This window comes from Rhipicephalus microplus, chromosome 6 (genome assembly GCF_043290135.1).
Source record: "Rhipicephalus microplus isolate Deutch F79 chromosome 6, USDA_Rmic, whole genome shotgun sequence".
Lineage (NCBI taxonomy): Eukaryota > Metazoa > Arthropoda > Arachnida > Ixodida > Ixodidae > Rhipicephalus > Rhipicephalus microplus.
In genome coordinates this window covers 131,548,836-131,656,507 of record NC_134705.1, presented here as the reverse complement: position 1 = coordinate 131,656,507, position 107,672 = coordinate 131,548,836, and the positions used below count along the sequence as shown (strand labels likewise).

Below are 107,672 nucleotides of genomic sequence, written 5' to 3'. Positions count from 1 at the left end.
CTGCTCGCAAGCAGAAATGTTTCACGTGGGTCAGTGGGCGTTACATTTGATAAAGTACGCGTGAATAACACGTCAGCCAGAAGTGTGACGAAAGCACAACATTCATTTGTGATACTTCCTAAATCCCTTGAAGACCCTGACTCGTGAAAGAAATATATTACCACCCTTGTTTCACTGTTCGATGCGTTCTTTTCAACCACGCCTTATGTAGATAAATGTTGGTAAGAGGGCGGTGGTGGGGGCTTGATGGTGGGTAAGTCATTACAGTGTTGCGTCAACAGATGGCCTGTAGTCCATCGTTTCCAACCGGTTAGCGTCGGTTGTCGACTCGGCAGCAGACTACTCTGGCCAGCTGGCACTACTATTTCTCACTAACTCAGCTACAATCGCGTATGAGTAGTAAGTTTGTCATGCATCAGCGAAATGAGCATGCCCACGATGAAAAAGTTGCACAAAAAGACTTGCTGAATTCACAATAACTGTGAACCATTTCTTTGCGTTCTGGAAGCACTTTTGGCGTCTGTCTACGAATCTATTTGTCTATTTATCTAGAGAGAAAGAGAATGAAAAAGGGAAAGACGGGGAATGTAACCAGAAATTGGAGCATCCGGTTTGCTACCCTGCACCAAGGGAATGGAGAATGGAGAAGAAAGATGGGAAAAAAACGAAGAGCGAAATTCACGCGCGAAAATGAGAAAAAAAAATTCAACTAGGGTCCTATAGCATATACAATAGGCCACTACTACGCAAAGCGTTCAATAAGGCCTTCACTGGTTTTCTATGCGAAGCCAGAAAATGTGGCATTTTAAGCACTGATTGTTCTGACAATAGTCTTTCGTCAATGTGAACTAACGCACCAGCTAGCTGCCGTCTTTGCACGCTATAACGAGGGCAGTGACACAGAACGTGTTCAATCGTTTCATCACTGCCGCTATGACAAGTGCCGCAAGCAGCACTTTCTTACATGCCGATTCGAAAGCCGTAAACTTTGGTGAAAGCAACACCAAGCCACAGTCGGCAAAGCACCCTTGCCTCAAGACGAGAGAGTCCGGATGGAGGCCGAAGTCGACGAGACGTGTCCAGCCTATGCAGTCGCGTGTGCCGTAAGCACTCGGCGTTCCATGGGGATTTTACTCCTTCATTAGTGATTTTTTGGATTTTCATTGCAGTATCAGTCCTTGAAAAGGGTATGTGAAAATAGTTCATCAAGTGGGTCACACGTGGGTCCTAGCAGAGGTCTCTGTCAATGAATACTTCTAGAAATTTGTGCGTCCTGACATATGATATGACTTCGCCGTCGATAGATATACTATAACGTATGGTCTCATTGACTTTCGACTAAAAGCAATCAATGCGCCTTTCTCTGGCGAGATTTTCAAACCCTGTTCATTGAGGGACACTGATACTAACGTTGCAGCTTTCTGACGCCTTGCGCGTACCTGAGGTCTTGTCACGCCAGATGCCCAAGCGCAGATGTCGTCAGCGTACTTATTCAGATGTCGCAGATGTCGTCAGCGTCATTATTCATTTCTAAAGGAATAATTTCGCAAAATAACATATAAAAGAATGCTACATATATATCCACAATGTGAACACGCTCGCTCGTGTGGTAGCAGGAATACTGAAAGATTATACAGAACATCTTTCCTTTTGTAGTATTCAGATCTTCGCGATTATGCGTTACCCCAAAGGCGTTTACTTCAAGTTTTTTTTCTCGAAGCGAGCCAGCTGCCGGTGATTGGAAGCGGTGCATTTAGCACAGATACGATTAGTTTCGCATTCACTAAAATATTGGAGGTCATACTCAACGTTTTTACTGAATGCGTGCAGTGACGCTTGAAACAAATACGCTCGCTGTCAAATTCTTTTACTCTCTATTTTGCGTAATTTTTTGTAGCATCATGTTGCAACTCAAGTCAGATTCAATAAACAAAGGCAAACCAATACACCTGTAAAAAACACTAGAAATAACAATTGCAACATTTACAGCTGGGTGATTCCACGAGAGATCGTCACGGGGCCAAAAGTTGATAATTTAGATTTCGTTGAGTATTTTATATTTCGTGCATCTCTCACCAGGTAGCCCGAAAGTCAACTTTGCTTTATTATTACCGGCATAACTTACGAGAAAAAAAATATAAACCTCAACAACACGGAGGCACCAACTTCGTCACCTGTCATTTTCGAAAGTTGCAGATGCTATAAAAAGACAAAAATTTTTGTTTCAAGGAAGATAATTTTTACCTGAAAATTATGTCTAATGATGATGAATTCATAGGGTTTCAAGTTTGCAGACCTTAAGAAAATAGCTTTTAAAAATGTCTAATATTGCGACAGTTTAAAATAAGTTGCTTATTTCCCATTTTTTTTTCTCCGAAAGTAATGCAAGCAGCGTTTTCAAACTTAACACGTTTTAAGGACATTGTGTGTTCATTGGGTACATAAGTTATTGCTGCCTTAGGGCAAATGTATATTTTTATATATTGCCTCAAAATTCGCATACTGGCAAAAGTGTACCCCACTGAAATTTGAATAATAAAAAAACCCATCTTCGATTTTCCTTAAAATCTCGTAAATAGACAACCGAAGGCCATCATACAGTAATATAGAAAAGCATGTGTCATTATTTTGTTTTTAGTGACAATATTCGTGGTAAAAATTAGAGCTTTTCGAGAATGCGCTGATAAGTTGAAAAATTTCAGTGGAGTACACTTTTGCCAATATGAGAACTTTGAGGAAATATATAAAAATTTACATTTGCCCTACGGCAGCCATAATTTATGCACCTTATAAACACACTAAATTCTTAAAACGTGTCAAGTTTGAAAACGCTGCTTGCATTACTTTTGGAGAAAAAAAATGGGGAATACGTAACCTATTTTAAACTGTCGTAAAATAGACACTTTTATAAGCAATTTTCTTAAGATCTGCAAACTTGAAACCGTATGAGTTCATTCTTCATTAGACATTAATTTCAGGTAAAAAATATCTTCCTTGAAACAAAAAAATTTGTCTTTTCATAGCATCTGCAGTTTTCGAAAATGACAGGTGACGAAGTTGGTGCCTCCGTGTTGGTGAAGTTTGATATTTTTTTTCTCGTAAGTTATGCCGTTAATCATAAAATGAAGTTGACTTTCGGGCTACCTGGTGAGAGGTGCAAGAAATATAAAATATTCAATGAAATCTAAAATATCAACTTTTGCACTCGTGTCGATCTCTCGTGGAATCACCCAGCTACGATTCGAACGAGGGGCTTCGAAGTAGGAAGTGGGCATTTTACCACTACACCACTTTGGCGGAGCCGCACGCAACTCTTAGAATGACGGCACATTACAGTCTACCGACTGCAGCGCCACGAGTGGCTTGGCCCTGTTTGGGCATCACTACTCCAAGCTCGTTGCAGGCACTCCGCTGCGCTAGTACACTCTAACATAGCTGTGTGCAGCTCTTCTGAACTAGGGTGGTGTGCTGTCTCGCGGGTCTGCGAAATTTGGAGGCGCTACGAGGTCATAACTTAGCTATTATAAGGAAGACGCTGACACTGAATCATTGGGGAGTGGAACCGGCACGGCCGCCACGATGCCACGTAAGCTATTTGTGCGGTTTTTTTTTTTCAGGTTAGTAGACTCTGACCATTCTTTCTAACAGTTTATGTTCTGCTGGTTTCACTCCAAACAATTCCTTACGAGAAAAGATACTTTATATACATAGACGACAGCAAAAATTTCATTTACATCTTTTGTAATGCCATGTTTTCTACTCTGTCTTGCTTTTCGTGTACGAAGAAGCTTAAATCGAGCCGGGTAACGCTAGCCAGGAAAAGGTACATCTACTTCTTGGCGGACAGGCAGAGATTAAATGTGCCCCGCCATAGTGGTCTAGTGGCTAAGGGACTCAGCTGCTAACCCGCAGGGCGCGGGATCAAATCCCGGCTGCGGCGGCTGCATTTCCGATGGAGGCGGAAATGTTGTAGGCCCGTGTGCTGAGGTTTGGGCGCACGTTAAAGAACTCCAGGTGGTCAAAATTTCCGGAGCCCTCCACTACGGCGTCTCTCATAATCATACGGTGGTTTTGGGACGTTAAACCTCGTATATCAATCAATCAAATAATCAGAGATTAAACGTAAGCTTCCAGCCATTGAGGAAACCAAGGCAGAAAACAAGAACGCCATTGATGGCCTAAATGGACGCTTTACGCCAATGAAATCCGAATAATCTGGTTTTGATTAGTTTTGTGGGACCGTAGAAGAGTAAAAATGCAAGTGACGACTAGCGTCGCTTTATCACGGTATTTGCGGCCAAAGCTGAAGACCTTGATAATGAAAGCCGACGCTGCTATCTCGTGTTTTCTGAGGTCAATGAAACTATAACGATAAAACGAGCTCAGATTGTGTGCGTTACATACTTGATCCCCGTTTCTATGTCGAGTCTGCGCAACTTACCAATTAAACTTGCGCATCGCCCGGGCAGGTTTGAACAGAGAGAAAAATCATACATTGCAAGGTTTTCTTGGCACCAGGCGGAACAGTTGGTACTGCATAACTTTGAAAACTTTAGCGACAGCCCGGTTGCAACTGCTGAAGACTTTCCGGACGTAGTGCGTTCGGAAACTAAGCAGCAGAGGAACTTTTTGAAAACTCGTAGGAAAAAGGGCAACGATGTTAGCCATCGTTATGACACCTTGTTATACAATGGGGCGAAGTATTTCCATAATAAAGAGATAAAATAGATGTTTTCTCTGAAGTGGCCGCATAAGTGTGAAAATAACAAATGTGTCGTTTCTTGTGATGAATTGCGAAAGTGTCTAACAAAATAAAGTTTGCGAATTTAGCGTGATCAATACTTGATTAAACATGCTAAGTGATGATATAGCAGACATCCTGGTGTTTCCAGATAATTACATGCCCTACAGTAAAGACCGAAATTCTAGCGGTGGCAGAGCTTTCACACTAGCAAAAAAGAGCCTTTCATTTGTCCAGCTACATGTTCAACGAAGTTAGTGAATGTGAAGCTGTTTTTAGTGCGATAACATTTTCTATTGAATGCGCTTTGATCTAGTTTCCATAGGCCACACGATTTATTGGTTGATATATTACGGCTATTCAGATCGGCGGTTATAAATAGGGAGAGAGAATTAATATAAGAAAGGTAGAGAGATTAACTAGGCTACGTCTAGCTAGCTACCGTACTTGTGGGGAAAGGGTTTTGAAGACGTAAGAGAGAGAGAAAGAGGTGCATGATACACAGCACACACACAGTGCAGGGTTTCAGAAGCGGTCAATTGGTGATGTTTCCTTCAAGAATTGTGGAAGGGCCAACGTGGCTTTCTGGGCTGATGTACACTAAGATCATGTGGTTGAAACGATACAGTTTGATAACTTGGTAATAGATGGTGACTCATAGGTGATCCATATGACATGATCAGGATTGACTGATATGTTATGATGGCCGCTTGGGTCAAGAAATGGTGAGTATAGTCAATTTATGTGCTCATACTACTGCAACGTCACCACAAGGTAACACGAATGCTGACGAAGAAAAGGGAACACAAAACACTAGCGCCAACTCTCAACTGAAGATTTATTCACATGCGAAGAAAATCAATATATACCCATGCGGTGCTTCAAACAGATAACAAAACCGTACACAAACGAACGACAACTGGTGTGAGCAACAAATGAAAATGAACAAATGAAAGAACAATACATCCATCCATTCAAGTATAAATTTTTTTTTATTTTGCAAGGCTACAGTCGAAAAGCTGATGCATGCGAGGAAGTGCGCGTGCGGCACGAAGCTCCTCTTGAGGTCTTGACATATTTTTCTCGTATGTAGGCTTGCTTCATTTATGACTTCACAACTAGTTGGTTGGTGAGTGCGGCAAGTTTGGCGGGTTGGTAAAGATGCATAACTTCTGTTTCTTAGCGCAAATAATACGGTGACGAAAGGAAATATACGCAGACATGCGCTCATGTTGTCTACGTCTCTTCCTTTTGTCTCCATATATTTCGCGCTAGGAATTCGCAGTTGTGCATGATGTCCGTTGGAGAAGTTTATGTCAATGTGGTCATTCATCTACGTTCACCTCTTCCGTTTTCTCCTTTTCTGAACTTACGAATATTGTTTACCTATCAAGACACATTTTAGAGATAACATGATCGGGTGACAGTTTAGCGAGCTCAGCGAAACGAGAAAACACATTTATTTCAGTTTACTACTGGCGTGCCATCGTTCATGTCATGTGGCCACTCATCCTCGTTCACTTCTTCGTTTTTCTCCTTTGCCGTACTTACGAAGTCAGTTTATCTATCAAGAGGCATTGTATGGACAACATGATCAGGTGACAGTTTAGCGAGTTTATCGAAACAAGAGAACACCTTTATATCACTTTCCTACCGCCGTGTCATCGTTCATGTCATGTGGCCATTTATCCTCGTTCACTTCTTCCATTTTTCTCTTTTTCCGTACTTACGAAGTCTATTTGCCTATCAATAGCCATTTTAAAGACAACATGATCGGGTGACAGCTTAGCGTGCTTAGCGAAGCGAGAAAACACCTTTATTTCAGTTTCCTACTGGCGTGTCAGCGTTGCGTCGACCCAACAGTTGCATGACGAGTATGCCGTATTCGACCAGGTTGTTGACTGGTTCGGCCGCGCCTGGATCAAGCTCGGGCAGCACGGGCAGGGTGGCGCAGCTGGCCGAACCGCGCGTGTACGTGCCACACACCAGGCTGAACGCTTCTCCGAATATGTGCTCCAGTCGACCCATGATGAATTCCTTGGACTCGGCCGTGTTGTTGCAGTCGCCCAGCGAAGCGTCAACGCAGTCCAGCAGCTCTCCGAAGAAGCTGCGTGTGTTTTTAAATTATCATCAATGCATGACGACAACAACAACAACAACAACAACAACAACAACAACAACAACAACAACAACAACAATAATAATAATAATAATAATAATAATAATAAGATTCAGGTTGCTGCACTTATCCTACCTGAGCCACTGCTGCCTTCTGAGGTTAATGACTCGCGACACCTTATACAAGATTGGTAGCTTAACTGCAAGGAAAAAAATCACCTTGCCGTCTGAAATCAGTAAAGTATCGTTCCGGAAGCACGTATGCAAATGCATTTTATTCAATATGACTGAAGTTGTGACTGCATTACAATGCAGAATAATTGTAACACTATTACTCTGAAGCATCACTATAACCTCAATGTCTGAAATAAATTTTAACATTCCCAATAATGTCTTGTCCCATTAATGTCTTGATACTGAGTATTGATCTGAAATACAGTGACATAATCGTAAACCCTCCTATGAGTTAAAAATGAAGAAAGCCTCACCAACATCAAGAAAAAGAAATTGAGTTCACTTTCCGGAATACATCTCTTGTATAAAAACTAATGTATAGCCGCATGAACACGTATGCATAGGCGTTTTATCCAATGAATGTAGTTGTGGCTGCATTAAAATGCAAAATAATTGTGCTGATAATAATGAGCGTTATTACAACGTTAACATTTCGAATGCATTTAAGCATACCCATCGATGTCTTGTTATTGAATATTTATTTCAAATGAGTGAAATTGACGCAATGTGACTTCCTTCTGCATTGTAAATGAAGAAAACGCCAACCCAAATGTCAAGGCAACAACAACAAAAAAAAAACACACCTTCGTACTAGGAGTGCAAAGCGTGGATGCAGTGTGTATCTAGACAGCCTTATTTCTTAATTTAAAAGCAAAAAAAAAAATGGGAAGATAGGCTTTGTTAGAGCCGGTTATTTCATTCTAATGGTAGTACTATACAAGACACACACGAAGGTTTTTTGTGTCTGTTTGGTTTTTTGTTTTTTTTCTCCTCTGCTATCCTATTTTATTTTCCAGTTTCTTTCCGACTTTTTTTAGTCTCTATATTTCCATTTATTTCAATTTTGCTTCCCACTTCTTTCTTTCCTTTTCCCTCTTCCAATTTTATGTTTGATTCTTTTTTGGAGAAAGGGGGGGGGGGGTTATACGCAGCTTTGTTTGCGTAACGCCAAGCGTGACTACAGAATACGACAGCCGGGGCCTCCAAATCTCTCCGCGCTTAACACTGTTTGTCGGATGGTGTCTGCTGCTAGAGACATTGTCCGGTGCAGCGATACCGTCGACGCCAATCTTGTGGAAGCAAAAAGGATTCAAAGGGCTCATCGCAGCTTTTTTTTCGTTCTGTAAGCTTCGAAGTGCACCTCAAGCTTTTTGAAATAATCGTAGTAGCGGGAAGTTTTCCACACACACACACACACACACACACACACACACACACACACACACACACACACACACACACACACACACACACACGCACACGCACACGCGCACACGCACACGCACACGCACACGCACACGTGCGCACGCACGCACACGCACACGTGCGCACGCACGCACGCACACACACACACACACACGCACGCACGCACACGCACACGCACACACACACACGTGTTTTTTTCGCTTACCAAGCGTGGTCCCGCATAAGGGCGATGTTTCGGGACTGAAATTGTACTTTACTAATACACGAAAAATCTTTTTTGTTCTCTTTCGTCTCCCTTTAAGACTGTACTGTGGCTACCTACGAGCTGTATAATTTAGCCATCGAAGAGATACATCTACGAAGGTTTCCATGAACCGTTTTTACCAACAGAACGGTTATTTTAGGGGCGAAGCTCCTTAACACCTAACCTTGTCTTCTGTGGTGGTGACGGTATATTTTAGTATTTTGTAAATCCAGTGTTTGATAAATCCTCCTTGAATCGCCTATGATGAGTGGAAGGCTAAGTTAATTTACGTTAGTTGAACGTTATGCCACTCCTTTTTAATATGCGGTTTGACGCACGGGTAAAACACGGTCTCTCACCAATACACCAACAGCTTCACCGACTCGTCATGATTCACTTCGTGGAGATGCGTGGTTATTTTTTCCTAAATTTTATTATTTTCTTATTGGTTCATACCTTGAAGACCGCAATTGAAAACTTACAACGATTGTTCCGCATCACTAACTTGGTGTTATCATCTTCTAGTTTCATTACACCATGCCTATCAAACATTAGCCCATGATTAACTGCACTTCTTTCGCATACATACCAGCAGGCGTGATAGACAGCTTGGTTGGGTGCCGCTTTTTCAGTGGCTTTCTGCAAATTCCTGAACATGTTGCGGACGCAGACGTTGAGCTTGGGGCCGGCGGCGTTCCCACAAGGTGAGCTCTGGAGGTACACTGCAGATGGGGAACACGATTTTTACAATAATTAACTGTTCTCGAAAAGCCAGTAACGTACTCTGCTCCTTAATCACTGAATAAAACATAGAAGAGAAACTCCTACTTATTCAACCACCTCCACAACGCAACTTGCGGAAGCGCGCTACTCTACGATCGTTTCGTGAGGATGGCTAGCCATAACACATATATAGTGCTTCACGAAGTTTTGGGAACTGCACTTTAATGATGTTTTTGGGTCTTGAAATAGGATGGACCACAGGCAATACGAAAGGTATCTATTCCCCAGTAATGAAGTACTCTTTAGGCAAAATTTCAACAAAAAACGCAAGTGTTTGCTTGTGAAAAAAGTGTGGGTCGGCATAAATGACGCATCGTTCTCACACTCTCTGGGGCACTTAGCACCGTTTAAAGTTGCACATCGCCAAAACACTTACAATCAGACGCAACGGCGTCTGCGTTGCGGTACTTCATTTCTTTCAGTGCTGCCTGCTGCATCCTATCATGATTTACTTTGCAAGGAAGCATGCAGAGCTTGTTGCATGTTTGCACTGCACGAGTGCGCAATGACTGTGCTTTCTGGAGTTATGGAGGTACTGTAAGGATATGTTCGATATTGGCGCACATGAAAATTGGCATTGTGCACAGAAACAATGTTTTCCCACATCTCTTGCCCTGAACTCACGATTTCCAGCACACCATATTTACTGCATCGTTTCAGCGCCTCTTGGCTTCTGGCGTGTAGCTACGTAGCTAGAAGAGGTGCGCCATGAACACAGTTTACAAAGAACTCTAGATAGGTGTTCATTCTAGCTTTCGCTGTGACTGTGTTGCGTGTTCCCCTCAAGCCTGGCGCTAGGTGAGATGCACTTCGGTGACTCGGCTTGGCATCCATTTATGCAGCTCACTTGCAGTGAGTACGCTCTTACTTACGCGCTCAGTATGTCCCATATCAGGGCTACGAGTGCACATATACCAGGGTTAAAATTGACTAAATAATACTTAGCCGAAATATCCAAGAAGTAGCCGCAATAATTATCGGAATATAGTTTAAATGTTTCGAAGACATCGGGCTGACTCAATAGGGTTGTGAGAGGGGGCGCCACCACATTGCCTAGCATGAAGTTCCTAGAAAAAAAAATGGCCACGTATCTGCATGTTAATCTGCAAATGTCATCGAAAGACAATAGTCTTGCGTCTGGAGAGAGTCAACAAAACATTTATTTGATGTTCTGCGCAAGAAAATCGGCGAATGGTATTCTGGAGACGCTGCGTTAGAGTGCCTCGAGCGTGCAGTGGAGGCGAACGAGCGCATCAAGTCACGTCACACGTGAGACATGAGTGCTATCTGGCGGTTTTATTGGAAAACGAAACGTGTGGCGATGAGACGGGCGTGTCCGCCCGTCTCAGAGGTGATAAGGTGTAGAACGCAAGGCGACGGGTAGGTGCCACCACCGTGTTGTCTCAGCAAAGCGTTGGAAACACGTGGCGTATCGTGCAACCATGGCCAGCGCAGCGTGAAAAACGCTACGGTCCTTAGAATTACTTATGTATGCCTTTTCTAGTAAACGACACACATGCAGAATATATAGGTGTTGTTATGGTGCTTCAGATATGCGAAATAATTGCTTTTTAATTTGCAATCACACAAGTATGAACGCTGAACCTTGAGCAACATTGGTGGGCGCTGTGGATAGGGTTGGCCGTTCGTTTAAAGTACCCGGTTCGCATTAAGGATGGACAAACAGACAAATGTACCGACAAAAAGATTAATGTTTTTGCGTCGAAGGTCCCCAAGAAAGACTATCGTCTTAAAGAAAAAGCTAAAGTAGCACTACAGTGTGCTATTACGGCCCTCTCCGCTTCGAAAGATTGAGCGGTGGCCTGAGGGGCTGCCGTAGTTACCCCTGAAAACGTTTCTAGCGAGGTGTGAAGCGCGTCCTTTAGGTCGTGGTTTTGCGCCACTTCGCCTCTGCCAGTAGCTGAAACAGTGCCTCTATGGTATCCGCCAGGAAACTGCGGACGCACGATTACGAACTCCCGGTGCCCGCGAGAGGATATGCCGATCTTACGCGCTTGCTTCACTGGTCGCGGCGCAAGCAAAACAGAACACGTGAAATAAGACGGGGACAAGATGTCGCTTGTACTACCAAGCGCGCGGGGGGGGGGGGGGGGAGAGGAGGAGCCTGCACATTGACACAAATGGCGCTATAATAATTATTTCTACAGTCGTCAACCGAGCGAGCTAATGCTCCTCTCCCTGCTTCACCTGTGCATCGGCGCGGTGGTACATGTCTACGTCACTACATCTTATGGGAAAAAACAACCTGAGAGAAGTCGATGAAGCGCAGCGACAAGTAGCGCGCGTGTAGTACAGCGACAATGTGAATATGTTCAACAAGGTTTTACTTACCTCAAGCATTGGCGTCATTCACACTAGGCGAACGGAGCATTGGGAAGTCTACGAGACACTTCCGTATACGTTTCTCTGTAGTTGAGCTGCCATTCTTGATGCTGTAGCCGATTATGGTGAAGAATAAGGGGTTAGCATTTTGTGACCAGTTCGACGTGTTACAAAACCCACTCGTTACTTTAGTGATATTGTGTGACGCCTGGTTGTTATTTTAGTCTTCTGGGCCCGGATTCACAAAACTCACTTACGAAAACATTTTTGCGCAAGAGAAATTTTCTTGCGTAAGTCGATTCACGAAACGAAAAAACGTCGTAAGAGGCCATAGTTCTCACATCGGCCGCTGCAAATAAAGCGCGCTGTGACTGCCCGGGAACATGCCAGCGATGGTGATGCAGTTGCTATATTTGCTTACGTCACCGAAAAGTGCTCGTAAGTGGATTCACGAAGCGAAATTGTGCGTAAAAACAGCATGGCTGAGAGAAAATCCCAAGAGTGGTCCGGACCACTCTTAGGAACAATGTGGCTACTTAGAACCTCCTGCCACAGCGGTATACTTTGGTGCCCTGGCTGGTTTTGAGTTAATTCACGCCCATCAAGGGCTGCCTGATGACTGCTGGTGCGTTTTTATTTCTTTCGGCGCTTTGAGCTTCGCGTGTTGTTTCCCTTGTACGCAGTGGATGGTGTTGACAACCACCATCGTCCAATAAGTTCGAAGTCACAGTAATTGAAGAATTCTATTGGGCGTCAATGGCATAAAACTACGCATGTAAAGATTTGTGGTTGGATGAAAACCAATGTGATACGTGAATGGTCGGTGCATTCGAACGCGACATGAAATAGGATCAACCTTATTTGTTATGTTGTTGTGTTGCGCTCCATCTCATCCAATTAAAAGTGCGACTCGAGATCCTTGCCTCATTGGTGGAAATCACCACCAAAGAGGTTAATGGGAGCACATTCTTTGCACGCTATTGGAAATAAAAATGAGAGGAAGTTTTCAGTGAGTGGTTCCTAAAGTTTGTGCTCTAGTGTACTTTCATTGGCTCTAAGTGTTCAATGGTTGCAATCTCTGAAATACAGCTGTCGATACACTTTGGGACGATCTGGAACAAAGCGTACTTTGTAAACCAAAGCGTATTAGGGGTGCGCATGATTACGCATGGAACTACAAACAAATCCTGCATCTTCACCTTCACTGTTCAGACACCGATATGGACCGTGATACCATGGCAAGCAATCGGAATGAAATGACCCTAGTAACTTTGTATGACACCAAAAATATGCCAACTCTCCCGATTCTAGAGCAAACCTTGGCTGAATTCATCCCTGCGTCAATTACCAGCCATTTAACTTGGCGCACGAACAACATTCAAAGGTAGAGCGAGCCACTGACATGTATTTTGTGCGACGTAGCGACCACTTGACCTGAGAATAATAGCGTTGCGAAGGCGAATCCCCTGTCGCATGCTCTGATCGAAGCAGACGACAAACGCGAGCAGACGACGGCTTGGCCGACAGGCACAGCTTGTGATTGGTTGTGAAGCAATACCCTCTACATCAGCTCACTCTGTGACGTTGCCAAAACACTTCTTTCATCTGGCACGGCTGTCCTGTTCGTCATATCACCCCCCTCGCACATAAGAGAAATTTTTTTCACGCCGTGAAAATAGTGCAAGTACTTTCTAAGAGCTCTCTTATCATCTTGTGTGCTGCGCAGTTGTCGAAAACAACATGGCGTCGTAAACAGCATATCGGTCGGTGCGACTTTCAGCAAACGCTTCTCGCACGAGTTACTTCAGCGTTTGACCGGATGTGTTGTGATTACAGCAGCTCTTTCGGTGCGTGTAAGCAGTGCGGAAAGCTGTGGCAGTGCAATGGTGTACGGTGAAGCGCAGCGAAGCCTGTGCGTCGGTGTGGTTATCAAGCGGGGATCGGCGTCGGTGTATCGACGGCAACTAGCACTCGAGAAGCCTGCAATGTGTGTTTGTGTGCTTGTAACAGTTCGTTCGCTTGACTTTCCAGTCTCTCAGTTCGGTGCTGTGCGATATTTCGGATTGACAGCGTTTTGACACGTTACTTGAGTGACCCCAAGTACGTACGGAAACGTATGAACTACGCGCTCGGTTCTTGCTTCGCCACTAGTTAGCCCGCACGCTTCTATTTACTTGAGAGCAAAGTACTGTTCGGGAGTGAAACGATGTTCGTTGTGAACAGTGGTGCTGTGTTGACGTTCCAAGACTTGTGAACAAGCTGTGCTCGTGTGACCGAAACTTGAAAGACAGCGTTGATAACTATTTTGCCCTGTGAAGTCGTGGTGGGGCAGCTTGGCGCTTTTGTTTGTTAAGTCGTCACTTCTCGTTTTTGTGATAACCATAGTCCTAGCGCTGTGATGTGATCAACCAAAACTGCGAGATGCTACATTCTGTTGTGGATCGTGTTACTTTGGAAGCGCGCCTAGACTGTTCTTCGGTAACAAATTGAGAGTTCTATGTGGCAGCGAGAGCCCGTGAACGTCAAGCTTCCCTCCAGCCCCCCAAAAAAGCAAAGATTTCACCGGTGCCTTGCTTTGGATGAAGTTGTAGGCCAATATCGCCTAACTACAGGTTTCCGAGTTCGTCTGGCCATCGTTTTGCACGGCACTAGAGCCTTGACAACAGCCGGTCATGGACAGTTCTTACACTTTATCAATGGACGTGCACGCCTGGCCAGCCCTTCATTGCTGTCATTGGCAGCTTCCAGTCTGCAGATGCCCTTTGCCTGTTCGCCGTACTTGGTTCTTTATGACACCGACGGCCACTAAATGCTGCCATCGGTGAGTTCGCTTTGCAGAACTAAATTTCGCTGGTACTATAATTCACGCAGTTCTATAACGTGTGCAAATTTTTAAGCCCATCAGATGTAATGTTTCTCTATGGTAAGTTGAAGCATGAAATATTTACTACTACTGTTATATACATACATATATTATGGAGCAAATACATAAAAAGTTTTTTGTGATTTGATACAAGTGAGCTCTTGTTTGATTATGAGGTTGGGCCTGTCGATTGACCACGTTTGATAGTTGGAAAGTTAATGTGAATTTATTTTTCAGGAGCCAGGTTGCACTTAAAAATTTATGTTATTTTGGAAAATTAGTTCTATAGATGATTACCACTGTGGTAGTACTATACTTCAGTAGGACGTATATATTGCGGTATGTAAATTTTACATGAGGCTTCAGTTTATTTCAAAGTGATTATAGCAGACTTTGGTCACTTTAACGAAGTGATAGCTTCCTCAAATAAGTATTAGAAGTGAGTGCTTTTAATGATTGTTTTTAAATATCTCGTTTTTGGCTCTTCACAGATCGCAGAGATTGGTTTGTTAAGGTCCTGTGATGCATCGGTTGCACATTCTGGCACACCAATCCTCATCATTACTTGGAGCACCTGTACAAAAATAGGAAGGACACGTTCTCTCTAACTGTGCAAGCCTATGTCACTGCTCGGACTGTTATCATTCAGCGGATGTGGCGTGGAAGCATGCATGGCAGCCTCATCTGGAAGGACTGCAATCTGCTTGGGAGCTTCGAGGGCACAAAACTGCCTAACGGCTGGCTGCAAGGATAGTTTTTCTTTAATACAAACGATTACGTGAACACCACTTACTGTGCACAAATTGAAAACCCAAGCATGGTTGCTTTCAGTGGATACCTGTAGTATTCTTACACATAATTCTTATTCAACATTTATAGGACTAAATTGCAAGATAATTAGGAATGTTGAAAGCTGAAAGCCTGCAGCTTATGAATGAAACTCCAATAATCTGAGACTCAAAAGCTTGTGCTTTCAAACGAGCACAAATACTTTGATTCCTTATTGAGCTCTCCAGCTTGTGACTCCCTCTGTGGATCAAGTGCTCTGGAAGGAAATGGCAAGTGGGTGAAAATTGCCTGGCTGTTCACAACTTGCAAGGAGAAAGACCTATTGAAGAAGCCTCAGATGACATAAGGCCAGTAACTGCATCTTTTACCTAATGTAGCTTTTTCTCTCTCAGTGCTGTTGCTTGTGTTTCAGCCGAACATGTTCACCACGATTGCATAGTGATATATATTTTTTTACAAATTGTACCTGACCTAAGTATGCATTGTTGATCTCTAAAGGTGACGTTCAGTGTGTTTCAAAGCCATGGCTTCTCATTTCTCTGACTGTGGCTAGCCTATTTCAGCAGCAGAGCGATGCAGCTAGCACACATGCAATCCAAGTCATGGAGTGCTCCTTTGGTGTTCTGTGCAGGACGCAGCATATTCATCCGGCAAGACACTGGTATCAACAATAATGGTGAGTGTTGTTGGCACCTGTAGGAGCCCGTTGTATTTGTTGCGTATGAATATTTCCCCTGATGAAGTGCATTTTTGGAAGGTTTTCTTCTTTTAGAATAATAGATGTCAGCAACCAGCACACTCATAATCCACAAGTTCTTTGTGTCTTCTAGACTGCCCATTTGCTGCTATATGCGGTATGGTGAGCTGGCTATGTTAGACAGCCTTAAAGTTATCAACATTGGCTGTTGTGTTGTAATGCAGTCTAACTTGTGTTTCTTAGGGAACTTATTTGTGGTCTACTTCTCGCACCTAGTGTAAAGTCGAAATAAAAGAAACTCTATTGGCTTTTTATGCCTGTCAGAAGTTTCATGCCTTCATCTATAACATTGTGGTTTTGCTCTTGTATTATATTAAATATATTTTCAGCCTTCACTGTTTGTGTGTGTGTGTGTGTTGAGGCTTGTCATTGGCTTCTGAAAATACAATATCTGTAAATATGAGCACATAATTGACAACTATACACTCTTGCATGTAGCATGGTTGTAACAATGATCTGTATTTTTCTAAGTTCCAGCAGTAACAAGGGGTTCGGTGCTCCACGGTCATGTACAGTGTATCAAGAACAGAGCACAGAAGACCAACAAGTATAAAGGGACTGCCAGTGACTGTTCTCCTGCTCAAAGTTTACAACAGCAGAAAGAGCACATTGTGATGTCAGGAGCAGCTGCTGCTTAACTTCTTAGCAGTGCATTATTCAGCAGTTCCTTTGCTTGCATTCGAAATTATTTAAATTTTGCATGGAAGATATCAAACTATGACACTAATTTAAAGGCTGCTGTAGTGTTAGAGGGCAAATATTTTTGAGCTGAAGTTTTTAACATGTGTGTTAAGTGCCTGCGTGCCTCTACATTTGCATGCCAGAAATCACAGCATCCATGGTCGCCAATGGTAACTGTGTTTGCATTCTTTGTAGTACAAGAAGTAAAGCCATGGATGCAGTAATCATGTACTTAGTCGATGTAATCCTTCAGTGTACACTCATTTGTATAGCATCAATGATGCCATGAGTGTATAAGCTCTGGGAAGTGAATCTATGTGGATTATTTTATTTGGAAGGAAGAGGATCATCACTACTCCTAGTCTATCTCAACAGTAGATTTTAGTGCTTGGGTATTATCCCACTGCCTGTCCGTCCTTCAACAGTCTACTTATCTACTGTGTAAGTGTAACTTTTTAAATGTATACTTTGCTCGGAAAGGTTTGTTCATAATGTAATGCAAGTGACTTATCATCTATGCAGCTCTACTCAGACTAGAAATAAAAGTATTTATTTTTATATGTAGCTATAGCATGCATTCACTTGTGTTTTTCTAGGTGCCTGTACAATTGTTTAGCCCTACAAAAGTGCTGGTATACTCTAATATTGAATCTGGCATCTTAGAATAGTTTGTTAGTGGAAATAAGATTGTGTTTACAACCAATATTACTATCCTCAGATGAACTGTGAAAACTCTGTGGAAATTTATTTACAGTTTTTGAACGTTGTGAAGGCAAATGTTATGTTCTTTTATTGTGGTCCCTGTTTCATGCAAATGACCCATAATTACTTGGCAGTGGCACAGTATTAGTTGTTATTTTACACATATGTACTGAGCAACATCGCAGTTGAGGCCAGCAGCAAGACATACATGCAGTGCACTGGAGCATCACCTCACATAGTGTACAGTCTTTGCTCACCAGTAAACTCAATATTTTTCAAGCAGACTAATAGGCAGCTGTATGGGAACAGTGTTGGTGTGCAAACTTTGTAGTCTTCTTGAGGAGTGTTTTTCATCATTTTTGTCCAAGTGAAGTAGCTACCCAAGGCCACAACTGGTGGGAATGTGGTGGTTTCCTCTCTCCAAAAGCACTCCTACCAGCTGCCTCAATGTTAGAATGGGGTGAATTCACGAACTGGAAAAATAATTGGTCTTTGTTTTCTTGGCCGAAAGAGTCACTTCCACCGTTGAGCCACCACGACGCGCCAGAATAGAAACTTTTAGCTAAATAAAGCTGATTCTACTTTTGAGAAGTGTTTTGGGGAAACGAAATGGCACCTATAGCTGTCAGTATAAACACTGTTTGCACCAAGAAGCTTAGTAGCTTATATTTGTATTATTCATGTATTGTCTAGAATTTACTCGCGTTGTGCCAACTTTCAGCCCAAGTGTCCTAAATAGCTTTGTTAGTGGCTTGTGAATGAGCCAAGCTATGTAAATAGAGTGATATTGCAGACATGTACAAAATATTGATGCACAGCCCTTTTTTTTAGCATGACATTGTCAAGGGCTTTATTCTTGTGTTTTTTATAAAGAGTGCTTGTCACTGGGCATCAGCGGAAAACTATGCATCAAGTTTTTGCGAGATGGTTCGAGAAACACCGTGTTCAGACATAACAGTGCCGGTGGATTTCGTTCGTAAGTTACTTTCTGTAGTATATTCAAAATGAGTTTATTAGAATTGTTGTTTTATAGCCATTCATTTTAATATTTACACCTGAGTGTGTGTATTGTATGTATGTATGTATGGGTGTACATATGTATATGTGTGTGTGCGTATATGTATGTATGTATGTATGTATCTTTTAAATGAGAATCCGTTTATCATTGGTGAGTAAGTTTGGTAATGATATGGCTGAATTTGTTTCTAGTTATTTCTCTTTTGAGCCATTACATATTTCAATTTATTTTGTACTGCATAAAAATAAATGTAACCTTACACAGAATATGTGTGTTCGAAGAAGTTGTTTTATTTACCAACCTACAGTCATGGGCAAGAAATTGGGTAAAATGTAACGGACCTGCGAAGATTAGTTTAGAGCATAGCTACTCTACATGGCATATCGCGTACACATTGCGTTGGTTGAATATGTCGATTTCAACCTTTCAATTTTAATCAGAATAAGCAAGCTATCACCCGTGGTTGTATATGTGTGTGATATTTATGCATACTGTGATACCGGTTCGCAATTACAATTAAGGTCACAAACCTAGTCAAGCTGAATACACGAATTTTGTCCATGCACCTTTCATCTGCACTGGAACTGTTGTTAATAAAAATAAACTTCAGTTTAGAAATTTATTCTAGTAACCAAAAGCAGGGTATCTCTTTATCACACAAATCAAATTGTCATTGTTCTGTTCCATTCTGGACAATAGGAGACCCTCTCAGCAGAAATCGATTAACTGCTCTAGTTCATTTTAAGCATTGACAGCGACATTACACTGAAGCGTGCAGCATGACAAATAGCGGGAGATAAGACACAAACTAACCACTCTGTTCGCGTCAGCGCTAACTGTCCGTGCTCTTTGGTCTTGCTGCATGTGATGATGCCCACCAAATTAGCACGAAAGCGTGTCCCTACAAAGGCAGTCAACTTGGCTGCAAGCAGTTAGCTCACTGCATGTGTAGATTTTCTTCAAAACACCATGAAGAATGATTGCTGGTCGAATATCCAAACACGTGAAAAGTAATATACCAGGTATAATTTGGTATTTCAGCACTCGACACTTTTGCGATAAGAGAGAATGGAGGAAAAAATTATGAACCCTGAATTGTTTAATTTTTGAAGGAGCACAATACAGCGCTTTTGGGTCAAAAGGGGAGTGAAAGAAGCAAGTGCGAAAGCCTACTTCTCAAAAAATTAGTACCCGCCACCACGCATAATGTCAGGCCGGGCAACCTCTTGAAAAAAAAAGTGCTCAGTGATTCTGCGAATCGAACCAAGTACCTCGTAGATTGTAGTTGAGCACTGTAACCGCTCGTCCACTGCAGCAGTGCTTGCATTCGCCCTATTGCTGATATATTGTCATTCCTTCGAATGAAGCCAAATGCAAAAACGTTCGGTGAAACTTTGTCAAAAATAGAAAAAATCGTTAGAATGCGTTTGCCCAAGGTTACTAGAAGATAGAAACCGCCACGTGTGACTGTATAACCGTGCGCTATTTATTCTTGTACATTACTGTCATGACGTTGGGATAGCCGGCTCTAACGTAGGCTACCTTCTCATAGTTTGCCAAATATAAATAAGAAAATAAAAATATATAACAGCCTGTGACAACGCTAATCAACTATTATGAGTTCACTGTCACTAGTGTCACTTTCACTAGATGAATGCTCAGTTTGCTTCCATTATCGTTATTTAGGAAAGTTTTGGCTCATTAACTCAACTCTCCTAATTAGCAATGATTCTCACACCTAAGGACAGTCACACTTCATCTCGCTTTCTGAGTGGCTGTCACTCCCATATAACGCGTACTCCACTTTTCTATGCTCTCCGAGCATCTGACGCTGCTTTGCGGAGACTTTCCCTGACGTCTGCTGGGCCAGAAAATTGCCTTTATTATCTATCAATTTCAAGCTTTCGCGAAGCCGAAACGAGAGTCTCTCTCTCTCTCTCTTCATCCTTTTCGCACGTGTGATAACGTCTCTTGACCTCAAGACTCGTATACACGTCCCTTGCTTTGTTTGCGCACTCAAACAACGCTGGACGAAATATTTGCACCGTGTTTTGTGAAAAGCATTAGCACTGAGACACCTCCCGACGAGTCTCCCTCATTTTACGTAGACATATACCTAAGCGTAAGCGTATGCTCGTTCTCGCATTCCGGCTTTATAAAAATACCGCGGTGCATGGAACCAGCGAAATTGCGCTCACAATTTCATTTGATTACTGCTGTTATCTATTTTAGCACAATTCGTCTGCAGGCACCAAAGTCGCTCATGTGTCTTGTAATAAGAATATTGTAACAAAGGCTACCTTTGACTATAGGTACAAAACACCCTTACGTTCACCACTATACCGTGCTAGATTGCACGGAATTAGTTAAGTAGCAGCGCAGCTTCAATGAAATGTAAGGTAAGTGGTCGCTTTAAATAAGGGAAGACATTCAAGGCACATTTTCAAACATTGCATGCATCGATTTATGTGTGGTTTCATTTATGTGGTGCACCTGGAGTGTTGTTTACTTGTACTTGGCGAGATAGTGCATGGATTGCTCGGTGGCTTAAGGCCATCAAGCAATTATTTTTTTTAGCTACAGTCGTTGATTAAAGGCGAGTGCTTGGCTTTGCACCGCCCACCAAAACGTCTATTACAACGTACGCGGCATCCCGTAAGCGCTGTAGCAGACGCTCGCGGAACTGAAAGTTAGATGCAGCAAATCATTGGCTATCATCGTATACTCTCGATGCTAGACGCTTTGCGTGCTACCTTGATATTATCGGCACACACTTCTTTCTTTCCTTGTCGTTTCATCGGCTATCGTCGGTCCTCCTTGCCCTCTTAAGTGCCGAATAAGTTAAATTCATACCCGCGCTATAGTAATCCCTCCAGATAAGAGAATTTTTGGCTAAGAAAATGCGTAGCCAAAGAGAAAGCTTTGTGAATTCGGGCCCTGATACCCTGCAGTCGATCCCACATGTCACGCGGGTTTTAGAAATGTATCGGTTATAACACTAAGAAGCTGGTGCCCCACCAACGTTTGTATGTTGTCCATAGTAAAATAATCGGCTAACGGCAATGCCCACATGCCGCATTAACGGTTGTGACAATGAAGTATGGTTCTTGGGAGTCTGCGCTCAATGGAACTAGAACGCAAAATCCTCGAAAAAAAAAAAAAACGTATTGCAGCTACGCTACTGTGAAACTTGAGGAAGTTCATCGCATCAGCACTCAGTTCATGGAGTTACCACTGCTCCGTTCACCAAGGTGTCAATGGCGCCAATGTTTGAGGTGAGCAAAGCATGAGGGACTTCTCTGACATCAGCAGGTTCTTGCTAAGCAAATTCACGTAATCGGTGTGCGAAATGGGCATTATTTTTTTTTTGCTGCACAGTTACGGCTTCCGTCAGGTTGTTTCCCCCATAAGATGTAGTTACCTATAGCGGCGACCACCGCGAAAGCGCTGCGGGGAAGAAGGTATTCGCCCGCTCGGCCTGGCAGTGGTGCTTTCTGTCGCACCCCACAGAAGTCAGCCTGTGTTGGCGAAACATTTTGGGGATTTTAAGACAATTAATGTGACTACTTTTTGACTATTTCGGATATATATATTATTCGAGACATTGTCCGTTTATTTTAAACCGATTTTGCGCACTGCCAACTTTGTTAGGAACTGTAGTGAGAGCTTCACATTGAGCGTGATCACGCCCAGTGAGAGACATGTATGAACGACAAATCAGAATCTTGAAGTGCCCAGCACTTAAAAACAAAAAACAAAACCAAGAACTTTAAATCACTGAATAACCGCCCGAAACCCTAACGTCCCCGAGTACCCCTACTAAACTTTTATATGCTTCGCCGTTTAGCAGGCGCAAATTGCGGCAAAGGTGCTTTATGAAATTGGTTGTGGCGTTAGAGTGGTAGAAGCTTCTCTGTTAACGCTCTTTCGGACAAGGAATTTGAATGCAATGCTGAACCTTCGAAATGTTTCTGTGTTTAAACACTTCAGATGTCGTCATATATTGGCTCAATGGGGCTCATGAATTTCTCTTGAAAGCGGCCGGATTTTCAAGCATGACCGAAAATTGACAGCTTTGTCGTCCTTATCACTGATATCTATTCACAGATATCATCGAATGTGACATTTTTCGCACAATAGCCAGCCGTACCTCTATTTTGCCTTTGCGAAACCCGTTTGTAGCAATTATCGATATAACAGGGAAAGGTGAAATTTTAGTGACACTTGGTTATTGTTAAAAATGGGTTCCACAGTGATACCTGACAAAAAGGTTGTAAGGGGCCTCTTCTCGAAGAAGTTTCAAGCATCGGTGTCACTACGTTGTAGAATGCTCTAATATCACACAAAAAGCCCCATGTTGAAGTTTTATCTGGCTTAGATATTTTCTTTTCTTTTCTTTTTGTTCATTCCCCGCCATAGCCGTTGCGAACACAGACAGCGAGGGCAGCGGTGGACAATTACGGTACGAAAACACACTGTTGTTGGGTCCTCATAAAAGTTTTTAAATTAGAATGATAAAGTAATAAAGGAACACATTGCATCACTAGCGAAACCATCGTCTCACTGTTAGGGTTTCATGTAGCCTCCATGTAGCCCAATCTTAACGTCATGAAATGTCTATTGGTCGTTTGGTGACGAGATTTGCCCAAGCTGGTGGTTTGAGTAAAATTATAGGATGGGCTTACATCTTTCCATCTCGTTGCCCTCGGTACAGACCGCCTCAAAGTCTTCCTCAGCTGCCTTGAGGACTACCATGCATGTCCCACGTGTGGTGCCATCCAGGCAGTCGTCGATGTACTTCAGTGAGCACTCGATCTGAGAAGTCCACAACCTGAAACCAGCGTAAACGCATTTGACGTTGAAATACTTTAAAATCAACATGGTTTTTGAAACTTTTTCAAAAGCATCTCTCCCATTACGTGCATAGCAGTGGCCTCCAAGTCGCTTAAGCGGGCTGGCCACAGTCCCCAAGTTTAGTCCCACAATGGCAGGGACACTGAAGATGGTGTGAGTGCTCTCGAGACGTGGGGGGTGGGGGGGTGGGAGGGGGTTGTCACTAAACTTTGTCATTTTAAACAGCACTTTTCCCATATCTGGTAGACCGGTCATTTATCAATGGAATAAGATGTCAAACAAGAGAGATAGGCAAGGATTTTCACAACGACTACATTTTAGACACCGATTCATAGGTATAACTAAATACTTCGTTCCACAGTGATGTTTTAACTCAGAAATAACGCATGGGGTGCATCATGCAAGACAAAAATATGCTTGGCACCAATGCTGTATCTCTAGATTACCCAAAGAAAGTGGTATTCATTGCAACGAGCGAGAAAATAAGACCATTACTATATATTGAGTATTCCCAAAATATTTTCCGTATGAAGCTGCGGGCCACAAACGACAGGTTCGCGGGCCGCTGTTTGATACTTTCGTCGTACGGAAGCAGTATAACGGTGTTTATAGTAGCCTTTGGTTGCGTATTGCGTCAGTCGCACTGAATGTATTTTTATGTACTCAGATTTTCTTTCCTATAGTAATTATAGTATGTATACGGGTGCACCCAGAATTGTCGTCTGAGTATGAATTATTCATCCTAAATGAATATTAGTACGACGAAAACAGGGACGGGAAAAAAAAGACAAACTACAGCGCTGACTCGCAACTAAAATTTATTCCTGAAAGCAGCGGAATATGTAACATCTGAAGAAGCAAAGCAAAGAAAAGAAAAGAATCATCGCGCAAGTTCGAAGTGACAAACTCTGCAAAAACGCTAAGTGGAAACGTGCAAGCTATCTGTGAGATATGAAACTTCTGCACCTGATAGTGTTAGGGAAGGCTATATATGTTGCAATTATCACCTTCCAGTGACATATAAAAAGCTCGCATGATTTTTCGGGACCGTCGGTCTCTGTGGCAATGTAAAATTTCCGTCTTATCGAAATAAGGATTACACCCCTTATTTTACAATGAATGGCCAAATTAGAACCTGTGCCATCATTTACATTACGTGTATGCTCCTGGATTCTTATATTGACGCATCGACTAGTTTGTGCAATGTAAGCATTGTTAAAAGAACATGGTATCTTGTATACTGCATTGGTTCGACACTCAATGAATTCACCCTTAAGTTTTATCGCGAATTTTTTTTTGCGTGTTGATGAGAAAATCATGACACAAGAATATTGTTAACACATCATGTATTGCGCGGTGGAAGCATAGGCTCGCGTCAGGCGTCAAAAGTCGTGAATTGAGCCACGAGTGGGTGTTTTAAAAGCCAACATATTGCAAACCACCCCGACATATTTAATGATTGTAAGCAGCAGAAGAACCAGTGAACAGCTGCACAGGTTCGCCTGTTCTACGAACGCGTAGTCATTCGTTAATTCGCAAAGGGAATAATTATGGAACAGTGGGCTCTTAACAACTGTGCTTGCCATTGGCAAATAATGTTACATGGAAACGGCCAACGTAATGCACACAATTGTTCCTTTCAGTACGGCACGGTTGACGTACATACCGAAAATCAAAGCGGGCTAGCAGCTCCGAAGGCGATGTGCACGACGCCCCATTACGCAATTGCGATCTATATTGAAGGTGAAGCTCCAACGTCCTCCAATGTTTCAATCAAATCTATACTGAATGTCAAATATACAATCGGCGATGAATATGCACCTAAACATCCCATAGCACATTGAAGAAATGGGATCTCTTGTTGGAATACGGCAGTGCTATAGGAATGGCGAGCAGCAACATTGAGCAGTTAGCTGTAAAAACGAAAGCAAAACACATTGAATAAAATATCATGTGTCGCAATATAGAGTGCACAAAATCAACACGTAAAGGTTTGCAAAATTGAAGTCATTAATAAAACACGCAACGCTTTAGGAGTCTGCGATAAAATCGAAACATTTGTTTTTAAATTCTTCGATTTAATACTATAGTATACGACATTTATTTTACATTGTTCCAAAACTAAAAAAAGCTAATTTAGGGGCTGTATGTTCGTCATTTCTTACGTGTTTTAATGCGACGCATCTGATTCGGCACGCCGAAAAAGGCGTCACACAAGCATTAAGATAGGCCACAAAATGTGCAAGGGAATTGATTATTAAAACTCACTGGCATGCTTGTCGAAGTTCCTCGGTAGTTTCCGCAATTCTTGTGGTGTTGGCGTAGAGAACGAAGTTTGAACCACAGGCTCGTAGACGTTCTTTGCTGCAGTCTCGGTTCTCCTCAGCATGGCACAAGACTGGTGCATGAAAACCCAAGAGTATGGTTTTGCTAGTCTCCCGGACCTTCTGGTACGTAAGCACAGTTAGCATTATGTCTTTCAACGATACTCTAATAATTATCATTTCTGTGCACTGCGCTACTAATGCAGACAAAACGAGAAGCAACCAACCCCATATTTTATGAGTGGCCTCACGAACAAATCAGGTTGGTTATGGTGGTGAAGATCAAACAGAATTTCTTTCGCCGTTCAAACGTCTCCTTCGAGAGGCTCTTTATGTTCATTAACGCCCTGCTATAGAACGATCGGCTCAGTGAAAGGAGTGGATTTTTGTATAAACTCCTATTGCACATGCACTAGGTACTTTCATTACACAACGCAGTATTTTTGCTTGGTAAAAAAGCTACAATGTTGCATAATGTGTCTATCCCGACCTCACAAATTTTTCTCCGTTGGATACGGGACCATTCCACTTGACATTCGAAGACCGTTATAGTCCTAACCTTCAAGACTATGTTAAATCATTGGTTGACTTCTAAGACTAGTGCGACGAGAAATACGGTATTCAGTGGCACAAGATTTTTGAACCTATGTGGGCTAATAAAACATGTTTAAAAGGAAGACAGCGCAATCAAACTTCTTTCAGAACTCTGCAGCATAACTTGACAGTACAACAAAGCAAACTCTCAATATACAAGTAAACCTGCATGCCTTGACAAAACTGACGTGCTGATTGAATGCGCACTTTCTTAGCCAGAGAAGACCGACTGATGTGATCACTATGCTGAGAGACGTATTATGGCATTACCAAATGCGAGTGCGAGCATCGCAAATGCCAGGCCGCGAAGAAAGTGGCTGGCAGACATCTTGTTGAGCAGGCCTAAACTCCAAGGAGGAAACAACTCCGCTTGTTGTTGAGACGAGGATATCGGTCAGTCTCTGGTCACTCGTTCAACCGGGGTTGACCCTGAGCCACGCAGAAAGCCCACACAAGTTAGCATAACTTGGTGGCCTCAATCCACTGCACGTTAATCACTTCCTCGTGGTTGTACAACAAGCAATTGCGAAATTGGCGCTGCATGATTAAGCACTACAGAGTGCGTCAAAAGGGGAGAAAGGCACTCTGCCACATTTATTTTTTGTGGCGCAAAACGTGTCGTTTCGTTTGCACGCTTTGCGTAGTGTTTAGCAAAGGTCATAAAACATATTGGCGCAACATACACACATCATCATCATCATCATCATCATCATCATCATCATCATCATCATCATCATCATCATCATCAGCCTGACTACGTCCACGGCAGGACAAAGGCCTCTCCCATGTTCCGCCAGTCAACTTGGTCATATACAGTCAACAGCCCGTGTACTATAGCGATGACTTGTACTATGCTATAGATATATAAAAATAGCTTTGAATGTGACTTCAGCATATTTTGCTCGCACAAGAGATGATGTTAATTGTAATTGCACAACTAAGTTGATTTACTAGGGTGTCGGCTGATGAGTCATGCGTGAGACAACACATTCAAACGCAAAATACAATACCAGCCTCATGCAAAATTATGCCGCTCCGAAGCTGCAGTTACTGTCCCTCTAGTCGCAGGTCTGATACTGAACTACATCCAAATGACAAAAATGGAAAGGACATAGGAAACCCTTTTTATTCTTGTTATAGATCTATCCAAGATGTTCTGATTTTAATGTCAGAATGAGCTTTTGCGTAGTACTTGTAAGTTTGCTTAATTTTTGTAAGTGACCAATAAAAATTGGCCCTGTATGTGCATGTTAATCTGCAAATGTCGTCGAGAGACGATAGTCTTGCGTCTGGAGAGAGTGAACAAAACGCTTATTTGATGTTCTGCGCAAGAAAATCGGTGAATGGTATTCTGCAGGCGCTGAGTTAGTGTGCCTCGAGTGTGCAGGGGAGGCGAACGAGCGCATCAAGTCACGTCACACGTTCCACACGAGCGCTATCTAAATGTTATCTCGGAAAACAAAACGCGTGGCTCTGAGACGGGCGTGCGCAGCCGTCTCAGAGGTGATAAGGTGTAGAACGCAAGGCGACGGGTAGGTGCCACCGCCGTGTCGTCTTAGCAAAGCGTTGAAAACACTTCCCTTTCGTGCAAGCGTTGCGTGGTAAGCGCCACGTGATAAACGCTACGGTCCTTGAAATTACTTGTGCATGTCTTTTCTAGTAAAAGATGCACATGCAGAATGTATACGTGTTGTTATGGTGCCTCAGTATGCACGATAATTGCTTTTTAATTGACAATCGCACAAGTATGAACACTGAATCTTGAGCAACATTGGTGGGTGTTGCGGATCGGGTCGGTCGTTAGGAGTATCGGCTGGTGCTGTTCAGAGTACGAGGTATCGTTTAGGGTAGACAAACAGACAAACGAACGAACGAACGAACGGACGGACGGACGGACGGACAGACAGACAGACAGACAGACAGACAGACAGACAGACAGACAGTCAGACAGACAGACCGAAATATTTGCTTCGAAGGTGCCCAAGAAAGACTATCGTCTTTAAAAGCAATAATTGTGCATATCTGAGGCACCATAACAACATGTCGATGCTTTGTACTTGTGCCTTTATACTAGGGAAGGCGCACACAAGTAATTCTAAGGACCATAGTGTTTATCACGCTGCGCTGACAGTGCAACGCGATGCTCTAAAAGGCAAGTGTTTCCAACGCTTTGCTAAGATGACAGGGTAGTGGCACCTGCCCATCGCTTTGTATTTTACTCCTTGTCGCTTCCGAGACAGGCACGCATCTTTCTCCGCGGGTGTTCAAGCCTTCTTTCGTTTTCTAAGATGACTGCCAGATGGCGCTCGTGTCTAACGTGCCTCGATACACTCGTTTGCCTTCGCTGCACGGATCGAGACTCCCTAACGCAGCGCTTTCAGAATACAATTCACCGATTTTCTCGCTCAGAACACCAAATAAGCATTTTCTTTACTCTTTCCACACGTAAGACTATCGTTTTTCTACGACGTTTGCAGTGGAACATGCAGATACGGGGCCATTTTTTTTTCGCGGTGCTTAAGTTCACTGATCTTTTCGTGACACTTCCCTGATATTGGCCTAACCTTCCGTATGCAAACTCGCTGTGACCGTACGTGCGAAAACAGCCGAGGCATGCGCGATACTCTCCTCTCGTGAGCCGTCTTGACCTGGGCGACCAAAAGAACGATTTCTGTCCTTTGTCACAATATCACAAACACCGCGCAAAAGGTGCTTTCGAGACTCATTAGTGAAGGACATTGGCTCCCACTGTTTCCTGCGGAAGGACACAGCATTAGAGACACGGAAACCGTTCATACGGTTCTTTGCTGCTGGACCGAAAGATGCGTGTTTAGTCCCTGTCATGCTGATGAAATGGCGATGGATGTAAAATGTCAGATGTTGTGGTACTTAGCGATGTCAGTGCACGAGAATGAAGCTTAGGCGGCCGATATTTATAAAGTTCCTCCACTAAACTGCGCCTCTCGTAGACTTGAGTTACATTGGGATGTTGAACACTGTAAACCAACGCTCGCTACAGTTCGGTTCTTTTAATGATAATAACTGATATGGTTTAGCGTTCCGACACCACCATATGATCATGCTAGACGCCGTAGTAGAGGACTCCGAAAATTTTACCACCTAGGGTTCCCCCATGGCTTCCCTCACGGAATATAAGGGTGATGGGAGAAGCCCACGGACTATCCTACTTTCCCCTGTGTAAGCTCTGTGCATGCAAGCACGCTATGCGTATTTAACCACAGCAATCTACTCACAATAAATAATACGTATTGAAGAAGTTGTCTTTGTTACGCTTTGTCTCGGTAGGCTATCTCTTCTCCAGTGATTGATCTGTAAACTCAGGCAAATGAACAAACGAAGGCGTTCATTCACATTGACAGCCCATAGGTTGTACTGTGAAACGGCACACTGCAATGAGTTGTACCTCCAGGGGACTGAACGCCGTGGCTTCTCCAAAGAGCAGAAAAGCTTTGAAGGATGCCGCGGGTTGGAAGACAGGTACAACAGTCGTCCTCGATATAAGCCGAAGCGGCGGGTCTACGTTTGGATGGTGTCAGTGGTGCACGAAACAAACCGTACAAGGGTATTTGATGCTGTAAAGACTGTCTTGGGAATAAATCAACAACACTTTCTTGCGCAAGTGCACCTGCCATTGGTCAACTGACTTCGGTAACGATTACGCCCGCACCTAGGTTGTTTGAAATTTTCTCTTGCACATATTTTCAACGCAAGTGCTTGTTGCAAATATGAGCTTCTTCTGAATATCCAGCGAACATGACCAGCTAAGCATTATGAGCCATTTTTAATGTGCTATTGTTTTTTTTTTCCTTCTGAGTCACGCAAAGAATGTCGTGCACTTAGGGGCGCGATCTTGGCAAATTCGTTTTGCTTGCGGCAATAGATTAATATGTGAGATTTACCGTCCCAAACCCACCATATGATTATGACAGACGCCTTAGAGGAGGGCTCTGGAAATTTCGACCACCTGGAGTTCTTTGACGTGCACCCAAATCTTGCTTGTGGCAGTATTGACCACGGACGAAGCTTATGATTTTTAGGTTGTATCCGAATATAATTTGATTGGAAATGCTTCGAAAATTTTTATACGTATAAATGCAGCAAAAATAACCAACCTCTGAGCGGTACTGCTCGAAGGGATGCCATATTAACTAAATTTTGCTTGAGAACTTATTTCACATACCAGCGATAAATGAATGCGCATGCATAAAAATTACAATACTCACAGACGAATGGTGATGGTGTGCTCGAGAATCCAAGCAGTGGGTTAATTGCTTTGATAATGCCTTATAAGTTCCAGTTTTCACGGGCCTTGCTTTTTTTAAACTTGGATGAAGGTGCCCTTGAGAAGCGTGCTAACACAGTCTCCACAGCATTCAATTTGAGGTGATTTTCTGGATCCACACCCTTGGTCAGCCCATATATTCTCTAGGCACCCCCTTCCCTCCAGGTCCACGCGTGAGTCAAGGCTATCGATGTTATCGTTCTCCTGCTACTTATCTCTCACTCTTATTCGGCCTGACTGCGACGTGTGCGTCGCGTCTTGCCCTTTTGAGTGCCTTTGCCGAAGCATTTTTTTCGTTTAGGTCACGATATCTTACGTAACCCGTTTTTTCTGTCGTTGTTTACCACTGAGAGTAAATAACAATAAGTGGGCACCAGAGATGAAGGTTTCATGTTTTTTCAAAGCTTTTGCATTTTTTGCTCACTCTATACCACACCAAGTGGCCCGATGAGCAGGCTCATCTGCAGATGAGTCTTTAGAAACAAACGAATATCACGTACTGCATACACCTCATACTTTTTCTTGCACTATGTCTAGCCAAAAGTATTTATCTGCTTTTTGCAGTCATCACCTTTCTACTCCAGACCGTAAATGGCATGAAAAAGTGGAAAACGTTTCCGAACAAGAAGTCGTTCAGTATGCGAAGCATATTTGTATGACTTAATGGTAGCCCGATAGTTCTATTCGCGAACAATATTAATGCGCACCAAACCAACCGATCTCTGATTTGTTTGTCTTTTATGCCAGTCAACCAAATGAAAAAAGGGTTAAAACAGTCCCTACTATAGATACCTCGATATCACTTATCTTTACACTGATGGTCATTTTCGGATACTATACTTGTATGTATCTCTTTTTAAAGACTAGTGGCATAGTTCTAACAGCGAAATTGCTAAGCACGGCATGAAAACGTCCCTGCACAGCGAAACCCTCGCTGCGCCGTTGCCCAGCAACCGACCTAGTCACAGCTGCGCACCACATGCCATAACCTAGCCAAGCTGCGCATGAGCCGATGCAGTCGTAACGGAAAGATGCCGCCGCTAAGCCACACCCACCGAGTAGAACATTCCGCCCATCAGGTGCGCCTACCTACCACAGCAGCTCGTGTGAAGTCATAAAAGCTACGCGTAGACCGTGGCAAGAGCTGGCCCCAAAAGGGTTGTCCACACGAGGGATCAATCCTTGGGGAAGATGCGAGGTTTGCGGATCACGGGACGAAGACGTCATGAATTAGCGAGTAGGCGTGTCCTCCCCACGCATGAGGGCGACGGAGGGACTTTTGAATAGCAGTTTCGGGCGTGTGTTTGGACACACTATTGCAGTTGCTCCGGCAGCGAGCGTCAGTGTGTTCGTGCTTCGGTCATTCGCAGCTGCTGAAACAGTTTATACAAGCCATCAGAGCAGTCTGGTAACACTGGGCTCTTCCCGTGCATTCGCCTCGTCCGTGTGAGCAGGGGACATTTATGGGAAATTCTCTCCGCTCGTTGACGCCACTAGGCTCCGCCTTTCTCCTCTGAGGATTTCCCCCCAATTGAATACATCTGCAGGTACCATGACGTCCAAGTATAAGCACGCCGAATTCAAAATAAAGTGTCGCCTAGTAACCATCTACGTCATGAAATACGCCATAAAACAGACTCAGTGCGCAGGCAATTTCCTCGGAGAATATCCTTCAAAGGAACTGCTCGTAGCCGTGCAAAGGCAAATTGTAGCCACGGGGTGTCCAAAAAAGGTAGGGGCTTGGGTTGCCAAGTTAAAATGATTAAAAAATATCCAAGAAATTGAGAAAAAAATATAGCCAAAAAGCACCCATATTAAGCCATCCACAAGTTCTCCAACGTAGCCAGGCGTAAGTGAAAAGAGCTGATTGATTGATTGATTGATTTGGGGGGATTAACGTCCCAAAACTGCCATATGATTATGAGAGACGCCGTAGTGGAGGACTCCGGAAATTTGACCCCCTGGGGTTCTTTAACGTGCACCCAAATCTGAGCACACGGGCCAACGACATTTCCGCCTCCATCGGAAATGCAGCCGCCGCAGCCGGGATTTGAACCCGCGACCTGCGGGTCAGCAGCCGAGTACCTTAGCCACTAGACCACCGCGGCGGGGCGTGAAAAGAGCTGTCACGTTTGAATCCTTTTCATGGTAATGTATGCAAGTACAGAAAGACCCTTAAAGCAGTGATAGCGAGGATGGAACAGGGAATTCATGATTTTAGCAACAATGTTTTTTTGCGCGATGAATAATTGTTTCGTGCTGGCGTATAGAAATGACACTTTCTTCACGCATCTTGCATGATTGTTTTGTATAATGACTAGAACTGTCAGTATTGGGGCGACAACAAAAATTACGATGGCAGGTTCTTTTAGCAGTCAGTTTCTTGGCCACTTCAGCCGGGCCGAAGCGTTGGTTTAGATCCCGTCTCAATCTTCAGCACATGGAGTCTCCGGGTAAGCAGCCTCTTATTTAGGTGTACGAACCTTGTTGGAATGCTCTGTGGCTATAAACTGCCTTCACACGGCTATGAGCAGCCCCTTTGTGGTGGTCTTCAAGAAGAGCGCATGCACAATATGTATATATTTATGCCGCATTTCTTAGCGTAATGGTTGGTAGACGACATTTTAATTAGAATTGGGCGCCCTTAATCTTAGCCGTCATGGCGGCTTTGCTGTGATCTTTTGTCATGGTCTACGCGCCGCTTTGTTGGCGTCAGACCAGCTGTTGTGGTATACCTTGGCGCGAAGATGCGCGGAGCTTCCCCGTCTGTGGACGTGGCCTGGCGGTGGCTTCTCTTTGTAACTACTGCTTCGGTGCATGCGCGGCTTGGCGAAGTTGCGCCATGTGGTGCGCAGCTGAATATTAGTCGGGTGCTAGGCAATCAAGTGAGGAGTACTTTTATGCAGTGTTTGAACGAAGCATACACATGAAAGACCACCAAAATCATCCGTTCCTAAAGGCTGGACAGCAGTAGTGCGAAGCTGTTTTTTAACGTATATACTAGCTAGCAATACGTTCATAATTTGTGTATCTGCTCATTTATGTGGGGTGGTGACAGTTATTGAGTGAGTGAGTGATCGAGTGTGAGCATGGAGGTAACTGCTAACCAATTGGGATAGAAACACAAACGGAATATAAGGGCGAAGAGTATTTATATTACAAACATGTGCGCTCGTCTTACAATGCTGAGGTGAGTGAAGTCCGCAAGAATGGAGTAAACAGGTAAGTTTGTTGGTTGACGCAACCTAAGGGCATGTGGTATAAGTTGGCATTTCCGTTTGCATAAAAAAAGGCTTCGTATGTTTCCCGAGTATGGCTATTAGAGAATTGCCGGGAGTGGAACAGCTTTCCTGGAATCCCATGGTGCTCGATGTACGCTGAGAGAAAGAACTCTTTAGTGAAAGGCAGATAATTTAACCGTCATATGAATATAGATGGCATGCTACTCTGCGAGCTGTCAGAATGACTTATTAGGAGCTCTAAAGGTACCACTACAGTTTTTTGAGTGGACCGATGTTGTGTAAATACGTGAATAAAAGTTTCATTGCATGCCTTTGTTGCACGAAGCAGGTTCAAGACATACTGATGGTGTACGCTCGAGTCCTGCCACTCTCCGTTGCAAGGTATCTGACACCTTCACTCAGACGGTCATTACAGACTGGCTTTAGCTGCCCAAATGGTCGACCTTTACAGTCTGCTGCTTCCCTATTTACACCCTCTGCGGGGGTATAGTGGTTAAGGTACTCGGCTGCTGATCCGCAGGTTGCGGGATCAAATCCCGGCTGCGGCGGCTGCATTTTCGGTGGAGGCGAAAATGCCGTAGACCCGTGTGCTCAGTTTTGGGTGCACGTTAAAGAACCCCAGCTGGTCAAAACTTCCGGAGCCTTCCAGTGCGACGTCTCTCGTAATCGTATCATTTCAGGACGTTAAACTCCACACATCAATCAATGAAAGATTTCCTATTGACTGCGACATAATAAGTGTTATTATGATCATACGCCTCATTCACAACAATAATAGCACTGTTGGTGGCACACTTAAATTTGTGTAAGTTTCGTTTAGGTATTACGTGCCTGAATTTGTGTAAGTTTCTCTATTGTGACTCTGCGAGTGCGCGGAGAACACTGATATGTGCGGGTGCATTATTTTTTGTTCTTTCTTACTCCTTGCTTTCAATATTTTCTCCCCCTTCCTTCTCTCTCCGTGCTGGGTATCAAACGGGCGGATGCAACCTGGTTAGCCTCTTTCTCTTTAATTGGCCGGTATCCCTCTTTTTGTGTTACGCAAGAAGTGATGTGCATTTGCATGCCATCGATGCCGGCTTTCATATTGCGGTATGAAAAAAAAAAGAAAATGTTAAAACAAAACGATTTGATATACAGGTTGTCTGAGAAGAAATAACTGCATCAGACAGGCATTTCCTCTTTTAGACAGAGAAATAAATGCTTCTAAAATGCGCTCCTCTCTTCTAAGTGGGCCTGGTCCCATCGGGAAGCACAACCGCTCGGAAAGAGGTAGTCGTCTAGGGTCGTGCACTAAGTCCTAGAAATTTATATTTTTTAATCAGCAAAGCCCGCTGCGTAGCAAATGCGAGATAGTGCACTACGACATGCTTATATTTGTTTCATCTGTTTCTTCCTTCCTCCCGAGAGAGTGAGCAGGTGTCGTGCCCCTCTAGGTGACAGTTGCGCGCTTACTCTCTCTCTCTCTTTCCCCGTGTCCTTGTGTACCTGTGTATGCAAATCAAGTAAATAAATACTTCTTTTCTTAGATGACGAGTTTTCATAGGGGTAGATAATGACATCACTTCACTTGGTGTTGCTGCCGATGCACAGCATACACAAAAAAATGTGGAGAGGGGATCAGCGTAAGCCCACTACGCCTGTTTGCGTCGTGTTATATAAGATGTATATCACGTTCTCTTGTCGATTTGCAAACTGAGCAAGCCCATTCGAAACGATAGGAGACTCGACTACACCGGCATTTTGTTATCTCATCATTTCTTGACACATTGCCTTTGATGATTACCGCTGAACCAAGCTACTTCAGCGTTCATTGACCGTTATCTCACAAAAGGTACGACACCGCTGTCTCTCGTCTTGGCCGACAGCTTTAAGTGTCTGCGGTCGCTGCCTCGACGGGTGCTCCTTTGCCTTGACCTTCTTTATTTTCTGTTTCACGATCTAGCTACAATATTTAGGGCGCAAAGCGAAGCATGGTAGATAACCTGCAATGAACCTCCTCGAATGACGTAACCGTCTCAGATATTCGACGGCAGGAAAACGTTTCGCCCAAGCGAAATATAGGGTCTCTATTACCTGAAAGACTCCACGCACCACTCAGTTGTACACTCATCACTGCAGCGCCCCGAAAAAACCACGCAAAGCTCTCCAGATTGTCATATTGTGACAAACGAACACCCCCTAAAAGCACACATCAACAAGAAATATACATTGATTGTACCTGATGCGTCTCCGTTATTTTTTTTTTCGAAAACTGAATGGGAGCTTGAATACAGGCATAATGCACAATCATGCTGGAAGATTCCATAGAAAGCTGGAGGCAGTGCCCATGCAAACAGTCTACACTATGTCTCTGCAGCGTGTCACGGAAGCCAGCAGTGTTGGGTCACACTGTTGCATTCCCATGAATTACTTGACATCCAGCACAAATTGAGGTATTGGCACTTGCATTCATATCGTCATATCGCATAGCCTAATGAGAGGGCCGTCCAATGCTCCAACCGATTACAAAACCTTTTCTGGATCACCTATTTATTTATTTATTTATTTATTTATTTATTTATTTATTTATTTATTTATTTTTAGTAAAAAATGCAGTCCATAGACCAAGCAGGAGGGGCTAAGAAAGGGGACACAGCGGAAACAAAGAGAAGACGTTTGTTTAACAAAATTGTCTTACTATCCTACGCAACAACTGAAAATCAAGTACAAACTAAATAGAGTGAAATATACACTACTATAAAAAAAAAGAAAAAAGTGCACAAATTCCTTGAAACAGTCTTAAGCGAAGAAGTAGCACAACACAACTGAACTCATGAAATGACGTTATATAGCATGGTGTCAATAATCTTGGCTAAGCAAACAGATGCATGAATTTTTTGAAGTCAGGAATGCCATGTTCAGGAAAAGCATATGTAGGCAATGTATTCTATTCGCTAATGGTTCGGGGAAAGAAATGGTGTTTGCAAAGGTTAGTACGTGCGAAGTAGGGGGTCAGATTAGTATTGTGATTATGTCAGGTTTGCCTTCAAGAACACGGAGATAGGAATTCATGAGGGTCGATATTAAACTGACGATTTAGAAGCAGGAAAAGAAACTTGAGTCTGCCGATAGCTCTACGCTGTTTCAAAAGTGTAATGTTGCTTGTAGCCATAAGTGATGAAGGCGAATCAAGATTGTGATAGGCATTATGAGTGAATCTTACCGCCCTTCTCTGGACCATTCCAAGTTTATAAATGTGTTTTTTTAAGATATGGGTCCCAGGCCACGCATGCATACTCAAGACGGGGTCGTATTAGTACACTGCATGCAAGAAGCTTCACTTGTGATGGCGCGTGTTTTTTTTTTGTGTGTTAGAAGCCCTAGTTTTCTAGAGGCGGAGGAACAGGCATCGTTAATATGGTTGCTCCACGACAGTCGATGGGTAATCTTTACTCCTAAGTATTTAAAATTGTTCACTTCGATCAAGGGATTATTATTTAGGGTGTACCTCGATGTAAAAGGACTAACTTTATTTGAAATTTGCATAAAGACTGATTCACTAATGCTTAACTCCATCGACCAAGTATTGCACCAATTGGAGAGAGAATTTAGGTTGTTCTGCAAGCACTCTTGGTCTCCTTCACATTTAATTTGCTTGTAAAGAATGCAACCATCTGCAAAAAGCTTTAGGCTTATGGCAGAGGTATCAGCTGATAAAACGATATTATTGATAAAGATGAGAAATAATGCAGGGTCTTGGACGCTGCCCTGGGGAACTCCCGAGGTTATAGGCGAAATCCCAGAGTTGCAGCCTCCGACCTGAATAAACGGCCTCCAACTGGTGAGGTAAGAGCGAATCCACTAAATTATGTTAATAGGTAGGCCAATGTCTGAAAGTTTCATGAGTAGTTTCTGTGCAAGACACAGTCAAACGCTCTTCTAAAGTCTAAGAATATGGCGTCTATTTGGTCGCCCTTATCGAGTGCTATTGCGAAGTCATTAATAGTGGTGACGAGTTGGGTGATAGTCTGTGGCGAGTACCCAATTCAGGCATGATTCCTCATCGTCACGACCACTGCATGAACAATCGGCACAATATTCTTTGCAAGTGTTTAGCATATACAATGCTTCTCAGAAGAACGACGAAAAATAGCATAGCGAATTCTGGCCTATTACCCAACAAATAATTATTAATGCTGTAGTGGGTATCAAGCAAGTGTTCTTGCAGCACTTACCCAGTGAATGTTTAGAAAAGGCTCTGAAAAACCACTCTTCTAGCTTTCGCTGTGACTGTGCTGCGCTTTCCGCGTAGACCTGACATTTTCTTTACCGCCCATGCTCATGGCGCTTTTCTACGTCCTGTCATAGCGCTGTTCTTTCTTCAAATTATAAGTGATGTACCAACTGGTGCGCCTTTCACCACCTCTCAAGTTTGGTACAGATGGTGTCCCATCTGCCGTTACAGTAACTGGCTCACAGTAACTGCGCTCCAGGCATGTTCGGTTAGTGGTGCAAAATCGGTCAGTGTTGACCTCAGTGCAGTGGTGCCTTTTTTGTAAATCCCGAAACGAGTATGGACACCTTGTTCAAGGAACTTGGACTTATCCATTAGGTTTAAGCCCTTCTATATATACCAGTTTAAACTTTTTTGTTATGTATTTGATATTTATTGGTCAAATTTAACCCCACGTTACTTTTATTTTTCAAGCCGTTGTGATGGAAATCACAACAAAAATAAATTGCGCAAATATTTCATTTTGGGCATGTTATATAACTTCCAAACGTTCTTTCTGAAACACCTGTGCTGTTCCCAGTCTACGCCTGATTAGTTTTTTTTCTTCTTGCTTCGAAATGAGTCTGATATCTCGATTGCCAGCTCGATGAGGTTGGTCTTCTTCGGCCCTGGTGTGGGTGGAAGTTTTGGCAGGGCGTGGCAGTCGGCAGAGCCACGAGTGTAGGGTCCGCACACGAGGCTCAGGACTTGCCCGAAGATGCGCTCCATCACGTTGGTCACGTACTCCTTGGCAGGAGAGTTAGAGTCGCAGGCGTCTAGAACCCGCTCCGTGCACTCCAGTGAGTTATAGTACGCGCTGAAAGGAACAGAAAGGGAAGAACGAGTTTGCAACGCATCTCGTAACTCCAAGCAGGAGTGCAGAAAACAATTGTGGTTAAATGACTTGCTTTCATAAAAAGAAGTAATGGTGCAGTAGTGTTTAACGTCCATACATACATACATACATACATACATACATACATACATACATACATACATACATACATACATACATACATACATACATACATACATACATACATACATACATACATACATACATACATACATACATACATACGCATCTTTATCCGCGGGAGCGCACGCCTTCCTTCGTCTTCGAAGACAACTGCTAGATAGCGCTCGTGTCTAACGCGCCTCGATGCGCTCGTTCGCATTCGCCGCACGGATCGAGACTCTCTAACGCCGCGCTTCTAGAGTACGATTCCCCAATTCTTTCGCGCAGGACATCAAATAAGTGTTTATTCACTCTCTCCAGACGCTAGATTATCGTCTTTCGACGACATTTGCAGCGAAACATGCAGAAACAGGGCCAATTTTTGTTTTTTAAGGTCTTTGTTAGAGTTACCCCCAACCAACAAGGATGTGTGTCGACGGGCGGTACACGCGAGGCGCAGGAAGTGCATCTCTTGTTTGGTAATCCTGGTAGAAGAAAAGGGAAGAAGCACTACCAGCAAGTCTTTGCTCAACTTTGCGGTGCACAGCGCACCAACTTTATCTGAGGTGCGAAATGTTCCGATGGGTACTGCAGAAATTCCCATACGCAACTAGATAGTCACTCCCGCCTCCCTGTTATGGTCTCAACGAGCATGCCGCCAGTAGTTGTTTACGACTTTGAGGGGCTGTTGCAGATCCATCCAGGTTTCAGCAGAGACAGGCCAAAGAAGGAGACTTCCGAAACTTTTTGTGTGTGTTTGCCAAGTATTTTAAACAACGCTCTTGTATTGTATACATAAGATTGTGAGAAGGTTACTTTAACTATATTAATTGCTCTTTTATCCAAAACAGCGTCTAAAAGAGAAGACAGCTAAAGAACATGGTTTCTGCTGTGGTGTTGAAGAATAATAAATTATGTGACCAAAAGTCTCGTTGGGTACAACGCTGTTACAATTGCCTACTTGAAAAGGCGAATACTTAGATGATCCTCAAAACTGAAAGGCTGATTGCTACGTTGCGCGTGCTGGAGCCCGTAGTGTGCTACGCAGCAACGCCACTTGCTAGTTTGTTAAAATCACCATGATGGCCGGGTTAAGGGGTCCACGCTCACGTTGATGCGTCATGTCTTCCTGGTGAGGTCAAATAAAATGAAAATTCTGCGTGTTTTCATCTCGGCACATAAAACAGTTATTTGCAATATAGGACTAAGTATTTATTAGGCTGAAAGTAATTAGATGAGCAATACCTAGTGAAAACTAGAGGGTCCTAGTTATATTTATACTAACGAACTTGGTGTTATCTGCTGTCGGTATTATGCTCTTGAAACTTGGAGAATTACGAGATTTTAGCAGCGCTAAAAACAATATCTCTAGACTCCCTTGGCTATAAACACTCCCATAGTAGAATACCTAGTACTCAAAATCATTCCCCACTTTTAGGGGCGGAGCTCCTTATGGCGTGGCTTGTGCATCCCTCGTAGTACGTAACCACCAGTGGCACATACCCGAAATGGCGGTCTTTACGTTTTTGACCTCTAAGGTGATTCTGGTGAGAGATTTTTTCTGTGCGTTGTTGAACAATAAAAAATAGTGCTCAATGCAAATGTTAATGGCTTCTAAGGGGAATGAGAGACAGGAGCATTCGGCCTTTAGGTAACGCGCTCGCCGCGATTCCTATTAGCATCTATTGGCATGTACATTGAGCACGATCTGACAAGAAAGGGTTGCTACGTTATACTCGCTGGGTGTAACCTCCTTCGTTTTTGAAAGGTTTAGCGAGCGTTGGGCCGCATAGCCATGAATACAGTGAACTAGTACATACCATGAACTCGAGGTGGTTAAAGGTGGGAAGAAAACCCGAAGCGCAAGCCGTAAGAAAGTGTGCATGTGCCACCTCCCGTTTAGTCCTTGAAATGTCCGCTGGACGGCGGTGCTTCTATATGGAAAATATATGATGAAAAGATGCGAGATGGTGGTACTTGGAGTGCTGAATAGATGGACGAACGGACACACAGACAGATGCATGGATGGGCGCATGAACGGACGCAGGCGCTGATGCATCGACGAACGCAGGGACGGACGCACGAACAGACGCACGCACGGACGGCTGGATGGACGCATGGACGGTTACACATACGTACGCAGGAACGAACGGAAGCAAGAACAAATGGACGGACGAATGCTTCGCCCCACTCGCCATCATTCACTCCGTGGATATGCTGCCATTCTTTTCTAAACACACAATCATCCCCAGGATGCGAAATAAGGCCTCATCAAGTGTGAGGCTTACGGGACGGCTTTATGCTCTTCCATAGGCACCCGGCAATGCAGTTTACGAGATCTGATGTTAGCGCCAGAACACGCAGCCTAGCGAGTAGGCGCAGCAAAACCCAGTCTTCCAATGCGTAACCTATCGAATAGACGCAGCAAAACCGAACTTGCACGTGCATATCATTTTCTTTTTAGGGGCGATGCTCCTTAAAGCGGCATCCGTTCGTCCCTTGTAGTCGTAGTGTGTAACCAGTCTTACGTTCTGACCTGCAAAATGGTGCCGGTGGAAGATTTCTCCTGTGCGTTGTTGAACAATAACAAAATTCGCAGCGTGCGCGTCAACTGACAGCCGAATTCTCCCGTCTCTCATTCCCCATTAGCAGCCATTGACATGTACATTGAGCATTGTCTGACAAGAAAGGGTTGCTATGTCATACTCGCTGGGCGTGACCTCCTTGGTTTTAGAAAGGTTTAGCGAGCATTGGGCCGCAGTGCTATAAATACAGTGAACTGGTACATACCATGAACTCGAGGTGGTTAAAAGTGGGAAGAGGACACGAAGTGCAAGCCGTAAGAAAGCGTGCGTGTGCCACCTCTCGTTTAGCCCTTGGAATGTACGCTGGATGGCGATACTTCTATATGGGAAATATATGATGAAAAGATGCGAGATGGTGGTACTTGAAGTGTTTAATAGATGAACGAATGGACACACAGACAGATGCATGGAAAAACGCACGGATGGCTGCGCGGACGGATGAACGCATGGATGAAAGCTGGGGTGGATGCATGGACGAACGCAGGGATGGACGCACGAACAGACGCACACATGGACGGTCACACAGATGGACGCATGGACGGACGGAAGCAAGAACGAATGGACGGACGGATGCTTCACCCCACTCTCTATCATTCACTCCGTGGATATGCTGCAATTTTTTTAGTTATGAGCAAGGGGGTCACGGCTGATTTAACCGCACAGGAAGCGTTCTTTGGATACGAGCCAGAAAGGGCACCGACACTTTAGCGTGTCACTGTGTTCAGCGAGCGTTCCATTTTCTTAGTATCCCTTGTGGTCTGTACCAACAATGCTGAGGCGGCCCAAAAAGCTTCATCGCACCCTCTGGGTCACTGTCAGGTGCCTATAGTAGAGTACCTAGTACTCAAAATCGTGAACATTTTTGTCTAAACACACATGCACATGTTCTATCCACGTCATCTCATATTCATGTTCATGTTTTGAAGTCTGTTTTGTAATCCTCATTATTGTATGTCTAAAAAGAAAATGTTCTGGTGATATAAGTTATTGACATCTGTGACAACAAATGTTTCTAAACACAGAAGAAAAAAATGGGAAAACAAATTCCCACACAAAGCAGCACTCTGTCGTGAGATCCACGGGATGGCTTTATGCTCTCCCATATTAGAGTACAAAGTACTCTAAATCGTTTATTACTTCTTCTAAGCACAATAAATGTAAGCTCTCATGAAGATGGCTGACTGCTCTCCCGTAGTCAAGCAGGAAGTACTCGAAACAGTAAACACTCTTCCTAAACACATTTCGCACAAGCAACTGGAATGGTTCACTACTCTATCAGAGAAAAGCAGAAAAGCACGCAGTATACCAAAACGCTGAACAATTTTTCAAAGCACGTGAAACAGTTGTTCCAGAGAACCAGGAAAAGTAACCGCTTTCCCACAGCAACGTGTATGTATAGTACGCTAAATCAGTAATCAATTTTTTTAACAGTGTTACTCAAAAGGGTTGAATTCGTCTGACATGCAATACTTTTTCGAACACCCCAAAACAGGAAGATGCGGCTTTCTTCTGTCTCACATTAGACTGCTTAATGCTTTAACTGATCTTTTTTTTTACAACTGAGCTGTAGGTAGCTCACCTTCGCCGTCCCTCTTCACCTTTAACGAGAGAAAGACTTCTCGCGTGAAAGTTTTGAAAATATGTGGCGTTAATAAGACGTCAACAGTAGAAATATTTTTACGTGACGACGACGCCCGATGATATTCCACAATGGCGTCACAGCATGGCGTTGCATAATTGCGTCATCAATGTACATCGTTGATCGGTCGAAGTTAGGTCGATCCCGTAGGGAGTCAATCTGGTGGATCCAGGAGTTGATCTCGGAGGCCCTGCAGAAACGTTGAGTAGGCCGGTACACCTTTCGTGTGTGTTTCATCGCGTCAGTCGGGTCAGGCTCTTTGTGGTCGTGATCACGTGCTGCTAATAAGGGTCGATTATTGTTAGTTAATTATACCATGTTTGTCTTAGAATAGGCTACAGCTGGTGCGTTGTGCCTCCCGTGTACGTGCTGCTGAACTCAGGCTTTCTCATTGTCGCTTCTTGCGATGCGTATGGGCGAGGTCTCCAGCTCCACAAGTTGTATGGAGCCACGTGCTTTCCTGAAGCTTCCCACTGTCTTCAACTGCAGCAGGAATTTCAGGGCCATTTCACGGCGGGCGCTTCCTTCTTTGCGCCGTCCTGCTGCTGTTAGCCATTTCTACTTTTTTTTGGCTTAGAATCCACCGGTGCCTTCTGCCTTAGCCGAAACCACTTGATAGTGGTCTTGCTCTCGAACATCGTTCTTGGCTCTTGCAATAAATTTTTCCGAGGTATCTTGCTACACAAGCAATGACTCACACACGTGTTGTTGTACGCGCATGTGTTGCGCTGCTAAGCAAATTGGTGAAGGTCTCATTCTCAGCATGGAGGAAAGAAAGTTTGGAGGGAGCCTAAGAGGAAGCATTGCGCGACGCGATAGAGAAATAAGAAAAATATGAAGCAATAAATAATTATAGATGCGTAAGATAAAAGAAAAGGGGAGAGAAAGAAGGACAGAAAGAAAAAAAAAACAAAGCAAAAAGAAAGAAAAGATAAATAAACACAAAAAAACAATTGAAAGAAAGAATAAAGAGGAAAAAAAGACTAAAACAAAGGAAGTAAAATGAAAAAATAGAATGAATGAAAGAAATAATGAAAGAAGGAAAAAAGAGAAGAAAAAAGGACACAAAGAAAGAAATGACAAAGATAGAAAAGAAAAGTATGAAAAAGGAAAGGAATCAAAAGAACGAGAGAAAAATGAATGTACTTCAGGCACGCACATGCCAAGCTTCGTTTGCCGCCCTTTTCATGGTGGGGCAAAGGCCCTTGCTCTTTAAATGCGAATGAATTTCTTAGCCTGGTCATGTCACGCATACGGCGTTGTCCGCTGCGATGTCCACGCACTCGCAGGTGTTGTCTCTCCACTCTCACTCTCTCCCATAGCAACAGCTGCGGGCGCGCGTGACTATCCTCGCCCCTATCAACAGGAGCATGTGGTGCGAGAGAGAGTAGGAGAGGGAAGGTGTGGTGCTTAACTGATCCTTCTCTCCTTGTGTGATCTCTTTCCTCCCCGCGGCCACCCTCCTGACTGCTTGTGTCTCACTCTCGACCTACGCTGGCGCCTCTCAAGAACATTAGGAAATGTGTGCTCGAGACGCCGCTGTGAAACGCCATCGCCGAGCCGAGAACGCTGGTGCCCCAATCTCCCGTCCACTCGCTCCTCACTGTCGACCACGGTGTTAGAATAGGTTAGGTGGAGCGACGCTCAGCCTCCGCCACTCAGCCTCCCCGCCGAACACGGAGACGCGTTTCGCATTTTTTCCGACAGGCCGCGCTGGGTGTATCGAGGCTTGAGGTCAGCCGCTTCAATGGGGGCCGCGTCGCTTACAAAGCTGCATTTGCGACAATTCTTCAACTGCTGGCCGTTCGTTTTTTATCAGGGTAACCACACATATCACTCTGATTTGAAAGTAAATGCATAACATCAAGAAAAATCAGTGGCGGTAGCCAACAGATCGAAACACATAGGAAATTTAGCTTCTGCGAACAGTGATAATGAGTGTGCAGGTGAATACAAATTTCAAAAATATTTTAGCTCGTGCACAAATAATTCCACCGTGGCAAGTTGGGTGAGGCCGCCGTGACGAACTGGCTTAGTAATCACTGGGTTAGCAGCCGAGCACCTTAGCAACTGATCCACCGTGGTGGACCCGGACTGGGTTAGTCAAATAGAAAAAGATATTCACTGAAAATGAAAGCGCTGTTGTGTGTGTGGGGGGGGGGGGGGGGCTGACGTTTTACTAAATGATGGTTGTCAGAAGGAAGGAGCATTCGTGACATTGGTAGGTTAGAAATTGCTCTCATGGGCTGTCGTTGTGCGTGCCCCATATCGAATTATGCTTGGCACGTGTAAACTTAAGTTTACACGCGCTGGCTGGCGCGTGGTAATGAAGGTTGACGCACGTTTAACGACCCATCCATCATGGCTCATCATGTGCCATTCCGATTGTGCCTTTTGTTATTCGTCACGGACACTCTGTTTATATCTTTGTGCCCTGCTGTGGGTGCACAAACGTGAAATGGTCGTGCTCGTTTCCTTTTCAGCTTCCTAACTATTTGCTTCCCAGTTTCTTCTTTCGGGAATGAAAGTAGAGAGTGACACCACATTCCATGACGTCACTGTCTGAGCCGTTAAAACTAACTCGCCAAACCATACGAGGCCCCATTCGCGCAGATACGTTCGCCAGTCGAAACGCCTGCCACCCAAATGCTAGCCTATTTGAAATAGCTTATCCTTGTTCATCAAGTCCTTATTTACACAACTTATATTGTCCAGATGGGCAAGAAGTGGTTTGTGCCGCGATGCAACTCGGGCTACAAATCGTGCTCGGAGAAAGTTTCCCTTTTCGCTGCTCCGAAGGATAGTGACCGCTTGAAAGTGTGGCGACATGCTATTCCACGGAAGAATCGCGAGTTGCAAACAACAGATTTTGTTTGTGAAAAACATTTTGATGCGCGATTGGTCACCAAATCATGGGAAGTGCTATATAAAGGAAACGTTCATGTCAGTGCGCCGAGGAAGGCGGCTTTGGCAAAAGACGCCATCCCAACAATATTTCTTGGATGCCCGAGCCACCTAACCAAGAGTGTGAAGAAAAGGAAAGCACCTGCGACCCATGTTTGCCTTCCCGCCAAGAAACGCTGTGTCAGTGGTGGAGATTCATCAAGCTCAACTCCTGCGTCATCGCTGGATAGTCGATGCTCCGATACCACCCTCTCTGGAATTGCCGAGGCGATCTCAGTTTCCTATGCCACCACTGCCAACTGCAGCACCGAGGCCGCCGTGTTCGAGCCAGATGCAGAACCAGGTACTGGTGATATCCTTAAAAACTCTGAATCGGTCACTATGCCAACTGCAGCTTGGGCGCATCATAAAATAAATATCGATGGCCAGAAAACGGTAGTGTTTTCAGAGATGCACGTGTCTAATGCTGCATTCGTGGCCACGAATACAGTGTCTTGTGCTGTGGGAATGGCTGTGGAAGTCGAAGGATACAACTACTATGCCGCTTCTGTTAATCACATATATCCAAGAAAAGTCGTGAGCTTCGATGAGGCACTGAATATCAACATCGCTTTTTTGGGCAGGCGAATAGCAAAGGAACAACTCGGATTTCATGGAAATATCCACAACATAGCCGATATTGAGACGCTGATTTTCCTTGTGCACAACGTTCGTTTATGCAGTGGAGAGCCTTACTCTAAAGGATACCCGAACGCACAGCCTTCCAGCGCTTATGTTGATGTAACAAGCCGCTGGAGACACAACGAATGTGTCCTTCTGCTGCAGTCGGACGCAACTCCATGCTGCAGATGTCAGAGCCTTTAAAGCACACTTCGTCTTCACGAGAAGCGCAGACTAGACAAAGAGAAACAAAAGCGGCCTATGCGATATTTCCGATTGTCGAATGTTCAAAAGACTGATGTGGTGACTTTCAGAAGAGCGCAGTATTCATTAAAGAATTCTGTTGATTGCCTTAAGAAAAAAGTGGGTTCTTTGACATCCCAACTTAGGTCCTGCCAAAAAAAGCTGTCGACAATGTCGGAAGAGTCCCTTGATGACAAGCTCAGGGGTTTAAACATTCCTGAAGGTGAAGCGACTGTTATTAAAGAATGTCTAGCAGCTGCGAAGTGCACCAGCAAGAAGAATCGGCGCTACAGTGAAGAGTGGCTCCTACTTTGCCTGCTCTTGCACATTCGTAGCCCGTCAGGCTATTCTTTTCTGCGTGATAACAACGTATTGCCCCTTCTGTGTGTGTCGACAGTGCGGAAATACTTCTCCATGGTGCGTGTGAAATGTGGTTTTGACACTCGTTTTTTTAGTGCGTTCAAAAAAAAAAGCTCTCAACAAAAGACACTTTTCGAAGACATGGAATTCTGGTGTTTGATGAAATTAACGTTCGCAAAGAATTGCGGGTGAACTCCAAAACATTGACTTATTCTGGACATGCAGACTTCGGAAATGAAGCTGAAGTGCCGAAGCAGCTAGCCGATCATGGACTTGTGTTTGCATTCCGTTCTTTTGGTGAGACCTACTCCCAACCCGAGGCTGTTTTTGCACGCCATGGCCCTACAAAAGGAACTGTGTTGTCCCAGCTTATATTGAAGGCGATACTCCTCCTTGAAGATGCAGGCGCATTTGTCGATGCGATTGTGTGTGACGGTGCCACGACCAATCGATCCAAGTGGAAGCACTTTGGTGTAACTGGTGCTTTAAATGTTGCAAAAAACTATTTTGTTAGTCCTGTGCGTGAGGAACGAAATGTTTATGTTTTTTCAGATGCGCCACATCTAATCAAGTGCGTGCGAAACCGGCTTCTGAAGCAAAAGCTATTCTGTCTAAACGGCAGCCGCGTGATGTGGTCACACTATGACAAACTTTACGTAGTTGACACCAAGGCCGAAGGCATGTTGAGGGTTTGCCCAAAACTTTCTTTCTCACATGTAAACCCAAGCAACACCAAAAAATGCGCGTGAAGCTTGCAACGCAGCTGTTCAGCCTCAGTGTGGCAAACGGTTTAGAATTTTACTCACAGAAGGCATCGCTTGGCTTAAGCAATGTAAAAGGGACAGTTGATTTTACGGTAAGGATGAATAACCTGATCAATGCCTTCAACCGCAAGCACCCGAAGGAAGGCCTCAGAGAAGGAAGCAAAGGTTTCAGCATCCTAGAATCAACATTGCAATGGCTGAACAACTGGGAGAAAGATGTTAAGCTAGGTAAAGTAAATCCTGATAACTTCCTGTCTCAATCAACTGCTGAAGGTATGCGAGTAACAATACTTTCTACAATTCAGCTTTCAAAGTATTTGTTAGAACAGTGTGGCTTTAAATATGTGCTAACAGCTAAATTCAACCAGGACGTCCTTGAAAAATTCTTTGGTGTCATACGCCAAGCAAACGGTCAGAATGACCACCCTTGCTTTCCTACATTTTTGCAGTTATATAACATGCTTTCAATATATAGCCTTGTGAAGCCGCCAAAATTTGGCAACTGCCAGGTACAGATTAGTGAAGAGCCACGCCTTTTGAGCCTCTTTGACCTAACGTCAGCATTTCAGGAATCTGCTCCTCTAGAGTCGCGTCTGGAGGGACTGAAACAGAAACTAGACGGCTTAGTGGAAGAAGAAGCTGAGTGTGAGAATGTCTTTTCGGATATATCTTCGTCAGATAATGTGACCGACTGTATAATTTATTATGTGGTAGGATTTTTGTGCAGGAAGATATTGAAGAACACCACTTGTCAACAATGCCACAATGGCTTGGCAGCTACAAGTAATGCACCGTCGAAGCCTGAAGCTGCATTAGTAGCCTGCAAGACGCGAGGGGGACTGGTACACCCGAACACTTGCCTGTTTATGTTCTCAAAGGAAGTTGAAGCAATATTTTGCAAACATGCTGGAGAAAAGCACGCATATGACATGACAATAGACTATGTAATAGAAAATTCCATGTTATCGTTTCCCTGTCTTGAGCACAAGGTGGATATCATGTCGAAAGTGCCTCATTATTATGTTGGAGTCAGGATGAGGCAATACTGTAAGCAACTGCGGAAAGTTGAAGCGGACAAGACGCAGAAGCTACGAAAGCTTTCGAAGCTTGTCTAGTGTGTTGTGACTTTTATCCTGTCAGTGCATGTTGTGCTGGTACACATGATGCACTGTCGAATGAATAAAGTGTTTTTTTCTTTTTACCACCACCTTGAGTACTATCCTACATTCTTTCGCATCATTTAGCCGCACCACACAGTACTCGAGGTAATGCCGCTTTTTCAGGCAAAAATATGTAAAATTCGTAGATCGTGCCAATACTGTGATAAAATTCTTGGCGCACCGTAACCTATATATCTTGCAGTCTGTTTATTTTGAATATATCAAAGAGTGGCCATTGGTCACATGCTGTCGCCCACTTTATTGCATTCGCTTTCGATCCTGCATTTTCGACCTGGGCGCGGCGCGTCACGTTCTACTGCACGCCTTGAAAGACCTAAATAGGGTTATTCAATTCCATTGCATTAAAGCATTCGTTTTCTCGCTGATGTTTACGAAATTTGCAAATAATCGGTTAGTAATAAAGGATTCTGTAGGGTCACTTGATCTCATATGCGAAATGCCCCTTACGCGTGATACCTGCTATTTATATGATCTGACTGCAAATACACCAATTATTCTTTCGAGGGCAAATGAAGGGTGAATTCAACACGCGCCACACATCTACATATTTACTTTTGTAGACAAAATGCGGGAACGATCGCCTAGCCCACGGTGTTGCCGAGGCCGAATGTGGTGTTTATGAGCTTCACACCGCATGCCGAACCGTCAGGCGTAAAACACTACGACGTCTTTATATTTAACATATGATATTACACTGCCACATAATCCTCACAGGGCCTTGCGATATCGCTAAACACGCTAAATTACCGAAGCGCTGGGCATAGCCAGGCGGCCTCCGTCCCGCGCGCGCCTCCTTCCGGCAAGAAAGGGAAAGAGGTCCCCGATTTCTCCTCACTCCAATGCGCCGTCGCTCCACTTAAACTATTCTAACACCGTGCTGTCGACCGATCGCTGACTGGGCGCCTCCCAAGGCGATGACAGAAGTCGGTGAAAGCGATTGTCTGACATCAACGTTACCCTCGGTCGGTGCAAGAAATGCATTTGAATTGCCTCATGATTCCCCTTTGGGAGGTGGGGACATTTTCTCCTTGTTTACTGCAGCCTTAACAGAGTGGTTCGCAGGATGTGAATATAGTATATGAACTATCTTTACCGGTGGTACCAGTGTCCCCGAGACAAGCACGGCTGCTTATGTAAAGGAGAAAATCACCAAGTTTTCAAATTGTTGTGGGTTGAACTCTCGCTATTGAAGAGCGACAGCTTGGAAACTGCATGTACATAGCAGAGAGCGTAAGTATGCCTTCTGCCACTTGCTCATTTCCTCGCACGTGTTACGTCACTTCAACTAGAAAAAACCAGTGGAGCCAGAATTGAGAAGAGGAGAATGCAAGGCAGTGAAGATAAGCGCATATATGAACTAACAACGAGCGAACGTCTGTGACAATTCACTCGCATTTAAAACGGGAAGGCTACACCTTCTGAAATAAAAAAATAGTTCAAATTGTCCGGAAGCACTTGAAAATGACCATTTCGAAAAATAGAGGTGTCTGTGAATGAGGTCGCACGTTTAGTCTCACGACAAATCCTTAGTTTTTATTCTTCGCTGTTGCGGTTATTATCTTTTGTGTGGGCATTTTAGGCTCTGTAATGTTTGTTTATAGATTCTTCATTCGATTTAATATAAACAAGTCTTTTGGCCAATTACAGAAGTGCCTTTATCAATTTTCGTTTTCAAGCAAACTAGCCTATGAATAATGGTCCTCACAGTGTTTGCATGCATTGTATAAAGGTGGGATAAATTAAACCTTATCAAAATAAAAAACAAGTGTATTATACTTGCACGCGCTTTTAAAAATATGATTGCTTTTTGAAATTAAGAGCATGTTGTTGAAATAAAGAAATAAGACGTCTTAAGCAACTCTTGTGTTTCACATGCCAAAAAAAAAAACAATTTGACATTAAGGCGCACCGTGTTTTGTGACTACGAAAAGGTTCACTTCGTCTTGTTTCACCGAGTAGTTAACAGCACTGACGCGTATCTGAGAGTCGTTATTTAAGAATGTAGAGAACACTTGCATTTTTGCCCCTTTGAAAAATGGGACCACCACGATCAGAATTTGATGCTGCTACTTGCAGATCAGTATTCGAACACCATGGTTACAAGACCACCCGGGTCACTCTAAATGCTGACAGACGGCGCATGTCCATGTGTCTTTTCTGTCTCAATATTAGTTTTCGCTTCGAATTTCAGTATAAATACTTGTACGTTAGGCACTAGCGCAGTGCCCAATGAGGCAACAACTTCCCTATTAAGCCTTTCAATACCTCGGGCCATTCCTCACCACAATGCCTATGGGCTGTGAAATGGCCACTCATCCAAGGACACTATAACGATGACCTACCAGCAAGCGTAGTTAATGGTCCTTCCTCCTGGTGCGTCGATGCTTTCGCCCAGGCCATCACGAAGAACTCCGAAGCACTTGTTCAGCCCAACACCAGCCGAGTTCATGCACTTGATGCTGTCTTTGTACACTGTTAGCGCAAAGGAAACAGGCAGCATTTAGTGTGCAGTGTACACGCATTCGGACATCTACTGTGCTAATTTTACAGGTCAGTAGTACAAATCTTAGGGGCTTTATGGGCCAACACCATGATATAGTTATCAGACACGTTTGTGGGGACGGCTCTGGTACCTTTACCAACTGGGTTTCTTCAACGTGCATAAATAAATTACATAGACCTCTAGCCATTCTATAGGTCATTAGCAGTGGGTAAATGGCGCTGACAATAATAAAGCTGATCTAATTTTTGCAATTTGAGTACAAAAACTTCTCTATACGCATCTTCTGATCGACTGCAGCTAAAAGCTTTCTAATACTGAGCGCGGAACTGTCCCACTCATTCCTTCGTCAACTAGAGAAGTAATATCATCGTCTTTGACTGAACGTGGCGTACACAAACAGTTACATGTACCACATAGGACGCACCAGAAGTCCAAGTTGTGATAACTGTGGCAGCATAAAGACAATGCAGCACATACTACCAGTATGCCCCGCGTACCGCGATGAGAGGCAGCTGTTCGAACAAGAAGTGGACATGATTTGTCACGAACAAAAACGTTGCACAGCATATTAGACCCTGTGCGTGGACATTCTAAACATCGTCGGGTCAAACTGTCATTGATTCATTACCTATTTGATATGGGCCTTTCCGGAAGGTTTTAGTAATCCAACATCTCATACAGCGAAGCCTTGATTTGCCTGATACACTACTATTTTCTTTTCTTTTTGTAATGGAATTTGTGTTGTTTCATATTGTATGAAAAAGGTCAATGTGAAAGGGAGTCAGGAACGTATTAGGTACAATAAAACCAGGTGACAGAAACCACGTTTAACAACGGTAAATTGCGAACTATAGAAACGAGGACACACACACACACACACACACACACACACACACACACACACACACACCACACAAGCACACACACACACACGCACGCACACGCACACGCACACGCACACGCACACGCACACACACACACACACACACACACACACACACACACACACACACAGCGCTACTTTCAAGAGTCTTATTTTGCGATTCCACGGCTACTTATAGGACTAAAGAATGATAAATATGCGCACATTTGTCTCCCAGTAGAACAAGATCAGTACTAGGTAACAAAAACGGTCTTTTCAACGTGATATATGGCATGCTAATACAATTGTCACCCATCTTTTTACCTCCCCTGCTTCTATGATTTTATGTGTAAGCTGATTTCTAATTTATGCCGATAAGCTACTCTTGAAAAACAGAGGAAAAAACCACAATTCTGACAGTGCATTGCTACGAAATCACCTTCTACGTTTCTAGCATTGTAATGATGTTCACTTAGCCGTTAATTTAGCCAAATAGCGCTTTGACCGACGTATCAGTGGTCAGGGCACTTTCAGTACACTTTTACTGTTCCTAAACATAGTAAACCAAAGTGCCCAGATGTCCACCTTGGACGGAAACCAACGGGAAAAATAGACAAAAGACAGAACATCACTCGCAACTGGAATTATTCTGGCAAAGTCACGACAATATTATACATCATGCCAAAAAATATGAAAGAATGTGCGCTGTCAGTGTAAAAAGATGCGTAAAGGGTTTCGAAATGAATTGTTAGACAATAAGTTGTCTATGTAAATGGTGACACTATCATCCCGTTTTTTTCTTTGTATAGGAGGTGTGTAACCTTTATTATGGCGCCGACGACAACTTTCCACAGATATGTAAAAATCAGCCGTTAAAGCAACAGCGCATATGGCCACACCTATGAAGTGTTGATGTATGTTAGTTCTCTAGTACAGCTACCTGTATGCATGAACTTCGGGCTTGCAGAAATAAAGCAGTGACTTTACGTCGGTCTACCAGGTACGAGAAATAAGGAAATAGCTAAGCAACAGAGCTCCGGCATAGCGCCGCTGACACTCGTCGGAAATGTGACCACATCAGTAAAGGAGGCAGCCTGGCGCTCTTGGTCTGCGCAATTTCCTGTTCTAGTGTTCGTGTCTGTGTGCGAGCCCTTATTCAGTCAAACTATCAACCTCTAAGATGCCCAAACTCAACTGAGAGAATAGCATGATCGAGAATCTCTGTCGTGTCTTAACGTCCCAGAAACTTGATAGCACTGTGAGGGACGCCGTAGTTGAGGGTTCCTGAAATTTCGACCATGCACCGGGGGTTTTACAACATGAACCGAAATCTAAGCACAAGGACCTGGAGCATGTTCTCTCCATCATAATCCTGCTGCTGTGGCCGGTTATTGATCCCTAGACCTCAAAAGTACAGGAAAAGTCCATGCACTCTTGAAATGATTTTATACACTGCCCACTGCTAAGCACAGGAGCTACTGCAGCTGGCGAAACCAGCCGGCGATTCTGTATCGGGTCAATCAACTCGCCCTAAATACTGTTGGTGCTGAGACTCACTGTCAAATCGCTCGTTGCCTTCCGTGCAGGCGGCCTCGAAGTCATCGCCCGCCGCTTCCATGGCAACGAGCGCCACGGCGCGGGGCACATTCTGCAGGCAACTTTCCGAGAACTCGATCGTGCAGGCGATCTGCTTCCTGTACAACCTGGTGTCAAGAAGAGAGACACACATTGTAATCACAGGGTAGGAATAAACCACTTACTCGGCACATCTTTAAGAAAGATACATAAGAAGTGTGAAACGCAACAGGATGTACGCAGCATATTTAAGTCACGAGTAGACTGAGTAGTCATCGGCTGCGTAATAAACCTCATATTTTCATCGCCAAGAACACTCCTGGCTGCGGGGTGCACTGGCTGACTCAGGTGTTCTGCGTCGCGGCAGGACTCCTGGAGTCGCTTTAGCCATCCTTCATTTCTGCCCGATTTAGCACCCTCCTTGTTAGCACAATGCCGCTGTAAAATGAAAGAACCAGCTTTTCTCCACAAAGCTGGCTAACGTGAAGGAAAGCAGCATGACGTCACGGCTGCGTACAGCCCTTAGCAGGCCTAACGTGAATGCTTCACTAAGTGTCCTGAAATGGTTTGACTGAAGCCAGCCCCGTGTAAGTTTGGACTTTGTTGTCGAAACGTTACCAATGCACGCCAATATTCATGCATGTCGAAGTGTTGTATAGACGGAACAGCACTCGTTGCTTGGCGGTTAGCATCAGCCAAACCAGTTCAGTCCAGGCTGCCGTGCGTTCGTGTTAAGCGCTCTGGCGGCTGTACAGAACCTAAATAAGCACGCTGACTAAGATATTAAAGAACTAGCGCGATATGAGGGCTGAGTCCTCCGAGTGACTGAGGAGATCTTACAGCTCTGAAGGCGTGGACGCACTGTTTCGTGGAAGCCATATTTTCTTATCTGCGATCGGGGTCTTCAATACTCGCACTGAAAGCTACAAACCACGGAAACTTGAAACTAAGAAAAAAAAGTCCTGTTTATTGTACTGAAGCTGTTTTCCTCCATTATCGGGGAGCAAAGCTGTCAAGCCATATTACGATAAAAAATTTGCCTTGATCAGTGGGTACGTTACCTTTTTTCTTTATTGCGATAGCAGTAATGTGGACACCATCGCCCGGTTGTTGCTGTCAGTGTCACCGTCGTGGTCATGCTCCGTGCAAAGTACAAATTGATCGAATCTTCACGTGCAAGCGTATGTTTTACCAGAGGGTGAGAGAGCACCGATGGTGGTGACTAACGGGGCTGAAGCAAAGACGAAACGTCAGTTTCCTTGCATGGAAAGTACATGCAGTACCATCAACACACGGGCCAGGACTGCCTCCGATTAGTACCTCAGCAGAAAGAAACACGCCGCCTGTCTTGGAAGAGGATGAAAAGAGACATAGTGTGCCCGTCTTGGGCCGGATGAAGAGAGGTGGGCTGGAGGGTGTCTGTTGGTAGCAGCAACTGTGAACTTGGATTTGAATGGTGTGCTCAAGATCTCTAGCGCGTGCGCTATCTTGTCAGGCATCGCACGCATCTTCTATACACCTTATACATGCTGTGCACAGAATGTTAAAATACTTTGTGAAAAGGGCTTCGCGTGCCGGCGCGGCCTTTGTCTCTCACAGCATTGTCTTATGAAGTTACCCCGATGATGGATATATGAAAGAGTTGGCTTCTAGCCCCACTTCACATCATATTGCAGTTTGTTTTCAGCCGTCTCTGTGTGACAGGTGTTAGTGTAGTGTTGGCGCGGGTTCTCTCGACATTCGTCGTGCTCATTGCGCATGTTCCTACCTGACAGTTGGAACATGAAATGGTGCACCTGAAGGACCCGCTCGATATAGGAAAGTTTCGAGGAGTTGCTTGTAGAATGCCCTGTGCAGACTGTGACGACGCTTATAACATTGAAAACAGTAATTTCGATAGACTACTTGAATGAAGCGAAAAAAAAAAGCGTTGTATCGAACGCAACTGCGCAGCACATGGCTGCCTCTAATTACAATATTTACTAGGCCAAGGCTACTGTAATCACGAAAGAAGGAAACTGGCGTTCCCGTTCATACCTGCAATGCCTCCTAATGTAGATGGTGAAAAAAGGAACACTTGTTAAAAGTAATGACAAACTCCCTCCAGCATTCGCCAAGTGTTTCGGCGATGTACTAAAACGGAAATAAGTGCACTACACCGAGCCACTTTAACGCCAAGAAGGCTGCCGTATGGCATCCGTCGCGTCCTTTTTACTTTTCTAAACATTTTTTATTTTGTCCAGAGTTCTTGCTTTTCATTTTATCAACATGCTTCCTCACGACCAAGGCATCGACTTCTGTCTTCATCAAACCTGCTTTATCATTCGCTCTGTTTTCTTTCTACGGGGTTCTCACGTCCACTCTTTCACCGTTATGACAAATATGAGCGAGAAATCCTGATGATAGGGCCACTGCATGAACTGCTTAGACAGCATGACACGCAGTCACACAGATGCAGTGTCTCACATAGTGGACGTTGTGCGTCTGGCTGACCCGGCTAGGAGGATTCGTGTTCTATGTCGCAAAACACGTAAAATCTATGAACAGTGGCATAGCGCATACAGCCTAAGCACCCTGCTAAAAATTTTCTACGACACACCTTCTGCGTGGTATGTACAATATTCAATTCGGTGCGTCTGTCTGTTGGTTTGGACTGTCTATCAAATCATGATTTTCCCTCTCTGCTATTTTATATACTTAATCGCAACAAAACATGGGGCAGGTGTAGGGCTGTGCGAAGACTCATATGATAGGAATAACGAATCGAATATTGCTCTATTTGATTAGGTACTCGATGGGAACAGGACCAAAACATCAAAACTATTATTTGCGTACTATCCTAAATCTTATAAGAAATGATCAAGCCCATGCAAGAAATTCAGGGACACCTGGGAATAACGTTTGTAATATTAATCAATAAATAACCAAGAAGCATGCAGTTCAATGGCAATGCTACTAAGTTCCACCTTGAAGGAGCTTTGTTTTTGCTTAGAGCTCAAATGACAGAGGAACGAGAGTCGCTTATCCACTATCTCTATCACAACAATCATGAAAATGTCGACCCATCAGTATAATTAAATGCCAGTTTTATTGAAAATTTCTCGAGAAAACATCACTGACTACCATGAGCAATGCTTTTCTACGTGCAGTTACAAAGTGCTTTCAATGTGCTGGCTGCTGCAGCGTACGAGCTTGGTTCAGTTTATCAAATTAAATTTTGTCTTTGTCGGCTAAAGTCTATTGTATAGTTTTGTGGTAAAGTAATATATATATATATATATATATATATATATATATATATATATATATATATATATATATATATATATCGTATAAAATGTTGTAGAATTGCTTAGTTGTTTTGTGATTGGTTACGTTTTCACTCTGGTGCTGCCTTTAAAATGGTCATTGTACTATTAGAAGCCTCTTTCAATAGTTTTCACTTCGTATTTGATTGCGTGTAATCGCTATTCAGTACTTACACGATGGGGCTCACCAATTCACTAATCGCGCACCTTCAGTCACATGCTTACTCACTCGCAATTAGCCTGGAACTGTTCCTCCTGAGGTTCCGGCAGGTACGTGGTGTTACTGTACACCAGGTAGTCTTCGCCGCACGCATGCAGCTGGGCTATCTTGCAGCCAGGCCTGAGCTGGGCCCGACACACGCCTACTGCACAGTACACAAAAGGAGAAATAAAAGCACCCTTATTAAACAAAGCGCACCTTCGTCTGTGGACTTACATGGCTTAATAAGTGTTCGACGCAAAACATAACACTGAAGGACCCCCAAGCATACTAGCGTACAATGTGAAGGTATTAAAGGTACGATTTTGTGATTTTGTGATTATCTGTGCTATCTGTATTTTGTACGTATTTCTTCACCTTCATTTTGGCGCTTTGGAAGTTAACCGGAGCTGGCAGCATGAAAAGAGTTCACGAGCGATTGCAGATAAAAATATTACAATAATATGACACCTTAGTTATAAGAAAAAGTTGCATTTCATTTGCTGGTATAGCCGAGAGTTACTACATGAACGGTGCAGTTTACTAAGCAACTTAAGTAACCAAGAATATCAGAAAAACCTGGCTGAACGTCATATGATGTATATCCTGAAGCATAGTAATGTTATCAATCTACAACGCATTGACAAATTCATGATAACTCAACTACTGATGCACTATTTTTCGTTTTTCCTCTTGTTTCTTCATTTTTTAACGGCATGTCAGAAGTGGATGGTGGCAAAGTGTGGTGCCGAATACTCTCTTCTTGCACAATAGTTGATACACAGTAGAAAACAAACATAAATTCATACTACGGCATACATTTCAAGTTTTTCGATATAAAAATGTGTCTACACTATACAAAGGTAGGAAGAAGACAAGTGACTCCGCTGTTAAAAGGTGCAGACACATTATAAGAGCTCAATAAAATGTTTTCATAGCCGATTACAAGTCACTTCGGAAGTTTTTTTTGTTTTGTGTCACAATGCAACCGCAACAATTATGTTATAACTTTGCCAGCTACTCGGCCCCACAGAATCATGTTTCACATCCCTCAATCCGCTTTACCTTGAGCCTACCTGTGGTCGTCTCTGTGTGACAGGTAGTAAATGTGGCTAGATCCGGCATCGCTTCTGACAGCGCAGCCTTTATCATTACCTTCAGTGATGTGTTGCCATCTGTGAACTCTGCCAACGACGCCAGCGGCCAAAAACTCTTTCTTTTGACTACCTGCAAATTACCGTGGTCCTCCCTGAACCATTATCATACGTAGTAGTCGATTTCATGGGCTCCTTTAAGTCGTCAGCACCAGGAAAGAAATGTGTGGATGTCACAACCGACCACGCTGTACGCGATTAATAATTCTATCCACACGTGTTGCGCAATACTGCCGATTTCGTACTTATCGATGTCGGTGCTGTCTCTTGGACTGTCAAGTGTAGATAATGCTTTGGGTAGCACTAGATAATGAACTGGCCGGCCAGCATGTGCGGATCGACGAGCTTGGATGGGCCGCAAGGACCAGTGGGGCACGTAACTATAGCTTCAGCCATAACAATTAATTAAGTTTAATTACACCTTGTGTTAATTGATCTATTCATGGGAGATAAGGATTTCTGTGTAAGGAATTAGAGGGTGTTCAATGGGATGTAATGGGGCTCAGTGAAGTTAGGAGGACACGTGAGGCTTATACAGTGCTGAAGAATGAACACGTCCTATGCTACTGTGGATTGATTGACAGAAAAGAACTAGTACTTGGGTTTTATGAATTTCCCTATGTTGCCAGGGACACACAAAAATATCACTGGCAATATAGAGGAATACTATACCATCAGTGAGAGGGTAGCAAGTATCATAATTAGGTTTAACAAAACGTACAAGATGAAGGGCCTACGTGCCTACATCAAGCCATAATGATCATTTGGTTGAACACTTATATAAAGACGTATAATCAGCCAATAATAAAATAAAATCACAGTATACTATTTTGATGGGTGACATTAATTCCGAAGTTGGCAAGAAACAGGCCGCAGACCATGCAGTGGGAGAATACGGTATCGGCAGTAGAAATGCCAGAGGGGAGTTATTAGTTGAACTCGCAGGACGTAATAAATATGGATCTTGAACAGCTTTTTCAGGAAATCATGTACCCGTAAGTGGACGTGGTGAAGTCCTAATGGCGAAGCTAAGAATGAAATAGACTTTATTCTGTGTGCACACCCAGGCATTGTACAGGATAGAGCAGTAGTTGGCAAAATTTCATGCAGTGACCATAAAATGGTAAAAGCTCGTATTCACCTAGGTTTAAAAAAGCAAAAACAAAAACTGATACGCAAGCAGCCAACTAATAAGTTAGTGGCGAAAGAAAAAGTACAGGACTTCAGACTTTCGCTTCACAATAAATTTATGCACTAAACAAGGTAACCTACGCCAGCGTTGACACAATAAACGATAATCCTGCTAGTATCATTAAAGAGTGTGCAATGGAAGCCGGAGGTACAGTCAGCAGACAAGATGCTGGCAAGCTATCTCAGGAGACGAAAGTTCCTAATAAAAGACTACGAACCATGAAAGCCTCAAGTGCAACCGACAAAACAGAGCTAGTGGAGCTTTCAAAGTTAATTAATAGGCGTAAGGTATCCGACGTGAGAAGGCATAACATGAAAAGAATTGAGCAGGCTGTAAAAAGCGGCAGAAGCCTGAAAGCTGCGAAGGCAAACTTTTGCTAAGGAAAAAAATTGGCTTTGGGCATTAAGGAAGAAAGAAGGCAATGTCATAACCAATATGAATAGGACAGTCAAGGTGGCAGAGGAGTTCTGCAGGGAGTTGTACAGAAGCCGAAACAGCCAGGATAATATCGCGAGAAACAATAGTAGTACAGATGAATTTGACATCCCACCAGTAACGACAGCGGAAGTGAGGGAAGCCCTAGAAGGAGTGCAAAGAGGCAAAAGTGCTGGTGAGTTTAGCATAACAACAAACGTCTTGAAAGGTGGTGGAGAAATTGTGTTACAAAAATTGCCCGGCTGGACGGGAAGGGTACCAGAATCTTGTAAGAACGCGGAAATTATCTTAATAAATAAGAAAACAGACGTCAAGCACTAAAAAAATTACAGGCCAATCAGCTTACTGTACGTTTGTTACAAAAGCTTTACAAAAATAATAGCTAATAGAATTAGGGTGCCATTAGCGTTCAATCAACCAAAGCAACAAACAGAATTTCGTAAAGGTTACTCCACAATAGACCATACTCACACTTTCAATCAAGTAATAGAGAAATGTGTGGAATTCAACCAACCCTTGTACATAGGTTTCATAGATTACGAGAAGGCGCTTGACCCGGTCGAGACATGAGCAATAATGCAGACACTGCGAAATCAGTGCATCGAAGAACCTTACATAAACATACTGGAAGAAATCCACAGTGGATCCACAGCTACCATAGTTTTCTATAAAGAAAGCGACAGAATCTCATTAAAGAAGGACGTAAGGCAGCGAGACATAATCTCTTCAACGCTATTCACCGCGTGTTTACAAGAAGCTTTCAGGCCCCTAGAATGGGAAGAGTTAGGAATAAGAGGTAATAAATATTATCATAGTAACGTGCGATTCACTGATGATAATGCATGGATGAGTCACTCAGGGGAGGAATTACAGCTCATCATTAGTAAACTTGACACGAAAAGCAAGAGAGTGGGTCTTAAATTTGATATGCACAAAACTAAAGTGATGTGCAACAGTCTCGACAAAAAGAGAACTCTGTGCTAGATGGAGAAAAGCCGGAACTTGTGGAAGTTGTAAAGGAATATGTCTACCTATGGCAGGTAATTGTCGTGGAGCCGAACCATGAGAGTGAAATCACTAGAACATTAAGGATAGATGGATCGCGTTTGCCAAGCATTCGGAAATCATGAATGAAAATCTGCCACTAACTCTCAAGAGGAAGGTATATATCTGCTGCATCTGCCAGTATTTACCTATAGAGCAGAAACCTGAAGGCTTACAAAGAGGCTTCAGCTTAAATTGAGAGCGACACAGTGAGCGGTGGGAAGGAAAGTGATAGGTGACCTTAAAAGACAAGAAGAGGGCAGAGTGGGTCAAGGAACAAACCAGGGTTAAGGGTACCATAGTGGAAATAAAGAAGAATAAATGTACATGGCCCGGACACATAGCACGTAGGCAGGATAACCACGTTCTGTTCCTTAAGCGTAACTGAATGGATTTTCAGAGAAGCCAAACACACGAAGGCGACACAGATAGTTAGGTGGGCCGATCATATTAAAAAGTTCGCAGGGATAACGTGGCTACGGGAAGCACAAGACCAAGATGATTGACGAACAATGGGGGAGGTCTTTGCCCTGCAGTTAAAGCATACAAGCTGATGATGATGATGACGACACCACGTGTGTACTTTCCTTTTTCTTAGTGATGTCGTTTTGAATCATGGCACCCCACGGCAGTTCCTTACTGAGAGAGGCTGAACTTTTATGTCTGAAAGTTTCACCAATATTCTGCGACCATGTTGAACTCGACACTATATCACCACATGTTGCCATCCGCTGACAAATGGCCTCCCGAACGACTAAAGCTGCACACTGGTGGGTATGCTTGCAGTGGATGTTTTCGCAGGCCACCATGACTATAACAGTACCCCGGCTGATGTTCTCTGTGTCTGCTATTCTTACCCTCAGGGTACTGCCTTCTACTCGCCGCTCTATTCGTTGTAGAGACACGCCCCAGAGCTTCCACAGGCTAGTGATTTCCGTATGCTCCTAGCAGGTATCAAACACAGTTGCACGGGCCGAAGGTGCATGCTATACCGTAAGCCAGCTGCTCGTGACGTCATGACTGGCCCAAAAGCGCCACTTACGACCTCCGCCATATGATACCCTATTACTCTTCGGGCTCTTTATGGTACAGTAAATACTGTCTAGGTGCAGTGGTATAACGAAGCACCCCCTGTCTTGCTACTTCGACTCGTACCACGTTTTATATCAGGCCACAGAAGCTAAAAAAATTGCCCTAGTGGTTCCTAAGCTAGCCTCTAATTTCTTTACTGTGCGTATAACATGACGTGACTCTACTCCTATGTGCCCCCCGGTGTTTCATCCTCCCAGCTTGGTCCATGTCAGTGCTCATGCCCCGTGTTCCTATTTTCCGCGAACAGATACAAACACTCAGTTGAGTCGCTTGCTTGAGACTACTTAAGTTTACTTGTCCCTCTCACTGTGTTCTCCTCCTTTTAAATTATGTTTTTTTATCCCCATATTTGAAGGAACTTGAGTTCAAATGCACGCTCTGTTGTGTAATTGTTGAGAATTATGTCGTGGACTTGCCTTGATGCAGCGTTATTATGTAGGCAGGGAAGGGAAACGTTAGTGTGATTTAGTTGCACAATGAAGACCTCAGATAGCTAAAGTGAACTTACAGCCAACAGTCGGCAGTCCGTTTTCACGGAATACGCAGCCATAGTAACTAAAACAAATGAGGTAACTGCCTCAAATTGAAGGTTGGTCTGGCCGTTTTGTTTAGAGATATGACTTTTTTTCAACATAAAATTGTATTTGCGTAAAAATTACAGCTATTATAAAGCTAAGCATTCTTCGTGGCGCGAATTAGGAAACAGATAAACAAAAGAATAACATGCGCTTACCTAAAAAGCAGGAAATGAAGACGCAGACAAAACCAGGTTGCCGCATTTTTCACTGACCACTTGCGCACCCACCTGCGATAGCCGTTATAGTGTTACTGGTGGAAATTGTCGTTTCTCCCGTATGACTCTAAAAGCGTCCACTTGTTCCTGTTCGACCAGATTTGTACCATCCCCTCTTGTTTGCGTAACTTTCTCGTCGCCTTTTCAGAACACACTCAAAACTAAACTTCCAGTCACGTACTCACACAGTCCACGTCTGGAGGAGCCTCCCTGTGTTCAATGGCGATGGAAGGACAGAAATAGGCAGTAAGGGAACGGCAGGAAATAAATCCGTGTAGTCTTCTGCAGGATGGCTAGGGTATATGAAGGCTTCAGCACTATATAAGCTTGAACGACGTAGTCGTCGGTCACGCTGCTAGAATGAAGCAGTGCTTTCACCGTTTGGTAGTCCCGAAAAACAGTGAATGACGTGAGAGAGGGTGAGAAAGATGAATGGAGGAGAAGAATGGAGATGTAATGCACGCAATCATTGCGAAGCTGCCGTACTCGCGGGAATGCACGCAATAGTCCATTGTTATTATTGTGGAGCTACGCTCGACTGCACACCACGCAAACCGGGGGCTTCGAGTGGTGTGGTGAGCAAGACCGCGAGATGGAGGAGATAGTGCGAATGACGTCTCAGCAGAAATTGATTTCATGTAGGAACAACACAGACAAAAATAATTAGTTCCAAGCTATTCCTGTTTGTACGCTACAGTGTTTCGCTTTCAATGCGCCTTTCAGCTTACTCAGAATAAGACGTCGTGTTACCCGCTATAGGACAGACGTATTACACGCACGCGCTCACTTTTATTGGTGCTTAATTACGTGCAGTGCATTTTAAGCTCAAGTTTTGAAGGAAACATCTAGAACAGCGCAAATAGAACCGATAGAACACTGATTTGCAGAAGAATGCATATTTGGGCGATTTGTTAATCAGTCGTGTCTTCCAAAGCTCTGCGTTGCTACGTGCTGGCTCTCGGAGCGGTATAGAAATCAAATGCCCGCGGAGACTTCACTTCCGCAACACGCCGAATAAATAATGAATCAGATTGGGTGCAAGCGGGCATTACTACCAAGGTCGCTTCTGCGTCGAGCAGTCGTATATACGTTCCGGCAAGGTCTCAATTGCTTCACCGAGTCGCTATATCGGGTTCTTAAAGCAGTGAGAGATGGAGGTCTCTATAAAGCTGTCTGTGTTACTAATGACAATTTCTTCTTTACACGTATACTTTGTTCGCTTTATACCTCTTGAAAATCAGACTGGAGTGTCAAGTGTGTCGTCAGTCAGCGGTCTCGACAAGCGGGGCACCGACAAATTTCATGAAGCTACCTTCTGTGCTGTAACGTGGTTAATTTAGAAAGGAATAAGCACGTGAATTTGGAAGGCTGGTGACACTCAGTTCTAAGGTGTCAGCAAGTGAAGGCCAAGTGTATTTCTTCCACAAGGTTGTTAGTATCGTTCGAAAAAAAAAGAGTTACGTACGAAGTATTTTCATCCCCCGCACCCCATTTATCTGTGTCAGTGAAAACTGCTTGCGAGGTTCTTCACTATATATACGTCTAAGTTTATCTTCAAATAAAATGTCGACCGGGACATCGTACAATGTAACAAACTCATTAGGATGATTCAAACTGTATTCTGTGCAGAAGTAAGTACCTTATCAAAAAAACACAAGTTCAGATAAAACAGCCTTGCTTATACACAATATTGATAAAAAATCTACTACCACCGAACGAGGTGGTAAACAAACAAACAAACAAACAAACAAACAAACTCACACGAGCTCTGTCAAGCGTAATATGCCGTTCCGTGCAAACGGTCATTGGCCTCTGTATAATAACACGTGTCGCGAGTGTCAACTGTGAGGTTATTTCCTCGTCTTTTTTATACCTCATGCATGCGGCCATTCAGGTGTATAGCCAAACCATAATGATCGCCAATGCGCTCTTGGGTTACCTTTGCATGCCACTCAAGCACGTCGAAAATTGCATTAGGGTGTACGCACGATGTACAAACACGTACTCCCAAGTGACCTCTTGTTTAAAACGCTGTTCGCAGAGGCTTTCACACGCTGCGGGTCATCGGCAGAAACTTCTTGCGCGTCATGGTGTAACTACGTCTGTTTCTTCTTGACCGGTAGGAAAGCGAAACCACTGATCAGCGAGTGTCGCTGACGAGGTTTTGGTGGGCCCAGGAGGTACACCACAAGTCCTGGTCATTTCGCGCACTCTGTTCAACATCTGCATGGTGACCTCTCGAGGAAACTGACCCAAGTAAAAGGTGTCAACCACCCAACCTACGCCGACAACATCACGATCCATGGTGCACTGGCGATAGTGAAGGGCAAGTGGAAAAAGCCATGGAGCAGGCCGTAGACGTAACAGAACAGTAGCTCTTACCTACCGGACTCAGGTGCTGCCCGACTAAGTCCGAACTCGTGCTTTACAGAAAAAAAAGGGGCAGATTCAAGGGTGGGAAGCCGGTCTTTGAAATGGACATTCACCTGTTCACTCATAGCGGCGACTTATTACCAAAGGTAGGCCCCATCCGATTTCAGGGTATGTTTATCAATTTGCGTGGCGGCAATGGCACTGCACTGCGCAAGATCACTGCGAAGTCTGAAAACGCTTTTCGCCTCGTTCGAAGAGTCACGAACAGATGTTGGAGCCTCAAGGCGGACAGCCTGCTTCTGCTCATGAACGCCTTTTTGCTGCGTCACTTCACTTACATGGTGGCCATGCACAACTGGCTCAGAGCAGAGCGTGTCAAGCTTATTGCCCTCTTCAGAAAAATTGTCAAGATAGCTCTTGGGCTGCCTGTCAGAACGTATACCGAGCGGCTCCTTCGGCTCGGCACACTAAAAACCATAGAAGAGATAGCCGAACCTCAGGAACGGGCCCAGCTAACTCGGCTCTCGACCACGCTGGTCGGCAGGCGGATTCTAGAGTTCGGGCTGGCCCCCACCCAGATTTTCACTCGTAGTACACAAATCCCCAGAAAAATAATGAAAGAACACGTCGTTGCTCTAGTGTGCTGAAAAGTCTATTCAGCTTACAACGCAGGTCTAGAGCGACGACGATAATTCAGCAAATTTCCAAGAACAATATCGAAGCAAGTTTCGTAGATACCGCCGAGTACCGCAATGGCAAGAATTTTGTGGTTTACGTCGTGGACATGCAAGACAATGACATCAACTCTGCCTTGATTCGGACGACGGTCCCCGAGGTGGCCGAGCGAGTGGCGATTGCACTCGCCATGCAAGACGGTCGGAGAGACAGCTTGTACTGCGAATCCAAAGCAGCCGTTGAGGCATTTCAGAAAGGCTGGGTAGTCCGGCACGTAGTTATTATTTTGAGAGGCGCCAGAAACAGTGACAGCGCCACATATATGCTGCCTCTTCTGCTTGCCGGGGTTTCTCTTGACCTTTGGGTAGTGTCCACGAGGCTGCGCGTTGCTGTATTGACCACACCACCCTCGGATCGGGCGACTTTCCTTCCGGACAAAGGGACGCTCCTAGCACGCACACTTGTATGACTAAATGATTTTATTTGGAGGGAAGGCTCTTCGCACCACCTCATTCTAAGCTGAGCAGACCGTAGGTGGTCACGCTGAGACTATTGGAAACCAACTCTTACCATAATCCTACGTTCCTTAATAGCATCTATTCTGAAATTGACGCGAAAAGTTCTTCTGCGGCTTGTGGCGAGGTTACTATACTTTGCCCCACGTGCTCTAGGAGTGCGGGTTGCTGGGCCCGACGTTCAGCAAGAAAGTGGGACACGCTTCTTTGAAGTTTTGTCATCGAAGACTAAATCCTGGCCCTTCAGTGTGCCCGTGATCAAGCTGGCAGGCTTGTGCTGTCGGCTCGTCATTTGATGAGCCAGGTGCGCGTTTTGTTGCATTTTGCCCTAGTGAATGAAAGTTTATTCACTCACTCACTCAACCAACAGGTGACCCAGAAGATGAATATAGATCACCTGCAGGCGGCTCAAATATCATCGTAGTCGCAATGATCGTTAGACAGAGACAGATCTCGCTGTAAAATGCATGTTTGCCCTAGTCGAAGGATTGAATGCAGCTGCTAAAGCTAACGTTTGCTCTGAGCTAGAGTTCACAGTCGGTATTATGCCGGCGCAAAGAAACTGAAAACAAGAGAACGAAAGCACGTGCATTCCTTAGGCCTAAATAAACACTTAAGCAATCTGGACAATTGCGTCTTGCAACTGCTGCAATGAACCGTCCAAGAAAATTTCTCTGATTTATTATTCCAGTGTTCTCAAACTTGGCTCCTTTAGCAGGCCACAGTTAAGAAATTTAGTCTCTTGAGGGCGAGGAAGAGCTTGAGCAATATGTCAGTGAGTAAGAGGTGCTTCCTATCTCTCATATATGGTTCGTTTTGGTCGAACAGTGAGTCTCGACGAGACATGAAATAAGAGATACCACCACGTAGTTCGACTAAAATGAACTCTTACCAATTATCCTACCCTTTCACGCTGCTTATTAATATGGATCATTTCAGAACTTCTGGAGGGAACCTTGCCTCGAAATTCGCGAAACATTTGTACCACGCGTCATCTTCCTATCTCACATTTCTGTGGTATTCCGAAGCACCATTCCTTCACCCGCGATGCACCTACTTCAGCCAAAACATTCGAAGAGAAACCCTCCCGTCGGCGTTGTCTATCAAGTTCCTTACTGGAGCGTTCGGTCAGCTGTTCATTGCGAGGGAATGTGCAGGCGCATACCACTTATCAGGAACATAAAAAAACAATGTATGCAACAAAAACAAAGCTCTGCAGGGTGAGCCACTAGTGAGAGGACCGTGGGCCACGTGTCGGATTCACCTGCATTGTACTATTGCCCCCCCCTCCCCAAAAAAGAAAAATGGAGGGACTCTTTGTTTAAACGGAACCTGCAACACGCTTTCAGCGCGATCAGAAAACGCTACCGATTGGTGGTCGAAGCTCCCGAAAACGGGCGAGTAAAATATTACAGTAAAGCACGTTGCTTGGAATTTGCAATCAATTCTCACTCAGCGAAAGATCGCTTTCTCTTCTTTTGACGAAAGATGCTACCTACTCTAGAATCATTTTGACATTCGCTGATTTGAGCATGGCGTGCTCGGGAGCTACTGGGGCCCCTGCGAGAGACCACCATGTGCCCACGCGTGCGCACGGAATCGTACTGAAAAGACATGCGTTCCAAGAAAAAGAAAAGAGAAAAAGTATAGCCTATCGCAAGGTGCGCTTCACGTCCCTTCTTTTTCCACGCAATCTCTCCCTGCTTAGCTGTCAGAGAAGAGAGAAAACTATTGCAGGGTGGCACATATCTTTGTACCTCCACTAGTACTGGATAGAATATAAAAAAAAATGCTGCGGTAAAATTGTGAGGAAATGTGCTCTCACTGATCGCATTACATGCATCCTTGTAAAGGTATTGCAGGGCTCCTTTCATAACTAGACTCACAATGGCAAGCCTCACTTTTATTTTGGCAACGCGGTGCTTCGGACGGGAACGATAAAGTAATGCGGAGTTTGAACGTAAAGCTGCCATGGATTATGGTTACCACTTGGCCACACTTTTAATGTCTCGTAAAATTATCGACTGAAACTGCGGAAGATACAGAGGTGAATTTCGACTTGATATGAGCTACCACGAAACGTAAAAGCAAGAACTCCAAATGACGTACTATGACAAAACAATGTATTTGGTCTCGTACAAAATGAAATAAAAGTGACTATGTTAGGTGGGCCACAATTTCTTAATAATCAAGGTGAGAAAAGGTACAAGATAAATTTTTTCGCATGCAGGCTCGCGGTCAAAGTATGTTCTCATCTTTTTTACTGTACCTCGACTACATACGACTATATTTCAAGGCAAAATAACAGCGCCATTGCACATTTTAGTCACAATGAGCACTCTCAGCCTACTTGAATCTGCACCAACATTACTATTTTAGGCAGTTTACAAAATACATACAGGAAGTGAGAGCTAAAGAACACAATAAAAATATGCCCATGCGCTTCTATTCTACACAAACTTCATAAGTACGCTGCGAGAACTAAGAAGTGGAGGGTCCTAAAAACTCCCAGAGTCCCCGATGCATTTATAATAGGACGACTTGAACACGAAAGTTGTCTCCTTTTCCTCATTCGGTGTATTGACGGTACCACGCCACCCTTGGAAAACTTTTTGCAATTGCACTCGCTCCAACATCGGAGGCACCTTACCTAGTTTTGCATTGCCTCTGTCATCGGAGCACCCTTTACCAAGTGAAGGTGACATCCCATGCCGTCACCATGTTGCGTGACGTGAGGAATTTCGGCTACATGTGACATCATGGTAACATCGTGTAGTTACGTCATGACGTGATCATGAATCTTTGCTCCATCCGTAGCCGAGGCACGCGTTTCTTCATTTTTCCTCTTTTCAAAGTCGCTTCGAGTCGACGCTGACGGTCGGTGAATTTCGTGGTTGATGAGGCACCTACGGCTTTCGCCTTAATAAAACCGGAAAATGAAACGTGGCTTTTTAATAGAAATATAATATGAAGGGGTACTACGACCTTATGCGTATAGGCGATGAAAATATCCATGAACGATTCGGGTCAAGATCACATGCTCACCAAACCCTCCAGGTCGGCGTGTATATATATATATATATATATATATATATATATATATATATATATATATATATATATATATATATATATATATATATTGAAACGGGTTGTTGAACAAGCAGGGGTTGACTCGGTGAACGAGAGCTTTATTTAGCGCAAGGGCTAACTGAACGCAAGCCTGCGATCACAGCAAGTCTTCTTCCTTTTCTATACTCGAGCTCCATGCCCAGTGCCCTCGTTACAATCACCCCCGGCCGATGAGGGAGCCATCCTGGCGACCTAAGGACAGGTGTACACAGAAGGGTCATGGTATGGCTTGAGCCAAGAGATGTGTACGATTTCTTGTCCCCGACGGCGCTTGTCCGGAGATGCACCCAGCGGCTCGACAAGGTAGTTGAGAGGGGATGTTTGGTGTACAACTCGATAAGGGCCATGGTACCTGGACGAAAGCTTGTGGGAGTGTCCTGGAGGAGTAGAAGGAATCCATAACCACACCAGTGAGTTCGGAGCAAAGCTCATATGCGTGGTTGACGCGTCGTGGCGATGTTTTTGGCGCGTCTGGTCATGTGACGTGAACGCACGAGCAAGCTTCCGACATTCTTCAGCGTGTGCTGCTGCTCGAGAAACAGTGGTCATCTCTGAAGGGTCCGGTCAATAAGGAAGAATGGTATCCATTGTTGATGATGGCTCGCGTCCATAAAGAAGGAAGAAAGGCGAAAATCCAGTGGTGCTTTGCGTTGCAGTGTTGTAAGCATATGTCACAAAAGGGAGTTTGCTATCCCAATTTGACTGGTTGGATGAAGCGTACTTGGCCAGCATATCCCCAAGTGTACGATTAAAACGCTCTGTCATCCCATCAGTTTGCGGGTGATAGGCTGTGGTAGTGCGGTGTATGATGCGACACTCGCTCAACAACGCTTTGATGGCATCGGAGAGAAAAACGCGGCCGCGGTCGCTTAGTAACTCCCGAGGTGCTCCCTGCCTTAAAACCAGGTTTTGCAGTATAAAACACGCAACGCCTTTTGCGGTAGCAGAAGGTAACGCAGCTGTTTCAGCGTACCGCGTTAGGTGGTCTATAACGACAATGACCCAGCGGTTGCTACTCGAAGTATAGGGAAGCGGACCGTAAAGGTCGATTCCGACACGATCGAAAGCTCGTGCTGGACATTGCAACGGCTGCAAGGGACCTGTGGCATGTTGAGTAGACATTTTACGTCGCTGGCACGTAAGGCAAGACCTTACGTAACGGCGAACGAAACGGTACATACCGCGCCAGTAGTACCGCAGCTGCAAGCGAGTGTATGTTTTTAACACACCAGCGTGGCCACATTGCGGATCATCGTGGAACGTGGCACAGATGTCAGAGCGCAGATGTCGGGAGATGACGAGCAGCCACTTACGGCCGATCGAGCTGTAGTTTCGGCGGTAAAGCAGGTTATCCCAAATAGCGAAGTGTCCTGGTTGACGGCGAAGCGTCCTGGAAACTGGAGCGGGCGTCCGGTTTGAGAGAAAGTCCAAAAGAGAAGAAATCCAAACATCTTTGCGTTGCTCGGAAGGCATGCCCGAAATGCTGATGGCCAAGGCAGCACTAGTGGAGATAGGCGAGCCGACAGGCTCTGAAGCCAATGGCGAACTTGACAGGCCATCGGCGTCCGAATGGTTCCGGCCAGAACGGTAGATAACATAGATATCGAACTCCTGTAACCGCAATGCCCAACGAGCGAGCCGACCATTAGGATCTTTTAGTGAAGATAACCAGCAAAGCGTGGTTATCTGTTACAATATCAAACGGACGTCCATATAAATAAGGCCGAAATTTTCCGATTGCCCAAATAATGGCGAGGTACTCCTTTTCAGTTGCACTGTAATTCTTCTCGGCTTTACTGAGGGTGCGGCTGGCATAGGCGACGACGTACTCGTCAAAGCCCTCCTTGCGTTGGGCCAGTATGGCCCCTAGCCCGACACCACTAGCGTCCGTATGAAGCTCCGTTGGAGCAGACGGATCGAAATGTCGGAGTATGGGAGGCGTGGTGAAGAGCCGTCGGAGTTCCTGAAATGCATCATCACACGCCTGCGACCACGCTGACAAATCAGAACTTCCGGCAAGAAGATTGGTCAAGGGGGCGATAATGGAGGCGAACGTAGCGCCGGAAGTAAGAACATAGGCCGATGAAGCTTCGAAGCTCTTTGATGGTGGTTGGCTTTGGGAACGCCGCGACTGCATTAGGTTTTGTAGGGTCCGGGAGAATGCCGTTCTTAGAAACCACATGGCCGAGAATTACAAGCTTGCGAGCACCGAAGTGGCATTTCTTCAAGTTAAGTTGAAGTCTCGCCGTGGAAAGGCACGTAAGAACTTGCTCGAGGCGGCTGAGGTGGGTCGCAAAGTCGCTTGAAAATACCACAAAGTCATTCAAAATTCAGAGGCACGTTTTTCCCTTCAGACCTCGCAAGACGGTATCCATCATCCTTTCGAAAGTGGCAGGCGCATTGCAGAGGCCAAAGGGCATAATGGTGAATTCATATAGTCCATCCGGTGTTACAAAGGCTGTATTCGGGCGGTCACCCTCTGCCATGGACACCTGCCAGTAGCCGGCAGGTGCCCATGTCATTACACATTGTCATGTCAATGCCACAATGTCATTCATATAACAGAGGCACGTTTTCCACTTCAGACCTCGCAAGACGGTATCCATCATCCTTTCGAAAGTGGCAGGCGCATTGCAGCGGCCAAAGGGCATAACGGTGAATTCATATAGTCCATCCGGTGTTACAAAGGCTGTCTTCGGGCGGTCACCCTCTGCCATGGGCACCTGCCAGTAGCCGGAGCGTAAATCTAACGAAGAAAAGAACTCTGCTCCTTGTAGGCAGTCCAAAGCATCATCGATACGCGGCAGAGGGTATACGTCTTTATGCGTTTTCTTGTTGAGTCGGTGGTAGTCAACGCAGAACCGGATGGATCCGTCTTTTTTCTTGACGAGAACAACCGGTGAAGCCCAGGGACTGTTGGAGGACACGATGATGCCACGTTTCAACATGTCGTCCACTTGTTCGTCGATGACACGGCGTTCAGCAGATGACACACAGTACGGACGCTGTCTTAGCGGGGCTTGTTGACCGGTGTCAATACGGTGAACGACCGCAGAGGTTCGGCCTAAACCTGACTGGTCACGATCCAATGAAGAACGAAAGCGGAGAAGAAGATTTATAATCTCTTGGCGCTGAGTGGGTGCGAGCTCAGAGTCGATGGCATCCGAGAATACGTCCAGAGCATCATTAGGCGCGTTGGTTGGAGTGACAGCACAAATTGGGAGCGAAACCGTTGAATCGGGTATAGTAGCCGGAAGAATGCACTCGCAAGGTTCGTAGCTTCCCAGGCATTCTCCACGTAGTAGGGATGACGGGCTGTCGAAAGGATTGCACACATAAATGGCAGCGTGACCATTGCCAAAAATGACGACGGCAAACGGAAGCATGATATTTCAACGGCACGCAGATGGGACCGATGGCATAAACAACACAGGCGACTTCGGAGGGGAGGCACACGACACCGAGACAACAACAGCTGAGAAAGGCGCAATGTCAACGTCAGAAGCAGCAAACACTCTACACGAAGCACCATCGTCAGGGTCATAGCACGGCACAGATAACGCGAGTTCAGAACGAGCACAGTGGACTAAAGCAGAATTTGACGAAAGAAAGTCCCACCCAAGGATAACGTCATGCGAAGAACGGAATAAAACTAGAAATGCGACGACGTATATCGCACCTTGAATGACAACTCGTGCAGTGCACAAAGCTGAAGGCTGAATATGATGGGACGTAGCTGTCTGCAAAGATAGGTCAGTAAGTTGCGTGGTCACTTTCTTCAAGTTTCGGCACAGTTTCTCGCTAATTACAGATACGGCAGCTCCAGTGTCAACAAGTCCGTGCACCTTAATGCCATCAATATAGAGTTCGATTTCGTTCGGGGGACAGCAGTTAGGTCTTGAAATATTCGCTGCCAACGCAGTTCTTGCCTCCGGAACTGCGCCCGTCAGTTTTCCCCTCGCGGTGGGCTGTTGCGACGTAACATCGGAGAAATAGATCGACGACGAGGAGAAGGTGAACGGCTCTCGCCAGATGGTCGGCGACCGGGACGTACGTCTAGAGGTGGATCGGCAGGAACGGGATATCGCGGCTGAGTGGGCATGGTGGACATGTAATGTGAGGCTCCTGCAATGTCGTGAGAAGGGAAGCTGCGACGACGGCAGTGACGAGCTACGTGGCCTGGGATGCCACATGAAAAACATATCGGCCGATTATCCGGAGTGCCCCATTGGCTGACGGTAGGGGCACTGTTCGCTGAATAAGGTACCGTAAATGGCCGGGCAGGCGGCGGCGTCATATAAACGTTCTGACCTGTTTCATATACAGCCGGAGACGGGACGGTCAGCGAGCGAGAAGGTGGCGTCGACGATTAAACGTGGCGAGTAGCTTCGTAGATGGCCGGAGGCGCTGGCGCACGTGGCCGAGCAACTGCGGCTGCATACGTTAGTGGTGCGGTAACAGTTGGTGGAGCCTGAGCTGGCGGCAATGCTTCGGCAACTTGCGATTGAATGACCTGGCGAAGCGAAGGCGACAAGGGTGCCATCGGCTCGGTAGTTCTTGTGATTATAGATAGCTGCCGGGCGACCTCCACGCGTATGAATTGCTTTATGACTGGCATCAACGCAGAGTGGTCGGCTGTGTCATGGCGATAGTCGAGGGATGAGATGTCCGCGGTGTCTTGAGCAGCGCAACGTGTAGATGCGCGCTGCCTACGCAGCTCATCATAGCTTTGGCAGAGCTGAATCACCTCGGCGACCGTCTGGGGACTCTTTGCAGCCAGCATTTGGAATGCACCGTCGTCGATTCCTTTCACGATGTTCTTGATCTTGCCTGCCTCGTCTAGAGTCGAATCGACGAGCTTGCAGAGCAATAGCACATCTTCGATGTAGCTCGTGAAAGTTTCATCTGCTCTCTGTACTCTGCCCCGCAAGTGCTGTTCAGCACGAAGGCGGCGGACGGCAGGACGGCCAAAGACTTCCGCGAGGGTTTTTGCCAATTCCGACCAGGTACTGAAATCACTTCGATGATTTCTGTACCATAGTTTTGCCACGTCGGTCAGGTAAAAACTCACATTTGTGAGCTTATCGGCTGCGTTCCACTTATTGTATGCGCTCACCAGTTCATACTCGGCAATCCAGTTGTCCACATCATGGTCCTCTGTGCCACGAAATATGGGGGGGAGGTCGCGCTGCCGGAGAGCGCCAGCGCAGAGGACAGGCACAGATGCGAGATCTGGAGTAGCGACATGAGATGGCTCCGGATCAGTCATTGCAGGAGGTAGTTGGAGTGTGTGGCTGCGAAGTTCTAGGGTGAGGACCAGATGTACCCGAAGTTCTAGGGTGAGGACCAGATGTATATATATATATATATATATATAGATATATATATATGGGAGAGGTCTTTGTCCTGCAGTGGACGTAGTCAGGCTGATGATGCCTAAAATAATATATATATATATATATATATATATATATAACCGCGAACCAGCGACCTTCGAATAACGCGTTCGATGCTCTACCACTGACCTACTATGGCGGCTATCCCTCCAGCCACTTTATTGGATATATCTGTAAATTTTAAGCGTGGGAGTGTCAGTCAGCGCCACCTGTAGCCATGGCGGCGAGTGTGGCACACTCTTTATGGGCCTGTTTGGCGTCACGTAACACGTGAACTTATTACTAGCTGGCAGCTGACCGATACTCCCTCGTATTGTCTGTTTATAATATTGAGTCAAATCACGGCAAAACGAACCCTTAAGCGTAAGCATATTTCCCCTATATATATATATATATATATATATATATATATATATATATATATATATATATATATATATATATATATATATATATATATATATATATACATTGTTACGGATAAATATAGCACCTGGTACTCTATAAACTGTTTATTTAGGGCGAACTTGTGCTCGTAAACTCAAAGCTAAAAATGGTCAGCCAAGAATGCCTCTTGCTCGCTGACTCCAACTTCGTCGGTCTTTTCCTCTGCCCCTCGAGTCTCGTGCCGGTCCCGTGGCGTAGCATCATGGCGCGTGCATGACGGCGTTCCATGGCGCGGCTTTCTTGCTACTTGCTTGGCGGCTTTTACGAACGCGAGTTGTGGCAGCGTCTTCTGCGATGTTCGAGCTGTGGCATTAGTCCCCCTCCTAGCACGCATCGCCCCGATGCGTAGAGCCGGCTGACAGTTTCTAAACAATAGGACTTGTCCTTGTGTTAGGCGACGTGAGTCAGTTCACTTGTTGAGTTCCTGTGGTAGTACGGTTTCATCCGTACTACATGTACAACTTCCGGGATATTCCGGCGTCGTGTTGTGCATACTTGACCTTCAGGGATCACTTCGTTGTTTAATGGGCCTAGCTGACGAAGAACCTTGTAAGGGCCAAAATAGCGCCGCATAAGCTTTTCTGATAGGCCACGTGCACGTACAGGCGTCCAGACCCACACTTGGTCTCGAGGGGAGTACTGAACATCCCTTCGTCTTAGATTGTAACGGTGCGTGTCGACGTCCTGCTGTTGAATGATGCAGTTCCGTGCTAGTCGTCGCGCCTCTTCTGCCTTTCTACATATTCGCTTATGTCAGGGTCCTCTTCATTCGTGCTGTTGACAGGCAGCATCGCGTCTAATGTCGTTATTACTGTCCGACCATAAACAAGTTGAAATGGCGTAAAGTGGGTTGTCTCTTGTACTGCGGTATTGTATGCAAATGTAGCATACGGTAATATGGTGTCCCAAGTCCGATGCTCGATGTCCACATACATCGTGATCATGTAAACAAGCGTCCTGTTCAGCCTTTCAGTTAACCCGTTAGTTTGCGGATGGTATGCGGTAGTTCTTCTGTGGTCGGTGTGCGTTAGCTTCATGACAGACCTTACTAGCCTGACAGTGAACGCAGTTCTTTTGTTAGTTATAAGGACTTTAGGTGCGCCATGTCGCAGCACTATCTGGGTCACAAAAAACTGAGCCACTTTATTTGCCGTTCCTTTTGTGAGAGATGACGTCTCGGCATACCGGGTCATGTAGTCGGTTGCTACAACTATCCAGCGCTTCCCAAACGATGACATTGGAAATGGTCCTAGCAAATCCATTCCGACCTGCTCAAACGGGATTTTCGGTGGCTCTATCGGTTTCAAAACACCTGCTGGTTTTAGGGGTGGTACTTTGCGTCTTTGGCATTCTCGACATGATCTTACGTAATGCTGTACTGAATCCATCAATTTTGGCCAGTAATATCTCTGGCGGATTCTTGCCAAAGTCCTACTAATGCCCAAGTGACCTGCTGATGGGTCATCATGACACGCTTCTAAAATTTCCGCTCGCAGTGATGATGGTATCAGCAGTAGGTACGTTTCACCGGTGTGTTGAAAGTTTCTCTTCTAGAGAACATTGTTGCGGAGGACGTAGGAACGTAGTCCACGGACGAAAACTCGCGGTACTTCGACTTGCTGCCCCTCTAAGTATTGAATGAGCAGAAGTAATTCTGGGTCTATTCGCTGATCATGAGCCATCTCCGACACATTCACAGCTCCAAGAAATTCGGAGTCTTGTTCATGCTCAGGAGACGAGGTCTGGACTGGTGCTCGTGACAAGCAGTCCGCGTCATTGTGTTGTGGCCAGACTTATAGACTACGGTGATGTCATATTTTTCTAGACGCAGGCTCCATCTAGCAAGTCTTCCGGAAGGATCCTTGAGGTTCGCAAGCCAGCACAATGAATGATGGTCACTGATGGCTCGGATTGGTCTACCGTATAAATATGGACGGAACTTACTGATGGCCCATATAACTGCGAGACATTCCTTTTCTGTAACTGAATAATTATACTCGGCTTTCGACAGAGTGCGGCTTGCATAAGCAATAACTTTTTCTTCGCCGTTCTGCCATTGAACAAGAATAGCACCGAGGCCAACGTTGCTGGCGTCCGTATGAATGTCTGTTTTGGCATCTTCGTCAAAATGAGCGAGTATGGGAGGTGACTGTAAACGCCTTCGTAACTCAGAGAAGGCGTCTTCTTGCTCTTGGTGCCAGATAAATGGTACACCTTCCTTCGTAAGCCGTGTCAGTGGTTCCGCAATCTTGGAGAAGTTTTCAACGAAGCGCCTATAGTAGGTACAAAGCCCCAGGAAACGTCGCATAGCTTTTTTGTCTCTTGGCCTTGGGAAATTTTCAACCGCAGTGATTTTATCCGGATCTGGGCGGACACCGTGAGAACTGACAATGTGACCGAGGAACCGAAGCTCCCGGAATCCAAAGTGGCACTTTTCGGGTTTTATCATAAGTGCAGCCATACGAATAGCGTCCAGTACCGTTCTCAGTCTCCGTACGTGCTGCTCGAACCTAGTGGAAAAAATTACTACGTCATCAAGATAGACAAGACATGACTGCCATTTGAGGCCGGAGAGCACAGTGTCCATCATCCTCTGGAAGGTAGCGGGAGCAGAACACAAACCAAATGGGAGTACTTTGAACTCGTAGAGTCCGTCGGGTGTCACAAACGCCGTCTTTTCCCGATCTCGTTCGTCGACTTCTATTTGCCAGTACCCGCTCTTTAGATCCCACGATGAAAAAAAAGTGACCATTGCGCAGTTTGTCCAACGTATCGTCGACTCTTGGCAGTGGGTACACATCTCGCTTCGTGACGAGGTTGAGTTTTCTGTAATCAACACAGAACCGCATGGTGTTGTCCTTCTTTTTCACCAGTACTACCGGCGATGCCCATGGGCTTTTGGAGGGCTGTATGATATCGTCGTCGAGCATCTCCTGTACTTGCTTCTTTATCGCCTCCCTTTCTTTCGAGGCTACTCGGTATGGATGCTGACATACTGGTCTAACATGCCCTTCGATTACAATGCGGTGCTTTGCTACAGGTGTACGTCCGACTTTCGATGAAGAGGAAAAACACTCTGCGAATTCCTTGATCAACTCCACAATTTGGTCTTTCTGCAGAGATAAAAGCTCTCGGTCAATATCTATTTTCTCGAGGACACTGTCCACTGTTGAGGGCGTTGTGGGTACTTTCCCTATGGTGCAAACATCTGAGACTTGTACGTAGTCATGAAGTGATGCTATGGCTGCTCCCTTCGCCACATGCTGTACCTCGCTGGTAAAGTTAGTCAATAGCACATCAGTATATCCGTTCCGCTGGTTCACTAGACCTCTCGCCATGCGTATCCCCTTTGTGAGTAGCAGTTCGATATTTCCATCAGCTAGTCCGGCATATTCACGAAAAACGTCGCTTTTGACAGAAACTGTCGCGCTGCTACGTGGTGGCACTGTCACACCTTCATCCACAATACGAAGAGACGAAACAATTGGTTGCTCCGCATGACACACGGCAACAGCGTTTTCTGTAGAGAAAGAAACTTGGGATTTCTGCAAGTCGATGATGGCACTGTTCGCTTGCAGGAAGTCCATGCCCAGAATTGCCTCACGGGAACATTCGGGGAGAACAATAAAACTGCAGACGTACACATGGCCTCTTATTCCCACGCTCGCTGTGCACATTCCTATGGGGCTGACTAAATGCCCTCCGGCGGTGCGTATCTGCGGTCCGGTCCAATGAGTGAGCACTTTCTTCAGCTTCTTTGCGAGCATGCTACTTATTACTGAGTAGTCTGCACCTGTGTCTATTAACGCTATGGTTTCAACGTCGTCGATTCTGACTTGTAGCTCGGATGTCACGTCACTATTACTGCGCTTGTCCGTCATTGTGTCAGTGTCGTCGTCTTATCCGGTTAGCGATGGAGGGTTTTCAGTTTTCCGAAAATCAGCGGCCCTGCCTCCACAGGTGGGTGGTTATAGTTTTCCCGTCGCGGGCTTGGTGAACGACGCCTCGGGAAAGAAGATGATGGTTGTGGACTCGGCGACCTATTGCGCATTGGTGCAATCGACCGCGATTCATGTCACTGAGCGTTTGGATATGCATAGCGCGAAGATAAATATTCTTCGATTTCGTAAGGGCGCTAACCGTTACGAGGGCAGGGTGCATTCACTGAGAAGCCACGTAGCCCGACCCGACGGTAGTGGCATGTCCGATAAAGATGAACTGCCTCCCCACAGTGGTAGCAGAGGGGCCGCCGGTCTGCCGTGCGCCATACATCACTTTTGCGGGGTCTCGCTTCTGGCATCGGTGATGGCGTACTGCGAGAAAAGGTCGGTGGCATAACGGGAGCATGTGCAAAGCTCGGGCGTCTGATGTCTTGCCGTACGGCTTGCGCGTACGACAGCTGTGGCTGAGGTTCCAGTTGCGTGTGGTGTGGCACCTGAGGCGGCGGTTGAATAATTGCTTGCCGCACTTCTTCACGTACAACGTCCGCGATTGAGGGCATCGCTGGAGGATTTTGGGGGAGTTGCAGTTTCTGGAGCTCCTCCTTAACAATAGCCCTCACCATTTCCCGGAGGACGTCAACGTTGGTGGGGAGGGTTGTTGATTCCGCCCTGACTGAAGAGACGCTGAAGTCTCTGTTGTACAGTCGCGCACGTTGTTGTAGTGTCCTTTCTATGTTCGTTGCCTCGGACCGGAACTCCGCCACAGTTCGCGGTGGATTACGCACCAGGCCTGCAAAAATCTCTTCTTTTACTCCGCGCATTAGGTGCCGTAACTTCTTCTCCTCGGCCATGTTTTGGTCGGCTCGGCGGAAGAGCCGCGACATGTCTTCCATGTACATGGCCACGCTCTCGTTATTCCGTTGGCTCCTTGCCTGAAGAGCAGCCTCTGCCTTCTCTTTGCGGTCCGTTTTCGGATAGGTTGCGATTAGCTCTCGTCGGAAGTCGTCCCACGACAGCAAGGACGCTTTGTGGTTCTCAAACCACGTACGGGCCGAATCTTGCAGGGCGACGTAAACGTAACGAAGTTTTCGGGCTTCGTCCCAACCATTCAATCGTGCAACGCGCTCGAAGCCTTCAATCCAGTCCTCGGCATCTTCAAAGGTCTCACCGTGGAAGACCTCTGGTGTACGTGGCGAATCCAAAATGAGGTGAGATGGAGATGGCATCGACTGGGTGGCCATCGCAGTGACGCTTGTGCTTGAGGTCTCGACAGGTATTGATGGGTCAATTAGGGGGCCAAACTCAGGCTGCTCACCACGTAGTCGGCGAGTCGTGCGTTGGTGCACAGGTGTCAATTCTGCTGGCTCCAATCTTCTGGGATCTGGGCTCCTCTCCCTTGCCTGTAGTGGGCTTGGAATCATACCCAGCACGTCCACCAGATTGTTACGGATAAATATAGCACCTGGTACTATATAAACTCTTTATTTAGGGCGAACTTGTGCCCGTAAACTCAAAGCTGAAAATGGTCAGCCAAGAATGCCTCTTGCTCGCTGACTCCAACTTCGTCGGTCTCTTCCTCCGCCCCTCGAGTCTCGTGCCGGTCCCGTGGCGTAGCATCATGGCGCGTGCAGGACGGCGTTCCATGGCGCGGCTTTCTTGCTACTTGCTTGGCGGCTTTTACGAACGCGAGTTGTGGCAGCGTCTTCTGCGATGTTCGAGCTGTGGCAATATATATATATATATATATATATATATATATATATATATATATATATATATATATATATATATAATTAAGAATAAAGGAGCACACTTACGAAAATTTGATAATTGTTTACTCTACGTTTCGGCCGTGGCACGGCCTTTGTCAGGATTGGTTAATCCTGACGAAGGCCGTAGAGTAAACAATTATCAAATTTTCGTAAGTGTGCTCCTTTATTCTTAATTATATTTGCACCGGACCCACAGAATTTCTTCTTCGAATCATATATATATATATATATATATATATATATATATATATATATATATATATATATATATATATATATATATATATATATATATATATATATATATATATGTATATATATATATATATATATATATATGTATATATATATATATATATATATATATGTGTCTGTGTGTGTGTGTGTGTGTGTGTACAACATCAGCAATTTGCGCAGCTGTACACGGTGTGGTGTATGGGCGAGCTAGCTACTTTCATGCGTATACTTTCCCTCGCTCTTTACGAGTAATCCGAAAACCATTTCCTTGCTACAGCGCATCGTTCTACTTGAACCACCTATGTCGCGTTCAGCCGAGAACACATAGGAGATAGCACGGAGGGAGGAAAGGAAAGTAGGGGCAAAAGGTAGTCCTCTTTATTCAGCTAAAGGAGGCAGTGAATGTGTCATATAACTTTATTGTCTCGAAATGGTTTAAAATGTAGTGTCATGGCCCAGCAGCAGCTTTTTTCCAATAATAATGAAGGAAACTGCGTGGCCTATTATTGCAAACATTGTTTGTACCTACTTTTTACCCCCCATTGTTGCAAACCAAAAGCAGACCGTCATGAGAAGTTTGTATTAGCTAGGGACATATGAAAAAAAAAGGAAAAGGCGACACAGACGCCAAGAAAGGGCAGCGCTTACCTTTCTTGACGTCTTTGTTGTCTTTTTCTTTTTTTTCTATTTTCATAAGTGCCGCGCAAATACAAGCTACCTCCATAGATAACCGACTCGCCCGAGCTGAAAAGCATTTCAACGTCATGAGAAGTACCTCCCTGTTTTATTTTTCTTTTTGCATACAGTGTGATTTTGTGTTCTCCGAGTTAGAAGGGGGGTGGGGTACCATTCTGGGCAGGCTGAACTATGCGAATTCACGTTTGTTTAGCCACTGTTTTATGCTCTCTAACCGTCCATAAATATCGCAGTCTTTGTATAGTCCTACCTTTGAAGATTCAGAAGTAAGAATAATACCGTCGCCATCTTTTACCAAGCTGGTTTATAAGTAATACGTAAATATCAAATAATATTCTTGATAGCCTGTGAAATTGTTCTGCCTCTTTGCTAACTCTTCCATAATACTGACAGTAAAATAAAACAAGAGTAAAACAATTCAAGCAAGAAGGATTTGTGCTCAAGCAGACAACTCATGAACAGTTGGTAATAGCAATGAGGAAGCATATATACAAATTGTCATGTTTTATTCGGGAAAAGTCTCTACATAGTTACAGGAATCACAAATATAGCGTGGATGTACTGGTGAATACATAGCAGGGATGGATGATGAGATGAAAGAACGCGCACGACGGAACACTTTTCACAATGGGACATGACAAGACAGATGGCTTTCTTCGTTTGCACTTGAGTGAACGGCAGGAATACAATGAACAAAGATATGACGTCATAAACAATATAACAAGTGGCAATGAAAGCAAGAGAGTCAACACAAAGAAGTTACAGCCTCGCTTTTCTACGCGGGTACTGTGATCGTACTTGTAATTGCACAATATAAAACCTGTGGGCTACCACATAAGGTGGGCTACCAAATTTCTAAGACAAGAGAAATGTGGTGTACACGATCAACGTTTGTCAGACTCTGTTTTCCTCAAAAGGTATGGCGTACCGCCCAAATTCGGACGAAAGAACTGTGTCTGGGGCACTGAAAATAAAAGCACGCAAAAAACTTGTGTTTGTAAGAGGGTTGAACCTTTCCGTTGCGGACGTTTGTATTTCGAAAGTTTGAACATATATCCTTTGCGGAAACTTTGCCATTGCGTGAACTTTTATACAGTAACGCTGGGACATTCAGTGCACATATAAAAGTGTACTCGTTAGTTCTCTTATCGGTAATTTAGTTAATGACAGTGCGGTGGGATAGCCATCGTGTAAGAAATGACGAGCGGCCAGGGAACCGACTTGTACACTAATCTCTCCTCAAGTACACTTTTCAAAAAAAAAAAAGTCTCGCAGTTACATTCGCCTTCCTTGTGTCAGCGTTCGTGTTTAGCCGTATGTTGAAAACCACGTAGGCAACTTTCTAGCGTGCCAATTAACAGCTTCAATTTTTGCGGTTGGGTGATTGTAGAAGGTAGATATGGCATCATAATGAATTCATGGCTACGGGTTTCCAGGCAAATTTTCTTCCTGGACCACTTTTTTTTTAATTAGACTCGTGTACAAAGGCAACAAAATCAGAACCGGAATCAATATGTCGTAGTGGAAGCAGGGTGACAGATTCATAGCATGATGTAAGATGAAGAAATAATAAAGCACACATGCAGGCACGTGGGTGTTGAGTGACGGATCTCGATTACCGATAAAAAACTTATATATAACGTTGCCTGCTTATGTAAGCCTTCATGTATATATACATACATACAATTGCACAGTATGTTTTATGGTTTTCTGAACTTGTGTAAAAAAGTGGAAGTGCCCGTTGTTTCATAATGTACTCGTAGTTTATCAAAATAATTTGGTACCATTCTTCTTTACAAAGATAATCCGTTTTTCTCTGCCGTCGACAATGTGTCCTTCAAGATTGTAGCAACGAAATATAATAAATGCGAAATGCTCTAGGCTTGAAACTGTTAGCTTCGAACGGGTCACATCATTCCAATTTACGACCACACTTTTCAACGTGTACATGGTATGCTATTTGAACGCTATGTCTAGGGTTTCTTTCGGAGTGAGGTGGCAACCTCGATAGCCAGTTCGACCAGACTGGGTGTCCTGGCCACGTTGGCAGCCAGAGGTGGCAGAGGGGGCTGCTCTTGGCAGTTTGAAGATCCACGCGAGTAGGGTCCACAGACGAGACCCAGTACTTGGCCGAAGACTCGATCCATGACAGTGGTGATGTACTCACGTGCTGGCGAGTCTGGCTCGTCGCACTCGGCCAACGCCGCTTCAACGCAGTCAACCGTGCTGTGGTATGAGCTTTGAGAGAACAGAGATGAACAGTGGTGAAGCAAGAAAATATGTATAAAAAACAAATCATCCAGAAACGTTATACACGTGAAAAAAATTGCGTGCTGTTTAACTCTTGTAAATCTAGTTCTGGTGATCGAAAAGTATCCTTCGTTTGATTTCGCAAAGACTATGTAGACATGCCGTTGCTGTTGCAGCACTGTTCTTGGCACGGTTCCGCGTTTGGTGGGCTTCTTCATATTGCACTAATCTGGCTTCCCTTTTCTCATGTGTTTCAACGAGTGTCTTCACTTTTTCTTCATATCTCGTAGCCTGCAGTCCGGCTAAATATAGTGAATAACTGGATTCAGCATGTTCCTTTAAGTAAAGAGCATGTGCCAACGGCCCAGCGGCTGCACTGTCCGTGAGCGACCAAGTGTCAGCAAAAGAGCCGTTGAATGTTCGCCTGGTCGCATGGTACCGCAGCCACGTGGCTCCGGGGGAGCGCTGCTTTCCAACGGCCCTCAAGAGTGGAAAGTGTGGCGGGACATCACGACTGCCACACTTGTGCCCCGGTGGCTGCATTGCGACAGGCTACCTTGAGGGGCGTTACGCAATAATGTTCTTGCTCTCAAAAGTTCATATAGAACACACAAGCACCTAGCCTGCATCCTTACATGTGTTCTTTATTGCTCTTTTGTGTTACTTGCGGGAAATAAGCAGGAGAGAAGTCTAACGGTCATAGACACTCTCGTTTTGAAAACGTGTTTCGGCATTAAAGCAGAGTTAACAGAAATTAAAAAAAAACTGAAAACCTCATCAAACAGCACGTGCAGAGTTGGTGAACTTAATTCTAAACGATCCTCGCCTTCAAATATGTTCATGAAATTTGGACGAGGCTAAGTGAATATTGATCAAAGGTCTGTCCAGTTCAAAAACAACCTAGCACGTTAAATGACGAACTGACTGATTGATTAATCGATTGACCAATTGATTGATTTAATTACTTCGGCCACGTCGATATACGATAGGAGTTTCAACAACCCACTCGGAACACTTTTCAGAGAATAATGTCCGAGCTCTTTCACAATCTACAGTATACTTTCCAGGACAGTTTATTGCTATATAAAGGCTGTACTTGTGTCAGAAACAAAAATATTCGGCTCACCAGCAGGAATAGTAGACGATTTCTTCGCGTTGTGCGCTGGTCACGGCTGTCTGCAGACCCTCGTAGAGGTTCTTGATGCACACGTTCAGTTTGGACCCAACGGAGTTCATGCATTTGATGCTAGACATGTACACTGCACGAAAAAATAAATCAATGTGAGGTTACCAAATTCTATCATATTTACATCTCTATGCCGTAAACTTTTGGTTTCCTAACTATATAGGTTCCTTAACGATGTAGTCTCCAGAACGAAAACCTCAAAATTTGTTATTTCTATCATTATTTCATTGTACAACCGATTTTCAATCACATGCAAATATTTGCGGTGTGTACGTCATTTGCTTAGAAACAATTTTAAGTGTTCTCGTATAACCTGAAGAAAACGTTATGCGTGTGCTTCAATGCGGCACAACAGACAATTGCATTTAAGTGAACATCTGATGTGCAACACGGCTGTGAAAATGCAATTAGTACTGTGGAGCCCTATAGGACTCGGATTCCGTGTATTTTTGTTGTTCGTCAGTAAAACCATATAACCATATGCAAGGCTTGCAACTCACCACCAGTACGCTAAAAATGAAGAAGACATCACAAAGCCGGACAACACAAATTAAGATCGTACACGAAACCCAATGAAGATGCTGCAAGCCACAAAACGCAATGCATGTCGCGAAACACAATGTTCTGTGAAAAAAGACTTAAGTATGGTTCTTCTGAAATAGAAAACTTTAAACGTGCATACAATGTTTGAAAACTAGCGTTCTTGAGACATTTCTTATTTAGTTTGGGGTGTGCAATCCGCTGCAGGGATCTCCGTGTCGTGCGCCAAGCGACCTCACTGGCTATCCAGTTTGCGAATTGCGAAACTCACATTTTGGCGATAAAAAATGCAAGGAAAAAAAGTACGGTTATGGCAGTGCGTCAAATGGAAGTCGGAGTAAATCAGCCATCGTCCGCTTCACAGGTACCTTCAAAAGTTGCTATAATAATCTAGTTTGATTTTATTCGGAGATATTCGCCCAGTTTTTTACCCTTTGCTATTCAAGTAAATATGGGAAGACGTATTTATTGCTTAACGGATGACTTAGCCTGCATACCCTGCTCCATTTTCCGAAATTCTCAAAAAATAGTGTATTGTTAAATAAATACAAAAGGTTTCAATATCTGGCAATTCATTTCAACCAATAGATTCAGTTGAATGATTATGGATTGCCAAGTGAATAAAGAAAGATAGGAAGCAGCACCAAATTCACTAAATAGTTCTGAAGAACAGTTTCTAAGATGCACTTGAACTTTTATTAAGGTTCAAGGGAATCTGTCATATGAGGACAGAATTATCAGAAGCAGCAGCCCTACTGTAACATTCAATATGACAATTTGAAATTTCCATTTTCTAAGGCGAAATTTTTACGCAAATATGTGAAAAATATATGAAAATTATAGGGGAAAGTATATGAAACATGAAATAGATATGCATTGTGTAGGTAAGTGTAAGCAATGGAATCAAGTAGGTTTCAGTGGCTAGGCTATTGAGAGAATTTTCACAAAAAAACTTCACTTGTACTCCTGCTTTTCAACAGAGAGAAATACTCGCGTGCATTGCGGGCAGTTCTCGAAAACGACAAATAACAATATTGTTATAACTCACATTGGTTGCGGTCATTGCCCTCGGTGCAGGCGGCTTCAAAGTCCTCCTCAGCGGCGTTCAAAGCCAGCATAGTCACTACGCGGGCGATGTTTTCCAGGCATCGCTCGCCAAACTTTTTAGAACATTCGATCTGCTTCAGGTACAACCTGTAAGGATAGTGAATACGTGTGGGTTAGAAGAGTATTTTATGAAAGCGGAGTCAGCTCACTCGTAGAATATGGCAAATGAAAAAAATAAAGGTCTGTAGAAACAAAATGTAGCATATATTGTACGCATTTTGGGAATCGATGCTATGGAAAAGAGGTCATCGAGTAGCAGTCTACGCGGCATTTTTTTTTTAATGCGGAGCATGTCTTTGCACACTGCGGTCAAATTTAGCATCTACATAGGTACCTGTCAATTCATCTAGGCGCCTACGTTTGGGTGCGCAAGTGAGCGTTCTTTCATCTTGGGGTAAACCAAAATTAGTATGGAATGGTGAGATGGTTTGACGAACATGACTCGCTGGTAATCACATGGATAGTGTCACAATCTCATCGTGTACGTCATGAAACCCTTTCCCCAGACGTGCGGCACACATTCGAAAGGGGATTATGTGCCACAGGTATGCGAGCATGAGCCACACGTGATTGACAGTTCGTATGCACCCAAGAACAACAAGAACAGACATGGATATTCTCAATGCCTGAGCGATGAGGAAAAACTGACATCGGCAGTGTTTACCTTAAGAATGGAAAGAATAAACGCCAGGTTCTCAGCAAAAATTGAACCCAAGCATCCTGCGTGGCCGTAAAGTATTCTACTACAGAGCTGCTCCAGGTCTCTGAACTGCTTTTCAAGTAGACGCTAATGTTCGTGAAACGTCAACTGTGGTTCATAAGACTGCCTATCCAGTCTTATAAAGATTACATATGTACTCCTATGATAAATCCGTAACGCTGGGTAACCGTCCATTGTGGGTAAGCGCCATCCGCTGAAACTGATTTATGTATAGAAGTGTCCAGAACCACCAACCTCGCGAACACCAGCGCTTCACATTATCTTATAGCTTATGGTCATGCTCATGTTCCTGTTGCCATCATCATCAGCCTGACTGGGCCCACTGCCGGACAAAGGCCCCTCTTATGATCCGCCAATCAGCCCGGTTTGTTCTTTCTGGTTACACTTTATACCTGCAAACGTTTTAACTTCATCAGCCCACCTGACTTTCTACCTCCCCCCTCACGTGTTGGCCTTCCCTGGAAATGCAGTTAGCTGCCAATCATGAGCAGCAGTTATGTTGCCAATGATGTACGTGCCCGGCCCATGTTCATTCCTTCTTCTTAATTTCAACTACGATACCCTTAAGCTCGTTTTTTTTTCTGTGACCAACTCTTCTCTCTTCTTGTCTCCTAAGGTTATTCCGATCATTGTCTTTCCCGTCGATCAGTGTGTCATCCTCAATTTCAGCTGAACCTTTTTTGAAAGCCCCCCGGTTTCCGCACTGTAGGTATAAGTACCTGCAAGATGCAGCTGTTATATACCTTCCTCCTCAGGACTGTTGGTAGATTAGCATTCGCGATTTGAGAATGCTTGCAGAATGTGATTCACTCAATTTTTATTCTTCTAGTTACTTCCCTCTCATAGTTCAGCTCCGTGATACGTGCCTGTTTTAATTAGACGTATTTTTTATGATTTCCAACGACTCTACACTTATTACAAGGCACTGTATTTTGGCGAAATCGCTGCACATTACTTTGGTTTGATGCATATCAACTTTCAGGCCTACGTTTATGCTTTATGTGTCCAGTTCCTGTAATAATCAGCAGTATTTTGTCCCCTGAGTTACTCATCAAAGCAATGACATCCGTGAATCGCAGGCTCCTAAGATACTCTACATTAACGCTTATTCCTAACTTTGTTCAATCTAGGACCCTGAAAGCATTCTTTAATGGCATGGTGAATGGCATTAGAGAGGTCATTTCTCTCTTTCTTACACTCTTTCTTTATGGGGATTCTGTCACTTTCTTTAGGGAGAAATATGGTGGCCTTGTATGCGCTGTAGATTTCTTCTAATATATTTACGTAGGATTCGTCGATTCCCTGATTTGGGCTCCGCCACATGCACTTACGGTGTGCCCGTTCGCTGTAAAAGGTATTCAATACTCATAATTTTTACGTTCTGCGAACTTGACTAATAACACTCCTCTGCAAAACACAGACCGCTACCTTGGGCCACATCATCTGGGGATGCAGCAAAGATCCCCCCTCCCCCAAACCTCCTAGAACAGTCACCTTCAAGTGAGGCTGGGAGAGAATCCTCACGACCACAAGTCTGGATGCTATGCTCCGGGCCATCAAACGCGCTAACGAGGCGGCGACCAGACATGACGTGACAGCCCTTACCACTTAGGAAACCATCAGCTGCCTTAATAAAGTTGCTTACTGCTAATACTGGCATTCCTATAGAGCCAATGCCATACTCCCCCGCTACATGACCTCCAGTCTGTTTTTTGCCTACTTTGGCATTAAAGTCGCGCATCAGAATAGTATACTGCGTCTTTACTTTAATAATGGCAACCTCTGCGTCTTCGTAGAAGGGTTTAACCAGAGCATATTATGCCCTTAATTACAATATATGGCTCTGAATAAAGAAAAGACCGAATCACATCGGTGTGCTTCGGTAGCTCTCAGAGATTTCTTTGGACCAAGTTTTCTTCCTTCTTGGAATGAATGCTAATATTCATTCATTGTGTCTCGCTGATCGGAACACGAGCTCTCACCTTCGCTTTTTAATCGTAACTGGCTTGCACCGATAAGCACAGAAAATCCAACACAGGCTTGGCGATGAGACTTCCGGAATAACGCGTGATGTTCCAACCACTCACTTGCAGTCGTGCTCGAACTCCTGCCCACGCTCTGCCAGCCTTGTGGTGTTGCTATACACCACGTAGTCGGACCCGCAGTCTCGCAGTTCTTGAATCTTGCAGCCACTTTTTAGTTGGGCACTGCATTTTCCTGCCATAAATAAGAGCAAGTTATGTCTTGTAGCTCACGTTTGTATACCCCCCCCCCCATACCAAACGTAGATGGAGCAATATATTTACAGAACACCAGAATTGCTTCTTAATCTCGAACATTCAAGATTTTAAATCGTGACATAAAAGCCTAAGTGGCTGAATAATGTAATGTCTTAATGAATCAGAATTTTATCATCAACATTTTTCTCATTATTGTGGCCACTACATTATTACGCTGATCGTCAGCTGAATTCGTCAAATTAATGATAAAGTTTGTCTGTTTGGCTTAACGACCGTAGTAGCGCTTAAAAATACACATGGTGCGACCATGTGGTGCAAGCTCGAAACCACTTGCTCAACGTAGCGCAATGAACGCTTCATGAAGGCGCTATGGTAGGGTAACACACTATGAACACACTGCAAAGAACAAAGGAGAGCTTTAATGATAAAATTCGAGCAGTGTTGCAATGAGATCCAGAGGTATTTCTAGCGAAACAATGGTTGTAAATGCTTATAATTTTTTTGGACTTACTCAATTGCATCACTGCCAGATTTAGCAATGCCATTAGATATCACAGATACACATACAAGTTGAGAAAGACATTATACAGTGTACAACTTGTGGAAGGTTCTAGGAAAAGTGAATTCTCCAGAGATTATTTAGACTGATTTACTAGCGCAAAAAAATGGAACTTTTAGAAAATACGCACACACACAGAGCGCTGTTCTGCAAACATGGACAAGAGAAAGAAGGTCAGGCACGACGGCACATTTAGTGTGAGCAGGAAAAATTAGCTGCTGTCAAAAAGAACCCCAAGATCACTGAATTCATAAACGTTACATAAAAACATGGCAGTGACAGAGTTTGGAAACAACAGGATTGATGTTTTGATAGATTTGCTCATGAATTTGGTCTTTTGTTCATGAATTTGCTCATGAAGTTGTGTCGTTTCGATGTTTTCTGTTGTGTATTACCAGTTTCAGTGGGATGGATTAGTCAGTAGGTGCTCTTTAGGAGAGACTGGCAAGGATCACGTATTTTGACCACGATACACCAGGCAGCTCCGCTGAAACTGTAGTCAGAGACGGTGCACCAAACACAAGCTAAGCGTTGTCAGGGTTGGCGAAGACACGATGCAGGAACAACAAGAAGACGAACGCAAGCAAATTGGAGTAGTAGTAGTAGTAGTGGTCATAGTAGTAGCTAGTAGTAGTATATAGTAGTAGCAGTAGTGGTAGTATGTGGGGTTTTACGTAAAAAACACCATATGAATTTGAGAAATGCTGTAGTGGAGGTCTGCGCAAATTTTGACCATCTGGTGTTTTTTAATGCGCACTGACATTGCGCAGTACAAGGGCATCTACTTTTTCGCCTCCATCTAGATTTGACCACTGCGTCCACAATGGAACCAGCGGCATTGGGGTCAGCAACATTGCACCCTATAGCGACTGGTCCACCGAGACCGACGCGAAACGAGAGCTGTTTGAATAATAGCATCTCGAAGGTATTGAAAAAATTAAATATTCACAAGTTGAGATTCCGTTTGCATGTTTTTTATTATTTTTCCCAGATTTTATTCATTACACTTATCTTGAAAGGGCAGTGCAAAGACACACGGAAAAGAAAAACGTAGAGACAGAGAGCACTGTCTTTCTCTTCCCTTTGTCTTTGCGCTTCCCTTTCAAAGTGATATGAAGCAGCTGCCCAAACTCAAGTTCTTTTCATTCGTGCTAAACAACAGAACACACAAATTTCACATGCTTAGTAATGTCACGTGCAACGCTCTTAATGAGCTACCGTAAAAATACAGGATATAATTAGGAGAATGGACATTTTTCTTCTGTTTTGTTAGATATATATACGAAGTTCTAATGAAGAGCGTACGGTATGGGCCGTAGGCCTACTAATGTCAACGTAAAGAAGCGACGTAAAAGCAGGACCATTCCTTGCTGTAGAAGGGAAAGGAGAGGAAGAAGGTGTTTAATGAGAAGAAGGAGGAGAGGTCGGCCTTGAAAGCGGGTTTCTGGCCTGCTACTCCACGCGGGGTAAGGTCATTAGTCCGACCAAAGCTAGAATATTCATCATCTGTATGGGATCCCCACGTAAACATCCATATCAGTAGCATCGAAGCAATTCAAAATCGCGCCGCTCGTTTCATTTTGTCGAACTATTCCCGTACAGCAAGCGTAACCCATATGAAGTCAACCTTAAATCTACCTAGCCTATCATTTCGCCGCAAAATCTCGCGCTTGTGCCTCTTCCACAAGTTGTACCATACCATGCACTCACTGACTAACTCGCTTTTTTTGCCGCCATCCTACATTTCATCCCGCAGCGATCACCACTTCAAAATTGGAATTACAAGCAGCCGTACAAACCTCCATTTTAATTCATTCGTGCCCAAAACAAGCACGGACTGGAATCACCTTCCCGCTTCCATCGCATCCATCACTGACCCGGCCAACTTCAAGAGTACCATAAACGCATACCCTTTTTAAGCATGCTCTATTTGTTTGTGAAAATTGTTACTTGTTTTTTCCACCACTCCTCTCTGTAACGCCTTGTGCATTGAGAGAAAATAAATGAAATGAAATGAAAGGGAAAAAGGGAAAGAAAGAGGAGGGTATGATGAGGGCGGACTGTGGTATAGCACATTAAGTCACTGCACACAATGTCTCGTTCGGTGTAGTACACGCACAAAAGAATCTACATAATCAGATTCTCTAAAGACGGGAATCTAAAACTGTCTTGCTTAGAAATGCGAGCAGGCCCTGTAAACTGCGTTGAGCGCAATCCACACGTTCCCAAGCACCCAAAAGTTTCTCCTTCGAAAAGTGTCGGCTGTCTAGGTCATCTGTAAGGCACTTAAGAGATTGTCTTTCAACTGCGTATAAAGGGCACACACACAGGATGTGATTAATTGATGCTGGCGTGTTACACAAGTTTCAGTTAGGATTTTGCTCTTGTCCTATCATGCATAAGTATCGTCGCGTGTATGCAACACCCAGCCGCAGTCTATGTAGTAGCGTTTCTTGGTCTCTCCTTAGTCGGAACGGAAGGCGAGAAACACGACAAGAGTCAAGCCTCTAAATGCGCTTGTGACGATAATCCGGATCATTTCATGATCGTTGCATTGATGCCTTCATACCTTTAGACAGCAGGGCGTCGATGTCGTGTCGGGAAAAAAAATCGATATCACTTCGCCACTAGTGTGTGCCATTTTCGCTTCTGCATCAGCTTGTTCATTTCCAGCTATGCCACAATGACTGGGAATCCATTGCAACGCAATGGTATAGTCTCTTCCTAGATCTTGGGGCACAAGCCCGCGAGAAGGGAGGGTGGCATTCATTAGAAATTGAGCGTTTTTCCACGACACGTAATTTGAAAAGCTTAATAGGAATGATCCGGAGTGCCCAGTGCACCGTTACGCTTGTCAGCTCGGAATGCTCCAACTATTTTTGCCCCAACTATTTTTCCCAATGCCCCAACTATTTTTCAGTGAGGGGCCCTTTAAGGTTTTCACCGATAGGAGGGAAGTGGTCCTACGGGATTCATTCTCTGTTCTGGGGTATCCGTGGTCTGGTTATTTGCACCTGCGCTGCCCTTCCCAGCCCCAACAAAACGAAAGAGGCCCAGGAGAGCGTTAATTGAAAGATGGACACTTGACGCACAATGCTAGACAGTAAAACGGAAGACCAGATATTGCGAATCGCACGAGAAACGCATGCCTATGTTCAATAGCTGGTACAATTCTGGTATCTTAAGCAAAATCATGTTTTGTTTATGCCGTAAATACTAGTCAATTACTTCGTTGCTACAGTACATTTATATTTCCGTAGAAATTTATTGTGCCTATATGTAATATTGAGAGCCTAAAACAGTGTTTTACCAGTTTGACTTTGGCGCTTAAAACACACTTTTTAGTGCCTAAAAATCCGGCCTCTGGTAATAACGCGTAGAACGCAAGGGGACGGGTAGGTGCCACCACCGTGTCGTCTTAGCAAAGCGTCGAAAACACTTGCCTTTTCGTGCAAGCGTTGCATGGTCAGCGCAGCGTGATAAACGCTATGGTCCTTAGAATCACCTATTTGTGCCTTTTCAAGTAAGAGACACACATACAGAATATTTAAGTGTTGTTATGGTGCCTCAGATATGCGTAATAATTGCGCTTTAGTTGACAATCGCACAAGTATGAACGCTGAACCTTGAGCAATATTGGTGGGTGCTGCAGATGGGGTCGGCCGTTTCGGATATCCTTTGGCCGCTTTGGTGCTGTTTAGGGTACCATTAAGGGTAGACAAACAGACAAATATATAGACAGACAGGTAGACAGACCAAATTTTTGCATCGAAGGTCCCCAAGAAAGACTGTCGTCTTTAAAAATCGCAGCATATCCACGTAGTGCATGATATCGAGGGGAGGAAGCCTCCGTCAGTTCGTCCACGCTTCCATCCGTACGTTCGTTCTTGCTTCCATCCATCCGTGTGTCCTTCCATGTGACCGTCCGTGCGCGCGTTCGTTCATGCGTTCGTCCGTCCGTCCATGTATCCGTCCGTGCATCGGCCTGTGCGTCCATTCATGCATGCATCTCTGTCCGTCCGTTCATGCGTCCGTCCAACCAGTGAACACTCCAAGTGCCACCATCTCGTATCTTTTCATCATATATTCATCGTGTGGTAGTATCGCTATCCAGCGGACGTTCCAAGGACTAAACGAGAGGTGGCGCGGCCGGACTAGAGCAGCGGCGCGCGTGCACTCTCTGACGGCCTCCACTTCGTGTCCAGTTACCCCCTTTTACCGCCGCCAGCCAATTGCATAAACATTGCTAAAATCTAGGATGTTACGCCAAGCCACTTTAACGTGGCAACTTTTTGTGGACAGATAATGCTTAAAGTGCGTCCTTTTGATACTAGTTTATTTTAGTAAGCATCAAATTTAAGGCAACTTTTATCAGAGATTAAGTCACCAATACTCTTCCCTGTGAGTTAATTTATCAGATACAACGACCTCTTTATTTATGAATAATGTGCCTGGGTTTCCTCCTAAATTTAAATGAGTGCACACGTGCCGCTTCTCCAGTCCGGCCGTGGAGGTGGCTAGGCACTACTACGACGCACTATTACTACATACAATGTGGACGCACGACCCGCGGCTTAAAGTGTTTCACCCATAAAACAGTGAAAGTCTGACTACGTCAAACGCCTTGCTCATGTCACAGTAGACTACGTTGAGTGGTCCTCTCTGAGAAATAGTTGGGGAGGTTTGTGTCATGAAACTAGCAAGATTTGTGTTAGCTGAGCAGCAAGGGAGAAACCCGTGTTGATTATAAATCAATTAATTATTGGCGCTTACATAGAATATGTTGTGAAGAATCAGCTCAAAGATCTTAGATGTGGCACAGGGGAGAAATTGTGTGATCATTACAAACATCAGGTTTGCATGCTCCACCTAACTACTGGAAGTTTTCTATTTGCTGGGAGATGGGGAAGCGTTCAGACAGTTATTAAATATTGTAGTCATTACTGAGGTAAGTAATACCACAAGCCTTTAGTATGGCGCAAGAGATGACATCTGGGCCACACGATAAGGATGGTTTTAAGCGCCTAATGCATGAGCCGATAAGCTTTTCATCCAGCGACAGACCACTTGAACCGTTCACTGCATTGTGCTGTTGTCCTATTGAGTCCTCCAGCCGGAGGTCTTGTAAACGGATGAGAAATGCGTCGTCAGCAACGGTGTGCACTTCGACATCGTCCTTGTCCAGTAGACTGAAGGACTCCCCACGAGACCGTTCGCGAAGATACTTAATAATAATAATAATAATAATAATAGTAATAATAATAATAATAATAATAATAATAATAATAATAATAATAATAATAATAATAATAATAATAATAATAATGTGAGTAATAACACTATAACTACTATTGGTACTATTATCATTGAGACTAAGACAGGCCCGTTGCTTTGTATTTCTCATGGATGTCGACGCTAAAGTAATATTGTTAGTAGTATTATTAATAATGATATTAACAGAATAGCGGTAAAAGGCTGATATAGCAGAAATATCGGCGTTGGTGTTGATTTAGGCGTAGTTCATTGTCAGAGGAAAGTGAGCTTTGTCCATTGTCCAAAAATTGAGAATGATGCAAATGAGTGATACCAACATCCATGTTCCCTAATGGGGGCCAATATGCAAGTACAGAAGCATTTCGCTTCTGTCGAAAGGTAGCCGCCGCGACCAGGATTCGATCGTGCGACTTTCGACTCAGTAGTCTAGCGTCGTGACCACTAAACGACTATGCCGGGTACAAGGTGACTATAAAAAGCCTTCGTCCGGAAGTTCCCGTAGAATAGGCTGATAATGATGATAATGTTTGCTACAAGGGACATTTGGTGCTTGTGTCATATTTACAAGTTGTTTAGGCTGTACTCTATTCAACTGACGCTCGAATACTTGAAAAAATGTATTGGACATAATCAGTTTTTTTAGCTTGATCTAATGGCTAAATAATATCTCATGAGTGTTAATCCTTGTTTTTATGCCACCTATTTTGTTTTTCTTTAGTTACTTCTAACCTATCGCGAGAAGCGTAGTGAAGTGTCCTTGCTTATCAATTTTCACCCCCGATCTTGTTTTTTTCAGTATTCCTACTTTTACATACTTTACAGACGCACGTTCAATTTTTCGTCCTATTTATAGAGCTTGCTGTTGGCTTTGTCTGGTTTACTGCTGTCAAAGTACTGAGTATACGTGCTCACAGAAAAAGTAGGCATAGTATGGTGTTTCTTTCTTTAAAAGTGCTTTTTCTAGCGAAAAATTGCGTGGAATCTTCTCCTATGCCCAGTGACCGCAGTCTTTAGATTCTTGCGGTAATTCACGATAACGTGAGCGCACCATTTCAGTGATCCTAAGGAGGTGTTGATAGGTTAGTGTAGATTTTATCAGGCACGAGAGAGTGACAGCTAGCATAGTGTTTAAAAACACGCAATAATTGTTTGGAAGCACTCTTTTCAGTTTATTAATTTTTTAAAATTGATATAAAGTGCTCTCTGACATTACAATATAAACATAAATGAACTGATTGCAATAGAGGGTGCGTTAGCACTAAACGGTAAATGAGACGGCTTAAACATAAACTCACCCAGCAGTAAGCCAAGAAGAACTAGAAGACTTGAAGACACTCCGATTGGCGACATATTGTCCACCCTTTGTTGGCAACTGCTTCGTTTCCACCTTCGCAGCGAACGATGTGACTCACCCTGCGCAGAAGCAACTCCTTTTAGCCGAGCACTTCTTCCACTCGACAACAAGTCCTCTCCACCTCGCTCTCTGCTTTCACCTCGCGCACGAACTGTTCTCTCGGCCTCACCATCCTCGTTTGATGGGCACGCGGACCTCTCGGGAAGATCTCTCACCTTCAATGATTTCTGTATGAACGAGCTGCGTCTCGTGTCTCTTTTGATTCTGGCACCGACTAACGTCGCTCTAGGCGCAGCGCCCTTTAGGGTTTATTTTCCTCCGCGCGATTTCGGTGCCTGCGTACCGACGGCTCATATCCTTTGCGCACACACGAAGTGACACATTCGCTCGTAATGTTCAATTACGAAGGCACGGCGCGACCGAAAGCCTTCGCTGCCGAAGATAGCCAGTGTGGTCGGTCGGCCTCAAGGAAACGAGGGAGTGCAGGCTTTAACGGAAGCTGGTGGTGACACGAAGGACACAGATGCCTGTCGTCATTGTGGGCACGTGCGCTTACCTAGGCGTTTTTTTGTTTATTATTCCATCGCTTAACGTCGGCGTCGACACAATTATGTACATCGTAATATCCATCTTTTGTTTCACCTGAAACGTCTTGAGGACAAGTGGTGCATAGACGGAAGGGTGTATGTAACCTTCCACTATCCTGCGAGCCATCTGCATGAAACTCTTTTATACAGCTTATCTCATGTCAGTATCTCTCATTTTATCCAAAAGGATGAATGGAAGAGAATGGTATGGTGCGCAACGTTTCGTGAAAGTCGTAAACCGGAGAATTAATGAACTGCATGCCCGCTACACGTTGTTGCCGTCGCTAAGTACGGGCGATACTGCGTGCTTTTAATGTCGTCTCCAGTGGGGCGTAAGAAGGTAGAAGCGTAATCAAAGCCGTATTCCTCGTGAACGACGCCCCGTTAAATGCAGGCGCTTGTGAGCGCGGACAAGGCCATGATTTTTCGTCATTCTTGTCCTCTACTGACACTTTACTCCAGTAAAGTTTAACTGCACAAGGAACTTCTGAGCTGTCAGGACGAGCGAAGAGGTGGTGGCTTTAGTGAAAGACTGTCTGCGAACTCCATAATACATGTAGCCCTCTCCAACAGCACCCGCTGAAAAGAGCTTTGAATTCATAAGCGGGGCCAACTTAGGCTGCTGACTTAATCATTCAGTGGTGCACAATGTTTACTTTGCGCCGAGAGGATTATAATCGGCGCCGGAAGCAACAACCCCAACGGTCAAGAACCTTTCCTGAGTGAGAAAGGTGCCCCTTGTGCATTTGCCTTGAAAAAAAAAAAAACTGGTTTTGAGTTTAAAGTTATCTCGAAGTGATGCCACAATCTCAGCGGTCATTAACCTTGAGGCACTACCGTTCTGCGTGTAAGAGAGGCACCGGCTTTGAAGTTACGTTCTAAAAGACGGTGTCATAATTGTAAATGTTTTAAATGCCAATGAGAGTGCGCAAAACACGTGATTCGCAATGCACTGTGGAAAAATGCAAAACGTTCAGGAGTTCTGCAATCTTTTCATTTATTTTAACTTAATGATTGGATCATTTGCAAGAAACACAAAAGCTACAGGTGTGAAAACAAGTTCTGACCCTATTCTACAGGCCTATTCATCAACATTATTACCAGAGGAGCACCAACATAATTATCTATGTTGGCACTGATCTAACCTAAGCAGTGCTGGTAGATCAGTGCCGATAAAAAATCTAATGCTGTCCTTTTTAACAGAAACGTTGTGAATAAATAATCAATACTTGGTCACAGCATACCAAACGCAAACTTTATCTGATACCTCGTGAGAGAGACTACCGCGCATTCAACATCCGCAAAAATTGGCTAATACATCATAACTATAGTTTCCTCTAAAGAAAAGCATCATTTACGGTGAATATATTGCATCCGACATGTAAAAGCACTCAGCCACTATATGACGCAGTGTTTATTTTTATGTTAAGCAATCTAACGTTCTTGAAATTTCCAGAATTCCGTGGCATAATTTTCTGCATATTCATATCGCCTTCGTCGCCAATCATGATGCCCTGCGTGAAATACGTCAAATCCCCATAGCAGAATTTTGAGTCATTCATTGCGGCATAAAAAAAAAAGAAATTGAGCGACTTTATTGTTTTGTGTGCATATGAGTTATTGATGCTGACAACATGTAATTAAATGCATAACTGATCTGCAATCAGTCAGTTTCAAATTTTACTTTAAAATCAAACCAACACAACAAGCGAACCCAGTTAGTTTGTTGGTTGTGTTAGTTTCTAGGAAATATATACAATACTCCTCACGTTCGTCCTAGAACAAGACAGGTGACAAAATCGTGCCTCCACTAAAGTGACCTCTTGCAGCAATGGGGAGCGCCATGGAGTAAAATGAGCACTAGTTGTCCACCGAGGAAGCGTTCACAAGTCCGCACCTTGCATCTGAAATTATTTGAAGAAACATGAGGTGCGTGACGATCATCCGTGTAGTTGACATGTACTGTTGTTCACAGCGCCGTTGTTGGGGACATTGTGTCCTTGATACGTAAAAGACCAAAACATATTATCACAGCGTCGCTTCACTTGTTTAATAGGCAGTTCGTGCTTCTGAAGTTAGTACAGCAGAGCATCGTAACGAAACTCCTTTTCGTCAATAGCCACTGCTATACGTTTTAACGATTTGCTGGCCTGTAGTTGGTGCGCGTTACTGTAGGACTAAAACGCCAACTAGACGAACACAAGAAGTTCGTATTCAAGTAATTTCCTGGTTCCCTGTTTGACCGCTTTCTTAACACGGTTGATGCACGTGTTTGCTATCCTACGTTTTCATTTCCCCCTCCACCTTCGCGGAGCCATTGCTTGACAGCCACTCGTAGTCGTGCACGTCGGTTTGTTTGGCCATGTTGGGAGCACGTGTATGCAAATTAATGGCTCGTATGAGCCAATGGCGAACGCAAACTTATTCAGTCAAGGCGGTTGCCACTTCTGCGGCTGTCAGATGACCGATGACTTTCTTCTCTATCCACTTGAATGGCTTATCGCGGAAAGTAAAAAGAAAATGCGTTCGTGACTTTGGAGAGAAGCCTTTTCCTTAACCAGCTTTTGCAGTTTCTTCGCGATATGTAACCTCTTCGCCACTACTCTTCAGCGTGGGTGAAAAAGGGGATGAAAATGCAGAAAAAATGAATAAAATCATTGGGCGGTCTGTTGATTCTCACGTCGTATATGCAATGAACTGAGCGCATGCCGTCGCCGACCATCGACAACTGCCCTTGGACATTCTGTGTGGCGGATCTTAAGTGTATTCAAGGACTTGGAGGCAGCTTTCGCTACTATACTACTAGCGGCACGTGGCGCAGATTTGCGGCTCGTGAAGCCGCTTGACGTCCTCAGCACTGACACTGAGCATGGCTTTCTCAAATCGTCGATAAATCAGAAAGATACCAAATTCCGGGAAGCCGGGTTTACATCTCTATCTGCACCAATCAGGCTGCCCTAACTATTTTTTTTTTGGACTTGACTATAGATATGTAGGGCATACTGTACGTTTCGCACACTGAACACCCTAAGAATTGCGGGACACATTGGTTTATGGAACTAAAGTGGTTGCTTGAACGTGTTGGTACGACATATTGGAATAAAAAAGCGCGAAAAACACGCAGCGCTGTGCATGTGTCCTTCTTTGTCCTGTTTCTTGTTTTTCGCGCTGTTTTCTTGCAATAGGTTTATGGAAGTCACGGCCCAGCTATAGGTCCTAATAGCATTCTGCTCGTTTCGTTGCGAAATTCGGGCTAAGAGAGCTGCTCTATACCACGTATACAAATTTTATTGCGCCACAATAATTACTTGCCACTTCTCCACATCTCAAAACAGCGCTGACTTTTTCGCATCAAGAGCTTCAGTTGTACCATGAGACATAGCCGCATAACTGCAAAAATTGAGAACATTTTCTGTTTAACTCTTTTAACTGCATGAGGTCGAAAATGGTGTGATTATTCATCTCAAGATGCCTGTCGCAACCGCAAAGGCATACTGAAGGCATTGAGCAAATGTCGTGTTTTTCTTATTTCTGGGTATTTTGGACGCATTTTGTCAAACACATGGTGTACAGTGCAATGATACAGTGACACCATTCGGGAGAACATTCCGTCATGGACGTTTTGTTTCATGGGTGTTTGAAAGCATGATATCTGGTGACAAACACATGCGTTTGAGCGTGAATGTATGGTAGATAAGGTCTTCATTATAGGATTGGGGCTTTGAGCGTTGCTCGCAATATCGGTGCAAATAGTGACACGCCGCACAATCACTGAACCAAAGTTAAACACACACACACACACACACACACACACACACACACACACACACACACACACACGCACGCACGCACGCACACACACACGCACACGCACACGCACACACACACACACACACACACACACACACACACACACACACACACAGACGCCGCACATTTTTTTTGTTTTCGAATGGCTACGGTGGTGTAAGTCTAAAAAAATATCCATGCCGACTAAAAGAAAGCTTTACTGTTTCGATTATCGCTCAGAGCTGCTGTAAAACGACAATACCGCATTACACGCATGGCGACAAGAAAATCAGTTTTGATGTAACTTATGTTATCTCTGACATTATCAATATTGCATTTACATTCTTAAGACGCCTCTCTCTGTTTCTTGCACACCTATCTGAGACGAAGATTGAGCTTTGCGGCCTTAAATGTTCATTGTCTGCCCATTTTGTAGGCCTGTGATATTGTTTCATAATAGATCATGATTTGTCTTGGAGCCCTCATATCGCTTACATGAAGAAGAAACTGACCATGATCACCCACGTCCTAAGGTTTCTTGCGGGAAAATCATGGGGTGCATCGGTACGAGCCATGCTTTAACTGTATGCTGAAGTTTTTCTTGGCTTCATGCGCTACAGCCTACCTGTGCTTGGCAAGGCCCGCATAACAAATGTACACGTCCTCCAGTCATTACAAGCTCAAGCACTGAGAATATACCTCGGGCTGCCGAGATGCGCATCCTCAGCAGCGACTGTCGCAATCGCTCATGAACACCCTCTCACAACCTATATTCGTGTCGATGCTTTAAGAACGCACATAAGACATGCCACCCGGATTCAATCGCATCACCTCGCCTCCCTTCCAACTTCCAGGCCATGCTCTGCGTTCTGCTCTATTATTGCCCCACATCGCACGGTGATTCCCACGAACTTCACGCACGCAGCAAGACCATCGTTACCATTGTGGTGTCTACATCAACTGGAAGCCCTGATAACCATCCCCGGAATGCAGAAGAAGAAAAAATTGTCAAATTTTGCCCTAAAACAAACAACAATACTGTTTCTGCATGAAAAACACAGTGGACGCATTCACATTTACACGGATGGGCCGGTCACTTCAACAAGTTCAACAGGCGCAGTGGTAATTCTGGAGAAATTCATCACGATAAAGTTCAGGACCTCGCATCTGACATCATCCACGGCGGCAGACCTCGCCGCCATTCGTGCCGCTCTGGAGTTCCTAGTTGAAGAACCGCAACAGACATGGTCAATATTCTCCGACTCCAAAGCAGCTCTCCAGGGCATTGCCTCGCCATATCGTCATGGACCAAACAAACAGCTAATTGCTGAAATACGACTGCTTCATCACCGGGCTATAGAGAAACAACATGACATAGCGTATCAATGGATACCATGCCACTGCAGCATTGATGGAAAGGACCGTGCAGATGAAGCAGCCCGAACTGCTCATGATGATGCCCCTTAGCTATACCATTATCAAGAACGGACGCCGCTGCAAGGCTTCGATCACTTGCACGAAAACTGACACTCGCTCAGTGAAATTCACCGACATTCACCAACGTCCGCCTTCATAATTTGGACCCACACCTACAGCTCCGTCTTCCATCAGGAATAACCAGAGCAGAGGAGACACTTTTGTGCCGTCTGTGGATTGGGGTGGCCTTTACGAATGCTTATTCGTTTCGAATCGGAATGGCCAGAAGCCCGACATGTGACAACTGTGGCTGCGCAGAGACTTTCTCCCACCTTTTCTGTGATTGTCCCCGCTTCAGCGTGCCAAGAAAAGAACTGTCAAAAGCTTTAGATAGAATAGACAATCGCATTTTGTCGGAAGAAAGGGTATTAGGACACTGGCCGAGACCGTCCTCTGCACGCAAGGCACTGAGAGCGTTGTTGCGCTTTCTGCGGGCAAGTGGTCTTAGAGACAGACTGTAAACAGTGTCGTGGATCGTCTGATGACCTTCTCTCTCTTTTTTTTTTTGCAACGTCTCTTTTCTCCCATCCTTTATCCCCCTTACCCCCTTTCCCAATACAGGGTAGCCAGCCGGTCTGAGAACTGGCTAACCTCCCTGTCCTTCCTCATTTATTCCTCCTCCTCCTCCTTGTTTCATTTTGCTTTAGATTCTTGTTTTCTTATTTTTGTGGTGTTCATTTCCTACATGGAAATTTAGTTTAGGTGCTTCTATAGTGGCGGGCTGACACCTTTATATATTGGTGTCAAAGAAGGGAATGTGGTTTGAAAAAATGACCAAATTGTTGCTCTCCTAGCGAACCTGGTAGCTATAGATTCGAAGCTCATGTGAAATAGAACCCGCGTCTAACTGCTGTGACATACAACATGACTCAAATAAACAAAACGCTGGCGTAAAGAAATTCAACCGCGTCAGCGAGTTTGCTGTGGACCACTTCATAGCAAAGAAGTGGAGGAAAGAGCACGTTCAAATCAGTGAGTATTCTGCTGATTGTTACAAAGAGAAAGCGCGCCCCCACGCGTGCGGCCAAGTAAAGTGAAGAATGTTCCAGAAGCGCTCAGCCGCCCCTCCGCCCCCCCCCCCCCTCTTTTTCCCAATCATGGAATTTTATTCTACGAAGGACTGCACGTGCGTTACCTTTGCACTACGGGTGCCTTCAATGACCTGCTGGCACTCGTTCATTGGAACATGAAACGTACGATGCCTACAAGAACTGCGAAAACAAAGGCTAGAAACAGAAAAGGCACACGCACAAGCGCAGAATAGCAACGGAAAGTTTATTGAAGGAAACACATTTATAAATAGTAAAAGAAGGGACGTAAAAGATTGGAGGTTGGCCGGTAGATAATCTGTTTCTAGTAAATGCAATGTGACCGCAGGCCTCGCTACACACGCTTCATACTTGCGGATATAAAAAGCATTTGGAAATTCATTCACTGTCCTATCTCTTCAACTCTTCAACTGTTTCTAGATCAAATAAATGACACTTGTAATTTCTGCAATATAGGCACAAGTTCGACGAAAATTGGACCTTCAGCAATGCTCTATGATTCATTAGTCGATTATTGAAACACCTCCCTATTTGCCTAACATAGCACTTGCCAGAAGACAAGTGGTTGAGATACACCGCACCCTCTCTACACTCGACCAAAGTTTCCCGGTGATTAACCTCACGGTCATTCCACTTTTTTTTCCTTGCCTTGAACTTTTCTATCCGCCGCTGCGCAGACTCGGCCTAACTTTTTCCTGGCCCAAAAAAACTACGTTAACACCAAATCTGTTTTCCACCTTTTTTATGCAGTGGTAGAAGGCATGAATATATGAAATGCACGTGAAGGGCGGGCAGACAACTGGCAGTCTTGAAACCCTTATCGACGCCCACTGTGTCACTACCACCCTGTTTGAGTTTATTTAATAATCTTTCACAAAGAAGACACAGCTTTCCTTCGGGAAAGTTTGAAAACCTAAGCCTGGGGAGCTGGCCATCAGAAGCCTCCGACATTTGATGTGAGCACAACTTGTGAAAAATAGGTTCCAGACGTGAAGGCTTCAGGCTATTGGTTGCAGGAAGAAATGACAGCATATCCACGGGGTGAATGATGGAAAGTGGAGCGAAGCTGGGCCCGCATGCCGCTTCCACGACGCCTCGGCCACCCGTTCCTATACGCCGGGATCTTGTCGGTGCCACCACCAGCTTCACGGCACGCTTCTGCCTTGCACGCTCACACATAAGGATTTTGTCATCAGGGGTTGCGCGTATCATACTTTTATTGGCAAACCGTGAATATGCGCTGGCCGTGTCCGTCTGCCGTCTGTTTTTCTGTCTGACTTACGAACTAACGCATGGACGAACGCAGGAATGGACGCACGGATGAACGCCCGAATGAACGGACGGACGCATGGACGGGCGCATAGACGGACCCACGGACGAACGCACAAGTCCATAGACGGATGGAGGTATGAACGGATGGGCGCACGGACAGATGCACAGACGAGCACCTGGACAAACACAGGTACGGACGCATGGATGAACGGATGGATGCATGGACGAACAGACAGATGGGCGCACAGATGGGTGCACGGACGTACGGTTTGACGAATGGATGGATGCACAAATGAACTGAAGGATGGACGGATGAACGAATGGACGCACGGAAGCAAGAACGAACGAATGGACGGAAGCACGGACGGAGTGACGGATGCTTCACCCCACTCATCGTCATTCACTCCATGGATATGCTGTGGTTTTATTATTTCTCATACTACAAGTAGCGTCCTCTAGTGCCGTACCATTTAATTTTTCAGCGTATATGAATTTCGTTAAATTTACAAGTACCGCCCTCTACGGCCGGTTCCAGAGCTAAATAAAGGTGGCTGCAAAGGATTACGACGGAACGCTCAGCCCACTATTTAAAGAGCTTCGCTCCGAAAAGAAGGGAGCTTTGTTGTCCTATATGAGAGTACTTTTATTGTGATAACAATTATATGGACACTCTCGCTTGGATTTCGCCGCCAGCACCTGCATCGGCGTCGACGTGGACGTCGGCGTCGATGCCATGCACCATGTATGTATGCGTATTTATATCTATGCAAATGCAAGAAAGGAAAAAAAAAAACAAAAAAAAAAGACTCCAGCGCGCGAAATCGATCGTGGGAACTCCGTGTCGTGAATGCGAAGCGTTAACCACCGAGAGAGTACCTCCTTCATTGTTCAAATGGCAAGCTATTGATATCTACCACTTATCGTTGTTGGCGGGCCTATCGGGGGGAGGGGGGGGGTGGATATCGTGTTTTCAGCATTATCAGCTAGTTGGCGCATGACGCAGTGAGCGCGCGGCGGCTCTCATCTCCCACGCGTACTTTGGCCCACGTAGAGAATCGGGGTGTACGCTCAATCGCGCACTCTCATCATGCAGTGGGGAGAACCGTACCTCTCCGCTAGCCTTTGAGTTTCGTCGAATCGATTCTGTTGAAGTTACCAGGCGCGAAAACGTCACTGCAATTGTTGAACAGCCAACGTTCGCAAAAAGAGCGCGTTTTTCAGACACAGCGAAGTAACAACTGAGACGCTTATTCTGGTTAGTCTGTACCTGTGAGCAAGTTTCGTGCGTCTTTGTGCGTGAGAAACGCGCTTGTCATTCTGCACGTAACACTTCAATTTGTTGCCACCGCGCTCATTGCTTCGTCTTTGAGGCAAAGGTGTGACTTTTTTTTCCCGAGAAGGGCATACAAGCGGTTGGTTGCTGTAGCTTGAAAGGTTGGTTGCGGTGGTGTGAGGTGAGAAAGGAAAATTCCTGAGTCTTCAGCGCAAAACGCATATGGAGGGTCACCTATTTATGATAGTTGCTCTCACACTTTTAAGCTCTCACACTTTTACATAATAGTTGGTTGTTTGCAGTTTTTAT

General features: G+C 44.6%; 3 protein-coding genes and 2 long non-coding RNA genes across 7 annotated transcripts; 2 read left to right on the top strand and 3 right to left on the bottom strand.

The window, feature by feature from the left end:
* Nucleotides 1-6,535: 6,535 nt before the first annotated feature.
* On the bottom strand, nucleotides 6,536-30,676 carry LOC119184690 (uncharacterized). The gene is made up of 6 exons (XM_075866592.1): nucleotides 30,496-30,676; nucleotides 26,522-26,680; nucleotides 25,602-25,731; nucleotides 23,165-23,310; nucleotides 9,133-9,265; nucleotides 6,536-6,848 (listed from the first exon to the last, which is right to left on the bottom strand). The coding sequence occupies exons 2-6, from the start codon at nucleotides 26,577-26,579 to the stop codon at nucleotides 6,563-6,565; spliced, it is 753 nt and encodes a 250-aa protein (XP_075722707.1). The 5' UTR covers nucleotides 26,580-26,680; nucleotides 30,496-30,676; the 3' UTR covers nucleotides 6,536-6,562.
* Nucleotides 13,372-18,745, top strand: LOC142765502 (uncharacterized). 2 transcript variants are annotated; one of them, XR_012884293.1, is made up of 3 exons: nucleotides 13,372-14,490; nucleotides 15,024-15,668; nucleotides 15,953-18,745. It is a non-coding gene; the product is annotated as an uncharacterized LOC142765502 (long non-coding RNA). The 2 variants fall into 2 exon arrangements; XR_012884292.1 differs by lacking the exon at nucleotides 13,372-14,490 and having other exon boundaries at nucleotides 14,500-15,668.
* Nucleotides 30,677-36,325: 5,649 nt separating the features above from the next.
* LOC142764946 (uncharacterized) lies at nucleotides 36,326-63,842 on the bottom strand. Of its 2 annotated transcripts, none has more exons than XM_075865483.1 (6): nucleotides 63,688-63,842; nucleotides 63,443-63,514; nucleotides 57,823-57,958; nucleotides 54,268-54,413; nucleotides 51,688-51,817; nucleotides 36,326-38,868 (listed from the first exon to the last, which is right to left on the bottom strand). In XM_075865483.1, exons 2-6 carry the CDS (start codon nucleotides 63,486-63,488, stop codon nucleotides 38,604-38,606), a joined length of 723 nt encoding a protein of 240 aa, XP_075721598.1. In that variant the 5' UTR covers nucleotides 63,489-63,514; nucleotides 63,688-63,842; the 3' UTR covers nucleotides 36,326-38,603. The 2 variants fall into 2 exon arrangements, with proteins under 2 accessions (XP_075721598.1, XP_075721599.1); XM_075865484.1 differs by having other exon boundaries at nucleotides 57,823-57,955.
* LOC142764947 (uncharacterized) lies at nucleotides 37,540-54,476 on the top strand. The gene is made up of 2 exons (XR_012883979.1): nucleotides 37,540-37,624; nucleotides 54,297-54,476. It is a non-coding gene; the product is annotated as an uncharacterized LOC142764947 (long non-coding RNA).
* Nucleotides 63,843-84,522: 20,680 nt separating the features above from the next.
* LOC119167365 (uncharacterized) lies at nucleotides 84,523-98,012 on the bottom strand. Its single transcript, XM_037418838.2, has 5 exons — nucleotides 97,859-98,012; nucleotides 90,578-90,707; nucleotides 87,711-87,856; nucleotides 86,063-86,195; nucleotides 84,523-84,924 (listed from the first exon to the last, which is right to left on the bottom strand). The coding sequence occupies exons 1-5, from the start codon at nucleotides 97,911-97,913 to the stop codon at nucleotides 84,660-84,662; spliced, it is 729 nt and encodes a 242-aa protein (XP_037274735.2). The 5' UTR covers nucleotides 97,914-98,012; the 3' UTR covers nucleotides 84,523-84,659.
* Between the last annotated feature and the right edge of the window lie 9,660 nt (nucleotides 98,013-107,672).

What these genes read in the sequence shown, in the direction of transcription:
- LOC119184690 (XM_075866592.1), bottom strand. Translation starts at nt 26,579, where the DNA reads ATGTCTGCCAGCCACTTTCTTCGCGGCCTGGCATTTGCGATGCTCGCA. An exon ending in GATGCTCGCACTCGCATTTG is followed by an intron (nt 25,732 to 26,521) that starts GTAATGCCATAA and finishes TTCATGCACCAG; the next exon opens with TCTTGTGCCATGCTGAGGAG. An exon ending in GAACTTCGACAAGCATGCCA is followed by an intron (nt 23,311 to 25,601) that starts GTGAGTTTTAAT and finishes CGCTGGTTTCAG; the next exon opens with GTTGTGGACTTCTCAGATCG.
- LOC142764946 (XM_075865483.1), bottom strand. Translation starts at nt 63,488, where the DNA reads ATGCGGCAACCTGGTTTTGTCTGCGTCTTCATTTCCTGCTTTTTAG. An exon ending in CAGTTCCAGGCTAATTGCGA is followed by an intron (nt 54,414 to 57,822) that starts GTGAGTAAGCAT and finishes TCTTGACACCAG; the next exon opens with GTTGTACAGGAAGCAGATCG. An exon ending in ACCATTAACTACGCTTGCTG is followed by an intron (nt 38,869 to 51,687) that starts GTAGGTCATCGT and finishes TGTTCCTTTCAG; the next exon opens with CGCGTACTATAACTCACTGG.
- LOC119167365 (XM_037418838.2), bottom strand. Translation starts at nt 97,913, where the DNA reads ATGTCGCCAATCGGAGTGTCTTCAAGTCTTCTAGTTCTTCTTGGCTTA. An exon ending in TCTTCTTGGCTTACTGCTGG is followed by an intron (nt 90,708 to 97,858) that starts GTGAGTTTATGT and finishes TATTTATGGCAG; the next exon opens with GAAAATGCAGTGCCCAACTA. An exon ending in GAGTTCGAGCACGACTGCAA is followed by an intron (nt 87,857 to 90,577) that starts GTGAGTGGTTGG and finishes CTATCCTTACAG; the next exon opens with GTTGTACCTGAAGCAGATCG.